This window comes from Garra rufa, chromosome 3, assembly GCF_049309525.1.
Source record: "Garra rufa chromosome 3, GarRuf1.0, whole genome shotgun sequence".
In the NCBI taxonomy this organism is placed as follows: Eukaryota; Metazoa; Chordata; class Actinopteri; order Cypriniformes; family Cyprinidae; genus Garra; species Garra rufa.
This window is the reverse complement of record NC_133363.1, coordinates 53,458,683-53,602,861: the sequence shown is the minus strand read 5'-3', so window position 1 is coordinate 53,602,861 and position 144,179 is coordinate 53,458,683. Positions and strand designations below refer to the sequence as shown.

At 35.7% G+C, this 144,179-nt stretch overlaps 12 protein-coding genes, 1 pseudogene and 3 gene segments (V, D, J or C); 8 read left to right on the top strand and 8 right to left on the bottom strand.

Annotated features, from left to right (window-relative positions):
• Positions 1 to 1,692: 1,692 nt before the first annotated feature.
• Positions 1,693 to 2,442, bottom strand: LOC141331637 (snaclec stejaggregin-A subunit beta-1-like). Its single transcript, XM_073836681.1, has one exon. It carries the CDS (start codon positions 2,440 to 2,442, stop codon positions 1,693 to 1,695), a length of 750 nt encoding a protein of 249 aa, XP_073692782.1.
• A 9,138-nt stretch (positions 2,443 to 11,580) lies between these two features.
• Positions 11,581 to 12,330, bottom strand: LOC141331636 (snaclec stejaggregin-A subunit beta-1-like). Its single transcript, XM_073836680.1, has one exon. It carries the CDS (start codon positions 12,328 to 12,330, stop codon positions 11,581 to 11,583), a length of 750 nt encoding a protein of 249 aa, XP_073692781.1.
• A 28,420-nt stretch (positions 12,331 to 40,750) lies between these two features.
• On the bottom strand, positions 40,751 to 41,503 carry LOC141331635 (lymphocyte antigen 75-like). Its single transcript, XM_073836679.1, has one exon. It carries the CDS (start codon positions 41,501 to 41,503, stop codon positions 40,751 to 40,753), a length of 753 nt encoding a protein of 250 aa, XP_073692780.1.
• Positions 41,504 to 42,847: 1,344 nt separating this feature from the next.
• On the bottom strand, positions 42,848 to 43,600 carry LOC141331634 (snaclec stejaggregin-B subunit beta-2-like). Its single transcript, XM_073836678.1, has one exon. The coding sequence runs from the start codon at positions 43,598 to 43,600 to the stop codon at positions 42,848 to 42,850; it is 753 nt and encodes a 250-aa protein (XP_073692779.1).
• Positions 43,601 to 55,845: 12,245 nt separating this feature from the next.
• Positions 55,846 to 57,825, top strand: LOC141332215 (uncharacterized). The gene is made up of 6 exons (XM_073837333.1): positions 55,846 to 55,876; positions 56,078 to 56,428; positions 56,569 to 56,928; positions 57,232 to 57,324; positions 57,441 to 57,481; positions 57,700 to 57,825. The coding sequence occupies exons 1-6, from the start codon at positions 55,846 to 55,848 to the stop codon at positions 57,823 to 57,825; spliced, it is 1,002 nt and encodes a 333-aa protein (XP_073693434.1).
• Positions 57,826 to 65,644: 7,819 nt separating this feature from the next.
• LOC141331633 (uncharacterized) lies at positions 65,645 to 76,070 on the bottom strand. The gene is made up of 6 exons (XM_073836677.1): positions 76,034 to 76,070; positions 75,789 to 75,945; positions 75,601 to 75,695; positions 75,301 to 75,458; positions 65,952 to 66,138; positions 65,645 to 65,868 (listed from the first exon to the last, which is right to left on the bottom strand). The coding sequence occupies exons 1-6, from the start codon at positions 76,068 to 76,070 to the stop codon at positions 65,645 to 65,647; spliced, it is 858 nt and encodes a 285-aa protein (XP_073692778.1).
• Positions 76,071 to 78,108: 2,038 nt separating this feature from the next.
• Positions 78,109 to 79,709, top strand: LOC141330978 (Ig kappa chain V-V region HP 123E6-like). The segment is given in 4 exon segments: positions 78,109 to 78,151; positions 78,311 to 78,661; positions 79,298 to 79,332; positions 79,527 to 79,709. Coding segments are annotated over 4 exon segments (531 nt in total).
• A 978-nt stretch (positions 79,710 to 80,687) lies between these two features.
• On the top strand, positions 80,688 to 82,820 carry LOC141331632 (uncharacterized). Its single transcript, XM_073836676.1, has 5 exons — positions 80,688 to 80,691; positions 80,865 to 81,215; positions 81,517 to 81,669; positions 81,812 to 81,843; positions 82,624 to 82,820. Exons 1-5 carry the CDS (start codon positions 80,688 to 80,690, stop codon positions 82,735 to 82,737), a joined length of 654 nt encoding a protein of 217 aa, XP_073692777.1. The 3' UTR covers positions 82,738 to 82,820.
• Positions 82,821 to 85,655: 2,835 nt separating this feature from the next.
• LOC141331631 (uncharacterized) lies at positions 85,656 to 87,366 on the top strand. The gene is made up of 5 exons (XM_073836674.1): positions 85,656 to 85,698; positions 85,819 to 86,172; positions 86,266 to 86,643; positions 86,725 to 86,847; positions 87,296 to 87,366. Exons 1-5 carry the CDS (start codon positions 85,656 to 85,658, stop codon positions 87,364 to 87,366), a joined length of 969 nt encoding a protein of 322 aa, XP_073692775.1.
• Positions 87,367 to 91,941: 4,575 nt separating this feature from the next.
• Positions 91,942 to 92,694, bottom strand: LOC141331773 (secretory phospholipase A2 receptor-like). Its single transcript, XM_073836801.1, has one exon. It carries the CDS (start codon positions 92,692 to 92,694, stop codon positions 91,942 to 91,944), a length of 753 nt encoding a protein of 250 aa, XP_073692902.1.
• Positions 92,695 to 96,157: 3,463 nt separating this feature from the next.
• On the top strand, positions 96,158 to 97,377 carry LOC141331009 (uncharacterized). The gene is made up of 4 exons (XM_073835839.1): positions 96,158 to 96,188; positions 96,341 to 96,691; positions 96,804 to 97,163; positions 97,325 to 97,377. The coding sequence occupies exons 1-4, from the start codon at positions 96,158 to 96,160 to the stop codon at positions 97,375 to 97,377; spliced, it is 795 nt and encodes a 264-aa protein (XP_073691940.1).
• Positions 97,378 to 98,958: 1,581 nt separating this feature from the next.
• On the bottom strand, positions 98,959 to 107,648 carry LOC141331630 (uncharacterized; annotated as a pseudogene).
• Positions 107,649 to 111,874: 4,226 nt separating this feature from the next.
• On the top strand, positions 111,875 to 113,515 carry LOC141331629 (Ig kappa chain V-II region 7S34.1-like). The segment is given in 4 exon segments: positions 111,875 to 111,917; positions 112,077 to 112,427; positions 113,050 to 113,087; positions 113,423 to 113,515. Coding segments are annotated over 4 exon segments (525 nt in total).
• A 1,550-nt stretch (positions 113,516 to 115,065) lies between these two features.
• Positions 115,066 to 116,884, top strand: LOC141331627 (T cell receptor alpha chain MC.7.G5-like). Its single transcript, XM_073836673.1, has 6 exons — positions 115,066 to 115,069; positions 115,234 to 115,611; positions 115,665 to 115,712; positions 115,803 to 115,952; positions 116,073 to 116,104; positions 116,771 to 116,884. The coding sequence occupies exons 1-6, from the start codon at positions 115,066 to 115,068 to the stop codon at positions 116,882 to 116,884; spliced, it is 726 nt and encodes a 241-aa protein (XP_073692774.1).
• A 3,976-nt stretch (positions 116,885 to 120,860) lies between these two features.
• LOC141331626 (Ig kappa chain V-VI region NQ2-6.1-like) lies at positions 120,861 to 122,268 on the top strand. The segment is given in 4 exon segments: positions 120,861 to 120,903; positions 121,071 to 121,418; positions 121,822 to 121,843; positions 122,175 to 122,268. Coding segments are annotated over 4 exon segments (507 nt in total).
• A 17,227-nt stretch (positions 122,269 to 139,495) lies between these two features.
• Positions 139,496 to 144,179, bottom strand: part of LOC141331625 (sodium- and chloride-dependent glycine transporter 2-like) — a 15,466-nt gene continuing 10,782 nt past the window's right edge. Inside the window, exon 16 of the mRNA XM_073836672.1 lies at positions 139,496 to 143,274. Within this exon, the coding sequence (XP_073692773.1) occupies positions 143,116 to 143,274 (159 nt within the window). The 3' untranslated portion in view covers positions 139,496 to 143,115. The remainder of the gene's footprint in view (positions 143,275 to 144,179) is intronic.

Sequence of the window (144,179 nt, the reverse complement as noted above, 5' to 3'; positions counted from 1 at the left end):
GGAAGACTCTAAACTTTCTCTGCCGAAGATCGCCTGCTCGTTCCAACTACAAGGCATTCCTGCCCTCCAGAACTCACAAGAAACTGCAAAGACTTTCGCATCTCGATTTGAACCTTCAGAGCCTACGCGCCTTGCAACCCAGGCGCCAATCGAACTCTGAGAGCAACTCCGGTTGTCCAACCCTCATCCTGAGGAATTCCCGAAAGACGTCATCCGAAAGACCGACAAGCAAGCAACCAACCAGGGCATCTGCTGAGACGAGCCTCCAGCCCAGACGGAATCCCCATTCCGGCCAAGAGCAAGTAAACAAGGTCTCCCATTTCTTGTTGAAATCTGGTGCGTTTTGTTTAAGTTAGATCTCTGCTTGATGACTTTCTGAGGTTGTGATTTGAGAAGCTAGTAACGGTAACATAACAAGTCTTGGGTTTTCTCAAAACTCATAAAATCCCATCTCTGAAACTGTATGAGTGTGCGTGTGAATGTGTGTGTGTGTGTGTGTGTGTGTGTGTGTGTGTGTGTGTGTTCGCGTTTTGAGTAGTTTAGCTTTGTAATCCTAGTGTAGTTTTCAATAAATCATTGTTTTCATTGAGAGAATTGTCTTGCCTTTTGTGTTCACAAAGTACTATTTTGCCTAGATCAAGCTACCTGGCTTTAGTTTCCCAAATTAATATTTAAGTTTATTTACGCTCCTGCCAATGAGCTTTAATAGACTTTGGAATTGATAAAGTGTATTGATTTGACCGATTCGGTGGACGACCGGTCAGGAAATATAAACTATTAATTCTAAATTGATTTCCCTGAAGTTTAGATTCGATTCTATATCCGAATCAACATTAAAATTTGAGTTAATTTCTACAGCGGAGACTATTTAACCATTTCCTGTAGAGTCAATAAGAGGAAGTAGTTGTTCAGAGTAGACTAAGCTTTACTGGGGTGAACAGCAGCGGACCAACTGATACATTAAAGTTTGCAAGTAAAGAACACAGACAAAGTCTCTGTCCACAAACTTCTTTCAAGTTTATTGTCCAAGCAAAACTTTAATTCATTGTCATGCAAAGTGTTGATATAATTGACCAATAAGGATTATACATTACATCATAAAGAAATGTAATACAATATATGAAAACAAGACTTTTCATGGTAAAAAAAAAAACAAACAAAAAAAAAAACGTGCTCATGGAAACAGTTATCTCAAACTGGATAATTCCTTTCTACCTGGTTTCCATGAACAGTACATGCATATAGGAGATATATAAAAACAGATGTGTTAAGGCAGCGTTTCCAATCTTTACTTTTCTCTTGCGTTCCAAGATTCATGTAGAGGGATAAAGAGAAAAGGTCAGGCTAAGAGCCTATTATTTCTACTACTTAGTTTTCTGTTTCAGCTAAAATTTTCCAGCCATGAGCAATGCAGAATTTTCTCATTGTTGAATTGTTGAAGTAATTATCAATCTACCAGAAAAAAGGCTGTGGCCAATCAGCGTGTCAGCCAAATATATTTGATTAACAAACGTTTATAGAAACTTAAATACAGACCCAATACAAAAACTACAAATCAGAAGTAAAAACTCCAAATTTCAATATGTAATTATTCAAGAGCTTAAAAATTTTATATTAGCCTATGCAAAATCAGTAAGTGAGGCATTGTGACTACAAACATTTCCCAAAATATAAACAAAAGTAAAATAAAATTCATGGCTTCCTATGACAAACAAAGTTGAGTTTCTCCTCACAATCTTTGGGTTGCCAAATTTTTGTTCTTCTATCCAGAGCTCCACAGCGCAGGTTTCTAGCAGGGCACTGGAGTTCCCCCTCTGCAGACCAGGCTTTATATTTAAAATCTTTACCATCAGCCCAAAACCAATGACCTGCCAAAAAGCGCAGACCAGTCCACACATAAACTGTCTGGGATGTTATAGTCTTATTTATCACCTCTTCCATTTTCATCGGAGACCTTAGACTCACCAGGTCAATGTAGTTCTGGATGCAGTAGTCATGGGCTTCTTCCCACGTCTTACGCTGCTGCACCAAAATGGGCTCATAGACATCCATACAATAGAATGGTAGAGGCCATGAGCACATAGTGTTGTGCAGTTTACCATTAGATCTCATTGCAACACACTCTTCAGCGACACTGTTCGGTTCCCCAGAGTCCCAGTAGTCAATTGTTTGATCCTCACCTCCAGACCAACTCCATTGATTTAAGTTGTTTGAAACCATGTACAGTCCTATCCAAAAAAGATCATAATTGACTTCTGGATTTATGATGAGCAGTTGTGCCTCTTCTTTACTGGCAGTGGACAGGTCATCATGGTACTCTCTGCAGTGTGTCTGTGCATCGTTCCAGGTCATTTTTTCTCTCACAAGAGAGTGTTTCCTGTAGAGACTAAAGTTCGGTCCAGAGAGACTCAAAAAAAGAAACACAGTGACTATAGCCTTCATTTCTATACAGATGATCTACACCCTGCAGCCTTTGTGATTGTTCAGCAATAAAGGGTTATTTTATATATCTGAGAGAGACAAGGAAACAAACAGGTAGCCTCTGACCAACCAGATGATCAGGTTCTTCAAGTATTTGTGTTGCAAATCTCAAAATCAAATTTGCTGGAAAAATCAAGCTAAAGTAAATGAAGCCTATCCAGTGAATTGATAATTTGATGAAAGATTGTCACATTGAAGCATGAGAGCAAAAATAAAATTTTCTGATGAACACAATATGCATGTCGAAAATGTCTTTTTAAGTATAGTTTAGTGTTAGATAATTTCTTAGTGTGGGCAGATATTTACCAGTCCCCTCACACAGCTGTGAAAAGAGTAAAAAGCACAAAGTCTTTGTTCACAAGCTTTATTGTCCAAGCGTAACTTTAAATACATTGTCAAAGGAGGTGGTGTATTGATTGACCAATAAGGATTATACATTACATCATAATGTAATACAAAAGACAAAAACAAGGTTTTACATGGTAAAGAACACATTTATGGAAACATATATCTTATAGATAATTCCTTTCTAGGCTGGTTTCCAATTTTGTCCTGTGTTCCAAGGTTTATTCAGAGGGATAGAGAGAAAAAGTCAGTCTGAGAGCCTATTATTTCTGTCACTTAGTTTTCTGTTTCCGCTAAAACTGTCTAGTCAAGAGAAATCCAGAATTTTTTCATTGTTCAGTTGTTAAAGTAATCAGCAGTCAGCCAGAAAAAAGGTTACGACAAATCAGCGCGTTGGTCATATATTTGATTAACAAATGTCTACAGAAAACTATCACAAAATACACACCCAATACAAAAATTCAAGCGTAGCATCAGTTCTGGCTGCTGACTCTCAGCTGTTCCACATCTACCATAGGGATGCAACACCCATCAGAGCACCCATAAATGAGGTCCTTCAGTATTGTCACCAGGTTTCGCATTGCTCAAAAGCTAATTACCTGCCTTCATTCCTAACTCCTCCTTTTGTTTAGTCAGGATTCTGCCTTCTGATTCTCATTTGAATCTAAAAAAACTACACATTTCAATACATAATCAATCAAGAGCTTCAAAATGTAATATTATCTTATGCAAAATTAGTAAGTGAGGCATTATGCACCTACAAACATTTCCAAAAATATGAACAAAAGTAAAAAAAAAAAAAAAAAAAAATCATGGCTTTCCAAGGCAAACAAAGTTGAGTTTCTCTTCTTTTGGTTGCCAACTATTCCTTCTTCAATCCAGAGCTCCACACCACAGGTTTCTAGCAGGGCACTGGATTTCCCCCTCCACAGACCAAGCTTTATATTAAAGAGAATCACTACTGATCAATCCACACATAAGTTTCTGGGATGTTATAGTCTTATCACCCCTTGCATTTTCATCTGAGATCTTAGATTCACCAGGTCAATGTAGTTCTGTCTGCAGCAGTTCAGGCTTTCATCCCACATCTTATTCTGATGCACCAGAATGGGCTCAAAGACCTCCATACAGTAAACGGTAGAGTCCAAGAGCACAAAGCATTTTGCAGTTTAGCATTTTATCTTCATACACTGCAACACTCTTCAGTGACACTATTCGCAATAGTCAATTGTTTGATCCTCACCTCAACACCAGTTCCATTTTTTTGAAATGCATTTTTGACTTCTGGATTCACGGAAAGAAGTTGTGCCTCTTCTTTATTGGCAAGTCATCGTGGTGCTCTCTGGAATATTTATGCAATTTTTTTAAAGGTCACTTTATGTTTCACAAAGAAGTGTTTCCTAAGACTGATGTTCAGTCCAAAGAGCCGCAAAAAAGGAACATATTGACTGACTGTAGACTGTCTGTCTGTCGCTGTCTCACTCTCTCTCTCTCTCTCTCTCTCCGTGAGTGCGCATGTGCGGGCGTTTGCTGAGCGAGTGTGGGGAGTGTGTGGTGAGTCTGAGTACGTTTTTTTTTCCTCTAACTTTTCTGTGTTTGTTTGTTTGTTTTTGCTGTTTTGTGTGCGGGCATTTGTTACTGAGGAGTAGCTTCTACTATTAGTGGACGCTGAAGGAGACCGCTCCCGGTCAAGTTTTGGCCGGGAAGCATGGCTTCTTCAGGTGATTCGAACTGCGAGAGTTTAACTCGGCGTCATGGAATTAAAGTGATATGTAGGGTCGGAGTGGAGGAATGTGTTTTAGCAGTGGGTGAAGTAGTGGGTTGTGCTTCTATAGTGTCGGCGTCGAGGATGAACAACGCGATTGTTGTGTTTTTGGATGCGATAGAAAAAGCTAATGAGGTGGTTCAAAAGGGGGTTGTAATAAATGATGAGTTTACACCTGTCCTTCCTCTCAGCAGTCCGTCCAGAAAGATTATTGTCTCAAATGTTCCTCCTTTTGTTTCTGACGCGTGCATTGCTAAAGAATTTTCTTCCTTTGGAAAGTTAGTTTCACCTATTAGGAAGTTGGCTCTTGGATGTAAGTCGCCTTTGTTAAAACACATAGTGTCTTTTAGGAGACAGGTCTATATGATTTTGAAAAACAACACTGATGAGTTGAATCTGTCCTTTAATGTTAAAGTTGAGGGTTTCAACTACACAATTTACGCAACGTCTGAGAGCACAATGAAATGCTACAGTTGTGGTAAAATTGGACACTTAATACGTGCGTGTCCGGACGGAGCTGATGCTGCTCCGACAAACGCTCTGAGGAATGCTGCTGAAGCTGCGCCTGATGCAGCTTCTGTTGCTGAGGAATCAGTGTCTGAGGTGATAGATGCGACTGATCCTAATACACCTACTATGGCTGAAGTTGTTGCAGAGACTGTTGCTGCTGCAAATACTACCCTGAGTTCTGAGATGGCCGATATAGCTTGTAACATTACTGAAGCTGCGGATAATACACCTACTAATGAAAAAACAGTTAGTGAGATTGGTGTTGAGGTGGAGATGGAAACAGAATCAATCTTTAAAGTCCCATCAAAAAGGAAGAAAGGTTGTCTAAGTAAGGCAATTAAACAGGCTAAAAAAGACAAAAATGAAACTGAAGGGATAATGTCAGACAACGACGGTGATTCTACAGATTCAAATACTTCAGGCTGTTCTTATCTTTCATCACAAAATGAAAATGAGTATGAAAGCCAGCCAACAGTAAATAAAGCTGAAGATATTAGCAAGTTTTTGAGAGAAACGAAAGGACTACCAGGGGTTAAGGTTGATGATTATTTTCCGGACCGTTCTACTTTTATTAATGATGTAAAGGTTTTAATGAAGGAAGGTGCATTTGTTGATAAAGAAGTGTATCGTCTTAGGAAGATTGTTAGTAAGATCAAAAAGCAAATCCTTAAAGATGAAAAACAAGACATGTTGTAGTTCATTTTTGGTTGAAATGTTAGTCTTGCTGAATGTTTTTATTTTTTTCAAAGCATCAATAATTATGAGAGATTTTAAAATCGGAACTCTCAATCTAAATGGTGCTAGAGACTGTCAGAAAAGAATGTGTTTGTTTGAGTTTATAAAACTAAAGCGTATAGATGTCACCTTTATCCAAGAATCACATAGTGATTTATGTAATGAAGTAGACTGGAAAAAGGATTGGGACGGTCAAATATGTATGAGCCATATGTCCTCTAATAGTGGAGGAGTGGCTATTTTGTTTGGAAAAAAAAACATTACCAACTTTTTGTGAAGTGGAAGAAATAGTTAAAGGGCGCCTTTTAAAAGTTATAGCAAAGTTTGAAAATGTGAGAATGACTTTTCTAAATATTTATGCTCCCACAAAAGGAGCTGAAAGAATAGATTTTTTTGATATGCTTATGGATGTCATCAGAAATATAAGTGCAGAAGAGTTATTATTCTTGGGTGGAGATTTTAACTGCACAGAAAATGACAAATTGGACAGAAATCATTTAGAACCACATATTGCCTCACAAAAAGCACTTACACAATTAATAGAAATGGCTGATTTATGTGATGTGTGGAGAAATGTGCATCAGAAGAGCAGACAATATACTTGGGCACATAGTAAAGACAACATTATTTCAATGGCAAGACTTGACAGGTTCTATATGTTTAATTTTCAGGTAAATTTAGTCAAGGATTGTAAAATAGTTCCTGTTGGTTTTTCAGACCACTGCTCAGTTATTTGCAATATTTTTGTGAATTCTGTGAAAACAAAGAGTGCTTATTGGCACTTTAATACATCACTTTTAAATGATGAATTTTTTATGAAAATTTTTTCTATGTTTTGGGGAATTTTTAAAGAGCAGAAACAGTTTTATTCTTCATTGCAACAATGGTGGGACTGTGGAAAAGTCCAAATCAAACAATTGTGTCAAGAGTACACTTTTAATGTTACTAAAGAATTGACTCGGTCAATAAAAAAGTTAGAAAATGAAATACTTGATCTTATAGACACAAATAATAGTGATGACTTTGAAATTGGTAAATCCAAAAAAGAAGTGTTGGCAGATATATTAGGTGTTAAAGCAGAAGGAGCTTTGATTCGCTCACGATTTCAAAGCATTACACAAATGGATGCACCTTCTAAGTTCTTTTTTAATTTAGAAAAAAAGAATGGTCAAAGTCGTATTATTCATTCATTAAGAAATAGTGCAGGAGAAGAATTCACTGAAGATAGAAAAATACGTAAACATGCTGTTAATTTTTATTCAGAATTGTATAAATGCGAAGTGCCACAAAGTGAAAGTGAGGATTCTAATTTTTTAATTGATCTTCCAAAGGTTGATGAAGAATCTAACACAATGCTTGAGTGTCCTTTATCACAGAATGAATTATATACAGCTTTGATGAAAATGGAAAACGGAAAGTCTCCGGGTATGGACGGGATTCCTGTTGCTTTTTATAAGACTTTTTGGCCAGTGATTGGGGAAGATCTTTTTTTGGTGCTTAATGATAGTCTGAACAAAGGATTGTTGCCACTAAGTTGTAGAAGAGCTGTTATTACTTTGTTACCAAAAAAGGGAGATCTTCAAAAAATAAATAATTGGAGGCCTGTATCACTATTGTGTACAGATTACAAAATACTATCAAAAGCTCTTGCAACACGTTTAAGTAAAGTAATGAGTAGAATAATACATCCTGACCAGAATTATTGTATACCAAATAGATCAATTTTTGACAATATTTTTTTGGTTAGAGATGCTTTAGAAGTTGCTAAACTATTAGGTATTAATTGTGGTCTGATCTCATTAGATCAAGAAAAAGCATTTGACCGAGTTGAACATGCATATTTAAAAAGAGTTTTAAATGCTTTTGGTTTTAGTTCAGTTTTTATAGGAATGATTGAAACTATGTATAGTGACATTCAAAGTGTACTCAAAGTCAATGGTGGTTTAAGCGCTCCTTTTGAAATTCAGAGGGGAGTTAGACAGGGATGTGCGATGTCGGGGATGTTATATACCCTAGCCATTGAGCCTCTGCTTCAAAAAATAAGGTCTGAATTAAATGGGTTTTCTCTACCTTGTTGTAATGTTTCTTTGCACCTTTCTGCTTATGCAGATGATGTAATTGTTTTTATATCAAATGCAGACGATGTTAAAAAGTTGGAAAGTATTGTGAATGATTTTAAGAATATTTCCTCTGCAAAAGTAAACTGGGAAAAGAGTGAAGCCATTCTTATGAGTGAATGGAACAGAGAGCCTCCCAATTTACCTGGAGGTTTGATATGGAAAAGAGGCGGTCTTAAGTACCTCGGAATCTTTTTAGGTAATGAGGACTTCGTTCAAAAAAACTGGGATGGGATGTTTGAAAAAATCAAAGGACGTTTGCAAAAATGGAAATGGTTACTTCCACAACTATCCTATAGAGGCCGTACACTTATAATTAACAACCTGGTGGGATCCTCTATATGGCATAAACTTGGTTGTGTAGATCCACCTGCCGGACTTTTGTCAAAGCTTCAAGGGGAGCTAGTAAACTTCTTCTGGGACAATTTGCACTGGGTACCTCAAAGTGTTCTTTTCCTTACAAGAGAGGAAGGAGGACAAGGCCTGGTGAATCTTGTGAGCAGGGGAGCAACCTATCGATTACAGTTTATCCAAAGACTATTATATGGTCCTCAAAGTTTGGTGTGGAGATCTTTAGCACGTAATATCCTAAGTAGAGTGAATGGATTGGGACTTCATACGGCACTTTTTCTAATGGACCACGCTTCTCTAGACTTGTCTGGATTGCCATCTTTCTATAAGAGCCTCTTTAAAGTATGGAGACTGTTCAATCAACAATGGTCAGAATCTGCTACATCTCTTTTTTGGTTGTTGGAGGAGCCAGTTGTTTTTGGCAGTCGTCTTGATGTGTCAGGAGACGACACTCCATGGCTGAATGACTTGCTTGTGTCTAAGAAAATGTTACAATTAAAAGATATTGTTGACAAAGGAGGTATTGGACTGAAAAATGTAGAAAATGTTGCTGTACATATGGGAATAAAATCGGTGAGGTTTGCAAAAAGATTTCTGGATAAACTGAATGGGGTTTTACATGAGGAGGAAAGAATTCCGATTGAGAAGTATAATGGAGGTTTTATCTCCCCCGATGCTGAAGATTGTTTTCCAGATATCAGAATTGCACCGGATTTTGAAAATGCGGGGAGTAATAGCCCACTTTTATGTCTAGATGAAGGTGAAAATGTTGGATTGTGTACAGTTAAAGGAAAAGTGTTATATGGATATATTGTGAAAATAATTAATAAGAATACTTTAAAAGAAAGATCTGATACAGTGTGGAGGAGCAAATTAGGAATGACAGAGAATGAAAAACCAGAATGGAGAATTTTATACAAACCACCATTGACTAAAAGGGCAGGTGATTTGCAGTGGAGAATACTGCATGGAGCCATAGCTGTCAATGCTTTTGTGACTAAAATAAATTCCAATGTAAATGAGAGGTGTCCATTTTGTCTAGAGAGAGAAACTATATTTCATTGTTTTATGAATTGTGGTAGAATTTCTCCACTTTTTGATCTTTTAATTTACTTATTTTCTTTATTAGGAGTGGTCTTTACAAAACAACATTTTATATTGGGTTTCAAGTACAGTAGACTGCAGAAATATAAATGTCCACTATTAAATTTTTTTGTTGGTCAAGCTAAATTAGCAATTTATATTTCTAGAAGAAATGAAATAGAACAGAGAAATGGACAGCATATTGTGTCAGTTTTTAAAAGTATGATTAAGTCAAGAATTATTGTTGATTTTAACTATTACAAATTGATGAATGCAATTAATGTTTTTAAGATTGAATGGTGTTGTGATGTAGGTTTGTGGTATGTTCTTGATGAAGATTTATTCTTTATAAATGAATTGAAATAATATTTGTTTGTTAATTGTAGTTCAAATAATTGTTAATAAAGTGATGTAAAATCTCAATCTCTCTCTCTCTCTCTCTCCTCACTTAATTCCTTTCTTTGTGCATATATGTGTTTTTATTAGTAGTTGTACGTTCACCGTAGATTCATTTATTAAATATCCCCTATTCCACAATTTATTGTCTCTGAGTGCTGCTCATAATTCGAGGTCCCTGAATGTCTGATTTTTGCTACATGCTATGTGTGGATCTCACTGAATTACTGCTAGTAGGAAAGTTACTCTTTCTTGGCCAGAAACGTAATTCTTCCTAGAATTGATAAATGATTATACTATCTATTCGGCGGACGAACAGATTAAATAATTGTAATATTAATTCTGCTGCGGTTAATTCTGAGATCTGATCTAAATATTCATAATTAATTATAACCAGTTATAATTAATCATAAATATTTTCCCTTTTGAGCTATAAATCGCTACACCTGTTAATGCTGATTTGATTAATATTCCTTACTTTTCCATTTTTTAAGTTTATGTATATTATGTAATGAATACTATGCATTCCTCATGTAGTGGATTTACTCCCGTGAACACTATCTCCATTTCCTCTCCACAACCTTTGCATTTGCTCAGTGTTAATGTATTGCGGAGAGGGTGATGCTTTAATATTTGAGAAGCAAATGTTTACAGAACCCTCAGACTTACCAAAAATACAAATGCAAGCAAACACAAAACTAACAAACACCAGATTGTATTACATCCTGATTTATGACACTCACTAAAAAGTTAGCACTTTTAAATCTGGGTTATAGGAGCAAAATCTGGTCCCGTAACAGACTCTGATTCAACTAGCTAATATTTAGAGAATAGAAGTGTAAAATTAATTATATACAATGAAATAATAAAATAATAAAGAATAATAAACTAACCGTGCAGCACCAACCACGAGTCTCAAAGAAGAGGAGTCATTTTCTGTATAAGGGAAAGATGTGAGATCTAATACAGTAGGCGGAAACTATTTAACCATTTCCTGTAGAGTCAATAAGAGGAAGTAGTTGTTCAGAGTAGACTAAGCTTTACTGGGGTGAACAGCAGCGGTTAAGGTTAGCAAGTAAAGAACACAGACAAAGTCTCTGTCCACAAACTTCTTTCAAGTTTATTGTCCAAGCAAAACTTTAATTCATTGTCATGCAAAGTGTTGATATAATTGACCAATAAGGATTATACATTACATCATAAAGAAATGTAATACAATATAAATGAAAACAAGACTTTTCATGGTAAAAAAAAAAAAAAAAAAAAAAAATGCTCATGCTCATGGAAACAGTTATCTCAAACTGGATAATTCCTTTCTACCTGGTTTCCATGAACAGTACATGCATATAGGAGATATATAAAAACAGATGTGTTAAGGCAGCGTTTCCAATCTTTACTTTTCTCTTGCGTTCCAAGATTCATGTAGAGGGATAAAGAGAAAAGGTCAGGCTAAGAGCCTATTATTTCTACTACTTAGTTTTCTGTTTCAGCTAAAATTTTCTAGCCGTGAGCAATGCAGAATTTTCTCATTGTTGAATTGTTGAAGTAATTATCAATCTACCAGAAAAAAGGCTGTGGCCAATCAGCGTGTCAGCCAAATATATTTGATTAACAAACGTTTATAGAAACTTAAATACAGACCCAATACAAAAACTACAAATCAGAAGTAAAAACTCCAAATTTCAATATGTAATTATTCAAGAGCTTAAAAATTTTATATTAGCCTATGCAAAATCAGTAAGTGAGGCATTGTGACTACAAACATTTCCCAAAATATAAACAAAAGTAAAATAAAATTCATGGCTTCCTATGGCAAACAAAGTTGAGTTTCTCCTCACAATCTTTGGGTTGCCAAATTTGTGTTCTTCTATCCAGAGCTCCACAGCGCAGGTTTCTAGCAGGGCACTGGAGTTCCCCCTCGGCAGACCAGGCTTTATATTTAAAATCTTTACCATCAGCCCAAAACCAATGACCTGCCAAAAAGCGCAGACCAGTCCACACATAAACTGTCTGGGATGTTATAGTCTTATTTATCACCTCTTCCATTTTCATCGGAGACCTTAGACTCACCAGGTCAATGTAGTTCTGGATGCAGTAGTCATGGGCTTCTTCCCACGTCTTACGCTGCTGCACCAAAATGGGCTCATAGACATCCATACAATAGAATGGTAGAGGCCATGAGCACATAGTGTTGTGCAGTTTACCATTAGATCTCATTGCAACACACTCTTCAGCGACACTGTTCGGTTCCCCAGAGTCCCAGTAGTCAATTGTTTGATCCTCACCTCCAGACCAACTCCATTGATTTAAGTTGTTTGAAACCATGTACAGTCCTATCCAAAAAAGATCATAATTGACTTCTGGATTTATGATGAGCAGTTGTGCCTCTTCTTTACTGGCAGTGGACAGGTCATCATGGTACTCTCTGCAGTGTGTCTGTGCATCGTTCCAGGTCATTTTTTCTCTCACAAGAGAGTGTTTCCTGTAGAGACTAAAGTTCGGTCCAGAGAGACTCAAAAAAAGAAACACAGTGACTATAGCCTTCATTTCTATACAGATGATCTACACCCTGCAGCCTTTGTGATTGTTCAGCAATAAAGGGTTATTTTATATATCTGAGAGAGACAAGGAAACAAACAGGTAGCCTCTGACCAACCAGATGATCAGGTTCTTCAAGTATTTGTGTTGCAAATCTCAAAATCAAATTCGCTGGAAAAATCAAGCTAAAGTAAATGAAGCCTATCCAGTGAATTGATAATTTGATGAAAGATTGTCACATTGAAGCATGAGAGCAAAAATAAAATTTTCTGATGAACACAATATGCATGTCGAAAATGTCTTTTTAAGTATAGTTTAGTGTTAGATAATTTCTTAGTGTGGGCAGATATTTACCAGTCCCCTCACACAGCTGTGGAAAGAGTAAAAAGCACAAAGTCTTTGTTCACAAACTTTATTGTCCAAGCGTAACTTTAAATACATTGTCAAAGGAGGTGGTGTATTGATTGACCAATAAGGATTATACATTACATGTATACATTATACATAATGTAATACAAAAGACAAAAACAAGGTTTTACATGGTAAAGAACACATTTATGGAAACATATATCTTATAGATAATTCCTTTCTAGGCTGGTTTCCAATTTTGTCCTGTGTTCCAAGGTTTATTCAGAGGGATAGAGAGAAAAAGTCAGTCTGAGAGCCTATTATTTCTGTCACTTAGTTTTCTGTTTCCGCTAAAACTGTCTAGTCAAGAGAAATCCAGAATTTTTTCATTGTTCAGTTGTTAAAGTAATCAGCAGTCAGCCAGAAAAAAGGTTACGACAAATCAGCGCGTTGGTCATATATTTGATTAACAAATGTCTACAGAAAACTAACACAAAATACACACCCAATACAAAAATTCAAGCGTAGCATCAGTTCTGGCTGCTGACTCTCAGCTGTTCCACATCTACCATAGGGATGCAACACCCATCAGAGCACCCATATATGAGGTCCTTCAGTATTGTCACCAGGTTTCGCATTGCTCAAAAGCTAATTACCTGCCTTCATTCCTAACTCCTCCTTTTGTTTAGTCAGGATTCTGCCTTCTGATTCTCATTTGAATCTAAAAAAACTACACATTTCAATACATAATCAATCAAGAGCTTCAAAATGTAATATTATCTTATGCAAAATTAGTAAGTGAGGCATTATGCACCTACAAACATTTCCAAAAATATGAACAAAAGTAAAAAAAAAAAAAAAACAATCATGGCTTCCCAAGGCAAACAAAGTTGAGTTTCTCTTCTTTTGGTTGCCAACTATTCCTTCTTCAATCCAGAGCTCCACACCACATGTTTCTAGCAGGGCACTGGATTTCCCCTTCCACAGACCAAGCTTTATATTAAAGAGAATCACTACTGATCAATCCACACATAAGTTTCTGGGATGTTATAGTCTTATCACCCCTTGCATTTTCATCTGAGATCTTAGATTCACCAGGTCAATGTAGTTCTGTCTGCAGCAGTTCAGGCTTTCATCCCACATCTTATTCTGATGCACCTGAATGGGCTCAAAGACCTCCATACAGTAAACGGTAGAGTCCAAGAGCACAAAGCATTTTGCAGTTTAGCATTTTATCTTCATACACTGCAACACTCTTCAGTGACACTATTCGCAATAGTCAATTTTTTGATCCTCACCTCAACACCAGTTCAATTTTTTTGAAATGCATTTTTGACTTCTGGATTCACGGAAAGAAGTTGTGCCTCTTCTTTATTGGCAAGTTTTTTAACTTGCAAAAATTTTAAAGGTCACTTTATGTTTCACAAAGAAGTGTTTCCTAAGACTGATGTTCAGTCCAAAGAGACGCAAAAAAGGAACATATTGACTGACTGTAGACTTTTTTTTTTTTTTTGGAGCGTCACAGCAGAACGTTTTCAGAAAAGCATAATATGCAAGTTGAATGTGTCTTCTTACAGTGAAAAAGTGTTGGCTCCTTCCTGATTTTTAATTTTTTTGCATGTTTGTCACACTTTAATGTTTCAGATCATCAAACAAATTTAAATATTAATCAAAGATAACACAAGTGAAAATAACATTAAGTTTTTGAATGAAGTTTTTTTTATTATGAAGAAAAAACAAAATCCAAACCCACATGGCCCTGTGTGAAAAAGTGTTTGCCCCTAAACTTAATAACTGGCTGGGCCACCCTTAGCAGCAACAGCTGCAATCAAGCATTTGCGATAACTTGCAATCAGTCTGTTACAGTGCAGTGCAGGAATTTTGGCCAACTCATCTTTGCAAAATTGCTGTAATTCAGCCACATTGTAGAGTTTTCGAGCATGAACTGCCTTTTTAAGGTCATGCCACAGCATTTCAATAGGATTCAGGTCCAGATATTGACATCAGAATTTATGGTTCCATTTATCACAGCAAGTCTTCCAGGTCCAGAAGCAGCAAAACAGCCCCAGACCATCACACTACCTACCACCACCATATTTTACTGTTGGTATGATGTTCTTTTTCTGAACTGATGTGTTACTTTTATGCCAGATGTAATGGGACATACACCTTCCAAATAGTTCAACTTTTGTTTTGTCAGTCCACAGAGTATTTTCCCAAAAGTCTTGGGGATCATCAAGATGTTTTCTGGCAAAACTGAGACGAGCCTTTATGTTCCCTATCAGTCGGTCTCTTCTATCAAATCTGATCCTGTAACTCTGATTCAACTAGCTGATTGTAACTCTGTGCAGGGAAGGAGATATGCCATGCAGGGAAGGAGGATCCAGGGGAAGACACAGGGAGGCAGGAGTACAAAAAGAACACTGTTTTATTAAATAAACAATAGAACATAAATCCAGGGGCATAAACAATTAAACCGAAATCCAGGATCAAACACACACAATGAAACTTTAACATCCAACAAGAAGAGTGAGGAACAAAGGACTATAAATACATAGACAAAGGGCAACTAAACAAGATAACAAGGGGAAGTACAAATATGGGCAAGGAAGGAACCAAATTAACTAAACCAAAGGGGGAGACAATGGAACAAACCAAATCAAAGGGAACACAGGAAGAAAAAACACTGGGAAAACACAACAAAACAGATCACAATTCTGACACTGATAATTAGAGAATAAAAGTGTGAAATTAATAATATACAATGAAATAATAAAATAATAAAGAATAATAAACTAACCATGCATCACCAACCACAAGTCTCAAACTTTAATACACTGTCATGCAAAGTGTTGTTATAATTTACCAATAAGGAGTATACATTACATAATATAGAAATGTAATACAAAAGATGAAAACGTCTCGGGTTACTAATGTAACCTTAGTTCCCTGAGGGAACGAGACACCGCGTCTAGAACGCTATGGGGAACGCCATTGGCGGGCCGCACTCTGAACTGTGTCTTAACAACCAATGAAATGACGGGAGTGACGTCACAGGCGCGGTGACGTCATTGACCGGGAAGTATAAAGCACGTGCGTTTGAAGCCGGCGGCAGCTCTTTAGGAATGAAGCGAGCGCCGCAGGGTGCGGGAATTATGGTCCGAGACGCGGCGTCTCGTTCCCTCAGGGAACTAAGGTTACATTAGTAACCCGAGACGTTCCCTTCCGGGAACTCGAGCCGCGTCTAGAACGCTATGGGGAACGAGACTACCAACGCCCCCATAATTTCCGAGCCCTGCGCAGTGTCTAGCATTCCGCGGACAAGAAGGCCCTGTAGTCCTCGGCCCTCGGGCACACGAGGAATGGTAGTCTTCCTCTGTCTGGTCGCCAGCCAGAACGAGAGGTACTCCGCGGCCCTCGGGCACACGCAGAGTCTTAGTCCTTTGTCTGGGAGTTAGCCAGAACAAGAGGGACCGAATGACCACTGTCTAGCACTCGGCGGACAGATGGTGCAGGTAGTCCTCGGTCCGCAGACCCACGAGGACAGTGAACTCGACCTCAAGAGGCTCCTCGGCCCTCAGGCACACGAGGAGAGGGTGATCCTTTGTCTGGGGGTTCAGCCAGAACAAGAGGGATCCAAGGCTCGGGCCTGGAGCTCCGCCAGGACGCGAGGGAATAAGCCATTGTCTAGCATTACGCGGACAAGAGGGCACTGCAATCCCCGGCCCTCGGGCACACGGGGAAGGCAGTAGGGGCCTCTGCGTGGTAGCCAGCCAGCGCATGAGGCACTCCTCGGCCTTATTTTAAGGCAGACGAGGAGTCTTAGTCCTTGGTCTGGGAAGAGCCAGAAACCAGAGGGACCGAAATACACTCGGTCTGGTAGCATCCTGCGCCAGAACACGAGGAGAATTGAGCCATTGTCTAGCATTCCGCGGACAAGAGGGCTGTACAGTTCTCGGCCCTCATGCACACGAGAACCGTGGACCTCTGCCTGGTTCGCCAGCCAGTGCGAGAGGTACTCCTCGGCCCTCGGGCTCATGAGGAGTCTTAGTCCTTTGTCTGGGGTTGCGCCAGAACAAGAGGGACCGGAAGCTCGGCCTGGTAAGCCTACCGGGACGCGAGAGTATGAGCCTTTGTCTAGCATTACACGGACAAGAGGCTTTAGGTCTGCTCCTCGGCCCTCGGGCTCACGAGGATGCAGGGACACTCCTCAGCCCTCGGGCACACGAGGAGCGTCGTGGCGAAAACGACTTCTCTTCTTTCCGCAGAAAGAATGCGCCTTGAGAAGTCTCCTCCTGGCTAGGGAGGTGGCTGACCCTCTAGGCCTAGCGCACTAGGCCGAGAGTACAGCTGAGCCTGGAGCGGCTCTGAGGTCAAGTTCATAGTACCTGACGAATGTCAGGGGCGAGGACCAACCCGTGTCAGGGGCGAGGACCAACCCGCAGCTTTGCAGATGTCCTGGAGGGGGACACCTGCTGACAGAGCTTTTTGGAGGCAGACAGCCTCAGAAGGAGTAAGTCTTGGCTCCCCATGGAGCTGGGAGACCAGAGGACTTGGAAGTAGTAGGAATGGCATCCGTGATCCATCTACTGATAGCTCTGATCGTGCCACATGCTTTCTTTCGTGGCCGTATGTGCCCAGTGCTCACACTGGACAGATATACTTCCCATTGGTCGCACTCCAAGAATGGAGGTAATAGAGGCTTGAGACCCCTCGGGTCACTCTGTTCGCGGGAGATTGTTCCAGATCTCCAGAGGGCCGGGAAGGTGTGGTCACCGAGATTTCTATGGTGCACCGCAGACCTCCCCGAGAGGGGCTGCCCTCATCGGCCCTATATTTTTAATTAATTACTTTCCATAAAGTCAGGGCCGTTAAGCCGAGGACCTCTTAGACCGAAGCACGACCCTCGGACCGGGCTCGGTCTTTGAAGCCCCCGGTCAGGAGTGTTGCTAATCCCGCCCTCTAGGTGTCACCGGAGGGAAACGGGCTGCAACGCTCCTATTATGAGTCCGCAGGAAGCAGAGCGTTTGCTTTTCTGCGGCTCATATTGCTTATTTAGCCAATGCAGATCTTTATGGGGTATATTCTTACTCTTATAAAGATAACTATGACTTGCAACTTACATGATGACAAGTTGTTAAAAAGAAAATCAATGTGACAAAAAAAGTGATAGCACAGTTTGTATTCCATGATAAGAATAGATCATCTGTGTATATTTTACTGCCCTTCTATACCTAAGGGTCCACTGGAGGCCCCTGGAAAAGCAAAGAAAATTAACATTTCAAATGGTTGTAAATTAAAATCTAATTATAGTGTCAAAGAGAAAACTGGCAGGACAACTACTTATGCCATGTTTACTAAATAATATTAAACACAGTTTTAAAGCATATTTGGAAATATGTTATAAAGATGTTTAAATAAGTGATCTTAGTAAAATACAAAATTTCAGCCTACCTCTCAAATATGTTATAGATGTTTGCACAATGAACATGTTTAAATATCCATTTATTAAAAAAGATTGTATTTTCCCCAATTTCATTATTAAACATTTTAAACTACATTACCCATAAGCATCTGCCATTCTATTGATTGAACGCAAAAAACATGGCGCTGTTTTTTGTAGTTTAATTAAGTTATGCTTAGGGTTAGGGTTAGGGTCTCGGTAAAGAGGACATTTCTTACGACATAGCAACACTGCATTGTTAACTGAAGGTATTACTGAAGTAATAATGATAATTGCAAAATGTACTTTGCAACATTGACCGTTTTTTAATTTGGGTTAAAAGATAGTCCAATCACAGCGAGTTCTGTGAGTGCCAAGAGAACTTCAAAGCCAATGGCAGCCCAGTTGAACAGAGGCGTCACACTTACGTTCTTTTGGTGAATGGACAGATAATCAGTTTATTTGTCCCCACTTAATATAAAACTGCAACAACAGACTGAATCGTGGGGTTAACCTGATGCAGCAACAAATTTGTTGATTACAGTGATTTTTTTCTTTCAACAAGGGCATAATATTGTCCATTGTATAGATTGTTTACAATAATATTAATGTAAACGATTTAAACCCAAAATTTGCTTACTGTTAAGAATAACTGATAAAAGTAAAAAAAAAAACAAAAAAAAAACACCTCTAATAAATATTCAAACATGCTTGCCACTCTAACATTTTTATAGTGTATTAAAAGTAAATAATTAATCCCTTCTGTTTTCTGTAAAAGGACCCAACAATCTTGCCATTTTAGCTCTGCCAGTTGAACTATAATATATATATATATATATATATATAAAACATTATGAATCACATATTTCCCAATGTTTATTGATATATCAAACTTTTCCAAGACAAATATATGAAAAAAATGAAAACAAAAGAGCAGTTGATTATAAAAATGTATCTGCATAGAGGCAATCAATTAAAGTGAAACAACAACTTAAAACAATGACTAATTAATAAAGCAATTAATGGGTACACAGAAACAAATATTTAACTAACAAATATGCAATAGAAAAACCTTTAAAAACATTGTATAATATTCAAAAATAAAACAAAATACATTTTTACAGAAAAAGTTATAAGATGCCAAATAATATTTTACAAACTGGGAGTTTCGAGGCTCCAGTTAAACATATATTTTCTTCCCTTTAACAAACAAATAGGCAAAAATTATTAAGAACTATATTTCACTATTTTACAATTATTACCTTTGAAAATATATCTCTTGCAATCATTGTTTACTTCTATTGTGACTTAATGCGAGACCAATTAAAATGGTTAAATAGCAAAAGAGAAATGCTGAGAGTGGAAGTTGGCAGTAAAGGACTGACAGCAGATGTGCCACAGGAGAGAGAACGATGTGGAAGGGTTGTGGAGAGCTGATGGAGAAGGACTAAGTAATCTGTGTAAAATTCTGCAAGACAGGAGAAGAAAGAGAATTTATCACATGATGAACAATAAAAACATTGACAACAACAAATGGTAGACAACAACATAACTGCAGCATGTATAACAGTAAACAGAATGTTACTGTCTGTTGGTGTGAAAAATAAATAGCTAAATTAGTTCTCATTACAGTTCTTTCTCTTGGTGCGAACAGCTTTAAGTGATCTGATTTGGCCAAATTAATTGCAGATCTGATTTGTCACGTGACAAGTTGAACTAGCATTTCCAGACTCTTGCTTCTTAGATGTGTTCAATAGAAAATTATCATGGAAAGAAAGCATTGGGAGCTTCAAGTTTCAAGTTCAAGTTCAGAATTGGTCAGAATTTAATTTTGAGTTTTAAAAATAGGTTATGATGAACCACAAAAAGAGAGAGAGCAAAACTATGTGTAAATGAATCGTGAGAGAGAGAGAGAGAGAGAGAGAGAGAGAGAGAGAGAGAGAGAGAGAGAGAGAGAGAGAGAGAGAGAGAGAGAGAGAGAGAGAGAGAGAGAGAGAGAGAGAAACAGGACTTTTACTAGAGATGGCTTCGTAAGAGAGCTTTTGGATTATTGTTTTGGTTGTTGTGGAGTATGTGATCTGATGTAACTGCAAGACAGAAAAAAAAATGGAATTACAATCCCTTCACAAAAAGGTATTAAAAGTGTAGCAAGCATTGTGGTTACTGTGCTTTACAAATAGTATACAATAAAACACAGTTACTGTGGTAAAAACATAGTAATTGTTGTTGTTAAATTGCTTTAACTACAAATACCACAGTAAAACTACGCTTACTGAGGTAAACCCATACTAAATGTTGTGGTTATGTGCTTTAACTAGAAATACGACAATAAAACTACATTTAAAATGTGAGAAGCATGGTATATATTGTGGTTACTGAGCATCCCTTACAAAAATTACTCACATAAAAAAATACTATAGTAATTTGTAGTAAATACTATAGTTTTTGAACCATGTATTATATTGTATTACAGTATTATGTTTTTTTTACATGTGGGTAACCATGGTAATACTACAAATTAAACCAAAATAAAAAACATGGTTACTGTAGTAAAACCATGGTAACAACAAATTAATTTTGCTACACTAACCATAGTTTAACCATGGCATTTGTAGTAAAACTGTGGTTATAGCAATCAATACTTTCTTACTACAATAAAACATGGTCATTTTCGTAAGGGATTGACTACACATTATATGGTCGAGGGTCAGTTACTATGGTAAAATAACATGGTAGGCTAACAGTGTGGACTTTTTACATGATCCCTTTCCCACGACAGACAAATATCAAAATAAACATTTCACTCATAAATCGATGATTATACGATACGGAAACCTTACCTTTATGCGTCTTCTTGAAGCGATCTAAATCCATTTTTTAACGCATAATTTCGCTTGTCTTTAATCCGCATGGAGTTGTTGACATTGGGGGAAAATTACCGCCCCTGGTGGTGCTCCATTGATCACTCCATTTTGTACATGCGTGTTATTTTCACGTTTAGAGGAGGCAAAACGTGACACTCGCACGTTTCCTCGAATGGACCAACGTGTCTATTACACGCTTTGACGTGATACCGGGTTGCTTAGGACATCAATTTATCGTCATGAGCCACAGGGTGTAATTTGGATATGTTTGTGCATGTTTTGTTTTACTTTCAAAGGTTTGGTGCCCATCCACTCACATTATATGATTGACAGACTGCACCGCTTTGAGTTAAAAATCTTTGTTTGTGTTCTGCTGAAGAAACAAAGTCACCTACATCTTGGATGCCCTGAGAGTAAGCAAATAAACATCAAATTTTCATTTTTGGGTGAACTACCCCTTTAAGGTTTTTGAGAAAAACATTCCAGGATTTTTCTCCATATAGTGGACTTTAAAGGTAGCCAATGGGTTAAATGTCCAAATTGCAGTTTCAGTGCAGCTTTAAAGGGCTCTACACGATCCCAGCTGAGGAATAAGGGTCTTATCAAGCAAAATGTACGGTGGCCGAGAGAGCTCAACAAGCTGCAACTTAAGAAAACACATGCAAACAGAAAAAAATGACAACAAATTTAAAAAAACATCTTCATCAGTTTGACAACACAGGCGCTGCAAATCCTCACAATGCAAACACAAATACGGAAACGCGCTGCAAACACAGGAACACGCTGCAAATAGCACGGAGCACAATGGAAATGTTTCAGGGGGACCTCAAAAAGTGACGAACCCATCTGGGACTTGATTATTAGAGCAGAGGTGTTATCGGTGAACTAAAAGGTGATAAAGATAACTATTGCCTTTTAGTTCACCTACAACACCTCTGCTCTGACCAACAGCCACTGAACAAATAATTAGGTCACAGATGGGTTCGTCACTTTTTGATACCATTTTTAGTTCCACAAAAAAACATTTAGTCAAAAGTTCTTTAAAGAACCATCTCTTTCTTACTTTTGTATAATCTGAAGAACCTTCTTTCATCAACCTTCGGTTTTCATTTTTTTTTTTTTTTTTTTTTTTTTGTGAAACAGAAAGGTTCTTCAGATGTTAAAGGTTCTTTATGGAACCATTAAAAAAAAGTTATTCTATGGCATCTATTGCGTTTATTTTTAAGAGTATATATGGAGACAAATCTTGATGGTTTTTCTTCAAAAGACTTAATTTCTTTTTGAAGAAATGGGTGACATGAGGGTAAATAAATTATCAGGATTTTTTTTTATTCTGGAAGTGAACTAATCCTTATATGTATCCTTAATACTGTAAAGGTTACACAGATGATGCATCTAGCAGCAATACATGTTGCTACTTTACATTTACACAGACTGTTTAATGTTGCAAGTGCCATAAATACACATGATTTACAATTGCTGAAATACTTGATAAAATCATAGTTATAACTTATATTTAAAACATTAAAGTTACTACAAAACTACAAAATAGTTCAGTAAGACTGAATCTACCACTAGCTAACTACAATAAATGCAATTAACAGTGGTTCATGGTCTAGCATAAGCAAGGTTTCACTTTAGATTTGTCACAAAGGGTCTGATGATCTGTGGATCACCGTGTGGCAGCATAAACTACAGTTGTCTCCACCTCCTTCAGTCTTCTTACTGGTCTTTTGCTCTTCTTCTTGTCTAAACTTAGAGCTGCATAGTTCAAGTCTGCATCTTGCTCCTGGAAATATAAACAATGCAAATACTATGGATATGCTCTGCACATATATATTTTTATATATATATATATATATATATATATATATATATATATATATATATATATATGGGCCTGTCATTTAACATTTAAAAACCTCAGCACAAATCAAATGTATAACCTTTAAGTTATTTTGTAAGTACAGTAACAATATTTTGACATTATATATATATATATATATATATATATATATATATATATATATATATATACCTGCTGCAAATGTTTGTTCATCTCTTGATTGTTTTTATGGCGCTGGGTATCTAAACAAAACAAGACAGTCATCTTTATTATTTGCCGTCCTAAGACAGCAGTTATAATTTATGGGAATATGGTAATATTATTAATACCAGAAGTACAAAAACTTAACACAAATTTATCTAATAGTTAAACGTTTTTGCTAGTGTATTTACTATATTCTATTTGTTCACATGCCTTTTTTGTGCTTATTTCTTTCCTTCAACCTGATTAAGACTACAGTCGCTAAAACAGTGGGTATCAAAACCAAGCCTCTCAAGATCAGTGTCAGTATATAATAGATGTGGCAGGATCGCAAAGTTTCTTCAGTCGCCCCTGTTGAAACCATTCCGATAATTTAAAATTTTAATGATGATTTAAAAAATCCAGAGTAAGAGACGTCCACATTTACATTTACAAAGATGATACCTGAAAATAATAAGCAATGTCAAAATAAAAAAGTGAAAGACATCGATTCAGATTCAAATGTGAGCTGCATTTTGCAGCTAACATTGTGTTGTACCATGTCTGAAAGAACTATGATTTCTATGTAACGTTCATCTGCATAAGTCAAGTATATGTGACCCTGCATAAGGGTTTTCAATATCAATTTTTTGATATTGAGATTTATACATCATCTGAAAGCTAAATAAATACGATTTCCATTGATGTATGGTTTGTTATGACAATATTTGTTCGAGATACAACTATTTGAAAATCTGTAATCTGAGGGTGCAAAAAAAAAACTAAATACTGATAAAATATCCTTAACGTTTTCCAGATAAAGTTCATAGCAATGCATATTACTTATCAAAAATTAGGTTTTGATATATTTACGGTAGGAAATGTACAAAATATCTTCATGGAACGTGATCTTAATCTCCTAATGATTTTGGCATAAAAGAAAAATCTATAATTTTGACCCATACAGTGTATTTTTGGCTATTGCAACAAATATACCCGTGCTACTTAAAACTGGTTTTGTGGTCCAGCGTCACATATTATGATAATATGAAAACCACTGGTGTCCAAACAACATTGGAGACCTTTGAAAAACTGCATAGAGGAAGAAAACAAAACAAAACACTGAGACACTGAAATATCCTTATGTTCTACAAAGATGAATGAAAGTAAGTCATACAGGTTTGGAACATCATGAGGGTTAATAAAATGACAGAATGTACATTTTTTGATAAACTATCTCTTCAAAAAGGCAAAGGAGCTATATGAATGTAGCTGTTTGATGACAATATTGTTCAGAATCAAGTTAAATATATGCATTGATTACACATGATACATAGTATATAGTAGCTGTACATTGTTATACATTCATTTATATTTATAGAATTAATGGTAAACATAGTCATTCAGTTTCTATATCAAACATCATAAAAGTATATTTACCTATTAAAAAGAGCATCAGAAGGTGTGTTGCAGACAAATTCATGTTTATGTTCCAGTCAAATCAACACAACTGAGAACAATCAAATTCAGCTATATTTATTTAAAGGAGGTGTGGCTTTTAGACTGTACATGCGCACATATGCATTAAAGTAGATTTATATCTCCTTTGAAAGAGAGCTAGAGGGTGTCTGAAAATTAATGTTGTGTTGTTGTAAAATAATAAAAAATGCTAATAGGCTCAATTTTTTATAGATCTTGATTTTTTTAAATAGATTCTCTTTCTCTCTTTATTTATTAAAATATCTAGGTCTGATCTAGTTTTACATTCTTATAAAATTAGTCCAAAAAAGTCTAAATAATATTGTATTCATGTAAATAAATTAATAAGACAGGACATTGTTGTTAGTGTAATTTTAACACTTATTTGTCTACATTCAAAGGTAGAAGCCTAATAATGGCAGACTCTTTAAGCCTTGTTTACATTGCTAAATCTTGTGAAAGCCTTACAACATTGACAAAAGTAATGGTAAAGGTCAGACGACAGGTGGAGACATTTCTATTACAGTATCATGATTCATTTTTATGAGCATGCTTGAAATGTTTTTGTCAGCCACAAGAGCTGGCAGCAGCTAGGCCTACATAAGCAGCACGGTGGAAAAAAATATGAATAAAATTATTATTATTATTATTATTATTTGTATAATAGTTTTTTTATTAGTTTTTATTAAATCCATAATGCATAGCTGAGTGTATGCATAGTGCATAGCTGTAAGTAGCTAAATAAAACTGTGCACAGTAAGTGAAGTCTGTAAATGCATCATGTTTAAGAGCATCAATAAATAAGTTGCATGTAACTAATTAAGTTCTTTTTTGTTGTTGTTTGTTTTAAGAGATATGTGAGCATAGCAATTGTAGACCAACCACGTTCTGTCACAATCTGGCTGGGTTGTGGAGTGGAGGAGGAGAACCGGAATAAATGAATATAAACAAAGTTTATTAAACAAAATACTGAAAATGATACAAACAAACAAAAACCAGGAGAATAACCGAGGACATGTAACATCAGTAACATTAACGACGGACAAAGGGTAGTGAGCAGACACAGACTTAAATACACAAAAGACAAGGCGTGGTCACAAACGAGATAACAGGATGACCAGGGGGAAATACAAATATGGGCATGACTAAACCAAAAGAACATGAATCAAAAGGGGGAGACAAGGAATAAACCAATGGAACTGGAATCAGAGGGGGAAAAACACTAGGAAAACAGAACAAGGCAGGACATAATACTGACACGCGGGAGGAGAACGGGACGTTTCCGGTTTTTACCGAGAACCGTTGCACCCCTAATATATATATATATATATATATATATATATATATATGTTATCCGCATTATATTTCATGTGCAGCAACATAATGAACTTTTAGAATGGCAGAAACAAATGATGAGAGTCTGCTGGCCAAAGAATCCATTGTGTTTCACTTTGAATTTAAGGATGATATTGATATGGACATTTTCCTTAAAGATTGTGTGGACAAAACATGCCTCAGGATTAACTGCATGTTTAAAGAGTTTATTATTATTATTATTATTATTATTATTATTATTATTATTATTTATTTTAGGTTTAACCTAATTTAGTTGGGTGAGTAATGTGTGGTTATTATTGTTGTCAAATGTGTGCATTCTGTGCTATAACATTTGTTTGATTTTGTAATTTTTTTTGGAAAATCCAGTTAATGATGCGTATAGTGTATGGTACATGGTATATGTACTATGAAAAACTGGTTAATACTGAAATGATTAAGTAAAAATATAGTTTAACTATATAAATAAAACGTTCTATTGCTCAGGTTTTGTTTAGTTTTTTTGTTTATTTGTACTCAGTTTATACTGTTTATCTTATAAGACAACAAAAATGTTACACACATGTATATATTACTTAAATAGGCGTGATTAAATACATGTAATTCAAACAGGCGCGAACACACCTATATATTTATAAATATGTGTATACATATATTTTTCAATTAAAAACTTTAAATTAAATACTGACTTAACATTAAAAGCTCTTAAAGAAACAACATTAAAAATAAGAAAAGGAAAAGAATAAATATAAGTTGATAATTATTTCCACACAATTTCGATCTGAGTTGGAGACTCCGCCCACTACCGGCTGAGCCTGTTGCCGCGGCGCTGCTGCCGTGTGACTGCTGTGACGTATGGTTCTGCTGTTCAGCAATAGGCCCTATCTTTTCGGGTCTCCATTCAAACCATTTTTTTTAATCATAAACAGATGGAACAGAATCACATTATATCATATTCCAGAGAGCAATACAATGTAACTTTTGAAAGAATTACAGTTTTTACAGCTTTCTTTTTAAAAGAGTCAGAAATCTTATAAAATTTAGCTATTTTATGTATAAAATATTTAGCCAGGAACAAAATTTAATAAATAAACATCTGACTGTTCACTCTCATGTGTGTATCCTAGAATAACATTTTCATATTTTAAACAGATATCAGGAATTATGCCACAAAAACTCTTCAATATGTTTCTTAGTATACTTAGTATACCCACAAAACCAAAAAAGATGAGACAAATCTTCAGTTTGGTGATCACAGAAGGAGCAATTTACATCAAAGTATTCTGAAATAAACACTTTGTGGAAAACATAAGTGAAGATACCTAAGATAAAAAACCTAGATAAAAAAACTTGAAACCTAAGATAAGATAGCATCAATGTATTATTCTATAAGACACTCGTTTGATTTTATTGTACAAACTAATTTCTGAGGTAAAGTCCACGCCCTTTCTCAAGTTAATCTTACCTACATTTCTGTTCCAAAAAAAGACAGCATTAGGGAAAGAAACTACCCTGCACTGGAGCAGAGTACGAACACTCCTGTTGACTTTGTGGTCAGGGATAATTTACCAAAAACTGTTTTAAGCACATTAAGATGTGGCACAACCTGAAAACTGGTTGTATAAACCCTTCATAAACAAAACAATCCCAGAAGGAATGGTTCCAAAAACAATAGCAAATTTTCTTGCTGTGGGAGAGATTTTATAGTGTGACAAAAATGTTCATGTCTACATGGTATTCCTTTCTCAACTAACCAAAATTATATTATTTTTCACTCAATTATCAAAGTAATTTGACTTTGAACAATGAAACCACCCAATTCAAAAAAAATTGCTATAAAGTTCCATGAAGAAGTATGCTTTTTAGGTGCTGTTTAACTTTTGAATGTATAATTAAGAGTAGCAAAATGTTCAAAATATTGAACATTTTCTTTTACATTGACGCTATTTGTTCTTTACAGTCCACTTTATCCATTCTTACCTTCTCACATCTAAATTCTCTAGAAAAGGATTTGTTCCTTTCTTTAAAGTATATAACCCAGTAATATGGTGTTGTGCGCAGTAATTGCTATTTTGTTTTATTTGTTTTATTATTACATCTACATATAGCATATGCAAATATGGGAAGTGTGCATAAAATTTGACCAAAACCTTGCTTATTTTCACATAGAACAATGCGGTTTGGTAAAAAATAACATACAAGAGAGCATTCCAATTAAGGCCCATTCAATTTTGGTTTTTACTTTTTTTTTTGGACATTTAAACTATATACTGTATATCTCACATTACAATCTTGGATTGTTGTATGTGCTCAGCAATAAAGGGGTATTTTTTATATGAGTTTTTTTTTTTTAAATGGAACATAAAACCAGCGTGTTAGTCATGTATTTTATTAACAAATGTTTACAAAAACCATACACACCCAATACAAATCTACTCCTTTACGATGGGAACAACTAATCCATTCAAATTAGAAGCACAATATATAGTGCTGGTCATATAATTAGAATATCTTCAAATATTTGATTTATTTCATTAATTCCATTCAAGAAGTGAAACTTGTATAATGTATACGTTCATTCCACACAGACTGATATATTTCAAGTGTTTATTTCTTTTAATTTTGATGATTATAACTGACAACTAATGAAAACCCCAATTCAGTATCTCAGAAAATTAGAATATTGTGAAAAGGTTCAGCTCTGAAGACACCTGGTGCCACATAATCAGCTAATTAACTCAAAACCCCTGCAAAGGCCTTTAAATGGTCTCTCAGTCTAGTTCTCTATCAGTCTGTCTTTTTGAGATCACGTCGGAGACCGACGAATTGGGATCTCCCTTGGAGAGACCAATCCACTTCGTGTGTAATCTAAACAATCCAATGCACATTGGCATGCATGATTGCATCCAACTGCCGCTAATCACAGCGTGAGTATAAATAGGCAGCAGGTACAGCGCATAGTCAGCTTTTCGCTTCGGGGCCAACCAGTATCACTCTGTATATGAGTCGAGAAGCAATCTTATCATCTTTCTTTTCTTTTTGTGTTGGTGTCATGGCATTTCAGCGGCGGTGCACACAGCGGGCTACACTACCACCTTCTGTGTGCTGCGGCCATCTCCCCTGTGTGCTTCAGCACCAAAAGAGCAATCTAAAAGAGCTTCATGGGTGGACGTCTTTATAAAGACGAAGTATTAAAAAAATGCCTTTCCACCCGTGCGTTTCTGGATGCGGTAGCTACCTGGCGCCAGGTGACAGTCACGAGATCTCCATTACGTGTCTGGGCATCAAGCACGCTGAAGCAGCGCTCGTGTATGAGTCATGTTCCCTCTGCGGGAAGATGCCCATCGTGGAGTTGCGGACCAGGCTTCGTTTCCTGCAAAGGGGCGGGGTCTCTCTAAGCGAGATCCCAATTCGTCGGTCTCCGACGTGACGTCTCCATTCCCTCCTTCAGGGAATGAGGGTTACATACTTAACCAAGACGTTCTGTAGGCTACACAATCATAGTGAAGACTGCTGATTTGACAGTTGTCCAAAAGACGACCATTGACACATTGCACAAGGAGAGCAAGACACAAAAGGTCATTGCAAAAAAGGCTGGCTGTTCACAGAGCTCTGTGTCCGAGCACATTAATAGAGAGGCGAAGGGAAGGAAAAGATGTGGTAGAAAAAAGTGTACAAGCAATAGCAATAACCGCACACTGGAGAGAATTGTGAAACAAAACTCATTCAAAAATGTGGGGGAGATTCACAAAGAGTGGACTGCAGCTCGAGTCAGTGCTTCAAGAACCACTACACACAGACATATGCAATACATGGGTTTTAGCTGTCACATTCCTTGTGTCAAGCCACTCTTGAACAACAGACAGCTTCAGAAGCATCTCACCGACTGGACTGCTGCTGAGTGGTCCAAAGTTATGGTCTCTGATGAAAGTAAATTTTGCATTTCCTTCGAAAAAATGTTGCTTGAGGTCCAGTGTAAAGTTTTCACAGTCACTGATGGTTTGGGGTGCCATGTCATCTGCTGGTGTTGGTCCACTGTGTTTTCTGAGGTCCAAGGTCAACGCAGTTGTATACCCCAGGGGGTTTTAAAGCACTTCATGCTTCCTGATGCTGACCAACTTTATGAAAATTCAGATTTCATTTTCCAACAGGACTTGGCACCTGCACACAGTGCCAAAGCTACCAGTACCTGGTTTAAGGACCATGGTATCCCTGGTCTTAATTGGCCAGCAAACTCGCCTGACCTTAACCCCACAGAAAATCTATGGGGTATTGTGAAGAGGAAGATGCGATATGCCAGACCCAACAATGCAGAAGAGCTGAAGGCCACAACCTGGGCTCTCATAACACCTGAGCAGTGCCACAGACTGATCGACTCCATGCCACGCCGCATTGCTGCAATAATTCAGGCAAAAGGAACCCCAACTAAGTATTGAGTGCTGTGCATGCTCATACTTTTCATGTTCATACTTTTCAGTTGGCCAAGATTTCTAAAAATCCTTTCTTTGAATTGGTCTTAAGTAATATTCAAATTTTCTGAGATACTCAATTGGGGTTTTCATTAGTTGTCAGTTATAATCATCAAAATTAAAATAAATAAACACTTGAAATATATCAGTCTATTTGGAATGAATGTATACATTATACAAGTTGCACTTCTTGAATGGAATTAGTGAAATAAATTAAACTTTCTGAAGATATTCTAATTATATGACCAGCACCTGTATATAATAATAATAATAATAATAATAATAATAATAATAATAATAATAAATGTATAGGGAATCATGGAGATGATTTGATATTATACAAAATTAGTAAGTCAGCCAATATGTTACTGACAATATTTTCCCAAATTTTAACAAGAGTACATACACTATTCAAAATAAAGGTGCTTCACGATGCCATAGAACCTTTTTTTTTTTTTTTTTGTCTAAATGGTTCCTTAGAACATTTGAAGAACCTTTCTGTTTCACAAAAGGTTCTTTGTGTTGAAAGAAGGTTCTTCAGATTATAAAAATGTAAGAAAGAGATGGTTCTCAAAGAACCTTTGACTGAATGGTTCTTTGCGGAACCAAACTTTTCTTCTATGGCATCGCTGTAAAGAACCTTTTAAGCACCTTTATTTTTAAGAGTGCATATTAATAAAATACTATTTGAATTTAAAAAATACATTTGGGAAAATGTAATTTTAACTATTACATTACTAATATTTTAAATAAAATCAATTTAATTTAAACTTAAGGTAACTATCTACAAGTGTACTAACATTGAACTAATTTTTAAAACATTCAAAACATACTTTTAAGAAATACACTAATAAAACTCTTTATGCATTTTTGCAGTAGTACACTTTGTTGCTATGTACTAAAAATCAGTTTAAATATCAGTTGTATTTAGTAAACTTTCACAACTGCACTAAAGTACTACTGAAGTAAAAGTATACTTTTAACTAGTGTATTTATAGTGTATAATTTTTATAATTTTATTTAGCACTAGCTACTAATGAACTTTCTTGTATTTAAGTATTTTTAGTGCACTCAAGTACACTTTATTTTTACATGGGTTGCTTTTATTGCCGTACAACATCAAGCGATTGTAATCTTTGTTTGTTTGTGTTTTCACATTTTTTTTCTTTTGCTCAGTGAAATATTTAATATTTGTAATAATTATAAAAAGCGTACAAAGTTTGTGTGCTGCTGCAGAGTGAGAATAGTCCTAAACAATCCACCTGACACGTCTACATATGTGCAAATATGGAAATAGTGTACACAAAATTAGACTAAAACCATGCTTATTTTCAATTAGACAAACATGTGGCTTTGTAAACATAACATACAATAGAGCATTTCCTGTTAGAGCCCATCAAATTGTATTTTTACAATAAATTCTCAGCAATAAAGTGGGATATTTTATATGAAAAACAAGGCACAGAAAATCAGTGTGTTGGTCATTTATTTGATTAACAAATATAGAAACCACACACACCCAATACAAATATATTCTTATATAAAGAAAGCAACTTATCCATTCAAATTAGGAACACAAAAGAACCTTCTCAGTACGTAAGCACTTAGGAGAGTCTTGGAGATTCATGGAATCATGAAGACAATTTGATCTAATGTAAAATTTGTAAGTCAGCCATTATGTAACTGCAAATATGTACCCAAATATGAAGAGTAAATATATTAGTAAAATACAATTTATTATAAACAGTTAAATGGAGTGTATAGTCACTTTTCTTAGATGTGTAGTTCTCTTAGATGAGGTGATGTGATTAGAGTTTCTTTTTCTAAATATCTGTTTACACTGAGGCCCACCAATGTGTGATTGGGCTAGTCAACACTACAAAAGATGCGCAACAACAGCTCCAGTGGTGTAGATGGTCAAGTGTGTGCCTTAGTTATTTTTTAGGGTGATCGACAGGGGTTCACATCTGCCTTTTTTCTCCCTTTTCAAATCTCATATCACATTGGAAAGACATTTATTTTCAAATGAAAATAAAGGACATAATTAAAAAGTTAAAAAGGGCTTGGGACAGGTGTAGGGAGAGCTTATACTTTTGTCCCAATAAGGTGGCATCCATTTGATAATCTGGATTTAGGGGAGGCACTGCAGGCAATTTTTTCATGCACCTGTCAAGTTTGAGATTTTGGGCTTTTTGGTTTGTTTGTTTTTTCAGACTAGTGGAAAGAAAAACACCCAAAAGACACTGTTAAGTGGTTCTTTTTTATAGTATCTGATCTATTTGTAGCAATAGGTTTCAATTACAATGCATATTTTTAAAGGCTGTTTTCTTAAAATGTTTTTTTCCCCCTACACTGATCCATAAATCTCCACTTCAGTAGCACTTACTTTATATTTACAGGTGCTGGTCATATAATTTGAATATCTTCAAAAAGTAGATTAAGGCCCTGTTTACACGAAGGGAAGACGCAGACATTTCCCTGCGGTTTGGCCTCTCATTTACACGAAAACCCCGTTTTTATCACAGAAAACGATTATTTCTAAAAACTCCGGCTAAAGTGGAGATTTCTGATAATGCCGGTTATGTGTTGCCGCGTCAACTGGGAGAAACGGAGGCTTTTGAAAACGATGACATGATTTAGTCATGTGACGCATATTGTACCAATAGATACCTATGTTTACACCAGTAATTGTGCCTAATGCTATTCACTGTCACACTGCTGCTAAAGAGATTTACCTTGTACACTTTTCAAATTACAGTCCTAAAATGAAAATTTACTCACAGTTGCTGTCCTGCAAAACATGACGACAGCTGCTTTGTAGATAAAATATGAATGAACATGACATAGACGCGTCAGTGAATGATGAGATATTTCCGTAAATGATCCCGCCAGAAGAATTGTGTGAAAACTTATTACGTCTGTATAATTTTGGAGGCTTTACGCATGCGCAGTAAGGCGAATTTGATGTTTTCTTACGTTTCAGTGTGGATGAGAAACTTTTGGAAAATGCTTGGAAACGCTAGTGTGGACGGAGAGCGTTTTAAAACGAAAACTCTGTTTTCAAATGTATCCGAATTAATGTAAACATAGCCTTATTTCACTAATTCCATTCAAGAAACTTGTTTAATTTATACATTCATCCCACACCAACTGATATATTTCAGGTGTTTATTTCTTTTAATTTGATGATTATAACTGACAACTAATGAAAACACCAATTTCAGTATCTCAGAAAATTTGAATATTGTGAAAAGGTTCAGTATTGAAGACACCTGGTGCCACACTCTAATCAGCTAATTAACTCAAAACACCTGCAAGGCCTTTAAATGGTCTCTCAGTCTAGTTCTGTATGCTCGACAATCATGGGGAAGACAGCTGATGTTGGTTGTCCAAAAGACGACCATTGACACCTTGCACAAGTAGGGCAAGACACAAAAGTTCATTGCAAAAGAGGCTGGCTGTTCACAGAGCTCTGTGTCCAAGCACATTAATAGACAGGCGAAGGGAAGGAAAAGATGTGGTAGAAAAAAAAGTGTACAAGCAATAGGGATAACCGCACCCTGGAGAGAATTATGAAACAAAGCCCATTCAAAAATGTGGGGGAGATTCACAAACAGTGGACTGCAGCTGGAGTCAGTGCTTCAAGAACCACTACACACAGACATATGCAAGACATGGGTTTCAGCTGTCGCATTTCTTGTGTCAAGCCACTCTTGAACAACAGACAGCATCAGAAGCATCTCGAAAATCTATGGTGGTATTGTGAAGAGGAAGATGCGATATGCCAGACCCAACAATGCAGAAGAGCTGAAGGCCACTATCAGAGCAACCTGGACTCTCATAACACCTGAGCAGTGCCACAGACTGATCGACTCCATGCCACGCCACATTGCTGAAGTAATTCAGGCAAAAGGAGCCCTAATTCCACATGCTCATACTTTTCATCTTCATACTTTTCAGTTGGCCAAGATTTCTAAATATCCTTTCTTTGTATTGGTCTTAAGTAATATTAAAATTTTCTGAGATACTGTATTTGGGGTTTTCATTAGTTGTCAGTTATAATCATCAAAACTAAAAGAAATAAACACTTGAAATATATCAGTCTATTTGGAATGAATGTATACATTATACAAGTTTCACATCTTGAATGGAATGAGTGAAATAAATCAACTTTTTGAAGATATTCTAATTATATGACCAGCACCTGTATATTGCAGTCTATATCCAGGGAATTTTTTCATATATAACTTGGTTGATTATATAATATATTTCATTCCCCCCAAACATTTGAAAATGCATTGTTCTGTCTGTTTTATATATTTTCTAAACTATGGAAAGACAAAAATTAGATCAAAATTCCATCTGTAAAAAAAATGTTTGCAACTACTAATGAGTACAGACCAAAAGTTTGGACACACCTTCTCATTCAGGTGTGTCCAAACTTTTGGTCTGTACTGTAGATATGAATTCAACTGAAACAACTTGTGAAAAAATATCTTTCAGGTGGTCAAATAGCAAACAGCAAATAGTGGAGCTCTGCAGCCACCTACTGGTAAAAGTGTAGTTGTTTTTTTTTACTTTTAAAACTGGATTTTCCAAAAAATGGGCAAAAATCTTACACTAAATCATGTGAAATTATATGTTATCCCCATGAATTAAAGTTAGAAATCTGTTTTTTTTTTCATAAAGTGAATTTTACATAAAAAAGCAGTTTTTGTATAAAAACCCATTTAAAAATATTTATTTATTAATTTATATATATTTAAAAATATCACTAACCCACTGAAAACTGCACAAATGTAGAGTGAAAACTTTAATAAACAGAAAAATATTGTCACGAGCACGGTCTCTGTGGCTCCCTCCGTCCCGCGCCAGCGGGAACGCTCACCTGAATACTGACTACATTACCCACAATTCGGTACCTGGGGACTCGCTCTTCCAGTTCCGGGTCAGCCGGTTCTCATTCGCTATGGCGGCTATTTCAGCGTACCACGCCGGCTCACTCGTCGCGAAGTTTTGCCGGTTATGTACCCAAACCTGAGCGTTTATTTTCGGACTGTCTTTATGTTGCCGACTGGACTGTTATTACTGTGTGTGAATCATTGCTGCCTGCCCTTTATTGACCCTCGCTACCCTTACGGATTACTGCCTTTGATCGCCGCCTGCCTCGACCCCTCTGCACGGACTATTACTGCTCTTTTGGACTTGCCTTCGTCCACGTATACTCTCCGAGGTCCACGCTACCCCAAGCTCCGGTCACCCCGGGATGGAGGCTACCATCCACCTCCTCCGCAATCGTTTCTGGTGGCCTTCTCTACGCACCGACACCATAGCGTTCTTCAAGAACTGTGTCATTTGCAGCACCTCTAAAACTCCCTGTCATCTACCCGCCGGCTTGCTGCAGCCCTTACCCATTCCCAAGCGCCCATGGTCTCACATAGCAGTGGACTTTGTAACAAACCTTCCCCCATCCCAGGGATGTACCGCAGTGCTATCAGTAGTGGACAGATTTTCTAAGGGCTGTCGCTTCATCCCTCTCCCCAAACTACCAACTGCCATGGAAACCGCGGAGGCCCTGTGCAACTCTGTGTTCAGGTTTTATGGTCTCCCGGAGGACATCATGTCCGACCGTGGTCCACAATTCACCTCACGTCTGTGGTCCAGCTTCTTCCGCCTCCTGGGTGTCAACATCAGCCTCACGTCAGGCTATCACCCGGAGGCCAACGGACAGGTTGAGAGACTGAATCAAGAGTTAACCCGCTTCCTTTCGCTCATACTGTCAAGATCGTCAGGAGGACTGGAGCCGATTCCTTTCCTGGGCAGAATATGCACAAAACTCCATTCTGAAACCCTCTACTAACATGACTCCCTTCCAGTGTGTGCTGGGCTTCCAACCACCCTTATTTCCCTGGTCCGGGGAACCCTCTGATCTCCCCGCTGTTAACTCCTGGTTCCAACAGAGTGAAGCTACCTGGAATCGGGCCCACATCCACCTCGAGAGAGCGGTCCGTCGCAATCAGGTCCAGGCTGATCGTCAACGCCAACCCCATCCTACCTACGAGCCTGGGCAATGGGTCTGGCTCTCGACCCGGGATCTGCACCTCCGTCTACCCTGCAGAAAACTGAGCCCCAGGTACGAAGGACCATTCAAAATAATCCGTCAAATCACTCCAGTGTCATTCAGACTTGACTTACCTGCCGAATACCGTATCTCACCTACTTTCCATGTCTCTCTGTTAAAGCCCGCTGGTCGCCCAGGAGGGACGGCGGTCCTAGACGAGACCGCCCCGCAGAGGAGGCCTACAGAGTCAATGTCATCCTAGACTCCCGACGCCGGCACGGTCATTTACAGTACCTGGTCGACTGGGAGGGCTATGGCCCCGAGGAACGGTCCTGGGTGCCCGCGGAGGACATCTTGGATCCCTCACTTACCATGGACTTCCATTCTTCCCACCCAGATCGGCCAGGACCCTGAGGTAGGGGAAGACCTCGGCGTTGGTTGGCTCCGCGTGCCAGGAGGCACTCGCAGGGGGGAGGCTCTGTCACGAACGCGGCCTCTGAGTCTCCCTCCGTCCAGCGCCAGCGGGAACGCTCACCTGAATACTGACTACATTACCCACAATTCCGTACCTGGGGACTCGCTCTTCCGGTTCCGGGTCACCCGGTTCTCATCCGCTATGGCGGCTATTTCAGCGTTTTGGACTTGCCTTCACCACACCAGTCTGCCGTTATTGACCTAAGCCTGTTAAAGTTGTCCGATTCAATAAATCTGTTGCACATGGATCCAACGTCTCATGATTCCTCTGTCGCCGCATCACAAATATACAGTACAGACCAAAAGTTTGGACACATCTTCTCATTCATTTGAATGAGAAGGTGTGTCCAAACTTTTGGTCTGTACTGTATATATAAGAAAGTCCGGTAACACTTTATAATAACGTTCAGTTGTAAATCTTTTATAAGTGATTAGTTAATGATGAAATAATAATTTACAAAACATTCACAAATGATTATTAAGTGATATGCTAACAATTTGTGTATGTTTTGTTAATTCATTTACAAGTCATTTGCAAATTAATTTACAAGTAATTAGTTAATGATGAACTACTTATTTACAAAACATGACTATGTGTTTATAAATTATGAATAAGTGATATGTGCATTTTATTGTAAGTACTATGCTAATGATTTACCCATCTGTAAATTATCTGAAAAATGGCATATCATGAAATAATCAAACAGATCCTTAGTAAATGGTTGAAAAATTACTAGTTAACCCCTTAACTTTCACTCCCATTTTTTAAGTTTATCCAAACTTAAATTGTAATTCATGAACACTTTGGATCTAAGGAGGTCTCTTTTTAAAGAAAACAATCAGCAGATTACTGCAGAATCAGAATTAAAAAAAAAAAGTATTAACAAATTACAGAAGTTAAAATTTACTGTAAAGAGAATACACTACAATTTTTATTATATTTTAAATAAAATACATATTGTACATAACAGGTTTTATCCTAAATTTGATATCAGTTTGAAGTCATCTAAATAAGTTATTCCAAATTTGAAGTTGATTTGAAAAAAAATTGAGGTTCCTGTAAAAAGTTTGTTTAGGGCGTTATAAAATACTAAATAACCTTATATAATTCATACACTACATGGTGCATAGTGCATTAGTGCATAAGTACACAGTGAATAAGTGCAGAGTATATAGTGCGTCATTTGGGGCGCAGCTCATGTTTGCCAGAGAAGACGTCTTTACCCTCACCAGTCAGCCCTTACATTGCAGTACACACTTCAAAGTATTCAAAAGCTGTTGATGAATAAATAATGAATAAATCATTTACAAATCTTTTTGCATCCCCTAATCTAAAGTGTAAACTACTCATCAGTTGTAAATGTTTTACAAACCTGCCGGTTCCAGACTGTGTGGGCATCAGGTGGGTATACACACTGGGTGAAAGACCTTTGAAAAATGGTTAAAACATTTACAACTGATGAATTGTTTACACTTTAGATTAGGGGATGCAGAAAGATTTGTAAATGATTTATTCATGATGCGATCTTCGGTGAAGGATAAACATTTAAATTAGGGATGCACCGATACGAATCGGCCGATAATGCTTGCGCGTTTTGTCAGTAAAGCCGGTTCTGTAATCAGCGGTAAATGCCATCAGGTGCGTGATTTCACGTTGAGCCGTATATAGCCTACTACACACAGCCGTTGTTTACCGACGAGCTGCGCAAATCAATGTTCATTATCAGTGTGAATGTGCGCAGCTCGTCAGTGAACAACGGCTGTGTGTAGTATATACGGCTCAACGTGAAATCACGCACCTGATGGCATTTACCGCTGATACAGAACCGGCTTTACTGACAAAACGCGCAAGTGATCGGCCGATTCATATCGGTGCATCCCTAATTTAAATGATTGATATTTTAATTATTTTTAAGTGACAAATAATATATTAACTAGTAACATATTAACCACTTACTAAGGATCTGTTTGATTATTTCATGATATGCTATTTCTTTTAAGATAAATTAGGACAGATTTGTAAATTGTTAGCCTATTACTTAATCATTTGTGAACGTATAATCATGTTTTGTAAATTATTAGTTCATCATTATCTAATCACTTGTAAATGATTCATAACTTAATCTACAAAACATATATATAAAATACTAACATATCACTTATTAATCACTTATGAATGCATAGCCATGTTTTGTAAATGATTAGTTCATCATTAACGAATTACTTGTAAATAACTTGAAAATGAATTACAAAATATACACAAATTGTTAGCATATCACTTATTAAACATTTATGAATGTTTTGCAAATCATTATTTTATCATTAACTAACCACTTATAAATGACTTACAACTAAACGTTATTATAAAGTGTTACCGAAAGTCCATTAAAATCTTGGATAAACATTGTTTAACAACAAAATGAATGAAATATGAAAGCCGGGCACACAGTGCAGCCTTTGTGTGTGTTTAACAATAAAGGGCTATTTTTTATATGACAGTTTTATTTATTTATTTATTTTTTTTAAACCAGTGTGTCAGTCATGTATTTGATTAACAAATGTATGCAGAAACTATACACACCCAATTCAAATCTACTCTTATACAATAGGAACAACTGATCCATTGAAATTAGGAACATAAAAAAACACTTTTCAATAGGTAAGCAGTCAGGAGAATCTTTTATGTATCTTTTAATGTAATTGTAATGCTTACATCTTGTTTATGGTTTTGAAATAAACACTTGTGACTATACTTATATTTGCCTGTTACATATTGTTCAGAGGTGGGTAGGTTCAGGGTAGGGTTGGGGTTAGTTGCTCCAATGAAAGTATACATTTATATACAATTTATAATATTTTTACCAATCCATGCAAACAATTAAATTAAGACAAGCAACTGAAAACAATGGAGGACCCTGCATGTCAAAAAGTGACGCAAAAAGGAGGACGCCAAGGGGTTCTGACCAAGCGTCAATATGTGACGAGTTGGAAGTGAGAATGTGTTGGAAACGTATGTCAACAAAGACAAATACGTTTTTTTTTTCACTGGGCAACATTGTAACATATTGCATGCTAGCTAGCCACACCTATTAGCATAGGTTGTTCATTGTGATTTTTTTTATCAATAACGTAGAGATAAAATGTAAGAAAAGGTATGGAGCAGACGACATGCATTAGTAAAATAGAAAAAAAATGATTTTCGCGTTATGGTAAGCTCATGCTCTGTTGAAATTGGTTACTTTCGTAACCTCGGTTCCCTGAGATACGGGAACGAGTACTGCGTTGCTGGCCGTCGCTTCAGTCAAAGTAACCTGAGATCCTATGGCGAAACGCACGCTTATATAGCCAGTTACTGGTTCTGGTGAAATCTGGCGCGAATCATTGCCATAGGCTTATGCAGCTCTGCTGCCAAGCCATTGGTTCTTCTTTTACTCACTGCACAAACCAATGGCCGTGCAGTAACACTGCATTATTAAAAAACTGCTTCAGTCTCGGAGAAAAAGGAGTTTTCCCCAAAGCGTCTTTAAGACGCAGTACTTGTTCCCGTATCTCAGAGAACCAAGGTTACGAAAGTAACCGAGTACGTTATCTATTTTACTTTTTAAAGAAATCAATAGAAAAAGGCACAGCCCAATCAGTGATAGTCATATTTTTGATTAACAAATGTTTACAGAAACCATAAATACCCAGTAAAATTCTACTATGAAACAAAGGAAACAATTTTATTTAAATATATTTATTTATTTCAATTTTTAGTACAAACCCCAAATTTCGTAAGTAATCTTTCAAAAGAGTTATTTTAATTTTAAAATGTAGCCATTATGTGACTGCAAATATTTGCAAAATATGAACAGATATGTAGACAAAAGAAAGCTGACCAAAAAACTAGTCTATTTTCAAGTAGAGAAACATTTGTGGAATGAAGAACATTTATGGCTTTTTAATGCAGACAAAGTTGAGCTTTTCCTCACAATCTCTGGGTTGCCAAACATTCAGTCTTCTATTCAGAGCTCCACAGCGCAGGTTTCCAGCAGGGCACTGGAGTTCCCCCTCTGCAGACCAGGCTTTATATTTAAGATCTCTACCATCAGCCCAAAACCAATGACCAGCCAAATAGCGCAGACCAGTCCACACATAAACTGTCTGGGATGTTATTGTCTTATATATCACCTCTGGCATTTTCATCGGAGACCTTAGACTCACCAGCTCAATGTAGTTCTGTATGCAGTAGTCATGGGCTTCATTCCACGCCTTACTCTGCTGCACCAGAATGGGCTCATAGACATCCATACAGTAGAATGGTAGAGGCCATGAGCACATAGCATTGTGCAGTTTACCGTTAGATCTTCTTACAAGGCCACACTCTTCAGTGACATTGCTCGGTTCCCCAGAGTCCCAGTAGTCAATTGCTTGATCCTCACCTCCAGACCAACTCCATTGATCTAATTTGTTAAAAACCATGTGCAGTCCAATCCAAAAATGATCATCATTGAGTTCTGGATTTATGGAGAACAGTTGTGCTGCTTCTTTGCTGGTGGTGGACAGGTCATCGTGGTACTCTCTGCAGTATGTCTGTGCATCGTCCCAGGTCTTTTTTTCTGTCACAAGAAAGTGTTTCTTGCAGAGACTGAAGTTTGGTCCAGAGAGACTCAAAAAAAGAAAAACAGTGACTATAGCCTTCATTTCTATACAGATGATCTACAGTAGTCAACATTCAAAGTGGATCAAAACCTTTCATCAAATTAGTCCTAAAACCAAAAAGAATACCCGTTCTTATCTTAGGACAACTTTTGATTAACTTTTCTGATCCACTTCGAATGTTGACTACTATACACCATGCAGTCTTTGTGAGCATTTAGCAATAAAGGGCTATTTTGTATTTATAAGAATATAAAAAAAACAAGAAACTACTGACCAACCAGATGGTCAGGTTCTTTAAGTATTTGGGTTGCAAATGTCAAAAACCAAATGTGCTGGGGAAAAAAAACAGGCTAAAATATGCTAAGCCTAGCCAGCTAATTGATAGTGTGATGAAAGACAGTCACATTGAAGCATTACAGCAGAAATACAATTTTCTGATAAGCACGATATGCAAGTTGAACGTGTCTTTTTAGTTACAGCTTAGCGTTAGATCATTTCTCACTCAGGCCAGATACTTCCCAGTCCCTTCTTCACACGCTGGGATGTCTCTAGTTGGGGGGGGGGGGTTCATAGGGCCCAGAGGTCTGTGGGTTCTGTGATCCTCACCTCCAACTTAACCTGATTTTGAGGGGTCCCAATAACAAATGCAGTGCACAGGGCCAGAACTCCTAGCAACTGTCCTGCTCGCACTACTGTGGGAAGAGCAAAGAACACAGACAAAGTCTCTGTCCACAAACTTCTTCCAAGTTTATTGTCCAAGCATAACTTTAATACATTGTCATGCAGAGTGTTGTGATGATTGACCAATAAGGATTAAACATTAAGTCATATAGAAATGTAATACAATAGAAGAAAATAAGACTTTAAATGGAAAAAAAAAAACACACAAAAAAAACATGGAAACATTTATCTTAAACTGGATAATTCATTTCTAGCCTGGTTTCCAGGAAAAGTGCATGCATATAGGAGATACAAACAGATGTGTTAAGGCAGCATTTCCAATCTTTATTTTTCTCCTGCATTCCAAGATTCATGTAGAGGGATAAAGAGAAAAGGTCAGGCTAAGAGCCTAATATTTATGTTACTTAGTTTTCCGTTTGAGCTAAAATTATCCAGCCATGAGCAATGCAGAATTTTCTCATTGTTGAATTGTTGAAGTAATCACCAATCTACCAGAAAAAAGGCTGTGACCAATCAGCATGTCAACCAAATATATCTAATTAACAAATATTTACAGAAACTTAAAATTAGAAGTAAAAACTCTAAATTTCAACATGTAATTATTCAAGAGCTTAAAAATGTAACATTATCATATGCAAAATTAGTAAGTCAGGCATTATGTGACTACAAACATTTCCCAAAATATGAACAACAGTCAAATTAAATTCATGGCTTCCTGATGCAAACAAAGTTGAGTTTCTCCTCACAATCTTTGGGTTGCCAAATTTTCGTTATTCTATCCAGAGCTCCACAGCGCAGGTTTCTAGCAGGGCACTGGAGTTCCCCCTCGGCAGACCAGGCTTTATATTTAAGATCTCTACCACCAGCCCAAAACCAATTGCCAGGTAAAAAGCGCAGACCAGTCCACACATAAACTGTCTGGGATGTTATGGTCTTCTTTATCACCTCTTCCATTTTCATTGGAGACCTTAGACTCACCAGGTCAATGTAGTTCTGTATGCAGTAGTCATGGGCTTCATCCCACGTCTTACTCTGCTGCACCAGAATGGGCTCATAGACATCCATACAGTAGAATGGTAGAGGCCAAGAGCAATTAGCATTATGCAGTTTCACTTTAGATCTTATTAAAATGCCACACTCTTCAAAGACCTTGTTTGGTTCCCCAGAGTCCCAATAGTCAATTTTTTGATCCTCACCTCCAGACCAACTCCATTGATCTAAGCTGTTTGAAACCATGTGCAGTCCAATCCAAAAATAATCACCATTGAGTTCTGGATTGAAGGAGAACAGTTGTGCCTCTTCTTTACTGACAGTGGACAGGTCATCATAGTACTCTCTGCAGTGTGTCTGTGCATCGTTCCAGGTCATTTTTTCTGTCACAAGAAAATGTTTCCTATAGAGACTAAAGTTCGGTCCAAAGAGACTCAAAAAAAGAAACATAGTGACTATTGCCTTCATTTCTATACTGATGATCTACACCCTTCAGTCTTTGTGATTGTTCAGCAATAAAGGACTTTTTTATATATATATATGAGCGAGACAAGGAAACAAACAGGTAGCCTCTGACCAACCAGATGGTCAGGTTCTTCAAGTATTTGTGTTGCAAATCTCGAAATCAAATGCAAAAATCTAGCTTAAATAATTGAAGTCTATCCAGTGAATTGATAATTTGATGAAAGGTTGTCACATTGAAGCCTCAGAGCAAAAATATAATTTTCTGCTAAACACAATATGCAAGTTGAACATGTCTTTTTAAGTATAATTTGGTGTTAGAAAATTGCTCAGTGTGGCCAGATATTTACCAGTCCCCTCACAAAGCTGTGGGAAGAGTTAAAAACACAGACAAAGTCTTTGTCCACAAAATATTATTTTCCAAGCATAACTTCAAATACATTGTCAAAAGAGGAGGTGTATTGATCGACCAATAAGGATTATACATTACATCATAATGTAATACAAAAGACAAAACAAGGTTTTAGATGTTAAAGAACACGCTTAACAGATATCTTACGGATGATTCCTTTCTAGGCTGGTTTCCAGGAACAATACATGCATATAAAAGATATGAAAAAACAGATACATTAGTACCAGGTTTCCAATCTCAATTTTTCTCCTGTGTTCCAAGGTTTATTCAGGGGGAGAGAGAGAAAATGTCAGGCTATTATTTCAGCTTTCTGTTTCACCTAAAACTGTCCAGTCAAGAGAAATGTAGAATGAGTTACTTCAGCAATTCATTGTTGAATTGTTGAGGTAACTATCAGTCAACCAGAAAAAAGGTTACTACAAATCAGCGTGTCGGTCATATATTTGATTAACAAATGTCTACAGAAACCTAACACGATATACACACCTGTAGGATCTCGGTCGAAAAAAGCACCAAACAGAAATGGCCACATTCCAAAGAAACAAAAGGACCCTCTTTCTCAGCCACAAAATTGACCCATGACCATCACAGGACGATCACCAGATGCCAGCTAGTCTACTAGTCTCCCTAGTTTTAACCTGGCCTGCCGGTTAACATTAATCCACGTCAGGAGTACAGGAAGACGGTAATTCACAGGACACTAAAACAGTGATAACGCGACCAAGGAGCACAAACCGCTCTTTGTCTGAGAGCGCCCAAGAAACAGATGTTCAGTCTTCTCCCGACATAAATTTCAATCAGATAAACAGAAAAGGACAGATTTATACGAGCCTGCAAGGCACAAGATCCGTCCAGCGTGACTCGCGTGACCTTTCGGTTAATCCCATCTCCCTCCTATGACATTCCTAAAACCCCATCTCTCAATGGAGAGCATGCAAAGACAAACTTTAAGAGACAATCAACTTATTAGTATTGCTATTAGAGCAACAGTATGTTTTCTTTTATATGCCTGCTGTGTTTTATGTGATGATTGGAGTTTAATCTATGCATTATATGCCTTTGGGAAAGGAAGTTATCAAATTGTAATAGATGGGCCTTCCGGTGCCTCTGTACGATGGGTCATTTTTGTTTTTTGCTTCTGTGCGCTCAACGGAGATGGAGAATAGGGGGAGTGTGAGTTGTGAGTTTGGAGGTCATGGTAACCGATTGGTATAACTCGGTGCCACTATCCTCCCAAAGAACACCTGGTCTCCTGGGAAAACATTGGCCTTGGTCTTCAGACAAGTTTATACAAGCCTAGAACAAACCGTTTATTGTGACGATCTATAAGTACGAGGCCATGGTAACAGACTCTTGAGAAACTAAGAGACGCGCCATAAATAATTTCTTGAAATTGAGATTACGTGCACCCAGGTGGGGAGATGGTCGAGCCTGAACAACTTGGCTCTCTCTCTCATTTGGAGGTTGTCTTAACTGCACCCAAATTTAAAGTATAAAAGATGGGACTTTTTGTTGGCACAGTGGAAGCTCAGCCGTGGGACAAGCGCGCATCGCCCGGCATTTCTCGGACATACGTGTTGGTCTTCTACTGTGACTGCAACGGGCTCCCCAGTCTTTGAGAGGGAAGATGATGGCACGTCTCTGAGTTGTAAATATGGTCTTTATTCTTCTGCTTGGGGTTCAGCATATAACTATCCAGCTTTGTCTATTCCTTTATGCTTTTACTTGTTGATTATTATTGATATCATTATTGACTATTATTATCATAATTTGATCAGCTGTATTTTACATCAATAAACAGTTGAACTGCTTGATTAGTATGGTGAATGGACCTTTTATTGGCACCTCCCCTTGTCGATACACACCACACTTTGTCTCACCTTGAATTTTTCAGAAACCATACTAAAACACAAATGTATTAGCATGCAAGCAATATAGCCTTATTTGATATGTAATGAATTGTCTGGATGAATGATACACAGCAAAATGAACGAGAAGTTGATATTGTGTATATTTAATGCATTGCAACAGTTTATTGAGGTTAATAACGAACGGGCAGAGATTTTATTATCTTAAGTCACGCACCAGAAGGTACAGCCCAGGGAGCGTAGCTCCACCCCACATTCTGTGTTCGATTGGACCACAGCACCATGAGGCGTGCTCAGGCGGCCTTGCTTAAAATCTCAGGACTCTAACAGTTCGTTGCTTTTTGCTATTGGCCCGTGCCATTGCTTTTCGCCATTGCCTGTCGCCGTCGCTTTTGGTCTTTCGCCTGCCGTGGTTTGAGTGCTTTTCACCTGCGCTCAGCCGCTTGACCAAGCACACGATTGGGCCATCCAAACTCTACAGGACAAACTGAAAACTTCGCGACTGCCAAACTCTTCAAAGTCTCGCAGCGCAGAAGAGCTCTGAGTGTGTCAAACCGCGTAACCAGGCAACCGAAGACCGGCTCCAGCAACCCACTCCTCCACTTCGAAGGATCTCCCAAAGTACGTCATCGACCAGCAACCAACCAGAACTTTCGCTCAGACGAGCCCCCGGAATCCCCGTTCCCGACACAAACGCAAGTAAAACAAGGTCTCACATTCTAGCTGAAACTGGTGCAAAATATTCCCTAAGTAGTTAAAAGCTAAGTCTCTGCTTTTGTGATTTTCTAAGGTTGCGATCTAAGAACTAGTTAAGATACCAGAACATTTGGGGTTCTCTTCAATTCAGTAATTTCTCATCCCCGGAACTGTATGAGTGTGTGTGTGTGTGTGTGTGTGTGTGTGTGTGTGTGTGTGTGTGTGTGTGTGTGTGTGTGTGTGTGTGTGTGTGCTTGTGTGTGCGTGCACGTGCGTGCGTGTGTTTGTGTTTTAGTAGATTAGTTTTGTGTCTTAGAGTAGTCAATAAATCATTGTTTCATTAAAAGAAGTGTCTTGAATTTTATGTTCACAAAAGTTCTATCTGTGTTTAGATCAAGCTACCTCAGCTTTAAAATTTCCTAACGTAATAGTTTGGTTTATTTGTGATCTTGGCCAGGAGCATAATATAAACCTTTTTTACTTAATACAGTATACTGAATTGACCACTTTGCTGGACGAATGGTTAAGAAGTGTAATCTATTAATTCTGAATCAATTTAATCAAGTCTCGAATCTTTCGATTCGATTCCTTATTTGAATCATTATAAATTTGAGCTAATTAATACTACACACCCAATAAAAAAAATCAAATGTAAAAGGTAAAAATGATTTAAATACTGTTCAGTTTCTCACAAAAAAAAAGATTGTTTCATGTCTTAGGACATCCGTGTATTGTCACAAGCTGCAGGGTGTAGTTTGGATTTGTCTCTGCATGTTTTTGTTTTTGTTTTTACTTTCAAAGGTTTGGTGCCCATCCACTGCCATTAAATCACTAACAGACTGCAGTGGTTTGAGTTAAAAATCTTCGTTTGTGTTCTACTGAGGAAACAATGTCACCTACATCTTGGATGCCCTGGGGGTAAGCAGATACACATAAAATTTTCATTTTTGGGTGAACTATCCCTTTAATGTAGAAGCAAAAACTAGAAATTTCAATACCTAATCAATCAAGAGCTTCAAAATTTAATATTTTCGGTAACACTTTATTTTAAGGGTCCAGAATAATGCATTAGTTAAGCATTAATTAACTGTTTATTTGTTCACAGTTAAGCATTAGTTAAGCACAAACACACTAGTAATTAATGACTTATTTAACATTTTAAGGTTCCCAAATGATGTATTAGTTAAGTATTAATAAACTAGTAATTCACGATTAACTTGTTCACAATTATGCATCAGATAAGCATGAACACATACATAAATAATGATTAACTGAACATATTGTAAGGGCTTATTAGCCATTATTTACGAATTATTAAACGTTTAAAAACACATAAACTAGCAAAAATAAATAACAAAAATAAGATAGTAATTAATAAATAACTGAATGTACAGTAAATACATGTTAGCCTTTATTTACAAATTAATAAGCCATTAATATTTTAATATTTTTTGTAGTGATGTAAATATATTTCTGTGATTTACCATCTATTAAGTTGACCGAATAATAAACTAGTAATTGTTTAATCACTGCTGGTTTGCAATTATATATGGCTAAAATAGTGTAATAAGGACTATTTGATGCATCAGGTTCTACAGTTCTAATGTTAAAGTTATATCCACATTAATTATGGCAATTATTGAGTGATATTCAAGTTTATTCACCAGAATGAGCCAATAATTATGGCTAAACTGCCATTAATATAGTACTAATAAAACAGATTTTGTAACGATGAGTAAGCAGAGAGGAAGCAAAAGCAGTGTAAACCAGTTTATTGAAGATGATGAGATGAAACAAACAAAGTGGTGAGAATGTCTCTCGGTTGGGTGAGGCAGGGGCAAGATGGTGCTGGTGAAATGAAGATCCTGATGAAGGTGAACACACAGATGAACACAGTCACAGCGATCCCACGAAGACAAATCACATACACATCCAGCACGGCACGAACTCCAAGAACACAAACTCCAAGAAACACGAACAGCAAACGACGACAGTGAATCTGGGTGAATCATCTGACGGGGAAACAGAGCAAGGAGTGAGTTTATGTAGACAGCGGTAATGAGTGACACCTGGGGAGAGTAATGATCAGCAGCTGCGCTGATGAGCATGACGCACAACACAGACACACACACAGATCACGAGACCTGAGAACACAGCGGATGTGTGAACCGTGACAGATTTGACCCCCTATTCTTAAGTGAAAGTTATATTCACATTAATTATGGCAATTATTGAGTGATATTCAAGTTTATTTACCAGAATAAGCCAATAATTGAGGCTAACCTGCCATTAATACAGTACTAACTTTCACTTCAGAATATGGGGTCAAATCGGCTTTAATAGTACTGTATTAATGTCAGGTTAGCCTTAATTATTGGCTTATTCTGGTAAATAAACTTGAATATCACTCAATAAGTACCATAATTAATGTGAATATAACTTTCACTTCAGAATAGGGGGTCAAATCGGCTTTATTAGTACTGTATTAATGTCAGGTTAGCCTTACTTATTGGCTTTTTCTGGTAAATAAACTTGAATATCACTCAATAAGTGCCATAATTAATGTGGATATAACTTTCACTTCAGAATAGGGGGTCAAATCGGCTTTATTAGTACTGTATTAATGGCAGGTTAGCCATAATTATTGGCTCATTCTGGTGAATAAACTTAAATATCACTTAAGTGCCATAATTAATGTGGATATAACTTTCACTTTAGAACCTGATGCATCAAATAGTCCTTATTACACTTTTTTAGCCATATATAATTACAAACCAGCAGTAATTAAACATAATTATAGTTTATTATTCGGTTAACTTAATAGATGGTAAATCACAGAAATATATTTACATCACTACAAAAAATATTAAAATAATAATGGCTTATTAATTTGTAAATAATGGCTAACATGTATTTACTGTACATTTAATTATTAAATTTTTACTAGCTTATTTTTATTTATTTTTGCTTATTTATGTTTTTAAACGTTTAATAATTTGTAAATAATCGCTAATATGCCCTTACTATATTTTCAGTTAATCATTATTTATGTATGTGTTCATGCTTATCTGATGCATAATTGTGAACAAGTTAATCGTGAATTACTAGTTTATTAATACTTAACTAATACATCATTTGGGAACCTTAAAATGTTAAATTAATCATTAATTACTAGTGTGTTTGTGCTCAACTAATGCTTATGTCAGTATTTTGTCCTGTCTTGTTCTGTTCTACTAGTGTTTTTCCCCCTATGTTTCTAGTTCATTTGGTTTAGTCCTTGTTCTCCCCCTTTTGGTTTAGTCCTTTTGGTTTGTTCTTGCCCATATTTGTATTTCCCCCTCGTCATCCTGTTATCTCGTTTGTGACCACGCCTTGTCTTTTGTGTATTTAAGTCTGTGTCTGCTCACTACCCTTTGTCCGTCGTTAATGTTGACTAATGTTACATGTGCTCCTTTTTGCTCCCGGTTTTTGTTTGTTTGTATCATATTCAGTGTTTTATTTAATAAACTTATATATTTTCATTTACTCCAGATCTCCTCATCCATCTCCATTCCTCTACCCCGCCTGACTGTGACAGAATGACGGACCCAAACAGAGGATGAATCGGGCTGAGGAAAAACTGTGGAGACTGCGGCAGGGCGGCCGAATGTTGGAGCGATATGTGGAGGAGTTCCTCGAGCTTTCACATAAGGTGGGCTGGCCCGATGCTTCACTCGGCGCTGTGTTTATTTTGGGACTGGATGATGAGATTATTCGCTGCGATCTTCCTGCCTGTCAATTCCCCTTGATCGAGCTAGTCAATCTCATTCTGTTTTTAAATGGGTCTGATTTCGAAGTCGAAGAAATTTGTCCTATCAGTCCGACTAAGTCTCATCATCCACCCCCCTCTGCCGCACAGCACATCGCGCCAGCCCTCCATAAGCCAGGACCCCCCACATACCGTGCCAACGGTTCGCACCGCCAGCCCAGTCTCCTATCACCTGTTGTCCTCCATAGCTCCGCCGCTGTCCTCAGCCCGATGCGGCCGGCCTCCTCCCCGCGCTCTAATCTACCGGCCTCCGCCCAGCGCTCTAGTCTGCCGGCCACCGCCCAGCGCTCAAGCCCGCCGGCTTCCTCTCCGCGCTCAAGCCCGTCAGCCGCCAGGCCAGCGTCAGCTCGCAAAATGGCCGCCACGCCAGCTCGCAAGATGGCTGCCACGCAGGAGTCTGCATGCAAGATGGCTGCCACGCAGGAGTCTGCACGCAAAATGGCTGCCACGCAGGAGTCTGCACGCAAGATGGCCGACGTTCCTGAGTTCTCGGCCAAGATGGCCGCCGTTCCTGAGTTCCCGGCCAAGATGGCCGCCGTTCCTGAATCCTCGGCCAAGATGGCCACCAAGCCTGAATCCCTGGCCAAGATGGCCGCCGTTCCTGAGTTCCCGGCCAAGATGGCCGCCGATCCTGAGTTCCCGGCCAAGATGGCCACCAAGCCTGAATCCCTGGCCAAGATGGCCGCCGTTCCTGAGTTCCCGGCCAAGATGGCCGCCGATCCTGAGTTCCCGGCCAAGATGGCCGCCAAGCCTGAGTTCCCGGTCAAGATGGCGCCGTTCCTGAGTCCCTGGCCAAGATGGCCGCCAAGCCTGAGTCCCTGGCCAAGATGGCCGCCGTTCCTGAGTTCCCAGCCAAGATGACCGCCAAGCCTGAGTTCCCGGTCAAGATGGCCGCCGTTCCTGAGTTCCCGGCCAAGATGGCCGCCAAGCCTGAGTCCACGGCCAAGATGGCCACCAAGCCTGAGTTTGCACCCAAGATGGCTACCGCCAAGTCAAAGTCTCCGCTGGTTCTGCCCAGCCTTCCAGAGTCTCCGCTGATTCCGCCCAGTCTCCCAGAGTCTTCGCTGGTTCCGCCCAGCCCTCCAGTGACTGCGCCGCCAGAGCGCCCTCCAGTGACTGCGCCGCCAGAGCGCCCTCCAGTGACCGCTCGCCCAGAGCCTGCTCTTCCAGAGTCTCTGCTGGAGACGCCCAGCCCTCCAGAGTCTCCGCTGGGGTCGTCCAGTCCTCCAGAGCCCGCTCCTCAAGAGCACCGTCCAGAGCCCGCTCCTCAAGAGCGCCGTCCAGAGCCCACTCCTCAAGAGCCTGCGCGCCCTCTAGAGCCGGAGCTCTCTCCTGCGCGCCCTCCAGAGCCACGTGCCCTTCCGTGCTCTCCTGGGTGGACTATACCCTAGGTTCCCCCAAGAAAATTGGGGGGGGGGGGCTACTCCCCTGATCAGCCATGGCCACCTGGACTGTATACTTGGCCATGGCCACCTGGACTGTATACTCGGCCATGGCTTCCTGAGCCCCCAGATCCGCCATGGCCACCTGGACTGTTTACTCGGCCATGGCCCCCTGAGCTCCCAGACCCACCATGGCCTCCTGGACTGGTTACCCGGCCATGGCCTCCGGAGCTCCCTGATCCGCCCTGGAGACCACCCCTGTATCCTTTGGTTCCTGTATCCCTGTCTAGTGGTCTCCAGGGCGCCCTTTTGGGGAGGGGGGTGTAATGTCAGTATTTTGTCCTGTCTTGTTCTGTTCTCCTAGTGTTTTTCCCCCTATGTTTCTAGTTCATTTGGTTTAGTCCTTGTTCTCCCCCTTTTGGTTTAGTCCTTTTGGTTTGTTCTTGCCCATATTTGTATTTCCCCCTCGTCATCCTGTTATCTCGTTTGTGACCACGCCTTGTCTTTTGTGTATTTAAGTCTGTGTCTGCTCACTACCCTTTGTCCGTCGTTAATGTTGACTAATGTTACATGTGCTCCTTTTTGCTCCCGGTTTTTGTTTGTTTGTATCATATTCAGTGTTTTATTTAATAAACTTATATATTTTCATTTACTCCGGATCTCCTCATCCATCTCCATTCCTCTACCCCGCCTGACTGTGACAGCTTAACTGTGAACAAATTAACAGTTAATTAATGCTTAACTAATGCATTATTCTGGACCCTTAAAATAAAGTGTTACCATATTTTCTTATGCAAAATTAGTCAGGCATTATGCACCTATAAACATTTCCCGAAATATGAACAAAAGTCAAATAACATTCATGGCTTCCCAATGCAAACAAAGTTACATTTATCTTCTTTTGGTTGCCAATTATTCCTTCTTCAATCCAAAGCTCCAAAATGTGCATTATTGGCTTCCGGATTTATGGAGAGAGGTCGTGCCTCTTCTTTATTGGTGGGTCATCGTGGTGCTCTCTGGAATATTTATGCAGGTTTTTCTAGGTCACTACTTTCACAAAGAAGTGTTTCTTAAGACTGAAGTTTAGTCCAAAGAGACTCAAAAAAGGAACATGCTAACTGACTGTAGACTAAATTTTTAGATGACACAACATGCAGCCTTTGTGTGTGCTCATTGATAAAAGGCTTTTTTGTACATATATGAGAGAAAATAAAACAAACAAAAATGACACTGACCAACCAGATGGCCAACTGTCAGTTCTTGCCTCCTCACAACCTTTGCATTTGCTCAGTGTTATTGTAATGTGGAGAGGGTGATGCTTTAGTATTTGAGTAGCAAATGTTTACAGAACCCTCTGACTTACCAAAAATACAAATACAAGCAAACACAATACTAACAAACACCAGACTGTATAACATCCTGATTTATGACACTGAAAAGTTAGAATCTAAAAGTTAAATCTGGGTTACTGGAGCAAAATCTGGTCCTGTAACAGACTCAGATTCAACTAGCTGATATTTTGAGAATAGAAGTGTGCAAATAATAATATACAATGAAATAATAAAATAATAAAGAATAATAAACTAACCATGTGGCACCAACCATGAGTCTCAAAGAAGAGAAGTCATTTTCTGCAAAAGGGAAAGATGTGAGATCTAATACAGTAGGCGGAGACTAACCATTTCCTGTAGAGTCAATAAGAGGAAGCAGTTGTTCAGAGCAGACTAAGCTTTACTAAGATGAACAGCAGCGGACCAACTGATACATTAAGGTTTGCAGGCAATTTAAATGAGTAAACCTAATCATTGGTTCAGTGATAATAATAATAATGATAATAATAATAATAATAATAATAATAATAAATGCAATAGAAAAGTATCAACATAATTCAGGAAACAAGCCTTAAAACAGACCTGTTGGTTTAAAAATAAAATTATGCATTTACTACTACATATAATATTTGCACATAAATTAGATTCAGAACAGATAGACTATATAGTGGCGTGTGTCGTTTGCTTTTGAATGTTTGTGTATCCAATTTTAGATGTTTTCCAACCACAAGACTGACCCTCTTTCACAGCAATAAAACCACATGGTCTACCAAGCAGTATTCTCACGAGACACTTCTCTTTCTTTAAACAAATGTCCCTCCTTCTTTACAACAGACTATCATGGTTATGAAAATAACAAAACTAAGCTTCAAAACAGTCTAAAAATGAGAACTAATTGGTGGTGTTGTACACAGCTGTATTAGAGTTTTGTGTACATTAACAACATTAATTGTGGACATTGTGTAAAATAAACATTACAGATGAATTATACATTAGACTTTTACAATTTTAGCTTTTGTATTTGTCTGATAAAAAAAAAATCAAGAAAATGTCTGAAATGTCTGAAATGTGAAAGTTTAATAAGTCATTATAATATAAAGTTAAAGCAACATGTCAAGAAAAAAAAAAAAAAAAAAAAAAAAAAACATTTTGATTCAGTTGAGAGACCAAAACTGTTAAAGCTGAGATAAACATGACCTATGGATTTCATTTATGCTAATAAACCTACCTTACATTCAAAAGAACAAAAAAAAAAATTCTTTTGTTTGCAGAGGGTGATGCAACATGTACTTGTGGTTTTGGACTTTGAGCCCAACCTATTGCTCAGTTGCAGCCAAACTGTAAGAATGAAAATAGAAAAGAGCTGACAGAAAGCCCCCAGCAGAGCTCACATTTCTGTGGTCAGAAGTTTCCAATCCAGCTTAAGTGCAGTGTAAAAACTGTTACTTTCAAAAGTATGACTACTGTCCTCATGCCTTTAAGGTGTAATGTCAACAAATGGTCTGTTTTACAGTAAATCAATGTAAATGCATTTTGAGAAGTACTAAGGTTAAATGTTTCTTACTAATTCTTTAAACATTTTAAAGCAAAACATAAAAGCAAGCACACACTAATTTTCTGTTAAGTGTGTGACTCACATACGCAAGGGCAGTCTAACTGAGCATTTGAGATGAAAAGACTACATCATGGTAAAGATATAAAACAATCATTCAATTAATCAATCAATCAATAAAAAATATTAATTTAGGGGTTGTATTACATAGTCTTTAAATAAGTTCACTTTGGATATGCTGTTAATTGTAAAGAAAAACAACAATTTTCTCATTTCATTTGGCTTGTTTTTAGTTTACTATCTTCATTAAAAATATAATCTGCAAGGATAAATAATTTATAATGAACAGCAATATTATATATATAGGAATTGTCAAGTTGTCATAGGCCCACTGATTCCCTTACGGCAGCCTCTTTTTGAGTATCTTTAAGATTACTATGTTTGTTTGATTGGAATCTCCATCATTACATCCCCGTCTTGGTCTTACGTTTTGTTATTGGATTGATAACATTGTAGTCATTAGTATATCAAACATATAAAGCAATATTTTCCTGCCATAAACACATGATTCAGCACCATGGACAAGGACATGTGGAACAATACAGTACCCCAGCACTACTTTTAATGTAAATTTAAGAAGTAAAAAGAAATGTAAAAAAAAAAAAAAAAGTCTGATTAAGCTCTGCTCAGCCTACATGGCCTAGTAACCTCATCTGCACAGGCCAAGCAACACCCCCTCACATAGAGCTGCTGTGGTTTAAACACCAGAAGCCTTCATTTTGTTTTTCCCTGAGGTCATTTAAATTCATTTAAAATTTAAATTTAATTTAAAATTAATTTAAAATTTACAATTAACTTAGATTTGTAATTAGTGTGAAATATTCAGTCAAAACCTTATTCATTACGTATAAACGGCAACTTGACATTTCAACTTTAGGTAACTTTTTTTTATATAATATAGTTTTTTGTTTTGTTTTTTTAAATTGTGTTTTCATTATTGGTGTTCATAAGAAGAACCTTTTTTTTTTTTGCTTGTGAGAGTGTCACCTCACAGCCAAAACTTCCAGCCAATGAAATTTGACTTTGTCATACGAGAATATTTGAGAATAACCAATCACACCCAGGACCAGTTTCCATTTGATTTAGTTACTTCGATTGTGCACCTTGCCATCTCTTATTCTTTGGTAGCAAATCAAACCAACATGAGCGCAGTTTTATTCCTCACCTTTGTTTGTAAGTATGATTGATAGACTGATTTCATTAAACTGTGTTTAATGAATAGAATCATCTAGCTATGACGATTTATGTATTAATTTTACCTTTTATCCTTTTTTTTCATTATATATCAACAGGCATTTATTAAAAAAACTAAGATCCTAAAATGAATTTTACATATAAGGTTTGTGTAACACATTTTATGCTTTTTCAATCCAGGTTGCATTGTGGCACAAGACATTGAGCAGCCAAAACGTTTGCTAGCCTCTAAACTGGGTGATAATGTCACTATTGAGTGCTTCTTACCCCAGAAAGATTATAACAATATAGTGTGGTACAAGCAGGAGATGGGAATGAATCTTCAAGCCATTTCAAAAAGTTACATTTACCTGGCAAAAGTTGATTTTTCTGATGGATATAATGATGGTCGTTTTAATGTAACAATAAGCAAAGGCATTTATCATTTACACATTTCCTTGACAAAAAAGGAAGATATAGCAACATACTTTTGTGGTGTAATAACTTTAGGAGAACTGACTTTTGGACCTGGAACATTTTTGATGCTTCGAGGTATGTTTGACCTTTCATTGTATGTGATATTCGTGTTAAAATAATAATAAACACTGGCTATAATGAAGATACTATAAAGTTACAATGGCACAATGATTTAAAAATATATATTTTAATTGGTTTTATGTTTTGCTTTAAAGGAGAGCACACCACAGCAACAGTTTTTCAGGAGCCTATTTCTGATAAAGTTCACATCGGAGACAACATTACCCTCACATGTAGAGTCCAAACATCAGATGAGAAATGTAAAGAAGGACACCATGCCTACTGGTTCAGAGAGACTAGAGATAAATCCAGTTCTGGTATCATTTACACTGATGGAGATATAAAGAAACATGAAGATATCTGTAAGGATGATTTTACTACAAAAACCTGCATTTACACCCTCACAAAGAGGAACCTCAGCCTTTCTGATTCTGGTACTTACTACTGTGCTGCACTTGTGTGTGGCAAGATACTGTTTGGAAATGGAACTTCTTTGAAATTCAGCTCAATTCCTGGTAAAGTGTTAAACCCTATTAAGTGAATTATAATTTGTTTATTAATACTACATTAATATTACACATAAAATATTTTTAATGTGTTTCTTGATGTTATATCATAATTATATTTTATCATGTCAGTATAATTACTATAAAAGTATGATTTTTTTGCATTTTGTCATGACGAAACATTATAAACAACATAAAACATTTTACAATTTTTGGTAAAAAAAAAGGTAATTTTTTTTAAGCAAGACAAAGTCAAAGTTTGACATTTTGATGTTTTCATTTTTTTCACGTTTTCTTTTTTTCTACTTTCAGATAGTGAGTTGACAACAAGTCCTTTGTTTCTTATACTGGTCTCATCAAACATAATATCTATGATAATAATGATCTTACTCGTGGCTGTGCAACGTAAAGACCAATGCAGCTCACCAGGTATCATATTTTTAATTTCACTATTTAAATCTGATTCCTAGTTTTATTTGAAAAACTATAAACTCTGTGGAAACATGTATACTTTCTGTCAGTCAACAGGTCTTGTGGTCAAGAGACATCTGAAGGTACTCAGGTAAATCCTATATATTTTATTTATTTATAATGATAAATGTAATGTAATTATGATGCTGTTATGTTTCAGAAGTTTCTTGAACAACTGTGTATTAAATTTGCTTCTTGTATTACTTGAGTTGTTTCATTTTACTTAAGTTCATTTTAGTTAAAATATGTATCAGTTTATGAACAGATGTTTTACCAACAGAAATGTCTGAATGATCTTTCTTTTCTCAGCTTGGAGATGCAAATGCATTGACTTACACATCTGTGAGTTTCAGCGGTAAATCACGGCCCTCTACAGGTGCTAAACAACACAACATTTCCCAGCATACTGATATCTATTCACAGATCAGATCTTAAAAGAAAAACTACTGGAAAAACCTAAACATATTTTCTGTACTTTCTGTGATTGATCTAAATGTGCAAATGCTTAAAACTGTTGTCTGAAGATGGACGTCATTGAGTTAGCATTTATGTTGGAACAAATAAAAAAACTATTAAAAACAATTTGCCTTTGACATTTACTTATGTGCTTGACCCCTGTTTTGAAAAAAAAAAATCATTGTCTTATATAGCCTAATATTTTCTTAGAGAGTTTCCGTAGGTCTTTTAATATTAAATTCATTTTTGCTTTTTGTTTGCTATTGCATTATAATTTTTAGCCTGGGTAGTCACCTTAGCCTGTAGGCAAATGATGTTAAAACGAAGTCATTTGCGAATCGAACTGACATTATATTATTATTATTTTATTATACTAATTTGATGTACACTGAACGTCAAACATATATCCATACAATTGAATATACTTCCTATTTTCAACCAATTATCCAAACTGAATTTAAAATGATGTTACAGCATCTCGATCAATACTTTACTAATATTTGACATCAAATTGATATCAAGGTGCTTGTACTGTTGATACCAAACCTGGAGAAAATAATCCCAAAATCCCATACCTAAAAAACTACTAATAACACATGTATAATGTATCATTGTTTCTTTTAAACACCACAAAAATAGTAATAATTAATAATAACAATACTGATGTACAATCTTTGATGACTCCTAAAAATGAGGCCTGTTGTTCTCAGAGGTATTTTTAAAATTCTTTCTCTTATCCTGGTTTATGTGAAGAAGAAGAAAACAATTGAAAACAACTGAGACAACTGTGGTTTTGTGAATATTGCTCTATATTTCTGAGAGGCCAGGGCACAAGCAATATATGCATATGCTCAGAAAAATATAAAAAGATGAAAATAAAAACATACGAGCTGTCCTGTCATTTTTTTTTTCATTCATTACATCACAGTAATGCTGACTGGCACAGTACCAAACCCTTCAGCTACTAGTGCTTGTGAAAAGACAGCACACAAGGGAAAATTTAAGTCGATTTCATGCTTTAAAGAAACCTCTGTGAATAATTTATCATACTGGTATGAAATAATAATGATATATATGTTGACTATGAATTTACTGCATGATACTGGTGAACTCTGACCTGCAAATTTGCATAGTACAAAACCTTCCACCAGCGGAAGATTTACATTTAAATTTTTATTCAAATTTTCAGACTGACCTCAAAAGAACAAACTTCAAAACATCTTTGTAATTTGACCCAGTGGCGTAGCAAGTCAGCCATGTGCCCATATGCAAAACAATTGTACGGGCCCCAAATCATTATGGGCTCCAACTCGGTTAACTTGATTTTTCTTCAAGTGCATAACGTTACATGAATATTCACAAGCTGTTTTATTTACGGTATAAATGCTTGGAAATAATATTTAACATTTTCAAGCCCATTATTTGTAGCATGCAAGTGTCATCCTATAAATTCTGTCAATTTTATGTTTTTACGCTCTTTAATTTGTAGTGAGATAATTATATTAGCCTCAGATCAAGCGACATGTGAATCAATGATAATTTCCTTTTTAATTTTTGCAGCATGAAATAAACATGGAAAAATGTTTGAATGTATGTTAAAAAAATAATAATAATAAACACCATATCTCATGAAATTGAGGTGGGGAAAAAAAAACATCAATAAAAGATCTTGTGAATAATTCATAATAATAATAACATAATGTTTAGCCTACCCCAGAAAAGCCAACAAGCCTATAACTTTGCCAACATTGTTTTAATTTTTCTCATAAATCAGCCAGTTAACTGAGTTGAAGCCTACATTTTTATTGCTGTTTTTCATGTTAAATGTGAAGACAGGTTTGATGCCACAGACTTTTTTTGGGGCGGAGTAGACAGAGTTTTCACATTAACTTTATGCAATACACCATGATGTTATTACATTAATTATTTCATTTTAGTAATTTAAATAAGTAATTTAAAGCATTCTATAGATACATTTACCATATCTGTGAGGCAAGAATTAGTTTTGGATCGTTTTTGAGAAGAAAAGTGCAGAAAGTAAAGGTTTGTTTTCTTTAGCTATTTTACAGAAGCAGAAGAAGTTTTGTTGATATTGTAAGTGCACACATATAAAAGATAAATAGACCTTTTGCAGTTCTGAATTATGTATTACTCTTACCTTTATGAGGAAAAATGATGGCGTATTTTAGGTTTCCACTGTTATTAAGAAAAAAATGAAAGGGATTGCGCTGACGCTTCCATTTTCTTTACATGCTCAACTCATTGCCGCTGACCGCTTGGTCATTACTTTAAAAAACATAAAATGTTCCAAACTGACCTTAATAAAGAAATGAAACCAAATCTTGTCACTTTGCCATTAAAATCCAAAACTTAACCATTTAAATGGGTGCCACATAGCCATAGCTAAATTGTCAGACAAGGGCAGGTCTCAGGCCTGAGCATCTCGAGCCAGGGCTGGGCTTGTGCAGGACTATATTTGTTCCATCGTTTCAATTAAAAGTTCCCCCTCGGCTCGGTGGGCCCATATGCACCTGCATACCCTGCATACCCAGACGCTACGCCCCTGGTGTGACCACATGTGCTAATGGCCATCAGTGGCGAAAGATGAAAATATGATTGGTTGTGGTCTAACAGGCAACAGCAATAATATTCCTGTGAATTTCTTTTAAATATATATTACTTAATTATAAATCAAGAATTTCTGAAGGCATTTTACTCACTGATATGAGAGGACTGCACCAGTGACTTTCTAAGCCAAATATCATAGAGTATATACAGTATATAAATGTGGGCATGGTAGCCTCACCACCAGTGTTAAAACCAAACTGACTTTCACACACTAATGACAGCTCCTCTTGAGGTGAAAGGTGATTTTGTCTATATGGTGGCCTATATAAGGCACTGTTCAAAGCCCGTCCCTCTTTAGCCCCCTGAGACTCTGATCATGTGAGACACTCTTCATACTCATCATGTAAGTTCATTTCCACTTGAATCATATTACAGTACATTGTCATCTATTTATTATAACATTAACAGGCCGTTTTTGTGGTTTCCTTTGTAGGTGAAAAATGGCTTTCAGTAAAACATGTAGAGTTGTAAAATACAACGCAAACTTTTATAATATACAAGAACATGATAGGTTCATTTTTAGCGTTAAAGGTTCAACAGGACCCTTACATTATCAGTGTACGCAGAGTAACCAAACCATTTGTGGAAATGTAACTCTCTTTTTGAAAGGTAAGAACTACTTTGGTGATTACTACTAAAACAGAAAAGTTTTTGCATTAAGAATTTAGAGAAAGAAAAGTGTCTTATGTGCATTTTCTTGTACATTACTGATATGCCAACATAATCAAAATGTTTTATGTTTTAGAAAATCAAGTTCAAAACTGGCCTTACCATGTGGTGTTTGTCTTCAATACTCTCATTTTGCTTTTGAGTGGAATAATCAACATACTGCTCTGTAAAAGACTGAGAAGAACGAGTGAATTACATGCAGGTACATTTCAGTTATAAAAATTAGGGGCTCAGTTGTTTTATTTCCTTATTTTATATTCCTGGCACTACAAAGCAAGTTTTAATTTGTTTCAGGAGTTTCTGACCCGTCCCCACCAGACACATCAGAGCCTTCAGTTCTTCTCTTGTAAGTCAGAATTTCCTAACTTTTTGACACTAGTATTTATATTCATGCACTTCATATAAAACTTACACTGCATTCATAGTATACTTTTTATCAGTTCATTCAGTTTATCAGTATACTTTTTCATCCGCTTTTTCTCTCCTTACAGAATCAAGATAGTTTGAACCCAAACTACACAACCTTACAATTCCCTGAAAACAATGACAACAGAGAGAGTTCAGCAACTGAGCGTAGAGCAACGAGAAAGGATACAATCTACTCCAGCCTTAAATGCCAAATGTTGATGCCGGACAATACTGAAGAAAGCTAAGCTATTTCTTCTGCTTCGCATTTTGTTTTGAACTGCAGTACACTGTTGATGATCTCTTTTTTATATATAATAATGACAAAACCTTACACTTTACTATGGAGGTTCATCAGGTTCTCAGTATTTGAAGCTGCTGAACCCGGACAGATACTTCATTCCTGCAGCATGTACTTTCCTGCTTTCAGTTTATTTTGCAACATTATTATTAAAATTGCGCTTCTGTTTAAAGTTTCTGTTTTAGTAACTGTTTCAGCTTATGATCAATATTCAACTGACATTATTAAAACTGACCCTAAGCTATATTAAAATTGCACTCTATGCAAACTATGAACAACTTGGAATCATTTAAGAATTACTACAGTATGTCAAAGCTGAAGGGTTTAGAACATAATAATAATAATAATAATAATAATAATAATAATAATAATAATAATAAAAACAACTTCTAGTATTGCTTGTACTTTCCATGTTTGCCTTCTTTTATGTCTTTTAAATGGGGTCAGGGGCAGATATGCATATATATTTAATGAGCTGTTGAGACCCTTGTACGTGCCCACAAGAACCAGAAACTAAGAAAAAAGCATTGTGTGGTTTCAAAGACGGATGGAAAACAAAGTGGCCTATTTTTAAAAGTTTCCTAAAGGTTAACTGTTGTAGCATATCAATAAAGAACAAAAACAGTCCACCAAAACTTCCAAATAAATGTAAAACGTAAGAATACATATGTAATTCAAAGTTTGTAAAATATCATTATTCAGATGGTTAGTCTGTGACTTTTATTCAAGCTAGGTATGTCTGGCGTTTTTAATAACCTCTGTGTTCGAATTATTTTAATACTCCATTCAATTTATCACAAAAATTTTTTTCAAAGGTGCATAATCTATCTATGCTGATGATTATAGCAATCTAAATCTAAATCATAATTACATACTATTAATGCTATTTATGAAGTAGGCAGTAAGTATTGTATTTAGAAGTTAAACTCTTCGCATGACCACTAATCAAGGTTTCTACCTACCCTTAATGATTGCACATGTGCATTACTTGAGTACTTTGTCACAAATTCATAAATTACTTATGCTAAGTATTTTAATCAGAATATGGAAACTAGATTAAGTAGTTTGTCAAGATTAGTTTAGGTTTAGAAAAACAATATTTTAACAAATATGTAATAGCAAACTTTCCACCAGTGGGTTTAACGTATGGTGTCAAAACATGTCCTAAAAAAGGGGGCTGTTGGTTAACCAAAAAAGAGCAACTCTACCATTTGACAACATCTACCAATCAGCTCAAACAACATTTTCCTTTTGGTGACCTGTGTCTCTCAAAATGAGCAAATGCTTAGAAAAGATTCATGCTGTGAGTGCAATCATCCTTGCTTTTTGTGGTAGGCAAACATTGTTTATCTTCTTCTTAAATATATTGTTAAAGCATGGACTTTTATTTCAGGACATTTTTTAATTTACTTTTTAAATTCAGGTTGCTTCACAGCCCGAGCTATTAACCAACCAAAATGTGTGCAACAAGCCAAAATTGGAGACAGTGTGACAATACAATGTTATTTTTCCCAAAAAGATTTTAATCGCATTGTGTGGTACAAGCAACCATTAGGAAAGAAACCGCAGCCCATAGCAATGTCCTATTATAGGAACGATGTCCATTTTCTGAAAGGCTTTGATGATGGACATCTTGGTGTGACAATGGGAAATGGAACTTATCATCTTAACATTTTCCAAATGACATAAGAGGATGTAGCAACTTACTATTGTGGAGTGATTAAGTTCACTGCATTGTATTTCAGTCCTGGAACGTTTCTGATGATAAAAAGTAAGTATTTATCTGTACTATTGCAAAACTTTGAACTCATTCATTCTGTTGTCTAAAAAGTGTGTTATATTTTATATTTTGAATTCATTTTTAAGGAAAACATTCAAACACAAGATTTCAACAGCAACCTGTTTTAAAACCTGTTCATCTTGGTGATAACATCACAGTGCACAGTTCAGTTCATTGAGGACTGTGCACAACACAGTGGCTACTGGCTCAAGCAAAGCTCAAGAGAATCCATGTTGAGAATTATAGATGGCAACAAAGATGCTCATTTTATAATGGCTGCAACACAAACATGTCTTTACAACTTCACAATGGGGATCCTCACACTCTCAGATACTGGTATTTACTACTGTGTCATGGATGTAGATGGAGAAATAATCATTGGCCATGGAACTAAACTGACTTTGGCTGAGACAGGTAATATTCAGTGCATTTTATTGAATGTTCGTGAATGTTATGCTGGTATTTTAAAAACATTACCATATGCAATATGTGCTTTGCAGAGCAGAACATTATGGATCCAGTGACTTTCATTTTGGTGTCCTCAAACATAATTTCTGCAGTTATAATTATTATAATCATGTTCAAACAACATAAAAACAGTGAAACTCCAGGTAAGTGCATTTTTATCTGTATTTGTAATGTGTTTTATTAATAGTTGTCTGGTATTTGTTTAACAATAATAATTTTGTATAATTTAATTAACTAAAATACTTTCCCAGAACATCTATGGCTAGTTTGTTGCTACAGTGCCTTGCAAAAGTGTTCATACCCCTTCAATTTTTTTCACATTTTGTTTTGTTGCAGCATTATGTTAAACTGCTTTAAATTACTTTTTTTCCCCACATTAATCTACATCTCAACTGAAAAGACTTGAGGCTGTAAAGGTGCTTCAACTATGTACTGAGTTAAGGGTATGAATACTTATGCAATGTACTTATTTCAGTGTTTTATTTTTAATAAATTTGTAAAATTTGCTAATCTGGTTGCTTTGTCATTATTATAATGTATGGAGTGTAAATTGATGTGGGGAAAAAACTAATTTAAAGCAGTTTAACATAATTCTGCAACAAAACAAAATGTGAAAAAAATGAAGTGGTATGAATACTTTTGCAAGGCACTGTATACTAAATTTACTCTTGTCGATGATGAATTGAAAAGTTAAATTCTGACAATTATCCTAAATAGCTGTTCTGGGTGAAGTATATACATTCTATACATTTTTGTATTCTACTATCTGTTTTGTTTTACCATGTTTATACAAAAATAAAGTAACTTACCTCCTGTTGAAATATTTATAGGTCTGTTGCATCTAAACACTGTTGCATTATTTTTGTGTGAAGTTAAAGCATAATTCTCTTGGTTATTTCTACTTCCTATAATAGGTTTTGCTTAGACGTTCACTAAATCAGATGCCCACATCCCAGAAAAATCACCAAATTTATTGTTATGAGAATGTTTCCTACAAAGTTCCACCTGTTCTTGGCTTAAATACCCTTGTTATTTGTGTTCTTCGTGTGTGTGTGCGTGCGTGCGTGCGTGTGTGTGTGTGTGTGTGTGTGTGTGTGTGTGTGTGTGTGTGTGTGTGTGTGTGTGTGTGTGTGTGTGCGTGTGTGCGTGTGTCTATTTCCTTATCAAAAATTGTATTCATTGGTTGAATGCATTTTTAAAACGTTTTTGTGTCCAGAAGCACATCTGTCCATTCCCTACTCTGTTATGGAATAAAGACATGAATTAAGAACGATGTAAAATGTGTATGTATCTTTCATTTCTGCATAATTCAGATATTTAACCTAATTTGCGAAGACGTGTTTAAAAAAAAAAGTAAATTCCAGGGTGGTCTTGTATTGTTCCTATAAACCAGAATCAAACATAGTTGAACACTGGAAAGTTTATTTCCAATAAGGAGACATTCATAAAAGAACACTATTACATGAAACAAAAGTTGAAAGGTTTCGATTATGTCTTTGCTTGTCATTCCACATCATACATGGATTTGGAGTGATGTTACATGCGTATTACAGATAATCAGAAGCTGGTTTCCTTAACAGACCTGGTCTTCCTTCTGGTTGGAATCGTCTATCTCTGAGAGCAACGGCAGATGGAGAAAAGCCATCTTTTGAAATGCTTTTTGAATTAATGCAGTACCAAAAAGTAATTGTGGCAACAGTAATTAAAAGAAGAAATGTTCTAACAATTGAAAGAATAACAAAAGTCATCATCTGTTCAGCTGAATCAGTACCTGAAAGAGACAAAATTGTGGATATAATGTTAACACACCATAAAAGTGCTACTTTTTTATCAATTCATTCTTAAAGAACATACCTATAATGTCCAGTTTAGTGACATTCCAAAACAGAATCTCCCCACATGCAGCAATAGTGCAGCTGTAAGTCCCAGAATCAGGAAATTTTAGATCTTTCTTAGAGAAGCTGTAGACGCATCTTTGGGCTCTAAAACCAGCTTCAGAGCTCCACTCGCAATGACCAATACTTGTTCCATGTACGCCAATGTAAGATTGTAATAGGGATTAATTACATAATAATTTATAATTTAGCTCAAAGGGAATCGAATATGATTCAATAGGGAATTTGAACAGAATCGCTGTTTTACGGCTGTTTCAGAGTCGACGCGCGATTCATTCACAAGTCGTCTAACAGAAACTCTGCAATGGATATTACTATCCAGAATATAGTGAAAACACTATATATTAGCACAGTAGCAAAATCAGCAGTTTAAGGCAGTAACTTGTAAGCACGAAACACAAGATACTTAATAAAAATATGAATTTATTAGATAAACCTAACACATACAAACTAATCTAACATAAACACGCATTCACACAGGTTGCAGAAAGAGAAAATGAGGAAAGAATGAGTTTAAAGGAATGAAAATATGAAGTCCCAAGTTATAGCAATGTGCATTTGCTTAGACCTGAACAACCATCAATCACTTAATTAACCCTCGTATTGAGTCTCTCAAAGAGGTTATTAAACTTTATATCAAAATGCACCAGTTCAGTAAGATTCTAGAGGTTACTTGCGCATTGCCTTTGGGAATTCCTTTGGTTGCGTCGCTTCAGAAAGGGGGCTTTCCCGAGGTTGCTGATTGGTTGGTTCTGTGGTCCTTTGTGTGATGTCTTCTTGGGCGTTGGCTGGATATGAGAGTTGAGCGTGCGCTGATAAAGTTCGGGTCAACGAAGACGTTTAAGTCGGCCGCGGCTTGCACAAACTTAACTAGACACGAAACTCTCAACGGAAAGAAATAAAAGAATTAAAAAAATAAAAGACAGAAGTGTGTTGATCTCCTCATGTTTCCTTTAGAGGAGCGTCTGGCACACAGGCCAGGCAGCGTCGAGACGCGGCGTAAGGGGCGTTGTAAGGAGTGAGAAAAGTTGCAAGAGATAAGAGAGATTTGAGGGTGTCCTTGAGTTTTTAAACTCAGCCTTTGGACACCTCCCAAAATGATGTCTTGACCAATTAGAACATTGGCTAAACTCCGGTGGGCTGCTGGTTTCACCTTCCAAACCACAAATCACAATGTTATCTTATTAGTCCCGTGATCCCAAATTCCCGCTCTTTGCAGAGATAAATTTGGACATGATTTCTATAACAAGACTATAATACATTTCGCAAAGAATTGAATTACAGGAACATTTTGAGAATGCAATTTCCAACTCGGACATATCAAACATCAATATAAACCATTAAACTATTCAAGAGTTATCAAAAGGGACATACACAATGAGTGATTAAAACATAATAGACAAATGTATGGGTTACATATATGAATAGGAAATTATGCAGAGAAATGATGAGTTGCTCATGAGTCCTTTAAGCATAATTTTGGGTGCCTATGTACATCAATGGACAGTTTTCTGTGCCCTTCTGTGAGGGTCTGTTCTCTAAGCTGGGAGGTCAAAAGTTTAGGGAAGGAATTTCCGTTGTGTCCTGTGTGTGGGGGAAAACCAACCATATCGCTAATGACTTTAATCATGTGATGTTCAAAATGTGCATCTCTTTGACCATTAGTCTTGGTTACTTGCTCCAAATTTGACAATCTCCTTATTCGAAGGATTTGATTATGAAGAAGTGTCTTTGTGTTAATTTTAAGTTCTTGGTTAGTTAGGTCTGCTTCAGGCTGGCGTTCTGGCGCCAGCTATGAAACGTCAGATTTATGATGGGCCTCTTGGAATGTACGTCTGTAGAAGTGTGCTAACTTCTAATAGACTCTCTTAAATTGTCTGATTCTCGCTGAAATACTACATATCCCCCTTTCGATCGGTGATGTGTTGTTGGCAGAAGACATCGACGAGCGCTGGAGAAACAAAGGCAGAAGAAGCAGGCAGAAACACAGCAAACAACAAGACAACACTTCCAGGACAGTTACTGTACCGGTGCATGGCATTACGTTATTCGGGTACATGTAGTACCTGGAAAATGGTCGAATTCACATAGAAATTGTTGTTCAAATTTGTTCTCGTATAACGATGCTTTGATCAAATTTTGTGGTTAAATTTGTTTGTTTATTTAAGGTTTTAAATTTAGAGACGTTCTGGTGACATCTGTGGTAAAATGATTTGACCTATCTTGCATGGAGCTCTCTGGCTCCCATTCAGTTTAGAATGGTTTGCGGATATTAGGTGTGGCAAGTCAATCCTAATATCAGACCTTTGACCCTTGTAGGGTGGCTAGGAGTTTCACCTGCTAAAGCAAGAGGGGAAGGAAAGCAATAGGCAAGAGGAAAAAAAAACAAAACAAAGAAAATTAGCTGCGGGTTTTCCTAGTCAGGGTTGCGAGTACTATTGAGCTAGGATGGCAGGTGCAGCTGATGTGTCATGTACCTTAACATAGTGTCAGGTGTTCTACCTGGGGTGAGGATAGTTGCATGTTGTAAAACTATGTTAAACTGAGATTTGAATATTCTACTCGTGGGAAGAATATATTTGTCAAAGGTGTTATCAGTAGGTGTGGTTACCTCTGGGTTGTGAATGTTAATTGTGTAGTGTATGTATGGTCAGATCTGTTTCAGTCTGTTTTGGCTCCCCCTTTTCTTGTAGGTCGGTGAAGATGCTCTCTGCATCCTTGGCTTGGATGAGGGTGTGTTCAGATGGGGGTCAGTCCAGCAAGGCAGGAAGTTCTTTAGCAGACAGTCGGAGGTAGTTTGGCATGGCTGTGTGAAGCTGGGGTGCAAAACTTTGTCTCCTATGTTGCATTTCACTTGTGATGCCTTCTGGTTGTGGCAGACTTTCTGACCTTCTGTGCTTTAGTGGTTGCTGTTGCACAGACATGAATGTGGTTCATGGAGTTGAAGTTCATTTGACAGTTTCTTTGTAAGTGATGGGTGACTGAGGTGATGTTCTTTGGTACCTCAGAGTTTTCATCAGCGGTTGGCCGTGAGAGACTTGTTTGTTCTGGGTGGTTGTTGAACAGGTGCTTGTCATCTCTGATGCGGTGGTGTACCAGGTGATTGTCGGCCTTCCGTTCTGTCGCTGGTCACAGCGAGCATGACTTCTGTTTCTAGTCATTCGTGTCTAGCTGGTTTTCAAGGAACTCTTTCAGTTGTTTCATGACTTGTTCCATGTCTTCTGAGGGTGAACAGTCTTGTTCTTGTGTAGACTTAGCACTGTGGGTGTCTAAGTGGTGCTGATGTGGGTTCTGTCTTTGCTTACCCACTCTAGTTGTTGTTGGACAAGCCGGTCGTTTGGCTTTGCACGTCCAGTTAGGTTTCCAGCTGATCCTTTCTTTTGGGCTTCTTGAGAAGTGTGGCTGGTCCCATGGCTTTTCCCAGCGGTTGGGCTGATAGCTGTTGTGGACATGGGGCTCACGTTCTCTTTGCTCTTGATGGAAGACTCGGGTGTTGTGATGCCACTGGGTGTCGTCCAGTGCAAGGCTTGAGTCTTCGGTTACAGAGTTCAAGAGTGTGGAGGTTTTGTTACCTTTCTTTGAGGTCAACTTTTGCTTGGTGTAGGCCTTCTGTGTTAGATCGCGCAACTGTTGGATGGTCATGGAGCGCGGACAGGCCATGACGCAGAGGTGACGACTGACTCCAGGGTGCAGATTTTTCAGGAAAAGGCTTTTGAAATTCACCTCTTCTTCAAGGTCAAGTTTGTTGTGTGCACCGAAGTAGGCTTTTCGGAGTTGGTTGTAGTAGGTTTGTGGCGTCTCTTGTCGACCTTGTTTGGTCTCCAAGGCGGTTAACAGTCCATATTCAGACTCAGGGTCTGTAAACTCTTTGATCAGGACCTCACAAAGTAGCTGGTAGTTTGACTTTGTGTGACTGAGTTGTCGATCTATGAAGTTTCGTACCTCGACACTTGACGTTGCTCTTAGGAGGTACAACCTGTCTCTGTCAGTCACGTGAGGTCTCATTTCTAAATGAAAATTAATATCTTGCAGGTGGGCCTGGATGTCGTGGCCCTCTTTGGAGTTCGGGTCAAACTGGCTGATGCTTTTAGACAGCTTGTTGAGGTCTTTGATGGTCAACCCAGGTGCAGTTCCAAGGACTGCTTGGATGGGGTTTCTGCTTTCAGTGGCAGGAAAGAGCTGTGTGGCGAAGGCCAGTGAGGTTTCGGGTGGTGGCCCTTCGCTTCTTTCATTGAATGCCAGTTCTTGGATGTGAGACTTAGCTCTGCTCAGCAGTGGTGAGGCTGAGATATGCTTCGCTCTTCTTGGCTCTTGTTCCAGCTCATAAGCATATTTTAACTCTTTTCTGACCACGTAGAGCTCATTGTTGGCATCGTCTAGATGTTGGGTCAGATTGTCTATGTCAGTGCTGTACCTTTCAAGGTGGTTTTCTAAGGCACTGATTTCAGCATTCTTGTCGCTGATGTCGTTCTTGGCTTTCTCTAGTAGCTGTTCGGCATACTGGAGTCTGTTTACCAGGTCTCCCTGGGCAGCCTTTGCTTGTTGCTGGTCAAGTTGAGCTGTTGCCAGGGCTGCTTGGAGCTTTTTAACTTGTTCCGTTGTTTCCTGCTCCCTCTCGTTGGGTGCTTTGAGTTGATCTTGAACTTTCACTTCCAGCTTGTCTATGCGGCGTTGAGCACGTGACAGCTCCTCTTGAAGATGGGTGATGTGCTTGTCGCTCAGTTTCAGCTGGGTTGTGAAGGCATCGCTTAGGGAGCTGGTGATTTTGACTAGCTCCTCGTGGTTGTTGTTCTGGCTTGAATCTTGTGTCAGGAACCTTCTCATTACGAATAATAACAGTTCAAAGGTCTTGGGGGTGAGGCTGTCCGTCATGCCACTCAGCCAAGTGTTCACATCTTCCCCGTGGGCAAGGGGGTCTGCAGTCTGTGGCATGTTGGCACACCGAGGAGAAGGGAGACTGACACAGATCTGTGTGAGGTAGAAGCCTATGTGTGGTGGGACAACTAAGTGTTGTGTCAGTGATTGTGAACCCCTAATGAAGTGTGGCGAAGATAGTGTTGGTCTCAGGGTGTCTAGGTAGACTAGTGATGTGAAGACTTCGTCACTCTAATGAGGAAGAGGAAAAAAAAGAGAAAAAGGTGAAAACAAGTCAGTGAAATAAAACAATTCCCTTTTCCAATGGGAGGAATTTTACTTGGATTTGTAAAAAGGTAAACAATATTATTATATCTCTGTTCGAGACGTGAGAATATAATAATAATGCCGGTATCTCTTTTCTTAGTCTGACAGGATTGACACAGAACACCTTACAGTTGGACCGCTTACCAAGGAGGCTTCGAAAGCGACTGGTGTTCAACACTTAACTCTGAAAATTGATCTCAGTATGGAATGAGATGCCAAAATTTTGGAATGCGTTTTCCAATTCAGGGAGGTTAGGAAGAACGAAGGAGGGTTCGATTACAATCAAATTCATAAGGATGATTACTGTTCTTTGACAAGATTTTGCATTTCATTCACTTAGAATCGATTGATGGTTCTTACAGGTCCCTGCAAATGTGAGGAGTAAAGAAAGAAGAAAGCAGGAGAGACTTGGGTAGAAGGGAAGGGAAGGAGACTCAGTAAATTGAGTGGATCGGGTCCACTCACAGGCTGCGTGGCTGTTATACCCAACCAGAGTAGAACGTTGTTTATTGTTGGTGCACAACTAATAAAACAACAATAAAATTTGAGTGAAAGAGAGTTGTCTTTCTAATTTATTTGAACTCGTAGTGAGGGATAACAGTGTCTCCTATTAAAGCTCAGGTGTGTCGTTCCCAAGCTAGGATACAAGGAGGTAAAGGAGAAAGGTAAAGTAGAATGAAATTAAAAGTAATAAATGGCAAAATAATCAAAATGAAATTAAGTGCAGGAGGAAAAACACAAAATAAACAAATAAAATAAAATAAAAATGGAGGTTAATTGTATAACCAAGAGAGGAAGAAATAGGGGTAAAAACGCAATTAAAGAAATGAGTAAGTGTGATTCTGAATAGAATCTGTTGATAGGGGTAAATCAATTAATTAGGTAAAATAAGTTGCCCTTAACTTTCAAAGTTCAAGGCTTATTAGTACCTAAAATGATTGACCTAAAAGAGAGAATACTAGAAATAATGATCATATGAAATGACCAGATGAGGAAATTCAAATGAGTCCAAATAAATTTAATGTTTGAATTAAATTTGAATTTGTCACAATTAATAATTGTGAAGTTATTCCCCTTTCTAGTAAAATGCATATAAAGTGGTAAAGTTAGAAAATTGAGAAATAGGACAGAAAAATAGACCAACAGGTGTATTAGTTCAGAGGTTTAAAGGGTTAAATCACTTTAGCTTTGCCCACACACACTGTATTCAACCACTGGATGTTAATGCTAACTGCTAACCTTTGAGGCTAATCTTTAGCATAGACTTCAATGTAAAAGCAACAGTTTCGTTAGCTTAGCAACACCGTAGAGTTTGTTTATAGTATGACGTCAATGTGCTGCGCGTGCGCAGTTCAGAGTTGCTCCGGAAGTAGGTTAAGACTTCCGAGTCACCATCGTAGCTACGGCAACCAAAACAAACTATAGTGAGCTAAGCACATGAAGCATTACATTGCAAGTTCAGTTAAGCATGTTACATGAAATGGCAGCGCATTTCAACACTGTACACATAACAAGACCACTTCTAGTTGGTTTTGCGATGTGGCGCTTTAAACTCTTAGTTCGTTCAGAGTTGGATTTAAACTTTATTTAAGTGGCAGCTTGGCGCTGCAAATGAGGAAACAAAATAATAACTGATCTCGGCGGATCATAAATCTCCGTGCCAGTTTCTCTGAGCACGTAGACACAACAGATTTTATTCGCTGTTGTTTAGAGTTAAACTTTACTTGATCAAGATTTAAAACACTCCCGTTTAAATCGCACTGTTTCACTTAGTGAACAGACACAAACAGGCAAGCATTATTTCTAATGTTTAACCAGGGGAGTCAAATTACATAGTTGCTTTGACAATGGAACACGCATTGACAATTAAACTATGAATAATAAGGCCTTTAAAAATAGATTGAGGGACACGCTCAAACTATTCTTTATCCGTCGATTTATTTTCACTTTTATTTACTGTAGTTTAGCTCCGTTCAGCTAACGGTGACTGAGATTCCCTGCCGGGAATATAGCAATTGAATGGCACTGGAACACGCAATGACATTAATTCAACTATAGATAAGGCATTACAGAAAATGAGGGACACGCTCAATTTCGACCTTATTGTACGATCTCAGACCTTAACTTTAAACTTACTTACTACAGTTTAAAAAGTAGAGAGACGTTCTCGAGTTACCGTCCTCTGCATTCACTCTAGGTTTCATTCATTCAAGCGTTCATTCAAGCGGGCGCGCTGCTTACGTCACACACACACAAGCACATACAGTCTAGACTCAGACGCTCTCATCCACAGAAATAGAAAATATTAAATAACTTGGTTGTGCTTACAATTTAGATTAAACTGCCCGCATTCTCTCCACCAATTAATGTAAGATTGTAATAGGGATTAATTACATAATAATTTATAATTTAGCTCAAAGGGAATCGAATATGATTCAATAGGGAATTTGAACAGAATCGCTGTTTTACGGCTGTTTCAGAGTCGACGCGCGATTCATTCACAAGTCGTCTAACAGAAACTCTGCAATGGATATTACTATCCAGAATATAGTGAAAACACTATATATTAGCACAGTAGCAAAATCAGCAGTTTAAGGCAGTAACTTGTAAGCACGAAACACAAGATACTTAATAAAAATATGAATTTATTAGATAAACCTAACACATACAAACTAATCTAACATAAACACGCATTCACACAGGTTGCAGAAAGAGAAAATGAGGAAAGAATGAGTTTAAAGGAATGAAAATATGAAGTCCCAAGTTATAGCAATGTGCATTTGCTTAGACCTGAACAACCATCAATCACTTAATTAACCCTCGTATTGAGTCTCTCAAAGAGGTTATTAAACTTTATATCAAAATGCACCAGTTCAGTAAGATTCTAGAGGTTACTTGCGCATTGCCTTTGGGAATTCCTTTGGTTGCGTCGCTTCAGAAAGGGGGCTTTCCCGAGGTTGCTGATTGGTTGGTTCTGTGGTCCTTTGTGTGATGTCTTCTTGGGCGTTGGCTGGATATGAGAGTTGAGCGTGCGCTGATAAAGTTCGGGTCAACGAAGACGTTTAAGTCGGCCGCGGCTTGCACAAACTTAACTAGACACGAAACTCTCAACGGAAAGAAATAAAAGAATTAAAAAAATAAAAGACAGAAGTGTGTTGATCTCCTCATGTTTCCTTTAGAGGAGCGTCTGGCACACAGGCCAGGCAGCGTCGAGACGCGGCGTAAGGGGCGTTGTAAGGAGTGAGAAAAGTTGCAAGAGATAAGAGAGATTTGAGGGTGTCCTTGAGTTTTTAAACTCAGCCTTTGGACACCTCCCAAAATGATGTCTTGACCAATTAGAACATTGGCTAAACTCCGGTGGGCTGCTGGTTTCACCTTCCAAACCACAAATCACAATGTTATCTTATTAGTCCCGTGATCCCAAATTCCCGCTCTTTGCAGAGATAAATTTGGACATGATTTCTATAACAAGACTATAATACATTTCGCAAAGAATTGAATTACAGGAACATTTTGAGAATGCAATTTCCAACTCGGACATATCAAACATCAATATAAACCATTAAACTATTCAAGAGTTATCAAAAGGGACATACACAATGAGTGATTAAAACATAATAGACAAATGTATGGGTTACATATATGAATAGGAAATTATGCAGAGAAATGATGAGTTGCTCATGAGTCCTTTAAGCATAATTTTGGGTGCCTATGTACATCAATGGACAGTTTTCTGTGCCCTTCTGTGAGGGTCTGTTCTCTAAGCTGGGAGGTCAAAAGTTTAGGGAAGGAATTTCCGTTGTGTCCTGTGTGTGGGGGAAAACCAACCATATCGCTAATGACTTTAATCATGTGATGTTCAAAATGTGCATCTCTTTGACCATTAGTCTTGGTTACTTGCTCCAAATTTGACAATCTCCTTATTCGAAGGATTTGATTATGAAGAAGTGTCTTTGTGTTAATTTTAAGTTCTTGGTTAGTTAGGTCTGCTTCAGGCTGGCGTTCTGGCGCCAGCTATGAAACGTCAGATTTATGATGGGCCTCTTGGAATGTACGTCTGTAGAAGTGTGCTAACTTCTAATAGACTCTCTTAAATTGTCTGATTCTCGCTGAAATACTACACCAATGAATCTTGGGTGAGATTCTTCTGATTCCTGTATGATCCAGTACACACTGTTGTTTCCCACACAGCTCTGATTTAAAACTGTGCAGGTAAGACTCACTGAATCTCCATGATGTGATGAAATTAAAGCAGGTTGTTTTATAAAAGTGTTGCTTTTCACCCCTGTATGGAAATTTAATGAGTGAGTTTTGTGTAAGATGTTATGGAAATTGCATTCAAATATGGTACTTAATTCTTATAAGTTAGCATTTATGTAATAGCTTCACTACCACTATACGCTCTTAAATATAAAGAAAATAATTACCTTCAACTATCAACTCTGTCCCTCCGACAAACTCCATTACATTAGAATAAGCGTTTCCACAGTAGTACGTTGCCGAGTCTGAGAGCTGCATGTTTCTTATCACCAAACGATGCACACCCTTGTCATTCAGCACAGAGAAGCGTGAATTATTTCGGAAATTATGGTAAAACTGGGCTTTGTTGTCATACTTGTAAATGGTGGAGATGAGCCTGGGATTCTGTCCAAGTTCTTGCTTGTACCATGAGAAGTGCATGGCCATTTGGCTCTGGTAAAAGCAAGACATATTAATGGTTTCTCCCAGTTTGGCAAACACAGGTGGATTGTTCAGGTGCGATGCAGAAAGGCCTAAACAAAAATAGTAGCAAGTAACAAGCAAGTGTTTAGATTAACATAAATACACTTTAGTTTTGACATAAAAGACAATTCAACTCACCAATTAAAAAGAGAAGCAAAGATCCAAAGTTTATCATATCTGGATGGATTTATCCTAAACTAGTAAGAAACAGGAGAACAATGACTAAACGAACATCACCAGAGATGCAATGAATGATGTGAGCAACCAGTAGGATGTGTTAAAAAAAAAAAGTACTGTTCCAGATTTTTTCCCCCACTGATCTTTTCCTTCAGAGGTTATTTCATAATCTACTCTTAATTTCTCAAATAATTGCATGAGTAACCCCAGTAGCCACCATTAGTAAATATATAACACTTTATATGTGCAATTTTTAAAAGAAGTATACTTAGAGAAAACTATTTCTAAAACAAAGACATAAAGGCAGTGTGCTAGTTGTGGTTTCCTGCTGGTCATGTGGTAATTTGACCTTCTTAGGTTCTAAGTAAGTGTTTCTTGACTGCATACAGCAGATGAAAGGAAATGAACATGTAATCACAAAACCATGCGGTCATCAAAATTGCAGCCATTAAAAACATTAATGAAGGATGGACAGAACTCGAATATGTGATGACCGCAACAAAATCACAACAACGTGCTCTGGACCTATAGCCTTGTGGCTTTACAGGTACAAACTGTGAAAGTGGATAATTTGGAAGGTCTGTATGTCATAAAAAGTGAAGTGAAAACTCAAATTTCTTGTTTTAAACAACTAGTGGCTGTTTCATTGCTTGTAAATTATTTTTATTATGGCTGATGGAAAGTTGAGTACAGATAGTTTCATCAGCGTTGGCATTTTATCAAAGTTTTATTTTTTTAATGATTGTAATTAAATGTATTAAAAATGTAAGCCAAATGATGAAGGACAAATACATTTTTTCCATAAATGCAAACCCTTTAAGAAGAGTACAAATAAAAACCTGTGATATAAACATTTAACAAAGGGTTTTTCTTTTTACGTCTTGCAAAAAGACACACACACACACACACACACACACACACACACACACACACATGTTGGGTTTACATGTTTTATGGGGACATTCCATAGGCGTAATGGTTTTCATACTGTACAAACCGTACTTTCTATCGCCCTACACCTACCCTACACCTAAACCTAGCCCTCACAGGAGATTGTGCACACTTTTACTTCCTCAAAAAAACTCATTGTGCATGATTTATAAGCCTGTTTCCTCATGGGGACCTGAGAAATGTCCCCACAAGGTCAAAATCTACTGGTATTCCTATCCTTGTGGGGACATTTGGTCCCCACAACGTGATGAATACCAGGTGCACACACACACACACACACACACACACACACACTTCTATTAGCTTTCAACAATGTGTCTGAAATGGAAAATGTTAGTCCTTTTGTGGTGCAAAACATTCTGTATGTATTTAAAAAAGCATTATGCATGAGCATTTGTGATTTCAAGACTTCATGTCATGATGCCCTTAATAGGCCCACCATCCAGCCAAGCGTTTTTGTAGACAGAAGGCTCTGATTTTGAATACCACTAGGGGGCTGTAGTGAGGGATGGTAATTACTCAAATTTGCAAATTAGATATTTTAACTTATGAGAAGGATTTAATACAGTGTAAAACAATAAGCATGTACTGCATACTTAATTTGACTTGTACTGTACTGTACAGGCTTGGGATATGCCCAATGCACATCATTAAGTGTAACATAATATATAGTCCATAGGATGTTCAACCTGTTTTACGGTTTCTCTAAGCAAATGTGTAAAAAACAGGCAGCCAAGCATGTACTGTAGATATTAACAGACATGTCTAAATAAATATATACCTGAGAGGTATGTAGTTACAAGAAAAATATACACACAAAAAAAAACAAGTAGAAAAAAACACACCAGCTAAACAGTAGTGCAATGAGGCCATCATTATAGCATATTCTGTATTTGATTATGGTCTCTGTAGAGAGACTTTTTCTATTGCAGCTATATCACATATCTGTCTGACCTCAACTGGCCTTTACATTGATAGGTCTACTATAGTTTGGCTTTGCCAAAAGCCACTCCTCCTTATATATAAAACACATCAATATCGCCCACTTAATTTCCTCTTCAGCTCTGTTTTGACTCAGTGCAGAAATGTTACATATTTCAGCTGCAGCTTTATTGCTCTTTTGGATGGGTAAGATTTATTTTCTACTGAAAACTACAATTATGCAATTATAGAGAATTGTAATAAAATCTCTTGAGAGTTTAACATTACAAAATACATTTTAATGTAGAAAATGATGGTTTTTTGTGTGTGGCTATGGTTTTACTTTTCTTGTTTAATGGCTTTCAGGTTTTCTCCAAGTTATGTTTTCGACAGCAAGTATACAGGCTTATCCAGGAGAAAGTGTCACTATATGGTGTCCACACAATATTCATGTTTCTGGACATCTGTACTGGTTCAAACAAACAGACGGTGATGTACCCATTACTATTGTGCGTATGTTATACACCGAAAGTCTTCAGAAGGTTAAGCCAAATTATTTCAACAATTTCACAAAAGACCGCATGATCATGGATCAGCATAGGAAAGGCACCACGCTAACAATTATACAAGTGAAAATTTCTGATTCTGGCTTCTACTTTTGTGGAGCTGGGGGTTATGATTTGAAATTTGGTGATGGAACTAAGCTTGAAATAAAGGGTAATTTTTTTTAACCTCTCTCAAAATACTCTCATGTTCATATAATGTTTTTTTATCTCTTTGTTTCACTTTGTTATTAATAGCACACTTTGAAAAACACCACAATTTAAATACCATAGTAAGTGTCACGGTGGAAAATGACTTATACCGGTCAACTGTTTTCATGTCAGAGAGAATTTACACAGGAACCTCAAAAAAGGGTATGTCATTTTAACTTCAGTATAAAACTGCAGGTGTTTAATATATGTCTGACATGTTTTTGGTTAATCTCTAATCAAATTAAGGAGAAAAAAATATATATATGTTTTTGTGGTGTCATCAAAAAATGTATCGTTGAAATTGTATCCACATTTACAGATACAGATCATGAGCAATCATCCTTGTCTACTGAGGAGTGTTCTAGAGACATCTATTTCATGCTGACCCTCCTATTTGGTGGAATACTTTTTTTAACATGCATTGTTCCTCTTATTTTGGCGATCATCAAAGAACAAAGAAAGCAGAAGCATAAAAAAGGTAAACTCTTTACACCTGCTTAAAAGGATCAAGTTAAATCAAAAATGTTTAAAAAGACAACACTGAAACAGCAACAGATTTTCCTTTTTATTTATTTATTTATTTTTTGCTTTGGAACAGTCGCTGCATGCAAAGCACAACAGCATAATGACAAGGTACACTCCACAAACTTATATTACTCTAAGGGCTAAGATAAAATCATTTAAAGACAATCCCTTTTTATGATAATGAACCAAATATTTACTTATTTTCTAAATTAATTACTGTCTTGCCTCTTCTATAGTCTATTTCTCTATTTTGCATTACATTTTGCTAAGATGCCGTATAATAAAATTAATTTTCTTTACAGGAAAATGATTCAGTAGAATACGCTGCTGTGTATTTCTCAAACAAGAGACCCAAAACAGCAGGACGACATACTGAGGAAATTGCAGTGTACACTGATGCTTGAAACAAGAAACATACTGTACATATTATTAGTTAATTAACTATGGTTTATTTTTAACAGCTAAATAGTATCTGTTTTACTTTTTTTAAGAAATGTAATTGAGGCAATCAGAGATCTGTCTTTTCTTTGCACTACTGTAAATAACGGCTAAGTTTATTAAAATTTGGTTGCAATGTACTTTGACTCCTACCATTAATTAATCTGATTCCAGTTCACAAATGCTTTGACCTTAGGTTAAGATTATTTATTTATTTATTTATTTTTATTATTATTAAACTTTATTACGGACACATCATGGTCCAAAAAAGTACACAAACAATACAGCAAACAAAATAACAAAAACAATTAATCATAATAAAATAAAATAAAATAAAAAAAACAGACAGAATCCACAACATCACATATTTACATACAAACTAGTTTGCCAATGTTTCCACATATTGGAGAAAAATCTAACTGAACTACGTGCCGGGTTCGTCAGTGTTGAAATAATACCATTTGCAGAGTCTGACACTTGTACATTTAACATTTGTAACATTTGTTACAATTAAACGTCAGTGTTTTAAGTTAAATCTTTTTTATTACGCTGACTGTTATACATGGATCTCACGGTTTCAAACACATTAGTTTAGTCAAAGTCAGAGACTATAGTGTTAACTAATACCATTTAATGCTAGCTTGCTCATTACTAAACAGTAGTTCTACTTAGTCACTTGCATACACCGTAAATCAACTGGAAATGTGGAAAGCTACTGTGACATGATCCATTAAATCATGAGACTTCAGAGAATCAAAATTAGGATAAAGTCAAGTTTAACAATTTGTGGGGCAGGTAAAATGTATGTCAATAATATAATTCAGAAATTATCAGTAAAAGGCATCAAAGATTCTGACAGAAATATAAGCTGTGGACTTGCCTTTGATTGACAGGCTTTCCATAGCTTGAAGTAGGCATAAGCCACACCCCTCACATAAAAAAGCACATTGATTTCCTCATCTTAATTTCCTTGTTGGTTCAGTACTGCAATGCTTCATATATTTTCAGCGCTGCTGATCTGTGGCATGGGTAAGCAATACCATACTATAATTACTTCAATTATGCAAGATGAATGATTAATTCAAGACTGATTTGTAAATATTAGGTGTGAGACAGTTCTATATACAGCATTTCTTTTGTGTTATCAATGTTCTAAATTGTAATATGCTGCAAAGTTATATGTGTCTTCTGTGGGTTTTTAGGTTTTTTCACAGCTAAAGCCTTTCAGTCAACCAATATCACAGTTCAAAAAGGAGATAACGTGATCTTTTGGTGTCAGCACACCTCAGAAAAGGGAAACAACATACACTGGTTCAAACAAACAAACGGTTCTGTACCTATTGCCATTGTATACATGATCTTACCCTATGAGCTTGAAGTAAAGGCAACGTATTTAAATGGTTTTCAACCAGATCATCTGGTGATGTCCCTAAATAGCAAAAACACATCCCTAAGGATTCTGAACATGGATATCTCTGATTCTGGTCTGTACTACTGTGGTTGGCATAACTGGGTGATGACATTTGGTGATGGAACTCACCTAGACGTTAAAGGTAATCTTTCTTTTTCAACAGCACATTTGTAGAACAAAAATATACTTTTTTTTTGTAAATGAAGATGTTCCTTCTTACAATTTCCAAAATGCTTTTGTGATGCTGTGTGGATAAGAAATAGTGTTCATTTCAAGTCTTCACTTATTGCGTAGAGAGGAGTGTTACACCAAAGCAAAATGAAACAGGAATCACAAATAAAGGTTTTTATCATTTGCCTTTAAGACTTGTTAAATACATAAACAATAATACTTTTATCAAAATTTATTTTGATAAACTTTTTTTTTTATTTACTTTTTTACAGATCTCAAGAAGAGCTCAATTTCTACAAGAGACTGTTCTAAAAACATCTTTTATAAGCTGACATTTATTTTTGGTGGCATTATTGTTATTCTCATCATCATTCCGCTCACCACACTCATTATTAAGATACAGAGAAGAAACACACAGAAAAAAGGTAACAGTACATCAATTCAGTTCAATTTTCTTTACTTACATTATTGTATGGTTCTAATTTGGCAAATAACTGTGCTGTGAAAAAACTGTAAAAAAAAAAAAAAGCTAAACCTCTTTTTTAGTCTCCGTTTCTGTTGCTGCAGATGCTGATCACCATGTGACACAACAACATGAGGTAAACTTATATTATTTAAATAAAAATGAAATAAATTAATTAGAATCTATAACCAAAAAGTATTTTTATTTATTTATTTATTTTTTTTACTTAAGAGTATTCTAAAATCTGCAACATGTATAGAAAATACGGAGTATCTAATGTTGAAATTAATGACAGTGTCGACCGGTGTACAAAAAGATTTTAATGTGCAAATCTCTGCTTTTGAAAACAGTTACAATGGCAATAGTTATAAACTATAAAATAACTTTTCTAATATTCTAAAATGAGTGTTTTTTTAAATATTACTTTTCTGCCTAACAATCTTTAGTTGAAATATAGAATATATTTTGAGATATGTTTTGCATATGGACTGCAGGCCTGCTTCTCTTTTCTGTATAGCTATAATCTTCCAGGTCTTTAAAAAGGACAACATGTTTTTGCTGTCTTTGGAAAACATGTATATGGTTAATTTTTTTAAGTAAAAATAAGGCAAAAACGTAAAGCAAGCATATAAAGTATTTTGCATTCTGTATACGTGGGGTAAAACCAGCAACAATATCAGAAAAAATAAAATCACATGTCCTCAGTCTTTACAACTGTCCCCAACGCAAATTATTAATAATAATTTTAACACCAGAGAATGAATTTGGATACCAATAAGTCTACAAAAGTGTATGTGTGTGTGTGTGTGTGTGTGTGTGTGTATGTATGTACAGCCCTTGTTTCTTTATAAGTGCTCATATATTTGAATTAAATTTGTTATTAAATGTTGTTGAAGTCATTTTTAATCTGTTGCAGGAGCCTAACTCATCAGTGTATGCCGCTCTACAGTTCTCAAAACACCAGAAAAAATCCAGAAGAGCAGCCAGAAGTACAGAGGATACAGATGTTGTGTATACAGCAACTAGATAGTCCAACAGCAGCACAAGGTCAAATACTGTAGCCTACTGTACTGTTTAAAAGCCTTACGTTCATCAAGACTCTAATATAAACACTATTACTAAAGCTGTACATTTAAAGTGTATGTGAGCTCTGCAATGTTTAGTATTTTTTCACGCAATAAAAGTTGTAAAGATCAAATGTATTTAAAAGTTCTAAGAAATCTTTTATTTAGATCTGTTTATATGTCATGAAGACAAAAGCAGGCCCTTTCTCTTCTTAGAGGCAGGGGTTGTAAATAATTTCATTTTCTATTCAGACCCTGACAGGAAGAAGCTGTTCAGTGTAGAATGAGACATTCTGAGAGGAACTTCAGCGGACCCAGCTGTAAATATACACCAAAACATAGCTATTAAAATTTTTATAATTTTTTTTAATTATTATAACTATGCAGACATTTCACAACAATGCACTTTGTGAACAGCAGTGTAGCCTGATCATTATAAATATAGTATTACTGATAATATTACTCATGAGAATTTAAAGAAAATGCTCAAATGTGTAAACTATGTTCAAAAATAAATCACACTAAGGCTTTTTTAATTGTCTGTATGCCAGTGTGTGCACCTGTTAGCACATAAAAGCATCACAGTTTGACTGTGTTCCGCCCACCTGACTGACCCCTCAGCTCATCTCTCACAGCCCTCACAACCACACAAACACTATCACACAACATGTGTTTCACACTACTTTCCAAAACCACAAAAACAAAATACCCGTTGTTTTCAAGTAAGGTGACAGATGACAGTAAACTGAATAAAAAATACAGTTGAGAATGTGATTATGAAACAGCCATGAAAATAAACTCTAAATTTAGAATACTTATTTTTGTCAGAATATATACAAATATTTGTAATGCTTCATAAAAGTAAAATAAATAAATAAATAAATAATAACAATAATAGTATATGTATTTTAAAATATGTAAACAATGTGTTTGTTTAATATGATCTGTCACTTAAATTGGTCCAGCCTGCAGTCTAAAACATGTTACAGGCTTCTGGCATTGAAAACTGTAGGAAAAACAGAAAAAGCGCTGAAAATTTTCTGCCAGGACATTATCCATTTAGTTTACAAAAATTTTCTTTAACACTAAAACACAAGTGTAATTCAAAATATGGATAAAACAGCTGTGGGAAAAATCAATACTGAAATTTCCATTATATTAATAGTGCATTGGGCCCTATTTTTATAGACTTTTCTTCGCGTTAGGAATAAAAACCATATTTCTCCTAATGCATAATAAATTGTTTACTACTGTGCACCATTGAAACTAGACACCTTCAATTCTACGTATGTGGCATTGTTTAACCTTCATATAGTGCAATAAAAATATGGTAATATGTCTTATCTTGTGTATGGTGTTTTGAAGTGTCAATGCAATTTTATCAAAGTGCAGTGTTAATGTTAATGCAACTGCATGAATACCACATGTTAGTTCCTTTCACACATTGACTAATGGTTTCAGAAGGAGACTTATGCCAGCAAACACATATAAGACAGCGAATTTGATGCACAGTGCTCAGGTTGCGGTCAGCTTTTGTTTCTAAAAGTGACAGAACAAACAAACAGCCTTAAGTGCGCTTAAGGTGTCTGTGGGTAAAAGTTTCCATCACCTTATTGCAGTGAAACTCAAGCACCAAAGCGAAGTGTGAGATCTGGCTATATTTAGAGTTTCTCTTCCAGCATTATCAACCAACCCTCTATCACAAAAGTATTATTCAAGGTGTTTTATCACACTGAATCACCATGCAAACGTGTTTCTGCAGTGGTTCAAAATACACCACATGCAAATAATAAAATCTGTTTTAAATATATTGCATGTTACGCAAAGATCTTGCTTTCAACCAATGTTGTTTTTGAAGCCATGACCTACAGTCCAATCTTGCTCCTAGAGCTACACTTGCCTGGAAGTTTCTAGTGAGTATAAAGACCTTGGTTACTTTGGTTGAGGTCAGTTTAATTAGGGTTGGAGCTAAAAGTGGCCCTCCATGAACAGGTTTGGACACCCCTAACCTACAAGTAACTTATGTTAAAAAGATTGACTAAACTTAAATATGAGCTTAGAGTTTACAAGAATAGATATGTTTTATTTGCTTTAAAATAGGTAATGTAAAGGATTACAATATTTTGAGGGAAGCTGATCAAAGAACTGTATGACTAGTGGTTTGACAGAAGCAGGTATTTCCAATGACTGCACATAGGGGGCACCAGTTCATTAGCTGACATGTTTTACAGGATATTATTGTTAGTAACCATGTTAGTGGACATGTTCTGAGGGTTAAATAATTAATTAGGTATCAAAAAGCATCCAATGTGCATCCAACATCCATGATCCAATTATCCTTTATTATATGAAACAGCTAATTGCATGAGCTACAATATTTAAATGTTCCATGTATTTCTTGACTACATACTACATATAGATGTAATTTCATGAGTATTTTGTTATTGAAACAATGACTGGTTATCAATAAACCTGATAAAATAACACCGGACCTGTTTGTTTTTTTGTTTGTTTGTTTGTTTGTTTTGTTTTGTTTCATTTTTTTTTTTTCGAGCTAACATTGTAAAAAATAAAGAAAATAAAAAGTGAACTACTTAAAATGAGAATTCACAAGAATAAAAAAAAAAAAATACCAGTAGATCATTAGGAGGCACCATACCCAGATTCACAGATTCCAATCATGAGCATAAGAAAAAAAAGATAAGCCACATCACATGCTGTATGCCTTGGGTCAAAAGGCCTGAATGGAAAAATTACAACAGCCAATCACACTTCATCTAAATCAAAAAGACAAGTCTTAACTCCCCTAAACCCGGGTGTTTCACACCCACATGTCTTGCAAACACTCCATAAGATGTTGCCAAATGTAGAGAGGACCTCAACTATGTTAAAACTACTTCTGATATTTTGTCTACCCTTCAGGACAGGTGTGTTTGTTATGGAAGAGAGATTTGTACTGCAAAGTTATAATAGAAAACATATCTCTTATAATAATAATAACTAATCTGCTCTGCTGATACTGCTTGTACATTTGTTTTACCTCTCAGACTTCATCGCATCTGCTGCCGTAGTTCAAAAGAATATCCAGGAGACCTTCACTGCAGGTGAAACTGTAACTTTAGAGTGCTGGATATCTCAAGACCATGGAAACTACTACTCTTGGTTCAAGCAGTCTCTGGGAGAAGCTCCAACATGCATCCTCAGTCTTTATGCTGAAACTTCCACACCAACGTTTTATGGAGATTTCAAAAATGACAAGAGATTTACAGTTTTGAAGAAAGGGAATCATTTTGCTCTAACCATTGATGATGCAAAGCCATCGGATACTGGAATCTATTACTGCGGTGCTCGTGACTATGATCTTACAACTTTTAGTAGTGGGTTATTTTTAAACTATAAAGGTAAGCAAACCTAGCAAGAAGCAGTCATATTGCATGTTCTGAAGAAGAAAAAAAAATCACTAAACATCTATTGTAATAGTTTTCTCATTCCAGGGGTAAACAGAAGACAACATCATATTAAGCAGTTTTTGTCTACAATGGACTCGGGTGCTTTGGTAAATCAGCACGAGTTTAACCCAGGAGACTCTGTGAATCTTCACTGTTCAGTTCTCACTGAGAAATGTGTAGGAAATCAGAGTGTCTACTGGTTTAGACATGAATCGGGAGACACTCATCCAGGAATCATTTACAAGCATGGAAACATAAATGATCAATGTGAGAAGAGCTCTGAGAAAGATTCACATGTACAGTCCTGTGTCTACAATCTCCCCAAGAAGAACCTCAGTTTAACCGATGCTGGGACTTACTACTGCGCTGTGGCCACGTGTGGGGAGATACTGTTTGGGAATGGAAGTAGGCTTGAAATTGGAGGTGAGAAAAATTCACATGATTGATCAAATCATATTTTAATTGCAGTTGAAATATTAAGAGTTTTTTATATCTTAGAACCAGTTTCTGAGTCTGCCTGGACTGACTTAAAGGTTCCAGTTTTGGTAGCAACAAATATTTTGTGGTTGGTGATCATCGCTGTCCTTCTATGTAAGAGAGTACAAAAACGACAAGAAACATTTTCTGGTAAGCCATTTCATTTCCATAACAAGAATATTCATTAATGACCATATTATGAAAATGTTAATTATTAGAGCATTTCTGCCACTGATTGTGATGAAGATCAAATTAAATCCATCTGGATGTAAAAAATAGAATATTATAAAATCTGAAAATTCAGATGTTATGACTGAGATATTATTATGAGAAGTTTGTTTATTATGGAGCACTCGCTGCAAAATATACATGTACACATTAACATATCAATGTATCTTTAAAAACTCTGATACTGCTGAAAACTGAAAAAGTTATTTTTATTTTTATTTTTTATTTTTTACAGAATCCCAGCCACTACAGACAACACTTTCTTCGTCTCCTGCTTATGAGGTAATAATTAAACAAACTATATTGGTGTTTCTTATATTTACGTTTAATTCAATTAGTTATGTATGAAGTACTTTGGTGTTGGTTTTAGGGTGCAGCAGAGGAGTTAAGCTACGCAGCAGTACATTTCCATGGAAGAAACTCAAACAGACACGAGACTGAAAGAAGCTCAAACACACATGTTGTATATTCCACTGCCAGATGTTCTAGTATTAAATAACAATTCTGTGATATTGTCTGCGATAAGTAATATGTTTATTAGTTACATTTGAGTGCAGTTATGAGTGCTAATAAAATGAATATCATTGTCTTACTAAAACTTTTATCTTTTTTTGTATAGTGGTTTTAATAACATCCACAGCAAAGCCTACTAGTTACAAACTCTAAATAATTCCTCAAAAAAATATAAGGTTTTAAATCCATTGGTGGAAAAACATTTTTGAAGTCTTTTTTAAGTCAAGTCACCTTTATTTATATAACGCTTGTAACATGGCCATTTTAAAAGCCCTTTTAAGTTGTTGATAGCCTTATTTGTATATTAATGTATCGCTAAGGTTAAATTAAGGTTTGCTTATTAAGACTAACACACAATATGGCTATCTGAAGCAGCTAGAGGAGAATTTCACTGAAATGTGTAGTTTGGCTATTTAACTCCCCCTGCTGTTCAGAAACGAAATTTCAAAGGTAAAGGAGTTTGTTTCAAACTGCAGTTCAAGAACTAAATGTTTTCAATTCAGCCTCATGTATACTGTACACTAAATGTCAAGTTTGTACTAGAGGTCCTAAGATCGATGGGCATGAAACAACCTTTGGTGAACTTGAAAAACTGGTGTTACTGACAAATGGCGGCCAGTTAAGTAATTTTTCGGCATGGCTGAGGCTTATATAAATATTTTCCTAAAATTGATCAAACCAATAAATGATGGCGTCATAATCTCTCTGATCACCAAGTTTATACACGTAAATCAGCGGAACAAATCGCATGATATACAGATTCTGACCATTATAAACATTTGTATTTGACTGGAGATCGCCATTGCAACATGTATGTACTGACATTTACTTAAATGAGTTCTATCCTCCATACATTCATCATGCCAAATTTATATATAGCCTGTCATTCAGTCTTTCGGATTCTATAGTCATTTGTATTTCATGAATTTTGGCTCAATTTGAAATTGTTTACCTGTTATATTAACACAAGCAGGTTGATGACGAAGTAAGGTGATAGACCTACTGAAAGATGACTGGCTTGAATGGTTAACCCCGGTTAACCCTGACAGTGGTTGGTTGTTTATGCAGACGATGCAAATTTCATTTAGCCTACCTCATCTGTGCCGTTTTCTCCAGCATTTTGGGCAGAAGCAAACGGCATTGCGTCATTTTAGAGGAGCTTCCATGCTGTCAGCCATATGAAAGAAAAAGAAAATACCCGTATGTTTATATATATATATATGTGTGTGTGTGTGTGTGTGTGTGTGTGTGTGTGTGTGTGTGTGTGTGTGTGTGTGTGTGTGTGTGTGTGTACCTGGTATTCATCACGTTGTGGGGACCAAATGTCCCCACAAGGATAGGAATACCAGTAGATTTTGACCTTGTGGGGACATTTCTCAGGTCCCCATGAGGAAACAGGCTTATAAATCATGCCCAATGAGTTTTTTTGATGAAGTAAAAGTGTGCAAAATCTCCTGTGAGGGCTAGGTTTAGGTGTAGGGTAGGTGTAGGGCCATAGAAAGTACGGTTTGTACAGTATAAAAACCATTACGCCTATGGAATGTCCCCATAAAACATGTAAACCAGTGTGTGTGTGTGTGTGTGTGTGTGTGTGTGTGTGTGTGTGTGTGTGTGTGTGTGTGTTTTAGCTTGTTACATTCCATTTGAACAACATTTTTGAGGAAACTTAACCAGACTTCGAGGTTATAGATTTTGTAGTAAGGCCAGTTATGATCTATTTTAATACGTGCATACTCCTTTAAAAGAACTTGAAACTTTTGTTGTGCCTTGTTTGGGGACTTAAAACAAAGCTTTTACCAAAACCAACCCAATAAATGACACTTTAGACCACATGACAGGAAGATGAGGCAAAAGCGGTCAAGTTGCATGTAATGTGCACAAAGCCTCCAACCCAACACTCAATTTATAACCCTTTCAAGATTGAGCTTTTATCCTGTGAAAAAAGGCCTGTTGCATGTGTAGTCGTCTACAGATCAGTTTAAATTGACGAAATCATCACATATCACATGCATTATGCATTATACTTGTAGGTTTTTCTTTAATTAATTAATTAAAAATTTAATTTTTGAATTTTTAGTGTTCAGGTAGGCTACATTTGCCATTTATGGTAATTGTCTCAACCAGAGTCAGCATTGAGAAGAACACTCAACAACTCATCAGTGCTTCACACCATGAGCACTTTAAATTGTTCTGGTTAAAATTTCAAAACAGTTCTGCTCCATTCCTTGTAGTTTTGGCTGAAACAAACTGGAATAATGAGTGGAGAAGATTTTCAGGATTTAATTGGGTCATAAAATGTGATAAACATTTTGTCTCTTTATAATTATTTATTTTCTATTCTATGTCAGGATTTTTTTTTAAATAATATAATTTACTTTGTTCTTATAATATATATTCATCTAAATCATCTTATAATATAATTTAATCTTAGTTCTGTGTCTTACTCCAATTTTTGAATAATTGTAACATTCAAACTGAGAATTGCATCTGATGAAGGGAAATCTTGCAATCTTATATTTGATAAGACAGTGAACGCCTCTTTTCTATGAGTTATACCATGCATGTCTCTACAATATTTTCAGGTGAGCCTAGTATTAGGCTGCTTCCAACAGACTACATTAAATCATAAATTAAGAAATGAATTAAAGAAGGGTTAAACTGCTCAAAGCTATGATGACCACAACAAAACCACACTGACATGCACCAGTCCTAGCCACCATCAGGCAAGCTAGAGATTTTATAATTGAAAAAAAAAAAAAGATTAAAAAAGAAAAAATTATTTCTAAAAACAAAGAGGGTGCTGGCAATGATTTTAAAAAACACTATTGGGCAACAGTGAGGGATGGTATTCTACTCAAGCTGTTTTAACTTTAAAATGCATGTGTTAGAGGATTTAAGTGCAAATCAAAATGCTGCAGAAGAATACTACATTTGCATACTTGCTATAAAGAGTACACTTTCATTTGACTGGAAGCTTAATGTACCTGCTGGGTGTGCACCAATGCACATTACTGAATGTGTATCAACTTACATATTGCAGCAGACTTGCAATATGATCCAGAAGGTAGACAGTAGATGGCTTTTCACCTCAAACAGTTAACCCTAGGTTATTCTAAACCCCAGATAAACAAAAACATATCTTGATTTGTGTTTCAGTGTGAAATCAGAGTGTGAAATTACTTTTTCTAGGAAAATGTAAAAAAAAAAATATTGTGACTTCACTAATCACATTTATAGATATATAAAAGATATATAAAACAAAAATAGTATTACAATTTATAGGCTGAACATATAGCAGATTGTCAGGCACATACTGTAGATATTCACAGACATGTCTGAATAAATACAAATGTGCCCCACCGGTTCTTTTGAGGTAAATAGTGCAATAAAAAGTTAATAAAAAGTGCAATAGAGCAATAAGACCCATATCATCACAGTTTAGTGTTTAAAGAAATCAATAAAAAGACACCGGACAATCAGTGTTTGTCATACAGTATATTTGATTAACAAATGTATACAGAAACCATAAACACCCAAAACAAATCTACTTTCAAACAAAATAAACAAGCAATCCATTCAAATCTATTCAGTCCACACATATACTGTGGATTATAAGGAGTGCTTTGAGGAACATGATGGTAATCCCTTGGCCTCCAAATTCACCTGACTTGAACCCAATAAATAAGTTGGTTTGTGCTACATCACTATCACCCCACAATGTACAGGAACTGGAAGACCTGTTCACTTTATGATACCAGATACTCCAGAAGACATATCACCACCTAGTTGAATCATTGCCTCACACCATGGCCGCTGTTTTGTAAGCTAAAGGAGAAAGAAAACTAAAGGAGATCCTTTGTCCAGTGGAAAGGTTCTATGGATGTTAAAGGTTCTTCATTAAACCATCAATGCCGATAAAGAACCTTTAAGAGTGTTTAATGATGGTGGACAGGTCATCATTGTACCTTCTGCAGTAAATCTTTTTAATTGGTCTCAATAAAGTGATTTCTACATAGTTTAAAGTTCAGTCCAAAACTACGAGACTACAAATAAAGAACACAGTGACTGCAATATTCAATTAAAAAAAATGTTTACAGAAACCCAACACAGAAAATGTACACCCAATACTTAAATACACTGATACAAAGAAAACAGGCGATGCATGCAAATTAAAAGTAAAAACTCCAAATTTCAATAGGTAATCATTCAAGAGCTTGAAGATTCAGTATTATCGTATTAGTAGGTCAGTCATTATGTGGCTACAAAAAAAAGTAAAATAAAATTCTCTTAAATTACTTAGACATATTTAGACTTAGACATAGTGTTCTAGAATAAGGATTTTGTTACAAGATTAAGTGATGGTGATGCAAAAAATCTAAGACAGCAACCACAAACAATCTGTCACTCAGTGGTATAAGCAATAATGGCAAAAGTGTGCAATATGGTAAAAGCTGACCACAACCATCATTTCAAGTGGCAAAACATTTGTGGTATGAAGAACATTTAAAGCTTCCTAAAGCAGGCAAAGTTGAGTTTTTCCTCACAATTTTTGGGTTGCCAAATCTTCCTTGTTCTATCCAGAGCTCCACAACGCAGGTTTCCAGCAGGGCACTGGACTTTCCCCTCTGCAGTCCAGGCTTTATATTGAAGATTATCATCATTGACCCAGAACCAATGGCCAACCATAAAGCGCAGACCAGTCCACACAAAAGCTGTCTGGGATGTTATGGTGATATTTATCACCTTTTCCATTTTTATCTGAGAACTTAGGCTCACCAGGTCAATGTAGTTCTGTCTGCAGTAGTTCAGGGCTTCATCCCACGTCTTATTTTGATGCACCAGAATGGGCTCAAAAACCTCCATACAGTAGAATGGTAGAGGCTGATTGCACCAAGCATTGTGCAGTTTAGCAGTAGATTTTCGAACACAGCCACACTCGTTGTTGAGACGGTTCGGTTCCCCAGTGTCCCAGTAGTCTGTTTTTTGATCCTCACCTCCTGACCAACTCCATGTTTGTATGTTTTTAGAAACCATGTACAGTCCAATCCAAAAATGATAATCATTGATTTCTGGATTTATGGACAGCAGTTGTGCCTCTTCTTTACTGAAAGTGGACAGGTCATCATGGTACTCTCTGCAGTATGCCTGTGCATATTTCCAGGCCATTTTTTTCTCACAAAAAAAGTGTTTTCTGTTGAGACTGAAGTACAGTCCAAAGAGATTTAAAAAAAGAAACACGGTGACCGTAGCCTTCATTTCTATACAGTTGATCTACTCCGTGCAGCCTTTGCGTGTGCTCAGCGATAAAGGGCTACTTTGTATATATGAGAGACAATAAAACAAACAGGAAGGCAACGACCAACCCGATTGTCAGGCTCTTCAAGTATTTGAGTAATGTCTAAGAAAACAAGCTAAAAGAAGTGAAGCCTATCCAGCGAATTGATAATGTAATAAAAGATTATTCCATTGGAACGTCACAGCAGTTTATTAACTAATAAACACAATATGCAAGTTGAACATGTCATTTTAGGATTAGTATTCTGTTTCAGCTAAAGGTGTCCAGCCAAAAGTAATGAACAATCTTCTCTGATGTCCGACTAATATTCCTTAATTTTCTCATATTTATGAAATGTATTTAATAAACACTATGTGCTCTTCATGTAGTGGATTTTCCCCCCCAGGAACACTTTAAATTTCTATTCTATAAGTTGTCAGTTGTCGCCTCCATCTTTGCACTCATTCAGCATTAATGTCATGGTCAGGCTATTTGAGTAACAAATGTTCACAGAACCCTCACACTTGCTAATGCAGGCAAATCTGCTGATCCATTCAAGCAAATACAAAACTAACAAACACCGGATCGCACGACATTCTGATTTATGACAATCATTGAAAGAAGTAAGCACTTTTAAATCTGGTTTGTAAAGCTCTGAAGAAGCAAAAACTGGTCTCTTATATTATGAGCCACACTGTAACAGACTCAGATTCAACTATCTGAAATGAATAATGTGAAATTAAATAATAAATTGATAAAGAATAGCAACCATAGCAGCACTAACCATGGGCCTCAGAGAAGCTGAGTCATTTTCTGTATAAGGAAATGTTGTGAGACTTATTACAATAGGTGGAGACAACAGAAGCGTTTCCTGTAAGTCAGAAAGAGGAAGTAGTAGTTCAGAGCAGATTGAGCTTTGCTGAGGTGAACATCAGCGGACCAACTTATGCATTAGGATGTGCATTATTATGAAAATAACAAAACTAAGTTTCAAAACAGGCTAAAACAATATGGGAACTAATCTGTTTTTAAATTAAAGCTGAGATAAATATGATCTATGGATTTCATTCATGCTAATAAACTTTACATTTAAAGGAACAAAAATGTGAGCAACCATGCTGTTGTTTGTTGTTTGCACAGCAGCGTTTCTATTTCCTCCGCAAACTGAGAAGAGCAAGAGCACCAGCCCCCATCATGTATACCTTCTACAAAGGCACCATCGAGAGCATCCTGACGAGCTGCATCACTGTGTAGTTTGGAGCCTGCAATGCGTCCTGCCAAAAAACTCTCCAACTAATAGAGCAGCTGAGAGGATCATTGGTGTCCCTCTCCCCTCCCCTCCCCTCCCTCCAGGACTTCTATAGCACCTGTCTCACCAAAAAAGCCCTCTGCATAGCAGCTTATTCATCCCACCCTATGCAAAGCTTCTTCAGCCTGCTGCCATCAGGGAGGAGACTGCAGAAATTCCAGGCAAGGACCAGCAGACTGAAGGACAGCTTCATCCATAAGGCTGTCAGGAAGCTTAACTCTTTACCGACTCTGCCCCCACTTCCTTCTGCCCCACAAACTTCCTGAACTGCGACACACACACACACACACACACACACACACACACACACACACACACACACACACACACACACACACACACACACACACACACACACATGTTGGGTTTACATGTTTTATGGGGACATTCCATAGGTGTAATGGTTTTTATACTGTACAAACTGTACTTTCTATCGCCCTACACCTACCCTACACCTAAACCTAGCCCTCACAGGAGATTGTGCACACTTTTACTTCATCAAAAAAACTCATTGTGCATGATTTCCTCATGGGGACCTGAGAAATGTCCCCACAAGGTCAAAATCTACTGGTATTCCTATCCTTGTGGGGACATTTGGTCCCCACAACGTGATGAATACCAGGTACACACACACACACAGACACACACAGACACACACACTCACACAAACACACTCAACCACCGACCTGCACCAGTCACTTTGTGTAGTATTGGTGCTCTGCTAACTACCTCTTACTACACACAGACTACCTCTAAAGACTAGTCTGTTATAACTGTCACTTTATTAAACTTATAAGATCCTTTTGCACCATATTCTTTTTTGCATTTGCACTACTCTGTCTGGTTTGCACTCTCTGCCATATGCCCTTGTTTGTATTTAGTTTTTTTATATATTATATGTATAATTGTATTTATTTGTGTTTTAAAATTTCTACCTTTTGTATTTAATGTTACGTGTATGCACCTAGGGTCTAAGAGTAACGCAATTTCAATTCTCTGTATATGTCCGGTACATATGGCAAAATTGACAATAAAGTTGACTTTGACTTTGACAGGATGATGCAACATGCTCTCGTGGTTTGGGGCTTTGAGTCCAACCTTGAGTTAGAGCATTCAGAAAGCCCCCACCAGAGCTCACATTTCTGTGGTAATAGAACTTCACAAATACACGATTGACCCTAAATCACATCTAACTTTTTCCTTTAAATGCACAGATTAGATGCATTGTTTTCTTTTGTTAAATCTGTATTAACTTTTGAAAAGTACCAGGGTCAAATGTTTCTTACTAATAACCGCAATACAATAGCCATTTAAAATAAAACACAAAAAGCAAGCATACAGTATATTTACTGTTCACTGAATCACGTGATTAAAGCTTAATTAATGATTTTCTAAAATGTGAGAGCACATCATATTCAAAAATAAGTTCAAAATATACAATAAAATAGGCTATGCTTTATAGTTTGATATCTTAATTAAAAATATGTGCAGGGATAAATCATTTATTTAAACAAAAAGTTTTTTTTATATTTAAGTATTCTGTACGTCTATATCAAGTTTGATTTAATAGTGACTTTAAAGTCGAAGAATTATTTTGTTGAAGTCAGTTGACATGATTCAGCACCATGGACAAGGAACAGCGTTTTTGCCTACAGTGTCTCCCCTTAATTGATTCCTAAATGAACTTTATTCAAAAGGTTTGTGTAACTCATTTACTGCTTTTTCAATTCAGGTGGCATTGGGACACAAAACATTTTGCAGCAAAAACATTTGCAAGCCTCTAAACTGGATGATAATAAACACCATTTATTAAAATTGTGCCCTGTTAATTGTCAGTCCTGAAACAAATTCACACTTTAAGTTAGTATGTTTTTGAATATAATATAGATTGTATTTATTTATTTATTTATTTATTTATTTATCTGTTTTCATTGTTGGTGTTCATAAGAAGACAAACTATTTCCTTTGCTTGTGAGAGTGTCACCTTTCACCCAAAATCTACAGCCAAATCTGACTTTGTCATATGACAATATTTGATATTAACCAATCACGTCCAGGATTAGTTTCCAGTTGATTTAGTTACTTTGATTGTGCACCTTGCCATCTCTTATTCTTTGCTAGCAAATCAAACTAACATGAGCACAGTTTTATTCCTCATCATCGTTTGTAGGTATAGACTGAATTAACTGGCATGCATTGAAAAATATCTAACAATGTAAATTTATTTATTCATTTGAACTTTTATAATTTTTAATAGATTCTTGAATTAACTTCATGCAAAAGGTTTGTGTAACACATTTACTGCTTTTTCAATGCAGGTTGCATTGGGGCACAAACCGTTTTGCAACCAAAACGATTTCAAGCCTCTAAACTAGGCGATAACATCACTATTGAGTGCTACTCACCGAAAATAAATTTTAACAAAATAGTGTGGCACAAGCAGGAGATGGGAATGAATCTTCAAGCCATTTCAAAAAGTTACATTTACCTGGCAAAAGTTGATTTTGCTGATGGATATAATAATGGTTGTTTTAACGTAACAATAAGTAAAGGCATTTATCATTTACAGATTTCCTTGACAAAAAAGGAAGATATAACAACATACTTTTGTGGAGTCATAATTATAGGAGAACTGACTTTTGGACATGGAACATTTTTGATGTTTCACGGTATGTTTGATCTGTTATATTTATGTTAAAAAAGAATAAATATTGGTTATAATGAAGAGACTGTAAAATTTATAATAGCACAATTACAATTACTTTCTGCTTTGCTTTAAAGGAGAGCATACCACAGCAACAGTTTTTCAGGAGCCTATTTCTGATAATGTTCACACTGGAGACAACATTACCCTCACATGTAGAGTCCAAATGCCAGATGAGAAATGTAAAGGAGAACATGAGGCCTACTGGTTCAGAGAGGCTGCAGAAGAATCCGGTTCTGGCATCATTTACACTGATGGAGATATGAAGAAACATGAAAAGATGTGTAAGGATGATTCTACTACTCAAACCTGCATTTACACCCACACAAAGACGAACCTCAGCCTTTCTGATGTTGGTATGTACTACTGTGCTGCACTCGTGTGCGGCAAGATACTGTTTGGAAACGGAACTTATCTGGAATTCAGCTCAATATCTGGTAAAGTGCTAAATAAAACATTATAAATTGCATAAAACGTAACTGTTTGTTTACTGTACTACTGTTTATTATTATCATCATTTAGGTTTTTAAACAGGATCGACATACAGTGAGATTTTTAATGCTTTATTTTATTTTATTTTATTTATTTTTTTGTGCAGATAACGAGTTGATAACAAGTCCTTTGTTTTTATACTACTCACATCAAACATAATTTCTATGATGATAATGATCTTACTCTTGGCTGTGCAATGTAAGGATGAAGGAAGCTCCTCAGGTATATTATTTTTTATTTAATTATTTTATTAATTATATTCAATATTTTATTGATCAGACAAGTTTTATTTGCAAACATTTATACTGTACTTTGTGTCAGGCGGTAGATCTTTATCTGAAGGTACTCAGGTAAATTCAACCATTTTTTTAATCATAATAAAAACTCTGATGTCACGTCAATGCTATAATATTTCAGAAGTCTCTTGATCAAACTGAACAACTGTATTTTATATTTATTTCTTGTACAATTCCTAATATTTAGTGTTTAATTTTTTAAATAATGTCAAGTTGCTTCCGTTAAAATATGTATCGTTTTATGAACAGATTCCAACAGAAATTAATTAAATTATTTAAATAATCAAAAATATTTCGTTATCAGGTTGGATATGCAGAAGCCTTGACTTACACATCTGTGAGTTTAAGCAGTAAATCATGGCCCTCTACAACATTTCCCAGTGTAAGACGCAAAATTATTCCCTCATGAAATTAAAGTCCAGGAACTCTCACAAAAGCAGATGCCATGCAACAAAACAATAAAGGCAAGGTCTGATCTGATAAACCAAAAGGTTTTTGTGTTTTTACAACTGATTAGAAGATTTGTTTTTTGTGGGTATATAAGCAAAGTGGCATTATTGTAATTTGGGATTCTGTATTCAGATAAACCCCCACACTATGTGTTTAAGAGTCTCTGGAGCTAAGTCTCTCACATGCTGCTGTGTCTCTCTGCAGTCAGGTATGCATCTCCCACTCTTAGATTCGAATGATGTTATGTATTTATCTGAATTGAAACTGAATTTAATTCTGAATTGGATTTTCATTGTTTAATTGTGTAATTGGCATGATACATTTTTACTTGGCAACAATAAATGTTAATTTTTGAGTTATTCTAGAATTTCTTCATTATTTCAAATAGATTAAATTGCAGTCTGGTATTTTCCACAATTCTGCGTCCAGGACAAGTCATACCGAAGGGCTTCCAATTTCTGACTGTCACATTGTATGTTCTCATGATTATAGGAAAAAGGCACTCTATAGTATGGACTTGCAGGGTGCAGTCCATTTAAGATGCATTATAATCATCCCTCATCCTCTGAGCAAGTCCAGAGCTGGCGAGCTTGTGTTGTGGGTTGATTAATCGGCCGAGTGAATAGTGATACCAGGTCATTACAGTTTTTCTCGATTGTTTACACACAAAAACTGGTACTTGAGACACAATGACCACAACATGTAACTCGTGCACCAACCCCCTGAACCAATTCTGCTAAACTACAAGCACAATTCCTGCTTTACACTCAAATTGCAATTCTAAAACACATTTTTTTCACAACTCTACACACAATTCTCTGCATTTGGCACAATTTTCATGATGAAAATATCTTGTTTTCACAAGGAACACACTACCATTCAAATTCTAAAGTTAAGTAGTCCTACTATGCACACTGACTCATCACAATGGTAAACACCTTTCACACAGGTTTACAATTAGCACTCAGAGCTTTAGCATAAAAAGGGCAACAGGTCAGCTCTGTTTTGGAGCAATGGATGCCAACATTGGAAACAGAGGGAGAGCCAGAGCCAGAGGAGTAAGAGTAAGAGGAGGAGGAGGAATATAATCGGGCAGCGTGCTATTGTTGAAGTCCCTGGCCAGCGCGGAGGGAATATCACAATGTGTGCAGCGATTACGCACCACGGTGTCATGCATCACCATGCTACCCTTGGCCCCTACAACACTGGCCATCTGATCACATTCCTGGACACGCTACACAACACACTCATTCCACCAAACCAGATAGATGGCCCAGAGCAGCTCAGGTACGTTGTAATTTGGGACAACGTAAGTTTCCACCGGGCTGCTCTGTTTCGTAACTGGTTCATTGCCCACCCACAATTTTTAGTTGTTTATCTCCCTCCATATTCCCCATTCCTAAATCCTATTGAGGAATTTTTTTCTGCCTGGAGATGGAAAGTGTATGACCGAAATCCACAAACGCGTATACCCCTTCTCCAAGCTATGGAAGACGCATGTAGAGATTTAGCAGTTGATGCTTTTCATGGCTGGATTCACCATGCTAGGTGATATTTCCTCCGCTGCTTGGCCAGGGAAAACATTGTCTGTGATGTGGATGAGGTGCTGTGGCCAGACCGAAACAGAAGACAGGATGCAGCATAGTTTTTTTTCTTCTTTTTTTTTACAGTAACTGTATACAGTAAATCCTTCTTTTGTAGACCACTGTACAGTATGTGGAACTTTGTGTTGGTTGGGATGTACACTGTGTACATTGTTTTTGTGGGAAAAATTAAATATATTCATTACCATGTATTTGTGTGCTCTGAGTATAAAAACAATATTCTCAAATATTTTACATCACAACACACTTATGTATATACTGTCTGTAGTAAGTGTAACACTGAACAAAAAAGGCCTAAGTCATTACGATGAAAGGAGAAGTGTGTTTTACATTGAGCATGTCAGTGTTCATCTGGTTCTTATAAATGTCTATTGATATGATGGTTTGTGTGTGTCATTTGAAAACAAAATACCATTTTGAAAAGAAATAACATTGTTTTGAATGTGAAGTTTAATTTTGCAGGAGAATTGAGAGGTTTTGCCCATTGTGTGTGTGTTTTTGGATTTGTGTGTAGAGTTCTGAGAATATGAGGCATGCTTTCAGAAAATGTGTGTAAACAATCGAGAAAAACTGTAATGAACAAATAATTTGAAAAATAGGATTTCCAGAATAATCAGATTTCTAAATTAATACACAATCAAAATTTGTGATCAGCTTTTGATTAGAAATACAGTCTAAATTTAATGATCACTTGACATTGGAGTCAGATTAATACAGAGCTATATTAAAATTTAAACTAAATCTTAATAAATAAAGTGAACTTTGAAGAAGCGCTGTGGAAAGACCGAACATGCATTAAACCTTCAAACAGGTCACTGGACTCTACCTTTGGACCGGCGAGTTGAACCTTACACCAGCATAATGATGTCTATTCACAGATCAGATCCTAATAGCAGAACCAAAAACTGGAAAGCCTAAAAAAATTTGTACTTGAGTAAACTGATCCAAATATGTAAATGCCTAAAACATGATCCACCAAAAAGTACAAGACACAATCAAATCCAGTACTGCAATTATAAAATGGTCTGAAGATGGCAATCATTGAGTCTGCATTTATGCTTGGGGAAAAAAAAAAAAAAAAAAAAAACTATAGCTAATAAAATATTTTGCCTTTGACATTTTATCATTTGCTTAACCCCTGTTTCATAATAAAAAATCTGTATATAAAAAGAGTGGAGATGAATAACTGGTGGATGTGGACATCCTAATAAGGCAGAATGATCATCTGATAAGTAGGTATAAAATAAAACTGCATTCAATTCACAGACTGACCTTAAATAAAATAAAATAAAATAAAATAAATTAAAGGCAAAATCTTTGTAGTGTTGTGGGAATGTGGAGTACTAATTCTACATTGTCACTTTTTTATTTATTTTATATTTATTATTTGTTTATTACACTCTAAGAAACTATAAAATGTGACGTTGTATCCTGTTGATTGCAGTGTCTGAAAAAGTATCCTATCCTTCAAGTGTAGTGTTTGCACACAGTAAGCATCAATGGTCGTCAACGGAAAAAGATGCAAATACTGGTGCAAACCTTTCTATTTAACTAAACTGGCAAATTAACATTCTGATTGGCTAATTCAGTTGTCTAACAAACAACATATGTGTATTTCCTTTAAATACATATTAATGAATTCTATTTTACACATTGATATAAAAGTGACTTTCTAAACCACAGACTTTATAATTTATTAGGTGTGGGCATTTGTAGCCTCACCACCAATGTTAAAATCAAACCGACTTTCACACACTAATGACAGCTCCTCTTGAGGTGAAAGGTGATTTTGTCTATATGGTGGCCGATATAATGCACTGTTCAAAGCCTGTCCCTCCTTAGACCCCTGAGAACTCTGATCGTGTGAGACACTCTTACTACACAACATGTAAGTTAATTTCCTCTTTACATTGTCAGAACTTGAGTATTGTAGATATATTTATTATAACAGGTCTATTTTGTGAGTTCCTCTTAGGTGAGAAAATAAATGCAAATGTTTATGAAGTATGTAGAGTTGTAAAATGTGATGCAAACTTCTAGAATATACAATAACATAATGGGTTAATTTTTAGTATTGAAAGCTCAACAAGACTCTTACATTATCAATGCATGCGGAGTAACCAAACCATCTTTGGAAATTTCAGTCTCTCTATTTTAAAGGTTAGAACTACTTCAGTGATCACTACTAAAACAGAAAAGTTTTTGTATTAAAAGAATTAAGCAAAAGAAAAGTGCAAAATATTTTTTACATTACTGATATGCCTATTACGCTTATTAATTTGCATAACCAAAACATTTTCCCCATCTTTAAGAGAATCAAGTTCAAGTCCAAAACTGGCCTTACCATAAGGCATTTGTCTTTAATACTCTCATTTTGCTCGAGTAGAATAATCAACATACTGCTCTGTAAAAGTCTGAGAAGAACGAGTGAATTGCATGCAGGTACATTTTAATTATGAAATAAAGGGCTCGGTTGTTTTAACCACTTTCCTGGCACGACAGAACATGTTTTAAAATGTTTCAGAAGTTTTTGACCCCCTTTCAGAAGATTCAGAACCTGATGTCAGTTTTACTCTTGTAAGTCAGAATCTCTTAACATTTCTATTTACATTCATGCACTTATTCTAAAATTTACATTGCCTTTAAAGTATACCTTTTTATCAGTTCATGCTTTCTCTGAGAATTAAACGCATGCTATGATCAACTGATTGAGTGTCAGGAACACACCAAATAAAGCTGCTGTGCTAAAAGTTGGTATTTGCATTCACTGAGCAAATGCCTTCCCCTTTTCTTCCGTCACAGAACCAAGATAGTCTGGACCCAAACTACACAACCCTACAATTCCTTGAAGACAATGCCAGAGAGAGTTCAGAGATTGAGCAAAGAATAACAAGAAAGGATACAATCTACTCCAGCCTTAAATGCCAGATGTCAATGTCAGACATCACTGAAGAAAGCTAAGCTATTTCTTGTCCTTTACATATTGTTTTGAACTGCAGCAGAGTTGTTGATTACTTCTTCTTCTTTTTTATAATAATAATGACAAAAACATACACTTTACTATGGAGATTGTTAGTGCTATATTAGGGGTGAATGCAATCAGAATTTTTAACTGCTAAACATGGATATTCCAAGAATGTCACACCCCCGGACTGTCTTGTTGGTTTCTCCCATTTTCTCCCGCTGTTCTGAGTGTTTTTGGTTTCTCCGTCATTGTCTGCACCTGTCTGTGTAATTAGTCTGTCTATTTAAGGTGTGTGTTTTCCCCTGTACTCTTGTCGGTCTTTGATGTTTAATGGATGTTTTCCCCTGGTGTTCCCATGTCTACCTGTATTCCGTTGGATTTATTAAATATACGTCTTTTTATTACGTCGTTGTTAGTGTGTTCCTGCCTAATCCGTGACAAAGGAAAGTACCAATATTCCAGGTACTTTCCCTGTTTGCCCCCTTTTATGTCCTATAAAGGGCTCAGAGGCAAATGTGCATATATATTTAATGTGCTGTTAAGACACTTCTACTTGCCCACAAGAACCAGACACTGAGAGAGAAACATCATGTGGTTTCAAAGACGGATGGAAAACAAAGTGGCCTGTTTTTCTAAAGGTTAATTGTTGTAGCAACTTTAAAACTAAATATAAAAAATGAGAATGCATACGTAATGCAAAGTTTGCAAACTATTATTATTCAGATGGTTAGTCTGTAACTTTTATTCCAGCTAAGTATGTCTGGCCTTTTTTATAACCTCTGTGTTTTCCTATAAAATTATTTTCATAATCCATTCAATTTATCGCAAACATTTTTTCTAAAGTACATAATCTATGCTAAATGCACCCATGATTTTGCATACTATTTATGAAGTAGGCATTGCATTCAGAAGTTAAATATGCAGTATAGCAATATTTTATTTGATTTCAACCAATAACAAATTTGACATGGACACATAAAGGACACGCTTTATATGCTAAACATTTTTTTTTTAAATCCCCTTAAAAAAGAAAAAAATGTCACTACTCATAAGTACTTTGTCACAAATTCATAAATTACTTTTGCTAATTCATTTCAAACAAAATATGGAAACTAGAATTTAAGGTTTTCAAATGATACAAGCAGTAAGTGGTCAAGATTAGTTTCGGTTTGGAAAAAAAAAAACGTATTATTATATACAGTAAGTATGTAATGACAAACTTTCCACCAGTGGGTTTAACGTATGGCATCAAAACATGTCCTAAAAAGAAGGCTGTTGGTTAACCAATAAAGGGAAACTCTGTCATCTGCCAACATCTACCAATCAGCTTAAACAACATTTTTCTTTTGGTGACCTGTGTCTCTCATTCTTCAAAATGAGCAAATGCTTAGAAAAGATGCATGCTGTCAATGCAACCATCCTTGCTTTTGTGGTAGGCAAACATTGTAAATCTCCTTCTCAAATATATATTGTTAAACTTTAGCCTTTAATGACTTTTTGTTTACTTTTCAAATCCAGGTTGCTTCACAGCCCAAGCTGTTATGCAATCAAAATCTGTGCAACAAGTCAAAATTGGAGACAGTGTGACAATACAATGTTATTTTCTCAAAAAAGATTCCAACTATTAGGAAAGAAGCCGCAGTCCATAGCAATGCCCTATTATAGGAACAATGTCCATTTTCCAAATGGGGAATGGAACTTATCGTGTAAATATTTTCCAAATGACACAATAGGATGTAGCAACTTATTATTGTGGAGTGATTAAGTTCACTGCATTGTATTTTAGTCCTGAAATGTTTCTGATGATAACAAGTATTCTATTCTGCTGTCAAATAAAATAACTGTTATATTTTTGGAATCATTTTTAAGGAAAACATTCAAGTACAAGAACAATTCTACAGCAACCTGATTTATCTACAGCATGCTGGTTCATCTCAGTGAGAACATCACTTTGCAGTGTACAGTTCAGTGGAGTCTATGGCAGCCCTATAAACGGATTATAAGAAAATTATGAAATTTGGCACACTTGTAGTGATGGCCATGAATAGTTATCTGACCAAATTTGGGGTCTCTAGAACCAACTCTATAGCGCCAACACTAGTTCAAAAATGAAATATTTAAATGGTAATAACTCTAAAATCCCTAATTCCAGAAAAATTAAACTTAGTACAACTGATTCCTCTCCTCATGCTGATCACATTCAATAGCTTACATTAAGACACCACCAATTACAGTAGCAGCCATTTTGAAAAGTACAGTATTCTGTTTTTTGCTACTCCTCCTTGAGGTTGACCCAAAATGGGTTCAGAGGCTATATCTTGACCAAACTTTGATCAAATGAAATGAAACTTGGTATGCTTCATCAACACCATGTTCTGAGGGTCCATGCCAAAGTAGGGAATAGCACCACCTATGGGTCGTGAGATACCAAAAATGCACATTTTTGCTTCTAACTTTTGAAAAGTTAGTCAGAAAATCATTATGGGAACTATACATTATGGGAACTATACATTGTTTAAAAGTCTCCAAATAAAATCCAACATTCAAATATGCCCAAAATGGCCATAATGGGCTTGGCCCTGCAATGGCTGCTAGCATTTTGAAAAACTTTTCCAGAACCTCTATTGGCTATTGGCTATTTTGTTGCATAATATTCATATGAAGCTAAAGCATATATTCTCATGGTTATTTCTACTTCCTATAACAGGTTTCGCTTGGATGTTCACAAAATCAGATGCCTACATCCCAGAAAAACCATCAAATTTGTTGGTTATGAGAATGCTTCCTGTGTAATGTGAAGTACCATGCTAGAGGTTCGTGTTGGTGTTATTAGCATGTGTGTAATAAAAAATAGTGGTTTAATGGATTTTTAAAACGTGTTTGTGTACCAAAGCACATCTATACTAATTTCCACTCTGTCGTGAAATAAATATGAATTAAGAACATTTAATCTCTGTAAAATGTGTATGCAAAACATGAGTTTGAAAATCTAAATTCCAGGAGAGTCTTGTATTGCTCCTATGAGAAACAAACAGTTTAATGCTGGTTTATTTCTAATAAGTAGACAGTCATAAAAGAGCATTATGTTACATGAAACAAAATCAAGGTTCAGATTATGTCTTTGCATATCATTCCACATCATACATGAATTTGGAGAGATATGTTACATATTACAGATGATCAGAAGCTGGTTTCCTTAACAGACCTGGTTTTCCATCTGATCAGGTTTTTTTTTAATTTGGAGAGCAACGGCAGATGGACAACAGTCATCTTTTGAAATGCTTTTTGAATTAATGCAGTACCAAAAAGTAATTATGACAATAGTAATTAAAAGAAGGAATGTTCTTACAATGGAAAGAATTATAAAAGTCATCATCTGTTCAGCTGAATCAGCACCTGAAATAGACAAAATTATGGATATAATGTTAACACACCATAAAAGTGCTCCTTTTTACCAGTTACTTCTTGAGGAACATACCTATAATGTCCAGTTTGGTGTCATTCAAAAACAGAATCTCCCCACATGCAGCAATAGTGCAGCTGTAAGTCCCAGAATCAGGAAGTTTTAGATCTTTCTTAGAGAAGCTGTAGACACATCTACGTGCTCTAAAACCAGCTTCAGAGCTCCACTCACAATAACCAATACTTGTTCCATGTACGCCAATTAATCTCGGCTGAGATTCTTCTGATTCCTGTATGATCCAGTACACACTGTTGTTTCCCACACAGCTCTGATTTAAAACTGTGCAGGTAAGACTCACTGAATCTCCATGATGTGATGAAATTAAAGCAGGTTGTTTTATGAAAGTGTTGCTTTTCACCCCTGTATGGAAATTTAATGAGTGAGTTTTGAATAAGATACTATGGACATTGCATTCAAATATGGTAATTAGTTCTTTAAAAGTTAGCATTTCGGTATAAAAGCTTCACTATCACTATACACTCTTAAATATAAAGGTTATTTATAGGCATTGGTGGTTCAATGAAGTGCTTTTCCATTATAAAGAACCTTTTGTAAAAGAAAAAAGGTTCCAAAGAGTTTAAAAGTTCTTTAGATTATTCACAGTAAGGTTATTTTAATAAATGTTCACTTAAAGATTCTGTTGGAACCCAAAATAGTGTTGCGGCCAAAACCCCCTTTTGAAAGCTCAGTATTATACCTCAGATGTTATAAACAACCATAAATTACTCAAAATAATGATTACCTTCAATTATCAACTCTGTCCCTCCGACAAACTCCATTACATTGGAATAAGCGTTTCCACAGTAGTATGTTGCCGAGTCTGAGAGCTGTATGTTTCTTATCACCAAGCGATGCACACCCTTGTCATTCAGCACAGAGAAGCGTGAATTATTCTGGAAATTATCGTAAAACCGGGCTTTGTTGTCATACTTGTAGATGGTGGACATGAGCCTGGGATTTTTTCCAAGTTCATGCTTGTACCATGAGAAGTGCATGGCCATTTGGCTCCGGTAAAAGCAAGACATATTAATGGTTTCTCCCAGTTTGGCAAACACAGGTGGATTATTCAGGTGGGATGCAGTAAGGCCTAAACAAAAATATTAAAGCGACAAGTAAAAATTGATTAGCTTGAATTAATGTGAATACAGTTTAGTTCTGACATAAATGTTCAACTCACCAATTAGAAAGAGAAGCAAAAATCTTAAGTTTATCATATCTGGATGGATTTATCCTAGTTAGAAACAGGAGAGCAAATGACAAAACAAACTTCACCAGAGATACAATGAACGATGCGACCAACCAGTAGGATGTGTTTAGATGTCAGAAAGTGCTGTACAAGATTTTTTTTTTTCCACTGATCTATTTCTTTCAGAGATTTTATTAGCTACTTTTAATTCCTCAGACAAATAATTGCATACAAGTAACATCAGTAGCCACTATCAGTAAATACCTTTACAGTATATATGCCATTTTGAAAATAAGTACAATTAGAAATTATTATTTCTAAAACAAAGACATGAAGGCAGTGTGCTAGTTGTGGTTTCCTGCTGGTCATGTGGTAACTTGACCTTCTTAAGTTCTAAGCAAGTGTTTCTTGGCTGCACGCCTAGCAGATGAAGGGAAATCATCATGTGATCACAAAACTGTGCCATCATCAAAATTGCACTTTTAAGTGAAGACAGTGGACAATGATTTCTCTTGTCTGATATTAATCAAGAACCTTTTTAATATCCTACATTCAAAATATTAACAAAGCATGGACTGAAATCAAATCAGTGATGACCACAACAAAATCACAATGACATGCTCTAGACCTATAGCCTTGTGGCTTCACAGCTACACTTCACATCCGCTTCATAGTACAGACTATGAAAGGCTATAGAATATAGAATAATGTGGAAGGTGTATATGTCCTATGAAGTTTCAACTCCACTTTCTTATTTTGAACTACTAATGACTTCATGTCAGTTCTGATGCCAATATATTTCTAAACTAATGACTTTTTTATTGTTGCATTTTTTAATTATTGTAAATAAAAGTAAATTTAAGCCAAATGATGAAAGATATTTTTTTTCAATGAACACATATCACAAGTGCCCAGTTGAAAAAACTCTTTAAGAAAAATAAAATAAAATTAAGACACATCTATTAGGTATCAGTGTAACAAGGTTGATGTGTTGACTTTATGAAATTAACAAGAATTTGCATATTCATATCTAAGATAATGCATTATTAACTGTACTATGAATATGTCTTAAGAATTATTATATTTATATCATTATTAATCTTTTTGAGAATATGTATTCATATTATTCTTATATATTCTCATATTATTACTATATATATAATATGCATTCAATGCCCTAACAGTTTTACCCTGACTGACCCTTTGAGACATGACATGAGACTGTATACTGTTGCTATGTGTAGTGTCTTGCGAAATTATTCATACCCCTTCATTTTTTTCATTTTTTTTTTTATGTTGCTGCCTTATGTTAAACTACTTTAAATTTCTTTTTTCCCCACATCAATCTACACTCCCTACTCCATAATGGCAAATCAAAAAATATGTTTTTAACATTTGTGCAAATTTATTAAAAATATAAAACTGAAAAGATCCTGTTGCATAAGTATTCGTATTCATTTCTGGGACACTCGAAATTTAGCTCAGGAGCATTCATATTGCTTCTAGATGTTACTACACTTCGAGTGGAGTTAAACTGTGGCAAATTCATTTGAATGAGTATGATTTAGAAAGGCACACACCTCTCAGAAAAGGTCTAACAGCTGAAAATGCACATCAGAGCAAAAACCAAGTCCTGAGGTCAAGATAACTGCCTGTAGAGCTCAGTGACAGACTTGTGTTAAGACAAAGTGTTATGGAAGAATTCAGAAAAAAAATCTGCTGCATTGAAGGTTCACAGAAGCATTATCCACAATGGAAGACGATTGGAATAACTAGGACTCTAGAGAATGTCTGCCAGCCCCCATCCAAGCTGACAGAGCTTGAGAGGTGAAAAGGTGAGGCAAAGAATGGCAGATAATTGCCAAATGCAGATGTGCAAAGCTTGTCACATCATACCCAAAAAGACTTGAGCCTGTAAAGGTGCTTCAACTATGTTCTGAGTTAAGGGTATGAATACTTATGCAACTGGATCTTTTAAGTTTTTTACTTTTGATAAATTTGCACAAATGTTAAAAACCAATTTTTTTCTTTGCCATTATGGAGTATGGAGTGTAGACTGACATGGGAAAAAAGTAATTTAAAGTAGTTTAACATAAGGCAGCAACATAAAATGTGAAAAAGATGAAGGTGTATGAATAATTTCGGAAGGTACTGTATGTTATTTTCATACATTTTATCATATCTATCATCATTTCAGCCACAGACCAATGTTCTTTGAACAAGAAGTACTTCTTTGTAAATGTGCCTTTTTAAAGTTTGGGTTGGTAAGCAAACATGCAAATTAATAACGCCTTTGGTCACAAGCTGAGACATGAGTAATGTGTTCTTAATCAAAGTTAGACATAACATTCACACTTCTTACATCTTTTTCTCCACTCTCTATCTTTTACTCTGATACTAGGTGAACCTAGACAGTCTAATATTTCTATTAGACTTCTCTCAGATTTTATTTGATCAGACTCTAATTTGATTCTAATTGGCTTTGAATTTGACTTAGGTCTTTAATTTGTCTTTGATTTTAATTCTAATTTGACTAATTAGACTATATTTGATTCGGCTGTATTTGATCCGATTGATAAATTATTTAACTAGGAATTGGGAATGAATATGTGTATTCCTATTAATCAAAATTACATGAATGGAATTAACAGTCATTAATAATTTGATTCTTGTTATTGCTGCTATTCTTTTAATTGTGGCATTTATTTTTATAGTTTTATAATATTTGTCTTTTGAATAAACGTGTAACCTTTTTAACCCCCACCTGTCTGACATGGAATCAATAAATTTTTTGCATTAAAGGTTTCAATTGTTTTATTTCACTAAATTTTCCTGCTAATAAGCATTGAATTCTGTACTATAATTGTTTAAATCACTGTTTTTAAAAATACATTAAAAAGGCTGTAAGAAGGTGATGGAAACTACCCCTTCCTTTTACAACACAGTGGTAAATAGCACAGTATTGCACATTTTCAAAAGAGTGTTCCTGATGTGTGAGCTGAAGCTGTCACTCTCTTGTCGTTCTAAACTAATTTTCAACACAACGACAAAGACTACAGAAGCATACAGATACATCAACAGAGTGTCTGAAATGGTAAATGTTGATATAAAAAGCATTATGCATTGGCATTTGTTATTTCAAGACTTTATGTCATCACTCCCTAATCTAGACCCACCCACCATCCAGCCAAGTGTTTTTGTAGAAAAAAGGAGCCTAATGGCTATGATTTTAAAAGCCACCAGAGGGCTGTAGTGAGGGATGGTAATTACTCATGTTTGCTAATTAGATATTTTAACTTTAAACTGCAAATGGGAAGAATTTAACACGGAGTAAAATAAAAAAATGTACTTCTACTTTTGTATTGCTAATTCATTTGGCTTACAAAGTGTATTAGAAAGCATTGTACAGGCTAGACCCAATGCACAACATTAAGTGTAACATCATATAGATTCCAGTAGATGTGCAACCTCTTTTAGTAGGTGTTTACAAGCAAATGTGTAAAAATCTTATTTAACCCATGGTACATAGTTGCCACATGGCAACAATTAATTTCAACTGATTTCCTTGCTATTCTGAAAATAAATACAATATATTGGAATATGGTTATTAAAAGGACCAGCCCAAAGGTAGTCAATGGTGTGCTGTTTTTAAGTCAAATGACATTTAAATGTTCCTCCAAAACACTTTTTCTCACCGTCACCCTCCCATAGAAGACACCTGTTGATGTACTCCAGAAATGGTTGTGTTAAACTCATGTTTTGAACATTTCTTTTCAAGGGGGATTTTTTTTGCATCATCTTTGGTTAGTGAATTACACATTTTTATTCATCATTACAATGAATAAAACATCATATTTTATTTTTATTAACAGTATCTAACATAGTTTTAATGCAAAATTAGAAAATATCAATGTTGCCATAATGGCAACACTGTACCACTATGGAAACACTGGTATGTTGCCATATTGCAACACTGCACCACAGTGGAATTGAAGTAATGTATTTCCCCAGTTGGATTTTTTTAGTAACATCAATAATTTGATTGCAGTTTTTTATTAATTTGTTGTGTGTATTATATTGTATGCATTTAATAAATGTAATATATTATACTTTCATATTAATGATATAATAATGATATTACTACAATTACATTTGAGTATTTTTCTTGTAAGTACCTTACCTCTCTGATATATATTTATTGAGACATGTATATTGATATCTACAATAAGTGCAATCTCTTATATTTTCAGCCAGCTATTTATATTTTAACCCTCTATGGTTCGCATTAAGTTTTAACCATGAAATATTTTTTCATATACGTTTTTAATTACATAAAATAGCTTAATTTATACAAATCAAAACAACTATTATTATTATACAAATTTACTGATCTAATTCATTCAGAAAGTAGCAAATATTTTCAGCGCACTGAAAAAAATCGGATAAACAATAGTGCAATGAGGCCGTCATCAGAACATATTTTGTATTTGATCATGCTCTCTTTCTCTGTGAGTTTTTTTTTTTTTTTTTTTTCTGCAGCTATATCAGATATGGGTCTGACCCTGACTGGCCTTTACATTGATAGGTCTACCATAGTTTGGCTTTAGCAAAAGCCACTCCTCCTTTTATATAAAACACATCGATATCGCCCACTTAATTTCCTCTTCAGCTCTGGTTTGACTCAGTGCAGAAATGTTACATATTTCAGCTGCAGCTTTATTGCTCTTTGGGACGGGTAAGAATTATTTTCTACTGTAATCTACAAAACTATATTAAGAGAGTGTAGTACATTTTAAAAATAGGTGCTAATGAAATTGGGAGACACTTATTTTAATATAATTAAATTGTTTTTTGGTGTGATTTTGTTTTAATTTTCTTATTTAATGACTTTCAGGTTTTCTCCAAGTTATGTTTTCGACAGCAAGTATACAGGCTCATCCAGGACAAAGTGTCACTATGTGGTGTTCACACAATATCCATGTTACTGGAGATCTGTTCTGGTTCAAACAAACAGATGGTGATGTACCCATTGCTATCGTGCATATGTTATACACTGAAAGTCTTCAGAAGGTTGAGCCAAATTATTTCAACAATTTCACAAAAGTCCGCATGATCATGGATCAGTTCAGCAAAAACACGACTCTAAAAATTAAGCAAGTGAAATTTTCAGATTCTGGTTTCTACTTTTGTGGAGCTACAGACTATCACATGAAATTTGGCAATGGAACCAGACTTGAAGTAAAAGGTAATCTTTTTAAAGCTCTCTCGCTGTACTCTATTTTCTTTTTGCTCTTTTTTCTCACTCTGTCATTAATAGCATGTTGAAAAACACCACAATTTAAATACCATTGCAAGTGTCACATTGGCAAATAACTTATACTGGTCAACTGTTTTCATATCAGAGAAAAATTACACAGGAACCTCAAAAAAGGGTATGTTATTTTACTTTCAGTATTAAAGTTAACACCACATGTGTTTAATATATGAAAGTTCTTGTTTAATCTCTCTAATCAAATTATGAGGGAAAATAATTATATAATGTGTTCTTTGGAGTAGTACTTAAAAGTTTAATTGAAATTATGTCCACTCCTTTACAGATCATGAGCAATCATCTGTGTCTACTGAGGAGTGTTCTAGAGACATCTATTTCAATCTGACTCTCCTATTTGGTGGAATAATTTTTCTTACATTTATTGTTCTTCTTATTTTGGCGATTATCAGAGAACACAGAAGACAGGAGCATAAAAAAGGTAAACCCTTTAGAAAGATCAAATTAAATCACAAATGTGAAGTGAATTTTAAAAAGTGGCATTGGAAATCTCTCATTATCTTAAGAGTAATTCATTGTCTTTTTCTCTGCTCTGCAGCAATCGCTGAATCTCGAACACAACAGCATAATGACAAGGTAAACTCCACAGACTTACTCCAAGTTCTTAGAAAAAACATTTTAAAACAATCCCAGTCTCACCGTAGACATGAAAACAAGCAAAGAATTGCGACATTGCAAACATTGAATTATACAATAATTACAACTCTGCTTCTTTTATAAGTGATTAAATACTGCTATTTTAGTTTTTTTGTTTAGTTTTAAATAGTTGCATTTTCTACTTTTTGCTGTAGAACTTATTTTGGGGGCAAAGGAAAAGGAAAACAGTATGCAAAGCCTTCCGAATCAAATCTAAGTTGTCGTATGATCAGCTGGATTAGAATCGTGACATACATGTTTGTACTTCTTTGCAGGAAAATGATTCAGTAGAATATGCTGCTGTGTATTTCGCAAACAAAAGATCCAAAACAGCAGAGCGACATACTGAGGACCCAATTGCTATGTAGACTGATACTTGAAATATATATTGTACTCAAATATATTTTTTATTTATTACCTATGGTTTATTTTTTACAGCCAAATAGTATCACTGTTTTATTTATTAAGATATGTACTTATTGAGGTGATCAGAGATCTGTCTTTTCTTTGCATTACTGTACATAATGTTCAAGTTTATTAAAATTGCACTGCAGTTAACTTGAATTCCTCCTGATTAATTAATTTAATCTCACTAGTTCACAAAGTCCTTGAATTCAAATTCCAATTAAATATCGGTGTTTTAGACTGCATCTCAATTTTTATGTGGCTTAAAGTGTCATGCTGGCCATACAAGAGTCTCATGGTCCCAAATATACCAGTTTTGATCAGTCATACATCGTAGTATTAACTATTACCTAATTTATGTTCACTAGCTCATAACTAAGTAGTTTTGCTTAGTCACTTTCATACACTTTAAGTCAAAGGGTTAGGCAGAAAGCTACGGTCCTGCCTAAACTCTGGGCTGTCAGAAAAATAAAATTAGGATAAAATCAAGTAACAATTTGGGGGAAAAGTAAAATGTATGTCAATAATATAATTCAGAAATTATCAATAAAAGACATTTTCAAAGATATATAAGAGTCAAACATGCATTTTGTTCTTTGTAAACCAGCTTTCGAACAATTTATTCTTTATTCTTTCATGCACCTGTCAAGTTTGAGATTTTGGGCTTTTTGATTTTTCATAAAGTGTTTTTTCAGACTAGTGGAAAACATAAAAAAAATACTGTTAAGTATTTTTTTATAGCACTTTATCTACTTGTCTCAATAGATTTAAATTACAATGCATATTTTTATAGGCCATTCCCTCAAAATGAGTTTTTTTCTCCAACACTGAGTCATAAATCTCCACTTAAGTAGCACTCACACACATCAAACTTTACATTTTTATTCCTGTCTGTATCCTGAAGGTTTTTACAGAGGGATTTTTTTTATACAACATTTCATTTCTCAATAATAAAATATAGTGTTTCCTGTCTGTTCTAAGTTTTTTGGAATTATTTTGTGACTAAATGAGATACCCAAATTCCCTCTGTAAAAACTTTTGATTATGTCAAAGAAATTAAACAAGAATTTTGAAACTGACTTCATGCAGGAAATGTATGCAAATTAGCACATATTTCATTAAATAATGCCTCATTTGCATATTTAAACCTAACATTTTAAAAAACTTAAAAAATGTTTGCAATTATCAAAGTAATCAATCAACTGGGTAAGTATTTGTTTACCCTATTCACTTGCAGTGTCTTGCCTTAAAAGTGCTTAATAAGTAAAGAAAGCATCACATCATTATCAATATATCTGATTAATAATGATACTTCTTAACTTTTAAACTGGCAATAGTAACCGTGGACTCGCCTGTTGATTGACAGGTTTGTCATAGTTTGATGTAAGCATAAGCCACGCCCCCTCACATAAAAAAGCACATTGATTTCCTCATCTTAATTTCCTCGTTGGTTCTAGACTGATTCAGTACTACAATGGTTCATAGAATAATTTCAGTGCTGTTGATCTGTGGCATGGGTAAGCATCTCTATAATTATTTCAATCATGCAAGATTAATGAATGATTAATTCAAGATTGATTAGTAAACATCCGGTGTGAGATAGTTCTATAAGCTTTAAAAGTGTTTTGGGAGCATTTTATTGTATGTTATCAAGGTTTTAAATATGAATATTACAAAACAGTTTTTTCTTTGTGGGTTTTAGGCTTGTTTACAGCTGTTCAATCATCTCAGACAGTCAAATTATCAGCTCAACCAGGAGAGAATGTCACTGTTTGGTGTCCACACACAACAAAAACTGGAAAGAACATACACTGGTTCAAGCAAACAAACAGTTCTGTACCTATTGCCATTGTATACATGATGATAACCTACCAGTTTAAGGTACTACACAAAAGTTATTTAAATGGTTTTCGACAAGATCGCATGCTGATGTCTCTGAACACCGAAAACACATCCCTAACCATTTTAAATGTAGATATTTATGATTCCGGACTCTACTACTGTGGTTGGGACTCTATAATAATGACATTCGGTGACGGAACACAACTAGACATTAAAGGTAATCTGTCATTATCAGTAATAGTTTTTTTTAAATTTCATGCTCATGTGCAGAGAGGGCTGTTACACCATTGCAGAATGAAACAGAAATAGCAAATAAAGGTGTTTATTATCTGACACTCATAACATTATTTTACATGCTTTTATTTAGATGGTGGTCTGTTAAAGTAAAATGTGATTTAATTTGAACAGATCTCAAGCCGAGCCCAATTTCTACAAGAGAATGTTCTGAAAACATCTTTTATAAGCTGACCTTTATTTTTGGTGGTATTGTTATTCTTATCATCATTCTGCTCACCACCCTTATCATTAAGATACAGAGGAGAAACACACAAGAAAACGGTAACAGTACATCTATTTAATTCAAAAGTTTTACTCTGGTAAATAACTGTGAAATAATTGTTAAAATAAAATAAATACGCTTTTTTCACCATTTTTCAGGCTCTGTTTCTGTTGCCGCAGACGCTGATCACCATGTAACACAACATCATGAGGTAAATTTTAAAATAAAAATGTACATTCTTTAAATGGGGAACATTTTTATTTAAATCCATAACCGAAAGGTCTGCAACATATATAGAAAAAATATGTATTGGGAAAAATACTTGTAAAGCTGAAATTAAAGACAAGGCTGACCGGTGTACAAAAAAATATTAAAAATGCAAAATTATGATTTCTTTAAATTACTACTATAATAACAATGTTTTTCAATATTACTTTTATATAACAATCTTTTAGTGAAATATAGTAGATATTTTGACACTGTTTTGCATATGGCCTGCATATGGTCAAAATCATTATGTGAAAATACAACTTTTTAATAGAATATTGCTGTGTCTTACAGTAATTTAATATGGTTCATTTTTAAAAGTAAAAATAAACCAAAAAAACAACGTAATGAAGTAAAGCTTGGGTATAAAGTATCTTGCCTTTTGTATGTGTGGGGTACAAGCACCAATATCAGCTAGAAAATCTACATTCCTTGACTATTTCTCAGCTGTCCCCAACATCAGAGTTAGCAATGAATTGTAAGTTCTAACATTAGAGAATGTATTCAGACTCTAATAAGCCTTCTTCTGTACATTTCTGTACAATTTTTAAATGTAAAATTCAATTTCAATTTTTAAATGTCATTAAATTCATATTTCAATCTGCTGTAGGAACCTTATTCATCAGTGTATGCCGCTCTACAGTTCTCAAAACACCAGAAAAAATCCAGAAGAGCCGCCAGAAATACAGAAGATACTGATGTTGTGTATTCAGCGACTAGATAGTCCAACAGTGGCACAAGGTCAAATATTGTAGTATACTGTTATGTTTAAAATCAATATGTTCATCAAGACTGTAATACTGATACACTATTACTAATGTCATACATTTAAAGTGTATGTGAGCTCAATGCTTAGTATTTTCATAGTATTTGCAATAAAAGTTCAAATGCACTTGAAAGTTCTAAGAACTTTAATTTAGATCTGTTTATGTTCTCTATGATGTATATAAGAGCGGGCCCTTTCTCTAAAGGCAGAGGTTGTGTATAATTTCATTTCCTATACAGACCCTGACAGGAAGAAGCTGTTCAGTGTAGAATGAGACATTCGGAGAGAAACTTCAGCAGACCAAATTATAAAGTTGTAAAAATATACATTTACAAAACATATACAAAAAAACATAGCAATACAAATAAATAGATTTAAACATTGTTTTAAAATTTTCCAAGTAATATTATCAATATTCAATAGTATTATTAATACCCCTACTGCTCACAAAGTACTACACTGTTGTGAAATGTGTGCTTAGTTATTGATAATTTTATTTAAAATTTGTGTAAACTATGTTTAAAAAGGCTTTCTTAAATGTCTGTGTGCCAGTGTGTGCACCTGTTAGCATATAAGAGTATCACAGTTTGACTGTGTTCCACCCACCTGACTGACCCCTCAGCTCATCTCTCACAGCCCTCACAACCACACAAACACAATCACACTACATGCCTTTCACACTACTTTCCAAAACCACAAACAAAATACCCCTTGTTTATAAGTAAGGTGACAAGTCACAGATGACAGCAAAAAAAAACTTTTTAGAATTTGATTATGAAACAGCCACGAAAATAAACATATTATCAACATATTATATATATTTATTTATTATAATATACCTTCAATGGGTGTGGCAACATTCAGTACTATCTTCCAAGCCAGTCTTATTACTAAATTCAAAAACTTGTTTAACATGATCTGTACCTTATCTTGGTCCAACCTGCAGTCCAAAACATGTAACATGTCTTTGGCCAGTGTATTAAACACTGTAGAAAAGCAGGAAAAATGCTGGTAATATTCTACCAGGACATTATCTGTTTAGTTTATAGACATTTTCTTTAACTCACACAACACAATGCAATGTGTTATTCAAAATATGGGTAAAACACCTATGGAAAAAATCAATACTGAAAATTCAGTTAGATGAATAGTGCATTGGGCCCTATTTATATAGACTTTTTTTTTTATGTGATAAAGAGAAACAATATTTTTCTTAATGCATAATCAATTGTTTACCACTTTGCTCCACTGAAACATGACACATTTGCTTATTTATCCGTCATTAATGATCTAATATGTCTTATCTTATGTATAGTGTGTTAATGTCTCAGTGTCAATGCAATTTTGTCACAATGCACTGTTATAGTGTGCAACTGCATGAATACCACATGTTAGTTCCTTTCACACATTGACTAATGGTTTCAGAAACAGGCTCATGCCACTAAATACATATGAGACGAAGAATTTGATGCACAGCGCTTAGGCTGCGGTCAAGATTTTGATTCTGAAAGTAACAGAGAATAAACAAACGGCCTTGAGCGCTCTTAAGTCTCTGTGGGTAAAAGTTTCCATCCATCATCTTATTGCAGTGGAGCAAGCACCAAAGCAAAGTGCAAGATCTCGCTATATTTAGAGTTTCTCTTCTAGCACTTTAAACCGACCCTCTATCACAAATAGTGGTTGTTCAATAACTTCTTCAATAAACTGAATCACCATGCATAGTGTACATGCTAGTTTCCATGAGGTCAAGATAAATCTTTATTATTACAACAGGAGCTGACAGTTTTCTAATGATTATTAAACAGAAGGGCACAAACTACGCAAAAGTGGCAGCACTTCTATCACACTCAGTGTCCAAATTCACTCACTCCTTTAAATGAACTATATTAATGGACTAATGTAGGGAACAGTGAATGAAGGCATGTGGGCAATTTTAAACTCTTGATTAGCTGGTTGAGGTGTGTTTTATTAAGGTTAGATTTTTATATTGTGAGGGAAACTAATAAAAGCACTTTATGACAAGTTGTTCTGTAGTGGTTTGACAGATGGGAGGCGTTTTGATACTATTGTAGGTGTTTTTACAATGACTGCACATAGGGGGCACTACTTCATTAGCTGACATGTTTCACTAAATAATTGTTAGTGGTCATGTTAGTGGACATGTTCTGAGGGTTAAATAATCAATTAGGCATCAGAAAGAACTCAAAGTGTGTCCAAAAGCCATGAGGCTAAATTATACGGAAAAGCTCATTACTAGATGAGCTACATTTAAATGTTCCCTGTATTTCTAGACTACATACTACTTATAAAAGTTATTTTGTGAGTATGATGTTATAAAAAGGTCAAAAACTACTGAAAATAAGAGTTTGCGAGAATTAAAGAATATGATTACCAGTTGATCATCAGAAGACACCAGAACCAGATTCACAGAGGCTCCAATCATGAGCATAAGAACAAAAGACAAGCCACATCACATGGGCCAATAGGCCAGAATGGAAAAATGATGACAGCTAATCACGTTGTCTAAATCAGAAAGACAAGACTTGACTCCCCTAAACCCAGACATTTCACACCCGCATGTCTTACAAACACTCCATAAGATGTTGCCAAATGCAGAGAGGATCTCAACTATGTTTAAACTACTTCTGATATTTTTTCTACCCACTGGGAGAGGTGTGTTTCCTGTGGAAAAGAGATCTGTTGTGCAAATTCAATTCTTATCTTATAATATTTAGGAAACTTTTGTTCTGATTTGCTCTGATGATACTCTGTTTGATCTTTTTTCCTATCAGACTTCATCGCATCTACTGCTGTAGTTCAAAAGAAAGTCCTGGAGACCTTTACTGCAGGTGAAACTGTAACTTTAGAGTGCTTGATATCTCAAAACTATGAAAACTACTATTCCTGGTTCAAACAATCTCTGGGAGAAGCTCCAACATGCATCCTCAGCCTCTATGCTGAAACTTTCCCACCAACGTTTTATGGAGACTTCAAGAATGACAAGAGATTTACAGTTTTGAAGAAGTTTTGGTAGCAACAAATATTTTGTGGTTGGTGATCATCGCTATCCTTCTATGTAAGAGAGTACAAAAACGACAAGAAACATTTTCTGGTGAGCCATTAATATTCATGGATGAGCATATTGTATGATAATGTTGACTATTAACGCATTACTGACACTAATTATGAAATTAAATCCTGAATTTTAAAAAATTCTATATTGTTAAATATGATGAAATCTGATTGTATCATTAAGATATGATTGAGAGAAGTTTCATTATTTTAGAGCACTCACTGCAAAATATACATGTGAATATTAACATATCAAAAAAATATTAAATATTAAGATTTTATATATTTAATAATGTATCTTAAAAAAAAAACTGATTACTGCAATTGAAAATGTTTATATTCCTCACAGAAACCTAGCCATTGCAAACAACACTTTCTTCGTCTCCTGCTACTGAGGTAAAATTTAAATAAACTATATTGCTGTGTTTCTTATACTTTGTTTAATTTATTTAGTTATGTAAAAAATAACTTTGGTGTTGGTTTTAGGGCGCAGCAGAGTTAAGCTACGCAGCAGTACATTTCCATGGAAGAAACTTAAAGAGACACGAGACTGATAGAAGCTCAAACGCACATGTTGTATATTCCACTGCTAGATGTTCTAGTATTAAAACATAGAGCTAATAAAAAATAAAAAAAACTTGCTGGTTGAATAACAGTAACTCAGAATTTGCCAGGGGTATGAATAATTTCGGGCTTGACTCTATATATTTTTTGTATAACAACTATCAGATATGGTCTGACCCTGACGGGCCTTTTCATTGGTGGGTCTACCACAGTTCCTGTTGCAAAAGCCACTCCTCCTTCTTAAATATTTGATATCACATTTATTTCCTCTTGAATTCTGGTTTGACTCAGTGCAGAAATGTTACATATTTCAGCTCCAGCTGTATTGCTCTTTGTGACAGGTAAGAATTATTTTGTACTCTGAACTACAATATTATGATAAGTGACACATGATAAATATACATGAGGTGTTACTGAAATGGGGAGACATATTTTAATTGAATGATTTTGTTTTGTGTTGTGTTATAGTTTTACTTTCTTTTTCTTTTTTTTGTTTAATGGCTTTCAGGTTTTCTCCAAGTTATGTTTTCGATAGCAAATATTCAGGCTCATCCAGGACAAAGTGTTACTATGTTGTGTCATCACAATATCTATGTTCCCGGAGTTCTGTACTGGTTTAAACAAACAGATGGGGCTGTACCCATTACTGTTGTGCGTATATCATTCACAAAAAGTCAGAAGGCAAAACAAAAATATTATAATGACTTTACAAGACACAATCTGGTCGCACATCCTTTTAACAAAAGCACCAACCTAACAATTAAGAAAGCAAGCATTTCTGATTCTGGCTTCTACTTTTGTGGAACTGCGGGAGATCAGATGAAATTTGGTGATGGAACCAGGCTTGAAGTAAAAGGTAATATTTTCAAAACTATACTGTCATGTTCATAATTTTCTGAGCTTTATGCTTTTTCGTCTCCCTAGTAAATGACACAAATAATGTAAATAAATGTAAATGTTCTTTGTGGTGTCAAAAAGTTTAATTGAAATTATTACATTTTCACAGATGAGGAAAAATCACCCATGTCTACTGAGGAGTATTCTAGAAACGTCTATTTCATACTGACCCTCCTATTTGGTGGGATAATTTTTTTTACGTATGCTACTCCTCTCATAATGATGATCATCAGAAAAAGAAGACAGAAGTATAAAAAAGGTAAAATGCGAATGTGAAATTAATATTAAAAACAGATATGTTTCTGGCTTTGGTAAACACATTTCCCTCACTACTGATTATCTTTTTTTCTGCTTTGTAGCAGTCATTGAATGTCTAGCACAACAGCAGGATAACAAGGTAAACTCCACAGACTTTTGATTATTTTCCGTATCGCAACGTAGAAATAAAAACAAGCAAAACTTTGTCTTTGTTTTGTCGCTTTCTAAAATCACTGTTATTGTGCCCTTGAGTGGAATATAGAAAGTTTTTGTTGTTTGTTCTTTTTTATAATGAACAAAATTAAATTAATTATTAATAAATCTGTCGGGTAGACAAGCTTTTGTATTTGCTGTTTTGTATTTTTTGGCAAAACATTGAAAAGCATATGGGTTTTTTTCTTTTTCACAAATCTTTTAATGACCTCTCATGTGATGGCCTGTATCCGAATATTGACAGACATATTTCTGCCTTCTTGCAGGAAAACGATTCAGTAGAATATGCTGCTGTGTATTTCTCAAACAAGAGACCAAAAAAAGCAGGAAGACATTGAATATGCAATTGTTGTGTGTACTGATGCTACTTGAAACATAAAACTTTCACAAGCTTTGTTCATGAACTTTGGTTTATTTTTAACACCTAAAAAATGTAACTGTTTTAATTAAGAAATGTAATTAATGTAAGTCTTCTCATGCTAATAAACAGAGGCTGTACTGTTAACTAATACCATTTAAATTTTGGTGACCTTGTTCTAGTTTTAGGCCCATTAGCCTTCTATCTACTTAAAGCTGATAGCAAAAGTCTTGGCCTTAAAGGGATAGTTCACCCAAAAATAAAAAATTGTGTCATTAATTACTCAACCTCATGTTATTCCAAACCTGTAAGACTCATGTCTTAAATAATTTAATAGGAATAACATTAAAGGTCATTTAAAAAAGTGCCTTTTTAACACTCATAACATTCATATACAATAAATATTTTATCTAGCTGGTGTTTGTAAGAGTAAAATATTACTTTTAATAGATCTTAAGAAGAGTCCCATTACAAAAGCCCGTTCTGCACCACATTTTATAAACTGACCATTCTTTTTGCTGGTATTATTGTTATTTTTGTCATGATTCCTCTCACTGTGGTCATTGTTAAGTTCAGAAAAACAGAAAAAATATATATTTAGTTTAAGAGATTTACTTACAGTGTGACTGATTTAATATGTATAATGGCAAATAACTTACAGTAAGACACCTTTGATTGGATAAGGTAATATATTAAGTAATGATATAATAGTGTTTACAGTATTTACTCATCATAAATTATAAAACACAAATGTAAAGCTAAAAAAATCTAAATGTCTTTTTGTCTGTGTTGTCATCGGTGCAAATCGACATCAAACACTACATCATGAGGTAAACTTTTAAAAAAAAAAACTATTTAATAAGCAAAGCTCATTTCACCCAGAAGTTAGATCCGCAGCATATATGTAATGCAATAAAATACTGGGTTGACGTGCATGAAAATATTTCAATATACAAATACTATTCAAATGGGGAATGACAATAGTTATAAACTCTAAAATATCTTTTCTAAAATTTGTGTTTAGCAATATTTCTTACATTTCTAACATTTTTCAGGTAATGCATATTTGTATTCTTGGGCCTGCTTCTGTTTTGTACGTTGTCTTGCAGTTTGTGCTACTGTGCTTTTTTTTAAAGCTGAACTTATCTGAGTTTAATTCAATCACAAATAAATTGCATTTTGACAGTAAAATCATTAAGCAACTCTGGTGTTTAGGTCATCTTTCACTCTGTTGCAGGAGCCTCATTAATCAGTGTATGCCACTCTAACAGTTCTCAGAACACAAATCCAGAAGATTAGTGGATTACACGACTGTTGTGAATTCTGCTATTAGTCTAACACTGGCACAAGGCCAAATATCATAGCCAGCTGTACCATTCATAAGCCATATGTTCATCAATACTCTTTAATATTTATACTTTTCAATAAATTTGTAATTCAAATAAAAGCTCTGCAATGTTCAGTATTTTGACACAATAAAAGTAGTGAATATCAAATGCATGTAAACTTTCAGCTTACACCTTTCATTTAGACCTGTTTCTATATGATAAATATATAAGCAGAACCTTTCTCTAGAGGCAGGGGCTGTGAATGATATCATTTCCTATACAGACCCTGACAGGAAGAAGCTGTTCAGTGTAGAATGAGACATGCTGGGGGGAATTTCAGCGGACTAGATTACAAAGCTGTAAATACACATTAAAAATAGTTGTATTATTATAATTGTTATAAAATATGATTATGTACACATTTGATGATAATTTTGTTCTGTATGAGCCAGCTAATGGTACAGCTGGCTATGACATATTTTGGGGATATGTCCCCAAAACCTACAAACTGGCTGTTATTAAGCCACTCATTAAAAAAAAACACAACTTGACCCCACTGAATTAATTAACTACAGACCAATTTCGAATCTCCCTTTTCTGTCAAAGATACTAGAAAAGGTAGTATCCTCACAATTATACTCCTTCTTAGAGAAAAATGGTATCTGTGAGGATTTCCAGTCAGGTTTTAGACCATATCTCAGCTCTTTATTTCTACGCAGCCCGACAAAACATATCAATTCAAAAAACTAACAGAATGCATAGCTGGATGGCAAATAACTTCTTACTGTTAAATCCAGAAAAAACAGAGGTGTTAATTATTGGACCCAAAACCTCCACAAGTAATGACCTAAAACACAGTCTACTAGATGGCTGCTCTGTAAATTCGTCATCATCAGTTAGGAACCTAGGCGTCCTATTCGACAGCAATCTCTCCTTTGAAAGCCACATTTCTAGCATTTGCAAAACCGCATTTTACCATCTTAAAAATATATCGAAATTACGACCTATGCTATCAATGTCAAATGCTGAAACATTAATTCATGCGTTCATGACCTCAAGGGTAGATTATTGTAATGCTTTATTGGGTGGTTGTTCTGCACGCTTAATAAACAAACTCCAGCTGGTCCAAAATGCATCAGCTAGAGTTCTTACTAGAACTAGAAAGTATGACCATATTAGCCCGGTTCTGTCAGCACTGCATTGGCTCCCTATAAAACATTGTATAGATTTTAAAATCTTACTAATTACTTATAAAGCCCTCAATGGTTTAGCTCCTCGGTACTTGAGCGAGCTCCTATTGCATTATAGTCCCTCACGTCTGCTGCGTTCTCAAAATTCTGGCAATTTGATAATACCTAGAATATCAAAATCAACTGCTGGTGGCAGATCATTTTCTTATCTAGCGCCTAAACTCTGGAACAATCTACCTAACACTGTTCGGGAGGCAGACACACTCTGTCAGTTTAAATCTAGATTAAAGACACATCTCTTTAACCTGGCTTAAACATAAAAACATTAACACATTCCTATAATTCAAATCCGTTAAAGGATTGTTAGGCTACATTAATTAGGTAAACCGGAACCAAAAAAACTTACCATAACACATGATGCACTCGTTGCATCGTAAAAAGAATGGCATCTACCTTAATATTAGTCTGTTTCATTCTTATTCCGAGGTCACCGTAGCCACCAGACCCAGCCTGTATCCGGATCAGATGGTCACTGCAGTCCCCCGGATCCAGTCCGTACCCATCTTAGATCATGGATCACCACCTGGAGATGACTTCAGTAGCCGTGGATGTCAACCAGATGAGCTCCAGAGACGGATCATCACTAAAGACCTCACCAACCTAGACGGCCATCGGCACTACACCACAGGAACCTGATGAGTTCTCTACAATCGGACATTGGTACAAACTGCTGGTTTCGTCTGGCCAGAGGAGAACTGGTCCCTCGACTGAGCCTGGTTTCTCCCAAGGTTTTTTTTTCTCCATTTCTGTCACCTGTGGAGTTTTGGTTCCTTGCCGCTGTTGCCTCTGGCTTGGTTAGTTGGGGACACTTTCCAGCGATATCGTATACTATTTGAACTGAACTGACGATGATATCACTGAATTCATTGATGAACTGCAATTGAATGAAAATTGATTATTTTCAATAATGCGTTACTTACACACTATGGTGCTGTTTAAATACTGTGCAGTTGCTTTGACACAATCTGTATTGTTAAAAGCGCTATATAAATAAAGGTGACTTGACTTGACTTGAGCAGTATAGCGAATGACCATCATGAATACTGATATTACTCATGTCAATTTATTAGCAAAAAAACTTTATTATAACAAAATTTTTATCTACTGTAATGAAATGATGCCATATAAGAACGACAAAAAGGTATTCTTAAAAGTCTGTGTGCCTGTACCTATTTACACAGTTTGGCTGTTTCCCTCACTGCAGCTCAACCACAAAAACACCATCACACTACTTGACTTTCACACTACTTTTCACAACCACAGACAAAAAAAAAAAACGATGACAAGTCACAGATGACAGTAATTTGAATAATAATAATAATGATGATGAAATACAGTTGGGAATTTGATTGAAAAAATATCTTTTAAATTAATTTTGCTCTGAAATGAACAATTCCCAGTATTTTTTAAATATGTAGTATACTGCTGTAAAGCGTTATTAAATACTGTAAATTTATGGAATGTTATGGACAGATATTCCAAGTGGATACTAAAGCTGAAATGTTTAAAGCATTTGATGTTGAGAGGACAAATGACAACAGAACACGTGACATTTTGATAAAGATAAATAAATTAACACATGATGTTAATAGCACTAATAACAATTTAAAAAAATTAAAATTTAATACGGCCTAAATTCAAAACCACAATGTTTGTTTTTCAAAATGATTTCTGGTGGCTTTCAGAGCACATTTTTGTTATGTGCTGCAGTTGCATTCTCATGACTGGCTGTCTTTAATGCAACTTTCAAAAGGACCATTTCCCAGGTCAATGTGTAGGCTAATAAAATTAAAAACTCCAAAAGTATGTGTCACTTATCTTGGTCCCACCTATAGTAGTCCAAAATAAACCTTATAGGCTCCTGGCTGGCGTACAAAACAGAAACAATATTTCTCTTAATGCACAATAACTTGTTTAGAACTGTGCACCACTGAAACTCGACTGACTTTACTTCTGCTTATTTAGCTATAAATATACTACTATGTTTTATTTCTAGTATTGTAGTGTGTTAAAGTCTCAGTGTCAATGCAATTTTGTTGCAATGCACTGTTAAAGTGTGCAACTGCATTTATACCACATTTAGCTCCTTTCACACATTGACTAATGGTTTCAGAAACAGACTTAAGCCGTTAAAATACAAGACAATGAATTTGATGCACAGCGCTCAGGTTGCGGTCAGCTTTTGTTTCTAAAAATAACACAATAAACAAGTGGCCTTAAGCACACTTAGGTCTCTGTGGGTAAACGTTTCCATTTGTTATCTTATTGCAGTGAAACCCAAACATCAAAGTGAAATGCAGACTGTGATCTGGCTATGTTTAGAGTTTCTTTACTAACCAACCCTCTAGCACAAATAGTGATTCGGGATTCTTTTTAATTTCCTGAATCACTGTGCATAGTCTTGAGCATTGTGACATGGTGCATTATCCTGCCGGAAGTAGCCATCACAAGATGTGGTCATAAATGGATGGAGATGTTCAACAACAATACTCAGGTAGGCTGTGACATTTAACCAATGCTCAAATGGTACTACCTAAGTGTGCCAAGAAAACATCCCCCACACTATTGCCCCCAGTTTGAACCACTGATATAAGACTGAATCCTTGCTTTCATGGGCCAATTCTGACCCTACCATCCGAATGTCGCAGCAGAAATCAAGACTCATCACACCAGGCAACTTTTTTCCAATCTTTTTTTCATCTTCTATTGTCCAAGTCTCTGTGAAATTAGCCTTAGTTTGCTATTCTTAGCTGACAGGAGTGGCACCGGGTGTAGTCTTTAACTGATGTAGCCCATCTGCTTCAAGGTTTGACATGTGGGTTTGAAGGTGCTCTTCCTATACTCCTAAAAATAAAGGTGCTTTAAAAGGTTATTCACAGCAATGCCATAGAAGAAACATTTTTGGTTCCACAACGAACCATTCAGTCAAAGGTTCTTTAAAGAACTATCTCTTTCTTACCTTTTTATAATCTGAAGAACCTTCTTTTGCCACAAAAAACCTTTTGTCAAACAGAAAGGTTCTTCAGATGTTAAAGGCTCCTTTTAGAGTCATTTGGACAAAAAGGTTCTTCTATGGTATCGTGAAGCACCAGTGTAATCTGAGTTAGTTACCTTCCTATCAGTTCAAACCTAGCCATTCTCCTCTGACTTCTGGTATCAACAAGGCATTTTTGCCCACAAAACTGCTGCTCACTAGATATTTTCTATTTTTAAAGACCATTTCCTGTGGTCTTATTCTTTCGCTAAGCGATTTCTTATTATTAATCAGTGAAGCAAAACTGATCTATTGCAATAAATACAACAACACAATACTTTGTATTGTATGAGTAAAGGTGATGATACACAAGGTAACTTTTTGCGCAATGTTTCTTGGTCACTTTCCCATTCAGAATGGGAACAGTAACATAAAACAGTAACTAAACATCTTCAGAGTTTACTTCTAATACTCCGTTTTACTTCTTTTTTTCTTTTTTCTTTTTTTTTGAGCCAATCACCTGAACCAAAATAAGCTATATATGCATATAAAAACAAAACAATAATAATACATGTCAGATTAAAGCAGTTTAAGCTATTGGTTAAATTAGGCTTTAATTATTAAGACTACAACACGCAATAAGGCTATTTGAAGCAGAATAGCACTGGAGTGTGTAGTTTGGTTCCCCCTCCTGTTGAGAATCGAAATTGCAATGGTGAAGCAGATTTTCTTAAAATGCGGTTAATAAACTGAAATGTTTTCAATCCAGCGTCATGTATACTAAATGTCAAGTTTATAATAGAGGTCCTGAGATGGATTGGGCATGACACAATAATCTTTGGTGAACTTTAAACACGTGTTACTGACAACTGGTGGTCAGTTGAGGACTTTTTTTTAATAATATTAATTAAAACAAAAATTGATAGCCTAAGTTTTTGATATAATAATATGACAATTAAACTCGCGTACACGAATGATATCCTACTGAAATGTCTTGATAATGGTGACACGTTAAAATCTGGTTAACAACTCAACAATACAATAAATCAGCTAATCAAATCACACTATATACATATTATGACCATTATAAACATTTAAATATAAATGGAGAATCCCAATCCATCTCGCATCTACTCACATTTGCGTAGGCTAAATGAGCTCCATTCTCCATTCCGTCATTATGCAAAATTTACTGAAACCTGATTGACTAGTATGAGTAACCCTGACTGGTTTTATATACAGACACGACAAACTCATTCGCCTTAGGCCTTTTCAGCCGCAATTGACCATATGCACGGATTACTTCCTTGTTTTAGACAAGCCAGCTAAGTCATTTCCAGCCAACTGTATCATAATAGGAGTATAGTTTGCTCGTTTTCTCTATAATTCGTTTACAAGTGAAGAAAAGTTTTGTTTGTCTAAGAGGACCAAACGTCCATGTAAACCATTTCAAGAATGACAAACGTGAGTTTAAAAAAATATGGGAGTAAATCGGCTAAATATGTGCGAGTAATTGCTATGATTGACAATAATAACCGGACGAAACATCTGACAAGCTGATGTCAAAAAAAGAGCTGTGCATTAAATGATTCAGACTAAATTCAAAATAACAAAACTACGGCAGCAACAAGTTTGTGATGGTTAAATAGAGGCTATGTAATAGCTTTTACAGTTTAAGATAAAGCTTAAAAGATGTAGTTATTAAATTATATAAAATATTTCAAATTCATAATGATTCATATTGAGTGCATTATTTATTTATTATACCATTAATATTTAACTTATTAAATTTGTAGTGAACAATGTATATGTAATGTAACATGTAATATGAATATGTATTTAAATAATATAGGCTGTTTGTGTCTGAGCTAAGGGAGCTGAATTGGCAGTTCCAGCTAATGATTGATCCTCTGATGCCATCTTCTGGTTATATGAGTAATTTCATGTAATTTTCATCTTAAAAGACGTTGTTTTCCGTGAAGACATTTTTTACCATGTCATTTTTATTAATAAAAAGTGAATCTTTGAAGTTGATAATGAAGTTGAAAAATAATTAAGACTTTAAAATATTACAAGATTTAAAAAATGTGTTCATGACTATGAAGGCAAGTTACTGATTATCAAGAATACGATTGTACGATGTTTTTGAAGAGAAGTATCGCTAGCTAGCTAACGCTAGCCTAAACACGTTATGATAGTGTTTAGCTGTCAGCATTTAAATGTACAACTATGCAGGTACTCTCCTAGGAATTACCAGACTCTGCATTTAAATTATACGTTGTTAAATAATATGAAACTGAATGTTCATGCCACTATCATTGTTTACAATGTAGCAATTACTTTTTTTCTCAGGAACCAGGCAGTAGAGCAGTCTCAAGAGTTTCCACCTATATATAGCACATATAAAATTCAGCGGAAGTTTACGAGCTGGCTTATCATTATGCAGAAGTTCTAAAGAACGCTCCGTGCATATGGTCAATTTCTGGCTGAAGCAAACAACATTGCGTTGTTTAATATCCATTCTGATTGGTCAGTTCCAAAATAAGCCTTTATGCTGTCAATCAGCCACATGAAATAAAAATAAAACACCCTATGTTTAGCTTCATTGTTACATTCCATTTGAACTACATTTTTCAGGAAGCAGTGTTGGGAAAAGTTACTTTTAAAAGTAATGCATTAGGTACAATATTGCGTTACTCCCGAAAAAGTAACTAATTACATTACTTAGTTACTCTTTATGGAAAGTAATGCATTACGTTACTTTTTAAACCTGGGCAGTGCTTGCTTGTCTGTGTTTAATATAAAAAGTTATATTTTTGCCAAACATAAAAGCCCTTTCACATTAAAAGCCTCAAAACCCTTCAGCAATAAAAAAAAGAACAAATGTTAGTTTATCTTAAGTCGTTTTTGCTAATTCGTAAGGTCCTTTTTAGGACTTTACATGGCCAGTGCTACAACAAAGGATAAGTATCTTAGGTAAACCTTCTACACTTTAGACCACATGACAGGAAGATGTGGCTAATGTGGTCAAGTTGCATGTAATGTGCACAAATCCTCCAACCCAACACTCAATTTATAACCCTTTCAAGATCGATCTTTTGTTCCTGTGAAGAAAGGCCTGTTGCATGTGTAATGTTCAACAGATCCATTAAGATGACTAAATTATCATACATCACATGCATTATACTTAACCTGTGTAAGTATGAATTTAAGATTTTTCTTTAATCCTTCGGCAAATTAAGAACTTTCTGACAGTTCATAAAAATGCTAAAAACAGAATCACACTAAAAATATGATATTTAATTTTCTGTTGTAATTGTTTAGGGGCATTTGCTGAGGGCGTTTCATTGCATGTTTCTCAACCAGAGTCAACAATGAGAGTTCAGCCTGGAACCTCTATCACTCTTCAGTGTTTCACACCAGACGATGGACACTTTAAGGTGTTCTGGTTCAAATTTCAAAACAGCTCTTCTCCAGTCTTTGTGGCTTTGGCTGAATCAGACAAAGCTGTCATAATAATTGAAGAAAAATTTCAGAATCCTTCAAAGTATAGATTAACATGGAACCAGCTCAGTTTAAATCTCTCAGTATTGAACATTGAGCAAGCAGACATCGCTGTGTACTACTGTGGGATGATTATTTTTAATAAGATGTTTTTTGGAAATGGAACAAGACGGATGTTTGAAGAGCATTTTAATGGTAAGTAGTGAATAATCAAAATAAGAAACATTGAAATGTTAAGGACTATTTACCCAACAAATACTTCAATACATGCATGCAAATGTAAAGGTAAATAGTTTGCAGTAAAAAAAAAAAAATACATTGTAGTAAAAAAGCCTTTCAGATGATGATGTCTGTAATAGTTATTATTTATTAACAAATTTGTTTTGTTTACAGGAACAGGTTTAGTTAAAGAAAAAGAAGACTTTTTTTATTAAAATCTTATTTTTGACACTTTTTCAGACATGTCAAAGAGCCAAAGTCATAAACCAGGTAAAATACAAATGTTTCTTTTAAAAGATGTGGAGACCCAAGTTGTATACACAGCTGTAAAAGATGATTGATTTTGGACTGAATATTTGATTGTCAATATTATTTTAACAAAAAAAGTTTTTGAATTAATTCTATCCTTCAATTGTATTTTTTTTTTCTTTTCGTTTTTCTTTTATAATATCAGTGATTTTTATTGTCAGTTTTTCTTCAGATTACAAATGCCTGAAATTTGTAATGTTCCAAGTTATATGTATTTACTTTTTTGTTCACCTGTACATTGTTGTTTTTCTGTCATAAACAATAGAGTGCAAGCACCCTTGAGAAAGTGTGTTCCTTATCAGTAGATTAACTTTTGAATCATTTGGTAGCATCACTATAAGCTTAAAGAGTACAAAATCACCTGTTGCCACATTACTAGCAGCCATGAAGAAGGAGTTCAATAGCCTGTTGCATAAACTGCTTAGACTATAGCCTTAAAAGTTAGACACTTAATTTTTTTTGATGCAAGTCTGGTCATAACTTTTTAAAGTCATCTACATAAAAATGTAGCTTGATCTCATTTGAAACAGGAATGATAACTGGTTAACTGCTAGTTAGTCAAACTAGTTCTTAAGGCACAGTCTTAATGTGGTAAATATGCTAATGCAACTATCCCCAGATGTTCATGATGTCAAAAAATGAAAAACACTTCCTGTGGTGCAAGTGATCTGTGAGAATGTGATTACAGCTCGAGCCCAGCAAAATGGTGTAAACCTTCAGTCCAAGACATTGTTTCTGCCCTTGTCAGACTTTGTCTATAAATTTATATTGTTATAAAACTTTTTGGGGTATTTCTTTTTGGAATGACGATTTTTAGCTGCATGCATGAGAAACCACATCACAGCTATTTATATAGGCCTAAAAATACAGTGGGAAACATGCCGTTTAAACGTGTAATCTTAACTATGCTTCTGCCTCATCCTGTTCTGTGCTACTTAACTGAATTAGTACAGAGCATTGCTAATACATTTAGTAATAAGACAGCTCTTAATTAAATTAATTAACTGCGGTTTATGAGTCTTGTAAGGGGCTTTCGCACCTGAGAAACCTTTTCATAGTACCTAGAACTATTGGCGAAAGTATTCACTTTTTGGCGTGTTCGCACCACAGGAACTAGGAAAGGTTTTAGTTCTAAGAACTTTGTTTTAGGGAACTAATTTAGCTCCTACTTCAAAGTAGGGTCTAAAACAGTTCTATACAAAGAAAAAAGCAGGCCAGAATTGTACCTTTTGGAGTACAACAGCTTGTCACTGGAGCAGTACCCTTAAAAGGACATCTTTATAGCTTTTTTACCCCTAATAGGTACATATTAGAACCTTAAGGATACGTATTACTACTCTGAGGTACTTATATGTACCGATTTGGGGTAAAAAAAAGGAACAAAGTTGTCTTTTTAAGCATACTGCTCCAGTGACAAGTTGTTGTACCCTGAAAGGTACAATTTTCTTGTCCAATGAGAGATTTATTTTTTCTGTTAATGGATGAACATAATAGCTGATAACTGTGTTAATTTGCGGTTGAGTTTGGTGTAATGCTATATTTCTTTCAGTATTCAGATATCCTTACTGATGTTTGGTGTTGTGCCTGCCAACTGGATTTATTGATCTTTCTTGAACTGTTTTTTTTTTCCTACCGCTTTGCCTTTGACTATGGTATGTATGGAATGTTTGGTATGAAATAAAGTTTGATTATATGAATTTTGTATGGCATTTTTACTCTTCAAAGTTTACACAAGCAGACGATATTAAGTTAAAAAGAACAATATTAATGAACGATTTTTAATATTAAACAGTATGTACAAGTATAACACTTATCCTGTGTCTGATATAACACGCAGAAAAGGCTATATTTATAATCTGGCATGAAAAAAATATAAATGTATAGTAAAAACGTCGCCTCACGGTTGATAAAGGTCGCCCAACAACGTTGCCACAGCCTTTCGCGTCTTACATTTCTACGTTGTTACAATGTTGTGATCACGTAGGCGGCGACGGTGTCTTTATAAAAATGCAACTTTGCACAGACGTAAATGTGTTTGCTGGGATAACGGCCCAAGGAGGTAATTGGTTTTCTAGGAACCACCCTGCTGGCTAGTTCCTAGAATTGAGTTCATAAAACTAAGTGGTGCAAAAACCCCGTTATTTTTGATGTACCATGCTATGTTATAGCCTAGTTTTTATTTTTAGGTGTATACATAAACTTTCCGTCCACAGTGCTGACCGTACCTCCACTTTCACACCCAAAACCACAAACACAAGCATTTCAGAAATGCTTTTCACACCTCCCTTCATTTGAGGCAGCAATAGGCTACTGGACTGGAGAGCCATGACAACAGTTACCATTTTCTTTGCAGTTGTTAAAATGTTTCAATTCTTGGTAAGAGGCTAGAGCCTGCACAAAAATAGTTTGAGACTCAAAATGTCACATATAATGAATCAAAAATTAAACTCTAAAATGATTTTACATTTGATGGACAGAAAGGAGTACTTTCCCCAGGGGCTTTAATATCCCAACATTGGTTATTTTCATCACCTCTCAAACATACAATACAGTTGACATCAGAGATCAATACAGTCACTGGTGAGTTGGACACTGAATAAAAGAAAATTATTTCTGAATCAAGTTTAAGTGTTAAATAAAATTAAGGGCTAAAAGAAAAAATATATATACAGTATAGGCTTACTGGAATATGCTGATGTGCACAGGCGGAGGGTGAACCAACTCCAGGTTAAGCTGACTGTTATGTCATAAAATATATATATACTGTATATATTTTAATTTGACTGAATTTAGCATTTTAATCATAATAAAAAAAACGTAAATTACTAATTTGCCTATTCCATAATTTTATTTAATTTCCACATTTATTCAGACAGAAAATAAATTATATATAGAAAGCGAGCAAAAACATTTACATTATCAAAGAACATTATCACTGACTTCAGTCTAGCATGAATTTAAGCACTCTTAAAATGCGATGACTAATCTGAACGCCACTGATTGGCCATTGCATTCATAAACTCAATAGAATTGCGTGTGATTGGTTACAATTTATAAACGCTGTATACATAAACAGACGTATGATGCAATGCGAGCCGATCTGAAAATTAATGCTGAAATCTACACTTTTTATTTAATTTTCACTTTATTCATGATAGCTGTAATAGATTTAATTCAATTGTAGAGTTGCATTTTTGTCTAATTCGGTTGAATTTTTGCCTCAAGTTCCTGTTCATTTCCTGTTAAGTTCCTGCACAAGCTCCGCCTAAGCTGCTGTGAATGACTAAAAACAACCACTTTTGAGCCCAGATGTCTTTCTCCAAACCCCGACCCAATGAATGAGCATTTAAGAGAAGGCTGACAGGAAGACAAGATCAAAGCTGTCTCATTTTCATTTCTGGTGAAGGAGTGTATGCGCACAGCTCCTCAAACATGACTAGACTATTACACTTCATATGTCTTGTCCTTAAACCGTGTAAGTACACATAGATTGTTTTAACATGTTTTGAATATTTTTTTTATCACATGTATGAACTTTTTTTTTTTTTTTTACTTAGAAACAAGTGTTTACCATTGCAAACACTGAACGTTTATTTAAATTTATTTCAGGTGCATTTGCTGAGATATTCTATGTATCTCAACCAGAGTCAGCAGTGAGAGTTCAGCCTGGACACTCTACAACTCTTCAGTGCTTCATACCAGACGAGGGGCACTTTAAAGTGTTCTGGTTGAAATTACAAAACAGCTCTGCTCCAGTTTTTGTGGCTTTGGCTGAATCAGACAAAGCTGACATAAAGATTGGAGAAAAATTTCAGAATCCCTCAAAGTATAGCTTAACATGGAACCAGCTCAGCTTCAATCTCTCAGTCCTGAACATCAAGCAAACAGACATTGCTGTGTACTACTGTGCGATTATTCTTTATAATAGGATGCTTTTTGGAAATGGAACAAGACTGATGTTTGAAGAGCATTTTAATGGTAAGCAATAGAATTAGGATGTAGACCCAGCACATGTGCTTTATTTCATGCACCTGAAGTGTGTGAAGAAATACTTTGCAAATAGCCTTAGTGTCATGATTTTGTAACTTTCAAATATTGCATTATACAGTGTGACTTATTTTAATATGAAATTACTTGCTTTGTTTATAGGAAAGGAAGTAATTAAAGAAAAGGAAGACAACTGCAGTAAGTCCACTTTGATTTCAATTACTGTAGTTGAATAGTAAAGACAAGATGATGAAATCAAATATTTTTAAAAATTGGTGCAGGATTTACTCAGAAATTGCTAGTAAATTTCACAAATTTGACAAATAAATGGCAAATAACACATTGAAGTTAACATGATATTTTGAATTAGAAAGACTACTTTTAAGAATTAGTATTTTCTTAAACAACGGTTTGTTTTAATTTATACGATTTCAGAAACCATTTTTACGGTGTACTTTTACAGTTGTTAGAATAATTCAACAGAATAAAGTTTAGAATAGCAAATGCAATACCTCATGTTAACAAATGAGACATTATTGTAAAGTGTTACCAGAATAATTAAAGAATGTCAAAATACTCTATATTTCATCTTACAGTAGAGAACCAGTCCGTCTATGTGGTGCCAACACTGCTGACAATCATTGTGGTGTTAATACTTATCAACGTCATCCTGTGTTTTATCTTAAAGAAACATAAAGCAGGTAATATTTATTTGCCGCATATACTGGTATTTTTAAAATATGTGAATTTCTTTGTTTTTCTAATCTCACTTTTGTTCATTTTTTTTCAGGCATGTCACAAACTAATGCAAGTCAAAATGTAAGAACTTTTCTACACATTCTACATGATTTGGTGGTTTAAAATCAAATATTTAATAGCTATTAAATGTATTAATCTATCTTTTAAAAATATTTTTTTCAGTCAAAAACGGAGGAGGTGAACTACGCTGCATTAAGATTTGCTCGCAATCCAAGGAAAACTAAACCGAGACCAAAAAAAGTTCAAGAGCCCCAGGTAATATACGAGGCTGTGAGACATCAAGAGAATTAATGGATTTGAAATGATCATTTGAAATTATTCTATATAATCTTGTTGTAAAAGGGATTGACCTACAGTATATCCAATTCAGCGATAATTTTTTTCTGACAATTAAAATACTAAATGCCAATTTTGACCTGTATAATTTGTGCTGTGTAGTAAACATGCTGTGTACAAAACAATATGCAATGTCATGCCCAGTTGACTGCTTCAATACAATATTTCTGTTGTCTAATGCATCAGATAGCGTAACTATTTTCCGATCAAGTTTATGTGTACTAATGTTTCATACGCATGAAAAACACTCACAGTAGGAGTGTATGGCAAACTGAAAAAAATGGTTGTGGAAACAATTTTCACTCAGAAATTGCTAGTAATTTTTTCACAAATATGTGACCCTGGACCACAAAACCAGCCATAAAGGTCAGTTTTTTTTAAATTGAGATATATATATCATCTGAATGTTAAATGAATAAGATTTTCATTGTTGTATGGTTTGTTACGACAGGACAAAATTTGTCCGAGATACAACTATTTGAAAATTCGGAATCCAAGGGTGCAAAAAAATCTAAATATTCAGAAAATCGTTTGTGCAAGTTGTCCAAATGGAGTTCTTAGCAATGCATCTTACTAATCAAAAATTAAGTTTTGATATATTTACGGTATAATTTTGACCCATTCAATGTATATTTGGCTATTGCTACAAATATACCTGTGCTACTTACGACTGGTTTTGTGGTCCAGGGTCACATATACAGAAACAGCAAGTAACATATTGAATAAAATGTGAAATTATGAAGTACAACAACTGAAATGTGACCCTGGACCACAAATCCAGTCTTAAGTAGCATGGGTATATTTGTAGCAATTAACAAAAATACATTGTATGGGTCAAAATGATCGTTTTTTATTTTATGCCAAAATCATTAGGATATTAAGTAAAGATTATGTTCCAAGATTTAATAAATATATCAAAACCTAATTTTTGATTACTAATATGCATAGCTAAGAACTTAATTTAGACAATGACAGGCGATTTTCTCAATTTTTTTATTTATTCATTTATTTATTTATTTATTTTGCACCTTCAGATTCCAGATTTTTCCAAAGTTGCATCTCGGCCAAATATCCTAACAAACCATACATCAATCGCAAAGTTATTTATTCAGCTTTCAAATGATGTATAAATCTCAATTTCAGAAAATTGACACTTAGGACTGGTTTTGTGGTCCAGGGTCAATAAAAGTATTTTCTTTGTAAAAACGTACTGCAGTAATCTTTGAAAAGTCTTTTATTCCAGTGTACTTATTTGAAAAATTCTCAAAGATATATATAAAGATGTTTATATTTCGTCTTGATATGGATTTTCTGACACAATTTTGCATTTTAATCTTTCCTTAAAATTGCAACCATTTTGTCTGTATTGTAAAAAGCATGTGTCCAGTGTAAAGTATGTGTAAGTGCACATGTTTTTGAAAAAAAAAAAATATTACTCAAAACACCTCATATATAAGAACATAACTGGAGTTGAAAACATTAACATTTATTTATTGATTGTATGATAAATATGGTCTTTTATTGTATTAAAGGCAAAGATACTATGATTCAAATTACAATTTTTGATTACTAATATGCATAGCTAAGAAATTCATTTGAACAACTTTACAGGCGATTTTCTCAGTATTTAGATTTTTTTTTTTTTTGCACCTTCAGATTCCAGATTTTCAAAAAGGTGCATCTCGGCCAAATATTGTCCTATCCTAACAAACCATCAATGAAAAGGTTATTTATTCAGCTTTCAAATTATGTATAAATCTCAATTTCAGAAAATTGACATAGGACTGCACTGTAAAAAGTTTTCACCAGATTCAACTTAAAAACCTGAGTTCAGCAGCTGCCTTAAGTTTTTAAGTTAAATCAGCTTAAAACTGCAAGTCATTTTAACTTATTACAATAAAAATGAGTTGATATAACTTGTGAGTTTAAATGACTTACGTTGATTTAACTTAAAATCTTAAGGCAGCTGCTAAACTTATGTTTTTACTTTGAAACTGGTGAAAACTTTTTACAGTGTGGTTTTGTGGTCCAGGGTCAAAAAAGTATTTTCTTTGTAAAAACGCACTGCAGTAATCTTTGAAAAGTCATTTTTTCCAGTGTACTTATTTGACAAATTCTCAAAGATATATATAAAGATGTTGATATTTTGTCTTGAAATGGATTGTCTGACACAATTTTTCATTTTAATCTTTCTTTAAAATTGCAACCAACTGTCTTGTACACTGTAAAACCTAAACACTTAAGTTTAGCAGCTGCCTTAAAGTTTTAAATTAAATCAACATAAGTAATTTCAAATCACAAGTTAAATCAACTCAATTTATTTTATTTGAGTTAAAATGACTTGTAGTTTTAAGCTGATTTAACTTAAAATTTTAAGGCAGCTGCTAAACTTTTTTGTTTGTTTGTTGTTAAGTTGAATCTGGTGAAAAGCATGTGTAAAGTGTGCAGTGTTAAGTATGTGTAAGTGCACGTGTTTTTGTACAAAATATTACTCAAAACACCTCAGGCATATAAGAACACAACTGGAGTTGAAAACATTAACATTTATTTATTGGTTAAGAGGTTATACATTTTATGATAAATATGGTATTTTATTGTATTATTGGCAAAGATACTATGATTCAAATTGCATTTCTATACATAAATACAAAATCTGAGGTAGGGCCTCAAGGATTAATGACATTTAAAATAAATTATGCCTTTTCATATATGTATATTTTCCTCTTTGTATATGTTTTGCTTTTTTTTATTTTGTCCGGCACATGATTCAAAATCTAGATATTTTTCATATTTATACTCTACAGTTCAACTCAAATGATGCCATGATCTGTTGGAGGTACGTATCTGTATCCATAGGCAGATTTCCCTCATGTAAAACACACAGAAATATATGACATTACCCAAGTAATAAGAAATTTTACCTATGCTCCGATAGGTCCACAGTAAAGTGCCAAATGACACGACATACATTACAATATAGACTGACCACATAATGACTGATTGGAAGCTACTCTGTATCATTATTCTGAAATACACGTAATAGTTTATTACCAGAGGACATCTATAAGGCCAAAAGGTTACCTGAAGATGTCATATAACATATTGACACACATCAATAATGACCACTAAATGAAGGATGAGTGGCAGTATCTCAGTCTCCTAAATACACAGAATAATATATATTTTATTTCTTCATATAGGCTATTTGTATATATATGTATATATTTCTTTTTAAGCTTTTTTTCAGAACCCTTTGAGAAGTTCTCCTTCTTTGGTTGCCTACTGCCCAGTGTCGCCCTGTAGGTAGGAAGAGGTGGTAAACTCAGCTGCAGCTGCTAAGTGAGGGACACATTCGAGAAAAGGAGCGTAAAGGGGAAGCATACATGGACAAATAATCCACAGCAACACAAACAGCACATGCAAGACTGTTACCTATTATTTTTTTTCCCACAGAATATTTGTTACATGATAGGGCTGTAACTATAGCTCTCGGACAGACGTACAGCAACACAAGGACTAACGGAAACTCCATCCAGAACCGCAAATATTATAACGATCGCAGCAGCCGAAACAATTCATGTGCTTTGTATACCCTTTGTTGTGCTACGTAACCCAGAGCTTCTATTCGAAGCTCTTGAATACAGATGAAACAATGTATAGGGAAACCTCAACTGACCTGACTGCCAGGCTGCATTTGACCATGTCTGGATGGTTGGATAAGTATAAATCTAAACATCAAGCGCTGCATATTATTCCACACATTCACATTCACATTCACACACGTATACTACACAGAGAGTAAGATTAAACATGTACAGAAAAAGCATCTCTTTTGCAACACTAATATACTGAGGAATATCTTTTTCTTTTTCTGTTTTATAAATGCTTTATATTCAAGGTGATTAGTGTAGTATCTGCATAATACATGGCTTTTGAAACACATCACGCCCAGGCAAAGTCTCAGTGGTTTTACTTCCATTGCGTGGGCAGTGTGGCTCTTTACACTAACTAAATCATATCCACAGTACTCGTTATTTAGGTATACATGTTGAACTAATAAAAAAAGGACTTCTTCTTATTTTTAATTTTTTTGTTAATTTACTCTTTTTTTATTGTGGTGGTGGAGAACAACCACTTATTTTTATGTGATGTTTAATCAAAGTGCTTTTTGGAGTGCTTTGACTGACCAGCACCACAACTAACCAGAACTTAAAACCTTTTGTCTAAAGCAATACTACTAAAGCCTTTTATCTGTAACCATATTTACAGTCCAATAGCTGGAAAAAGGACACTATTTATAAGATTTATAAGGATTCAAATGTCAATATATGGCATAATATTCTGAATATGTGCACTTTTACAACTCTTATAGAGAATTGGTTATATGTAGGGCTGCACGATAATGGTTAAAGGGTTGATTAAAATTTCTTTGCTTAAAATATATGTATTTTTTATTTTATTTCATTAGAATTATTGCACTTTCACATAAGAGAACGTCAACTCGCATGGTTTGCTTGCAGCAAACAGTGCAAATGCCAACATAGAAGAAAACAGAGTTGCTGTATTGCACTTTTATTTGAGCAGAATATCTCAGTAGAGATCTCTAAACTCAAACTTACATATTTGCCGGTGTTTTTAGCCCATCTGTGCTTTTTGCAGATTATTAATTTAAGAAAGACATCTCTGATTGGGGGATTCAACTTTTGAAATCTTTCAACGGCAAACATGAAGGAGGCTTATTACCAGTACAAGATAATGCAAATGCTAAATTAAATCAAAGGTTTTCAGGATAATAACCAGCGGGCATATATCACAGGCGATTATGCTTAATAAATCGAGAGAAGCAGAAATCACAGCCACGATTAAAATAGGATTCATCGTGCAGCCCTAGTTTTACAGTATGTGAATCACATCAAGTTTCCACAAATATGTTCAACTCTAATCCAACATCTAATAAGGTTGATGGAATGAAGTAATACCTGAGACCCTGTTTCATGAAGACGAACGGATGGAAAACGTTTAAAAAAAAGGAGTGTGGTCCCCAAGCACAGGATTGAAAGATGAAAACGTTTTTTTTCTAGTCTACATATCCTCTGCAAGCAATTGTTAAAAATAGTGTGTCAGCTAGTTGAAGTTTCTAAAATATACACTTTTTATGAGACGATTGGTTTGCCACACATACCACACTCCTCTACTTTTCTTTTGTGTACTCCACTATAACTGCGTACTGCATAAGTACAGGAGGATTCACAAACTCTATGAACAGATCACGACACAAACTCGAAAGCATACTCTAAATATTAGTATACATACATACATAACTGCTAGTTGGCCTTTGAGTACTACTCTAAACAACACTGACAGGTATTATTACAGTTTTGCATGGCTAAGTTTTCTTTGAAGACAGGGATGGATCTATACTACTGGAACCTACACTATGAGTTTGGCTTCTATAACATTGTAGAGATATTTCCAACAGGTTAGTAGAAGAGTAGGATAGCTTATAATTCACAGAGACTGAAATGTGCTCACTTCCCTCCATAATGTAGTACGATTGGTTTAATTAGCACTATACTATGCGGTATGTTATAAATAGAGGAAGTCTGAGGCACAAGGTACGGCTATAAGTGGACACAAGTGGAGAGCGATAGTACGATACCAGAAAAGAGTTCGAGTTCACTGTGCACTACTCAGCAGTTTATCTCATTTATGTTTGCTACATTTATGACAAGCAAATAGACAAGAAATATAAATGCTATTCTCCTCTTTTTTTCTTATCAACATCAGCAGTCACTTCAGAATGAAAAAAGAATTAAAAAACAATCACTGCATGATGCACGATCAGTCAAATATTGCCTCAACAGTTGCAACTGCATCATTATATTGCCTCTGAGAAAAAGGTTCAGCTGGAATCGGTGTATCAGAATGTATGCGAAAGATTTCCACTCTCAGACTGACTATTGATAATTATTCAGAAAATATTGAAATCATAGGGAGTTGTCTGTGCTTTCCACCTGAAAGACCCCTCTAGATGTGCCAGAAGAGGGGGAATATGGCTGAAAGAGAACACTACGGAAAAGGGGAGAAAGAGTTTGACGTGAGTGCTAGTCTCACCCTCAGAGGCCTCTGGGAATTTCGCACTCACAGGGAATTGAGGAGGATTATTGATATTGGGCTGATAGCTGGAAATCTTTGGGGGGAAGTTTGAGGCCGAGGGAGTTGGTGCCGAGTGGGTCGATCATGTTTTTGTAGCGTTCCCCACGGTGTTTCATCAGGAATGGACCCCAGTCAGGCTGAGGAGAGCACACCAACTTCAGACGCTGCGGAGAAAGAAAAGAGCCATCAAAACTGGATGCCAGGTGCTTGCTTTGCATCCTAGATACTGATTAAACAAAACAGAATTACTGAAAAGATTTCACTTTAATTTTGTTGTTAACATTGTTTATGTGCATAAAACATGTTTTTATATCCATTCTTTTAGAATGATTATGCATGCATAAAAAGAAGATTTTCATTACTTGAAATAAATATAAAGTAAAATAAAATGTAAAATAAAACCTTATTTTAGAAAATTTCAGCAACATTTCTCATTTTTATTTAGTTTAACTTGGTGTACTTAAAAAAAACCTAAAACTAAAACTGAAATGTGATCCTTGACCACAAAACCAGTCTTAAATACCACAGGTGTATTTGTGGCTATAGCCAAAAATATGCTTTATAGGTCAAAATGATAGATTTTTCTTTTACGCCAAAAACATTAGGATTAAGTAAAGATCATGTTCCATGAAGATATTTTGTACATTTCCTACTGTAAATATATCAAAACCTAATTTTTGATTAGTAATATGCATTGCTAAGAACTTCATTTAGACAACTTTAAAAGCGATTTTCTCAGATTTCCAAATAGCTGTATCTTGGCCAAATATTGTCTTGCCCTAACAAACATACATCAATGGAAAGCTTATTTATTCAGCCTTTAGATGATGTATAAATCTCAACTAAAAAAATGGCCCTTATGACTGTTTTTTGGCCCAGGGTCACAGGGTACTAAACTTTAAAATCAAAATCATAAAATTAAAACTAGTAGTGATACTGAAATAACACTGACTTTCATGCCACAGGACTAAATACAATGAAATAATGATGGTGTAACATAATTAAAAAAGGTGAAAAACTGGTGAAAAAAAAGAAAACCCCTAGAATAAACACTTTTCCAGAATTTCTA

Excerpts from the sequence above, each read along its gene's own strand:
- LOC141331636 (XM_073836680.1), bottom strand. The coding sequence starts at position 12,330 with ATGAAGGCTATAGTCACTGTGTTTCTTTTTTTGAGTCTCTCTGGACCG.
- LOC141331633 (XM_073836677.1), bottom strand. The coding sequence starts at position 76,070 with ATGATAAACTTTGGATCTTTGCTTCTCTTTTTAATTG. Across the intron at positions 66,139-75,300 it reads AAGAATCTCACCCAAGATTC|ATTGGCGTACATGGAACAAG; the intron begins ATTGGTGTAGTA and ends TTACAATCTTAC. Across the intron at positions 65,869-65,951 it reads CACTAAACTGGACATTATAG|GTACTGATTCAGCTGAACAG; the intron begins GTATGTTCTTTA and ends TGTCTCTTTCAG.
- LOC141331627 (XM_073836673.1), top strand. Across the intron at positions 115,612-115,664 it reads AACACAACTAGACATTAAAG|AGAGGGCTGTTACACCATTG; the intron begins GTAATCTGTCAT and ends GCTCATGTGCAG. Across the intron at positions 115,953-116,072 it reads GAGAAACACACAAGAAAACG|ACGCTGATCACCATGTAACA; the intron begins GTAACAGTACAT and ends CTGTTGCCGCAG.
- LOC141331635 (XM_073836679.1), bottom strand. The coding sequence starts at position 41,503 with ATGAAGGCTATAGTCACTGTTTTTCTTTTTTTGAGTCTCTCTGGACCA.
- LOC141332215 (XM_073837333.1), top strand. The coding sequence starts at position 55,846 with ATGAGCGCAGTTTTATTCCTCACCTTTGTTT. Across the intron at positions 56,429-56,568 it reads AACATTTTTGATGCTTCGAG|GAGAGCACACCACAGCAACA; the intron begins GTATGTTTGACC and ends TTTGCTTTAAAG. Across the intron at positions 57,325-57,440 it reads CTTACTCGTGGCTGTGCAAC|TCAACAGGTCTTGTGGTCAA; the intron begins GTAAAGACCAAT and ends ACTTTCTGTCAG.
- LOC141331634 (XM_073836678.1), bottom strand. The coding sequence starts at position 43,600 with ATGAAGGCAATAGTCACTATGTTTCTTTTTTTGAGTCTCTTTGGACCG.
- LOC141331637 (XM_073836681.1), bottom strand. The coding sequence starts at position 2,442 with ATGAAGGCTATAGTCACTGTGTTTCTTTTTTTGAGTCTCTCTGGACCG.
- LOC141331009 (XM_073835839.1), top strand. The coding sequence starts at position 96,158 with ATGAGCACAGTTTTATTCCTCATCATCGTTT. Across the intron at positions 96,189-96,340 it reads TTTATTCCTCATCATCGTTT|GTTGCATTGGGGCACAAACC; the intron begins GTAGGTATAGAC and ends TTTTCAATGCAG. Across the intron at positions 96,692-96,803 it reads AACATTTTTGATGTTTCACG|GAGAGCATACCACAGCAACA; the intron begins GTATGTTTGATC and ends TTTGCTTTAAAG.
- LOC141331632 (XM_073836676.1), top strand. Across the intron at positions 81,670-81,811 it reads AAGAAACACACAGAAAAAAG|ATGCTGATCACCATGTGACA; the intron begins GTAACAGTACAT and ends CTGTTGCTGCAG. Across the intron at positions 81,844-82,623 it reads ATGTGACACAACAACATGAG|GAGCCTAACTCATCAGTGTA; the intron begins GTAAACTTATAT and ends AATCTGTTGCAG.
- LOC141331631 (XM_073836674.1), top strand. The coding sequence starts at position 85,656 with ATGTTAAAACTACTTCTGATATTTTGTCTACCCTTCAGGACAG. Across the intron at positions 85,699-85,818 it reads TTGTCTACCCTTCAGGACAG|ACTTCATCGCATCTGCTGCC; the intron begins GTGTGTTTGTTA and ends TTTACCTCTCAG. Across the intron at positions 86,644-86,724 it reads AAGTAGGCTTGAAATTGGAG|TTTCTGAGTCTGCCTGGACT; the intron begins GTGAGAAAAATT and ends TCTTAGAACCAG.
- LOC141331773 (XM_073836801.1), bottom strand. The coding sequence starts at position 92,694 with ATGAAGGCTACGGTCACCGTGTTTCTTTTTTTAAATCTCTTTGGACTG.